The following is a 144,179-nucleotide window of genomic DNA, read 5'->3' as shown; positions in this document are numbered from 1 at the left end:
ACATTCTTAACATTATTAACCCCTAACATCCGTACGATGGGTCAATGGACCCGGAGAGAAAGACTAAAAATTGACTCCCCACTCATCAAGTATGCTCTCTCTCAAATATTCAGTAATATACACTCCTGGAAATTGAAATAAGAACACCGTGAATTCATTGTCCCAGGAAGGGGAAACTTTATTGACACATTCCTGGGGTCAGATACATCACATGATCACACTGACAGAACCACAGGCACATAGACACAGGCAACAGAGCATGCACAATGTCGGCACTAGTACAGTGTATATCCACCTTTCGCAGCAATGCAGGCTGCTATTCTCCCATGGAGACGATCGTAGAGATGCTGGATGTAGTCGTGTGAAACGGCTTGCCATGCCATTTCCACCTGGCGCCTCAGTTGGACCAGCGTTCGTGCTGGACGTGCAGACCGCGTGAGACGACGCTTCATCCAGTCCCAAACATGCTCAATGGGGGACAGATCCGGAGATCTTGCTGGCCAGGGTAGTTGACTTACACCTTCTAGAGCACGTTGGGTGGCACGGGATACATGCGGACGAGCATTGTCCTGTTGGAACAGCAAGTTCCCTTGCCGGTCTAGGAATGGTAGAACGATGGGTTCGATGACGGTTTGGATGTACCGTGCACTATTCAGTGTCCCCTCGACGATCACCAGTGGTGTACGGCCAGTGTAGGAGATCGCTCCCCACACCATGATGCCGGGTGTTGGCCCTGTGTGCCTCGGTCGTATGCAGTCCTGATTGTGGCGCTCACCTGCACGGCGCCAAACACGCATATGACCATCATTGGCACCAAGGCAGAAGCGACTCTCATCGCTGAAGACGACACGTCTCCATTCGTCCCTCCATTCACGCCTGTCGCGACACCACTGGAGGCGGGCTGCACGATGTTGGGGCGTGAGCGGAAGACGGCCTAACGGTGTGCGGGACCGTAGCCCAGCTTCATGGAGACGGTTGCGAATGGTCCTCGCCGATACCCCAGGAGCAACAGTGTCCCTAATTTGCTGGGAAGTGGCGGTGCGGTCCCCTACGGCACTGCGTAGGATCCTACGGTCTTGGCGTGCATCCGTGCGTCGCTGCGGTCCGGTCCCAGGTCGACGGGCACGTGCACCTTCCGCCGACCACTGGCGACAACATCGATGTACTGTGGAGACCTCACGCCCCACGTGTTGAGCAATTCGGCGGTACGTCCACCAGGCCTCCCGCATGCCCACTATACGCCCTCGCTCAAAGTCCGTCAACTGCACATACGGTTCACGTCCACGCTGTCGCGGCATGCTACCAGTGTTAAAGACTGCGATGGAGCTCCGTATGCCACGGCAAACTGGCTGACACTGACGGCGGCGGTGCACAAATGCTGCGCAGCTAGCGCCATTCGACGGCCAACACCGCGGTTCCTGGTGTGTCCGCTGTGCCGTGCGTTTGATCATTGCTTGTACAGCCCTCTCGCAGTGTCCGGAGCAAGTATGGTGGGTCTGACACACCGGTGTCAATGTGTTCTTTTTTCCATTTCCAGGAGTGTATTAAAGGTACTATTAGAAATCTCGGTCATTAGTTATAACTGTCAATTTAATTTTAATCAATATAAATGACTTTTACATAACCTGAGAGCGATGGACCGTGTGATTTATGTTATAGTGTCATTAAATTAAACTAGGCTCAAATAAATTTTTTTTGTGGGAAATCCGAGTAAACATTATTGGCAGACAAACACATTGTTGTGACTGCAGGAAATACATTTTTACAACTAAAAATTCTGTTCAAATATCCGATGGCGGGCTACTATGTTGTGTAAGAGAGTGAAATACTGCAGTAGATGGTTACCAGTGCGCGAATCAATATGAAAATGCTGTAGGAGTTTTCTGTACAGCAGATTTGTGTTTAATATTTGATACTGATCTGGAAGTAAGATAAGGGTCATTTTCATTACAAAACTAAGGTAAACAGCAGTCCATGGAAGAAGAAAATACTTAGGGAAATTCTTCACATTAATCTTTATCCGGTGGAATGCCGGAATCTGCACCTAAGAAAAATTTTGAATCATCTGTTACTCAGAGAGTAGCCAAGGTTGACGATTTCCTTTTGGATATAAGTACAGCTTTGGATGAAAATCATGAAGGTGTTCCTCAGGCAGTAACATGAAACTCTTCGTCAAGAGCAAAGTAGTGATGGTGATGCTGGTGGTGGTGGTGGTGGTGGTGGTGGTGGTTCTGTTGCTGATGCTGATGCTCCTACGGATGATGTTGATGATGATGGTGATGACGACTATCTGGACAAAAACTACTGTGACAAATAAGCAGTAAAACTTCCAACATATACGAGGCCTGTATTGCTACAAGTGGTATGTTGTAGAGAAAAAGCCCCCCAGCGTAAAATAAAACGCCTGTACACAATCTGGTGAAGTTTATACGTGAACAGCAAAGGACATAATCATTTACACCCCAAAAGATGCTTAGTATTCAATAATTTCTGCAGCCATTGTGGATGGAATTGTGAGATGCACAAACCTGGAAGCAAGAAGATTTTGTGTACCAAAAAACAAACGGGCATGATGTAACTAGAGAAGAAGTGTTCGAATTCTGGGGTATTTTCCTACATGCTGAAACAAGTAAGGGCAAGGAAAGTTTCTCAATCCGTTATACAATGTTGTGAGTCGGCTTGAAGCAATAAGAACATTCATTAAGTTTGATGAAAAAACAGGAAAGAGGCTAGGTTACAAACATAAGCTTGCTGCTATATCCTATGTATGGAAAAAAATTACGGGACAGTGTAAGAAAGAAAATTAATGTTATTGTGGATGAACAACTGATTCCGTTTGGGGGTCGTTGTGAGTGTGTGCAATATATACCAAACAGGCCTGGAAAGCATGGAATGAAAATATGCTGCATGTACGAAGCTGAAACTGTTTATGCCATTGATAGGATTGTGTATACAGGAAGAGAAAAAGGTGAGCTATTCCAGAAAAGTTTGGGCCTTACCTTAGTGAAGACCGTTGCAGGCAATAATGCTGGTACAGCCACAGATGTTACTGTAGATAATTATTTTACATTTGTACCATTGGCAGAATATCTCTTGAGCAAATACTAACTGTTGTTGGAACAATGTGGATGAATAAAAGAGCACTTGCTAAAGATATGAAGCCAAACTGTAGTATTGCATTTGCAGAAGAAATGACACTGGTTAGTTATTCAGGTACATACTATGTATCATAATAATTCTATAGATCAACACCATCCAAAATGGAATCCTGAGATGGAGGTTGTTGTGGATGTTATGGACCAGCTACTGCGCAAATTTACATGCCAAAGAAGCTAAATGCTGGCCCAATGGTCTCAGGTACAACATACTGGATTCATGCCTCTAAATGCCTTCATTCTTTACACTTCACAACACATATCACGAAGGAATTTTGAGCAAGAGGAGACCTTTCATCATGCAAGTTTCGATGGGGTTCATCCAAACCTTTATAATCTGAAGATCTTCTAACCTTTTCTTCAGCAGTCCATATACCTGGGTATGGTGAAGTTTGTTACTATCCCTCTGTCACTAAATAGCAGTAATAACAGCGGCAGCGCGGTGCGTCGTTAAAAGAGATGTTCACTGTCTCCTATTTGAAAAGACAGCAGAAAAAGACATTTTACTGTAAGTGCACAAAACATTTGTGCCAGGACCATAGCAGTGTGATGTGCAAAAACTGTAAAAATTAATGTTATGCCTTTTTGTTTAATTTGTTCTTTGTCAATATTATAACATCATTTTGTGAACAGTTTTGTAATAAATAATACTGGTGGGTTATGTTTCAGTTTTAATAATGAAATTTTGATCAAAGAAAATTATTCAGGATTCAAAGTAGACTCTTTTTATCCTAATAAAGCTACTGGCAATGATCTCACCTCTCTCGTATTACACTGCTTAAATTGAAAACAACGTATTTGTGTGCGATAATATCCAAAAATTAATTTTGTTCATTTAAAATTTCGTATTAGATATAACGTGTCCAATAAACCAATGGTGGGAACGATGTAGGTCATGCATAGAAGGGTTAAGTAGATCTTAATACTTGAACGTGTGTTCTACAATACTTCAAGAGAAAATGACACCTGTAATACAGACATTTGTCTAACAAATCTTCTCGAAAACGTGAATGTCAAGCTCCTTCTTCCATTAGTTTGAGACGCACTGCTCTCCAGTGACCTACGGTAATCTACTGTTCGAAAAATAGAAAGTTCTCAACCGTAATCTCTCCAGAATGTTAAATGCTCCGTATCAGCTAAGGTTGCCTTCGTTGAACGTGGTTAACTGATTTTCTATTGCGAGATTTCTCTTTTTAATGTGGAGTCTGCCTTTTCTTTTTTGTTTCTTTGGGAGGGGGGGGAGGTACTTCCTCTCATTTCAGTTTTGACGCTGGATGCCCTTACAGTCACGACAATATTTAGGTGATTGCTGAGACCTCACGTAGAGAGGGAGTAGCAAGAGGCAAAGTGGCGCGATATTGACTGATCTTTTGTCATGCTACGATTCTTCCACAATTCTCTTTTGAGTCCTATGCTCACAGTGCTTTCCGAAATTCGAATATTGGTTTCAAGACTTGTGACACTGACTGCAATAAATTGGAACTATTCTCGGATTTCTTATGTACTTCGTATGTGTTTGTGCTTCGGTAAGACCGCAGGTCGCATAGACTTTCCGGCTCCAGGCATAAATGCGAGCTTTTACATGCCGGAGAGACGTCACTCACTGCCCCTCCTCGAATTTCTGGACATCAATATCCTAAATCAACGCGAAACAGTCAAGAATAAACTATAAAAATCCCCTTTGAAGATAAGAAGATTTACGACCACTTTTCAATACAAAATATTTCAAAATTATTATGTATAAAATTGACGGTAATCAAATGCGTACTGTTCGGAATCTTGTTCATAGCAACTACTTTTTTTTTACCTTTATATAAATTTCATATTTGTAATCGACTTTAAATGATAACAATAAATATAACTGTTTTTTGTAACTGCTCCCTCTCACCTGGACTGATTCGGTTGGATAGCGTATAATAAAATCATATCTCCTCCTGCTGCCTGTTGCCCCACAGCTGTTGTATCTGGTCTTTGATATCCCAGATACCGGCACTGGGTCGCGCGAGGTAGCCACGCAGTCTGGGGCGCCTTGTCACGGTTTTCATGGCTACCCCCGGCGGAGGTTCAAGTTCTCCCTTGGGCATGGGTGTGTGTGTGTTGTCCTCAGTGTAAGTTAAAATTAGATTAAATAGTATGTAAGCCTAGGGACTGGTGACGTCGGCAGTTCGGTACCATAGGAACTTACTACCACCACCTACTGGCACAGGGTCGGAGCTGATATCCAAGCCTGTCCCACACCTGTTTTACTGGGGACAGTTCTAGGGATACTGATGGCCACAGGAGAGTTAATTATCATCTTCTTGTTGAAAAATACGGTATTCTGGCATGAGAAGTAACAAATAAGGGCGGAGGAAGTCTGTGACATACCGTAATGCTGACAGAGCTTCCTAATCAGTACCAGCTATGACCTGAAGGTATACTCAATAGCTGACCACACCGTGACATCAGGAGTAACGTGCCTAGGCCTCTCCTAAACAATGGAAGAGTGGGATCTCTCCCGAGGTCGCTGCATTACCTGCCGAGGATGGTCGTCGAGTAAATGCAGAACCATGATTCTCACTGAACAAAATACGGTGCCATTCATGGGCAATCCATCCTTCCTAGGACTGCACCACTCCAGATGCATCCATTTGTGTTGTGGTGTAACAGCTGCCTACACACTGCAATGTTGTTCCATAGGCCAGTTGCTGTTAGCTTCCAATCAATGCTTTGGGATTACATTGATGTGGGGATTCTTCTGCTTATTCTCAGATAGCAGATTCCGATGTGAAGGAGTTGCCATGTGCTTGGTGCACAACAGGGTGACCTTCCCTTGTGGTCAGACTTGGTCATCAGTGCCCTAGAGGACGAATATGCCTGCTCTCACATTCAGCACCGTCCTACACTGAGTCATAGTCACATCCTAGTAGTAGTAAAACAAATTATGTACCACCCCACTCTCCACTGTTGACTGACGTATCCAAGATGGAGACCTGTAGACTTGGCAACAGCGCATGATGTCATCCAAGAAGGTGCCCGTGACATCAGCTGATGATGCGATTACCGTTATCCAAGATGGCGGCTTTTGCTGGGGAGTTTGAATTTTGACAGGAAATTGAATTATGTGCTTCTACGGGTGATAGTGCGCCATCCTCTTGGAAAATGAGTGGGAATTTCCAACTTTGGAGGAAATTTTGATCTAACAGCAAAGAAGGTGGCACCAATAATCGTGGTTGACTGCTCAAAACAGAATGAAATAGTTAAATCAGGACCGGTAGACGTACTGACTGAATTTGAATCTTCAACAAAATTTCCAGCTGCTCTAGTTCTACAAGATCGTGTTGTTAACTACTGTCCAATCACAGGTGTTTTGCAGCGAGTTGAATAAATTAATACGTGCTCTGCTGGCTCCAGAAAAAGTTCACGATGTTCACATTCAAGGGTTCTATTACAACGAACGCAAGCGATTCATAATTAAAGACTGTGCAATAATAGCCTTCACACAAAGTGATGGAATAACAGAAACAGTCGCAGCGAGTGTTGCGTCGCTCAAACCTTTCAAGGATGTGATGTGTGGTAAAACAAGGAGAAGTGCAAAGTGGCTAACAATTTCTTAGGACTCCACTGGGACAATCCTTGTATACCACACAAAGAAATGATGATATAACTTCGAATATTCGATCGTCCTGAGCCCATCATCGACGTCAAAGGCGAGGAGAAGATCGCATGTATGCAGAAAACCTTCCAGTTTGCATCTATTCAAGACCTGGAATTTTACTGGTACGCTGCTATCCATAAGCTCAACAAAAAGAAGATGTGTGATAATAGTGTTGCTTCTCCTTATGAACATGTAAAATTACTTTTAAGTTGGAGTAATGAAAATAAATGATTTTTTTCCTCAAATTATGTGTTTTTTCTTTCTTTCTATCTAGCTCCTACTTAGCACATAGCTTTATCCAGATCCTATGTATCTGGCTTTGTTCAGGCGTATGAGATATAATTTCAGCTATGCTTGCTACATGTCTTTGGAAGCGGACACGATCACGTGCCATCTGTTCTCCAAAACCTATATGTGTAGCATGATAGGCGAAACTCCATTCAATCATTGCATATATTTTGTTATCTTCCATCTTAAACTTAAACTCCTTCATAGCACTCATCTTCAGCAAAACTAATCTCATATGAGACATGCACAGCCTTTATATACATATACATACTTAATGCAATAGGTGATGTCTTTTTTGTAAATAAGACAAGAAAGACGTATGGTGACTAATTTTTTTCTTGGGGTATTCGGTTCACACAAATTCAATATAGTTCTTGAGGTACAATGGAGTTTTTGAGGTAAGATGTAGTATTCTTGAGATATAAATCGACTCCTGCTTTTCCAATACAGAAATATTTTTGACTTACACGCTACAGCAGAAACACTGGTAGGGATTTGTTTTTATAAATCTACGTTAAAAACTAGTGTGGAGAAACTTTCTTTACTACAACAACTAAATTCCACAGCTCCAGTAGCATAGCTTTTACAATCATTCTGATGAACTGTGCATGCTTAGAATCTGAACTGAAGCAGTCCACAACAGCAAAGGTTTTTACAACAACAGTTCTGATGGACTGTGAGCTATTTACACTTAAAAAGTATTCTGACTTGGATAGCTAGCGGTAGGTGAAAAATTTAAAAGCTATTCTATTTACAACACGCACATGGTGCGTAGATATATATTTACAGGCTATAAATACGTTGTGTATGAACAAATAAAACAATATATAAAAATATTTTTTTCTGTTCTTGGCTTAATTAATATTTTTTGTTTTGTTTATACTTTTCTTTCTTTCTTTCTTTCACACACGTGGTGAGCATATACAAATATAAATTTTGTTCTTTTTTCTTTTTATCCATTCTTTTCCACGCATTCTCTCTCTCTCTATGTATGTATATACACGTGTACATAGTATACAAAAATATTTACATCAGACACACAAACACACACACCAAATTACTTATAGTATGATAAAAGGGTCATACTACTGCCCCACAGACACTCTCTCCCGGTCTCTGTCTCTCTCTGTCTTTCTTTCTTTCTCTCTCTCTCTCTCTCTCTCTCTCTCTCTCTCTCTTCTCTCTTTCTCTCTATCACTTAATCAGAGTCCCCCACCCTCTCTTTCGCTACAGGTGAGTAGTGTGAGTATGGGAGAGTTTCAGTCCCGTCATCACAAATGACCCTTTTATCGTCATGAGGCGACAGACAGATTTTAGACTGCAGCACAGTGTACATCTCGTGTCCTCTCGACCGAATACTGGTCTGTCGCACCATATGCGGTGGTTGCAGAGCAAATAGTCTTCACGAGAGAGGGATATCGATGCCATATGATGCACACCCTTAGCCCACCTGTGGGTGACGCCGTCCAATGTGTGATACGCATACATTTTTGAGTGTAGACCTAGAAACTCCACAATCAGCAATCCATTCGCCTCGTCCTTCATAAGCCCGAAAGCCTTCTTGTTCTGTGAAACAATACCATAAGGATTACGGGCTGCATATGAGGATGTGTAGAATTCATTACTATGGCACCTCATTACTTCATATGGACTGCAGTTCTTCACCAAATAAATGAAGCTATCTGTATCCATATAAAGTAATTTAGGATCTGTGAAATGAGTTTTCACAAACTCATAATGAAAGCGAATCATGTGGAGTTTGGATAGGTCTAGTATGCACATCCTCACATAAATAGGTTTCGTAAATTCTACTGCAGTCTTTCCCATATCCACACCAACAAAGCTGAATATGGTGACCTGCTTAAAATTTGATCTGGCAATGCATTGTCTTACGCCATAACTCCCCTCCCATTCAGTTTTAATCAAAATTTCAGGTCGTTCCCTTAAATTCTCAATTGCTTCACGGAAAATTAAATTATTCATTAATTTATAAAAACATTTCTCAAAGAAGCTCTGTCTCATATTCAAATCAATATACTCCTTCAACCAGGGGACTGCTTGAAGGAGATAATCTGGATGATTCAAATCAGCTCCATACCCAAGCTGAGACACAGCTGGAGATTATAATAATGAATGATGTATCTGCACTTATCCCCCAGCGTTGTCATTAGTTTTGTTGTGGAGCCTCCTCGTGGAACCAGTTGCTTTGGACACAGTGGAAAATCGGCGTGCGCATCATGTAAACTTATAGGATATGTCAGTTCTGCCTGCGCCACATACCTTACACCAGAATGAGCTGCCTTACCTTCATGATTTTTCCACCTAATCCCTTGCATTCATCTTTGGCGACCCATCGCCCATCGAAACTCACCAGTCGGCAGTGATTGCTGCATGGTGTGCCTGTATAAGTTTTCACTTCCAAGTACATTATGTAAATCGAATCAGAGCTGCATTTAACCTGTAACTCATTCATGGGATATATGACTTCGCGTGCCTATGGACACACTGCGAAAGTCAACCACAGATCCCTCACTCAAGCATGTCTGCATCGGTCAATAACTCAATGCTGCACTTCGTTTTCTTGAGCATTGCACCCCAAGACAAATCAGGTGCCGTGTAATAAAAGTCAGGATTCAGAGAATATGTGGTCATGCATAGACTCCTGAATTTCTCGAAAATTTCTGCAAGCAAGCACAATGCTGTGTCCATGTAAAGCTGTGCGTACTCTCCTAAAGTGGAAATATTGAATTCCTGCCAGACATTCATGGCATGCTCATACTCTGCATCCGTTATGGCATCGCCTGTAAGGTTTCTGGAAAATGAAGTTTTGTAGTGTAGCTTGGTTTCGTTGAGTTTCGCCATACTATCTACATACTCATATGGGAAAACCCCGTTCCTAGTCACAAGTTGAAACTTTCCCTCGACAGGAAATGCAGCTCGAGTGATATGCATATCCCCCCAAGATAGAGTTTCAACGAGTTTTTAGAGTGGTGCCTGCATAAAACGTAGCGTATCAAAGAAGCGGATCGTAATTATTGGCGTCATTCGTTTGGAGAATAAAATATATTTCTTGAAGCTATCAGGTAGGATACTGACCTGATTTTTCTCCCAAATTTTTCTCCCAACCAAAATCAGCCAAGTGCTCAACTAGAAAGTGAGCGTCATACCAACTTAAATTGTGGAAGAAAACGGGTTTGTGCCTAGGTGAGCTGCGCCACCGAACTTCCCTGTAAGATGACAGTGGTCCCTACGAGGAGTTTCCTCTTTTCTGTCTAACGGCAGCCTGCAAATATGACAGTCAACCGCGTTATTATACATATCTTAATTCTCCTTCGATTTGGTCATGGGAACATTGCCACTGTAAAGCTTATCAATCGCCCATGAAAATTTTTCGAGCTCAGTGTGCAGCCGAACTGCAGGATTAACGCATACATAAGATTTGTAGCGGTTAAGACTGGAATCATAGGACAATACTATATGCTATGCTGCCGTTTATGGTACGTGTTTTTCTGTGAAGGTGGGGTGTGAGGCTTTAGGGTCACCTTCACAGTGGGTCACAGGAGCGAGGAGACATTCAAAGTCGGCTTACACTACAAATGGGCATTGCTCCCGGTGGTGAGCATTCAGGAACTTTATGAATTTGTTGTCCTCAGTAGGCATAATAACCTTGCCGGAACCTTGGAAGCATAGTCTACTATATGCTCCGTTAATAACTTCTCTGACGAGAAATAATTCAGACACCATAAGGAAATATGTTTTACATGACACTCTGTTGATGGTTGGGAGGAAAGGAGTTGGCTCATGTCATTGATCCAAACATAGTAATAATTATCACCTTCAGAGAAGAGCAACATGTTTATTTGCAGCTCACAGCAAATTTTCAGAAATGGAGGGTACCGATAACAGTATGCTAGTTCTGCTAATATGACTCGCTTTTCTTCTCTGGGCCATGAACTTGAACCGATATGCCTGGATCTTGATGGGGAAATCGATATCATCGAAGTTGTAACACCCAAGTATATGATAACCTACATGGTGTGTACTCAGACGCTCAAGATGATCTCTGTAATTTTACTTTCTTTCGCAAGCCAGGATTGACCATGCAAAACAAGCCTGATATTTTCTATTTTCGACATAAATAGATGCCTGCTCATTAGCTATATCTTTAGGGAGCTTGATATAGCTTGACCCTCCATTTACCGGATCGTAGACATTTGTATGGATGTTCAGGTGTAGTATTCGGCTGATTGCTTTAGCTGACCCTCTGATTTCCATCGTGGAAAATCTGGTCAGTATAGCACTCAAGGTGGACTTACGAAACCACCCGGCGTTTGATGTGCTCTGATTTATCACGCCATTTTCTCCCCAAAGATAATGAAGAGTTGTCTCTTCAACACCAGACTCAAATTTGGGGGGCTCAGATAATTCGATGCACAGCACCACACTGCATTTAATGGTGGGTTGCTGCAGATTATTGACTACCTTGAGGAGCTCCATTTACACGACATGAAGGCATGCCCTTAGAAAACCAACAGGGCTGCGTTACCCTTCTGACGGGTTTTCGATCCTGGTGAACGAGATTCGCTCCTAAAAGCTTTGAATTCACTGAGTACTCTAACTGTCGTATGGTATCACTGACCTGATGTCCTTCAGTAAAAGAAGCCACTAGCCATGGGTTCACGATCATTAATATTAATACTACTACTACTAGGTTGAATTGTCCACCTAGTCGATGACTGAGCTGGTGAGGCAGTCTGCAGCGGCACACGCTTAGACGTGACATATTTGCAGCTGCGTAGCACCTGCTGGTGGTGGGTGCGTGGAGCCAAGGGCTGTCCAGCCTGTTGGTACAGCTGGGCCTAGCTGTGGGCAGAGCGTAGCGAATAACACTGGGCCGAGGCCGCGGGCTCACCCCAGAATTAGCCAGTCCACCACCAATTGCTGAGGCATTGGCAGTCGTCTGTTGCAGCTACCCGCCTCCACGGACGACCAAGGGTAGGCGGAAGGGGGATGGGGACACAGCGATGGCTGACTCCGCGACACACAGGTCTGAGGGGGTTGAATGTCGGCCGATAGCTTTGCGGTGATTGGCGCGACTAACCACTCCACTCATCATACTGGACCTCTAATGACAGTGCGCCATGCCCCAACACCTGCCACACGCGCTAAGGCCATCTGAAGCTTCACCTGTGTGAAAAAAATAATAATCATTGCGTTATAGAGCATGTTCAAATAATTATATATAGATTGATATGGAATAGTCACTTTCTTCGTTTCCAGACCACGGCTCAGTCACAGCAGCCAGCCGTTCGTCGTGAATTTTGGGATCGAAGTCCCCACCCACCACAAACTGTGCATGGATAATGCCCTCTCCTGGGCTATCGCTGCCTCCACCTCTCGTTGAAAGTGCCCATTTAAATAATCTGACCGATCTAAATTATTTGTAGCAAAAAAAAAAAAAAAAAATGTAGAGAAAATGTATGCGCACAAAAATGTATTTACATATCGATGGAATCGAATCTTACCCAGGAGAGATGGCTGTTCCTCCTCCTCCTTGTGGGGAACACCATCCTCTACATTAGAGGGCTGTGCTGCACCCTCTCCCGATTCACCTACAACACCAACAATGAAGTACATGTTGCATTACGGTATCATTGCACACTCGAGAAATTACGATAGCAGAAAACAACTTTCATACTCACGTTTTTAGGCTGACAGGGTCAGATTTCCCCCTTCCCAGCGCAAAATCCAGTACGTCCAGTACCTCAGCAACGAATGCTGAAATGAGGATAAAACAAATTCACTTTCACGCATGCACAGAGCAATTCTGCATTCTAAATGGGGTTTCACATACTAAATAACACTCATACGAAAGTAGTAACTTACGTGGGACCTCGTTCAGGCGAGGGCCTTCCCCTCACTATTGCAGTTCACTCAAGATCTTTTCATGATACTTGTGAATAACACATCGAAACGCAGACAGACAGACTGGCTGACTGTATAGGAATGAGGGAGAACACAAGGATTTTGGGGTTTAAATAGGATGCCGAGCCTCCTCCCATGTCACCAAGGCGCTAACCAATGGGTTTTTAGTTTCTCGTGGTGCGATGGGGTGAGCCCACTAGCATCCCTGGCGATTGGATTATGAACTAGCCAGATACGTCCAAGACCTCGAAGAGACCTGAGTCTCTGATAATTTATGGATTTACAGCGGTAGAATGCATACTATTTCGAATACACTCTGGATCATATTCAATTTAGCCTCTGTATCTGGAGTCATTATCTGTATTCCATAATTAACCACACTGTATTATCGGCTCAGTGCAGTCAGCAGATATTTCCACCAGAAGTTTCGGCTGTGGAGAATGCAATTAGAGCTTCGATTATCCGAACACTTTAGAAATATTCTGGCAAATAGCTGGATTCGCAGCCCCATGAAGGAAGCGAGTATTTTTTTATAACCTTATTGGATGTGAGAATGTTTTCAACACTTATCGTGTGGTTGATGACATATTGCAACGTCCTCAAAGTCTGCAAACTTCGTGATTTTCCACAGTGGATGTTATATATATGAGAAATTCTAAATTGCTGGTATTAATACTAGCTTTGACTGTTTTACCTAGTGTTTCTTACATTTAGCTTAGCTTCGTAAACGCTGAAGCAAATGATTTACAATGTCTTCAGACGATAAAACGGAAAATTCTTACTACTTAGGAAAGGTGTACAGTGGAAAAGATCTAATTTCAAGTAGCGCTATTGGTGAAATCTAAGGTTTATATGACGCCTGAAAGCTCAGTAAATTATTCTACATTGCCGCCAGAAAATTGTTACATCGAATTTCACGAAATGTATAGTTATAACTAGATGTGCACACGTTTGTACTAAATTGTTATGTGTTTCGAACTCCTCAGAGCTCACAGAGCAAACAACGCTAGGTTATGTTGCTGTTGAGACTGTAAACTGGAGCGAAGGTTTCTTCGTATGCTAGTATTTCAACGGAATGGGAAAAGAAGAAACCACTGGACATTTGCAGTAAACTGAGGAGATATAAAACACAAAGGAAACATTCATTTACAGTTGACTAGCTATCTGTCTATACATACTTTCATGACTTTCGAATTTCTCCTCAAGAAAAACCTATTAAATTACTGTAGCAACATCTGTTACGATACTTGCCTCTTTACATTACTTAGGGATTTTTAAAATTTCCAGTGATTGTTTTAGTTCGTCGCCGTAAAACATGAAGTATAGTAATGTACTCATTATATGACACACTACTTTTCTTTTTTTAATATCATGCGTACAAACATCAGGCTTTACAAACACTGTGTCAGCTAGTCCTAGCTCTCAACATAAGCTTTTAGCAATCTCTTCATCATGGTGTCCGAACATAAAAACGTGAATCTCAGTTTTATTTCGATCTTAAACAATGGGCTTATTTCGATTTCGTTTTTACCGCTGACAGTTGGCGCACTTTTTTCGTATTTGATACCTGATTTTTTCAGCATTGTTACCTGTAAATAAGCAACCACTTCTTGCTGAAGAAATCGCCTTGCAAATCTTTTAAATTCTCATGATATACTACACTTGAAGATTGATTGTGTACATTAAAACATCATTAGCTATTGTCGAATTTTCATGATATTAGTTCTCGTATTTCGCAACTGCAGTGCATCTTAACATTATGTCATCCAGGAAGTGCTTCTTATTTGTAAAGTGGTATTCAGTCTCAGTCAGCACAATATTCTGCAAAAACTTTTTTATGTACCTTCACTCACTTTCAGGCCATCAGAGACGGACAGTTACTGACGGCTTTATGTTATCTGGCGTAATGTTCGTTCCGTTTCTTTTCTTTTTGCACCTGATACGAAAAACAAGTCTATCTATGTGCCTAAATAGCTTTTACGTTCATTTTTTGAATTCCATGAACGCCTCCTTAGGTGAGTGGAAATTCGGTTCAGGTAGCCATGAGGAGTGGACGTATGCTTTCGTCCTCCTTGTCGTCCAGTGCGTGTGCGCAATTTCCTTGTTTACTTCTCCCACGGTTTTGTGTATTATGCGGACACTATATGATGGCAGTTGTAGGTGGGGAGCGTTTTGAACCATGGTTGCATAAGATACAGCTAGACGTCGAGACCGAACTGCCACCGCCAACGGCAGCGCGCAATTGCGCTGTCGCCACTACCTAATGCTTTGTATACTCCATATTGCTTGGCATTGTGGATTACTTGTTTTATCCTAATTTTGAAATGAGTTAAGACACTAATCCAGGTGCATAAACGGATTCGAATGAGACCCTCACCACAAGAAAAGAAATCAGCGATCCCTGTGACTGTTATGTCTGTTCTGCTTTCGTGTAAGCACAGAATGTATACGTAGAATGGCAGCTCTTCGAGAGGAAGGCAAAGCTTATTCCCCCACACCGCTCGCCAGTCCAAGTTCCCGTTTGTTTACGGTCACAACCGACTGTCACGATACACAGTTTGCGTAATATGTCCCTCTTACGAGCCAGCGATGACACACTCTTGCAGCTGGGAAACGGTATTCACCTGGGCCCACCGGATGATACTGGATTTCACTTTTCCAGCAATGGAAATGCGCACCAGAAAACTGCGTACCAAAATTGTGACTCGCCACGCGCTAGCCCGCATATTTACGCACCTTACGGACACGTAGATGCAGTCAGGATTGACCACGCTGGTTTCGGCCCACTTAGTATCAGAGACTTCATGCTCCCGTTCGAGGTTCCATCGGACGTTGTCTTGTCGACATTCAGTAAGTATGGAAATGTACTCAGTCACCAGGCCAAGCGATGGAAAAACATTGACACCTACCCTATTCTAAATGGCGTCCGTCAACTGAAAATTGAATTATTGAAGCATTTGCCTTCATACATGGTTGTAGGAGGAGGGCCACATGCCTGTGCTGGCTGTCCCCAGTAAAGACTTGTCCGTCAAAACCGCCTCCTACACCAGCTTGTACAGACACCGCTCAAAGATGACTCTGCCACTGCGCCATCTACACTCCTTCCCGTCACTTATGTCTCAGTCATTGCACCAACTGTTGATCTTCCTCATGATGCATGCCACCTGTCACAGACAGTGACTACCGTTGCGCAGACTAATCAGATATTTGTCAAGTCACTGCAAGCAGAGGCAATACCGGGAAGAGTTACTCTGCTAGCTAGCACTGATGACTGTGAAACAGAAATGGTGTCTGGCTAGGAGGCAACGGACAACTGTAACCATTCTGACTCTGAACGGAATGTCCGTTAACAAAATCCCCACAGATGGGCCAGCGAAGGCACCATGCTCTCTTGGATGATTACCTTCAACGAATGGAGTCACACGACCAAATCTCCAATGATGCCAAATCTAGTGACACTCATCTGTCAGATGGTAATGTTCCACCACCTCTCACCATGACAGCTTCACACTGTAGTGGTGTGGCGAAGCTGATCCCTTCACGTGCCTCCCGCATGCGTCCTTCCTGCATTGTTGACTCCACCTGCGTGCACAGCATGTGAGCAACCAAACGACACTGCGTCTGTACTTACGAGCTCCTGGGCAGGTGCAGTAGAGGATGACGCTGTGCTATCGGCTGGGGCCATGGAAGGTAGTGTCACAATGGATGTGCTGGGCACAGCAATAACACAGTGACTGACAATGTGATGGATACTGCAGCTGGTCCACCCTGGATGTCCTCCATCAGAGCCGAAGTCGTTTTCCCAGTGGATGTGGAGACGCAATAATACTGTCGGGCCACTCTCGCCGTCAACAAAGTCCGTGCGTGACACAAACTGTCGATGTTACAAGATATGCGGAACATGACAGATGTAGACGTAGCCTTCCTCCAAGAGGTCTATATCGCGTTTTTTGTGGACCCTTTCAGATACACTGCAGATATTTCCTACGTGTCCTTCTGCGTGATGGCTTCATTGTAGAATATAACGATTTTCTCCCTGGTGTCAGAGGTAGGGCGCTCCCTCTGCATGGCGTGTTCTTTTTATGGGTGTCATAATGCCCTAAATTTCGGTGGGGATTTTAACATCACAAATTAAGACAGCGTTGTCTACAGACTTGAAGAATCTGGCGCTAACTCGGATTAAAACAACAGTCGAAATCGAAATGACATTTGTTTATTATTACTGGTTTTGGCTTACATTAAAGCCATCCTCAGAGAGTGTACGATCGTGGTATCACTTGAAGAACCGAGGAGCCACAAGCAACAGCCATAGGGAGTCTAAAAATCTGAGAATCGCTTTAACATATGGCACAACCGATAACAATAAACAAATGTAATTGCGATCTCGCCTGTCGTTTTTATCAACTTTAAATCTGCCCAGGGACCAAAGGATCAGCTCCCACACACGTACAGTGCTCTCTACCATCGTAAGCAACCTTCGGCTCATATACATATTGAAGTAAATGCATGGTGATAGGGAGGATTTCATGCACTATACCTGCCACTCCTTCAGCCATGCTCCCTTGATCAGGGCACAATGTGGCCCATTGGTTATCCCCATTATGCCGCCTGTGTATGCATTTTAACCTTGTGATTCCAGATGGTATGGCATGGGCAAGACCTCTGGAAATTGATTGTGTCTCTCGTAGATTCACCTGAATTCCAAAATGGTTCAAATGGCTCCAAGCACTAGGGGACTTAGCATCTGAGGCCATCAGTTCCCTAGACTTAAACTTAGCTAACCTAAGGACATCACACACATCCATGCCCCAGGCAGGATTCGAACCTGATTCCAACAGCTCGTAGAGGCAACATGGATAACCTGCGCATTTCAGCCATGGGCATACTCAATCGCACTCGCTTAGTGGTTTTTATGCACCAGTCTGGCTCTAAGGAAGACACTGACTGGTCATGGCAGGGAGGTCGCAGTCTAGAGGTGCATTCACTAGACTTTTATTACCCCTAGCTGCATGACTGTTCCGCAGTGCGACACTCGGTTGCCAGCAAGAAATGAACTATGCGAAAGCATGGGTCGTGGAACCTTGATGGGACGGTTGTTCATTAACACACCCTGGATAGGATAGACCTCGAACGAACGTCAGTGCATCACATCATCACTGAACGCTGATCCACGCTGCAATTTAGGCTGACAGTCGCTGTGTCACTACACTATGTGAGACTGAAAATAGTCTCCACACTCAATACACTCAACAGCAGACCCCCATCATTCACTGGAAGCGACTGAAGAGATCTTTCTCCTCACATGTGGCTTGATAGGGTAGGACATGCAGTGGAATTAATTGAGGACGTGATTAAGGAGGATGTCACTGCAACTTTACTCCTGTTAGAGTTCTACAGTAACTACCCCAGTTACTGATGGGGGCCTTGATGGACGTATGCTGTGACCTGATGTCCCCTTCGATAAATGCTTCTGGTGTGTTTTTCAAAGGGTTACTTGTTCCTGTCTATAAAGCAAAACATGGTACCAGTGCCAGTAACTATAGTCCTCTGTCACTCCTGCACAATTACACGAAGATCTTTACTTGGCTTTAGGCAGCATGCCTCCAAAGGGTTTCGTACTTCATGGTCTCCCACGATGAGGCGTCTTCAGGAGGCGGTCACCACATCTGGACTGTCTTATGTTAGTATTGTGGCATGATGGCACTTGCGTGGACAAGGCACATGATGGAGGTCATAGCCTCCCTTGATTTTAGCCAGGCCTTCGATATGACTGAGCATTCCTACTCAGCAGCAATGATGGGCAATATTGGATTCCCAGACGGTTTTGTGGCGATGATAATGCGTCTGCTCCAGGACACGAAATCTCGGATCCTGTACAGTGGTCATCCTGCGCCATCCGTCCTGGCACAACGATCCCTGCAGAAAGGACGCCCTCTTTCCACGACCCTTTACGATCTCGCCATGGAACTGTTACTTTAAGGTCTCCATCTCACCACAATGACTCTTGGTGACCATACCTTTTATTCCATGGCCTATACGCACAATATGGTTCCGTTTTTGTGCAACAGCAATGATGTTCAAGTAGCACTGGAGTGAGCAAAGTCATACAGTGTTACTTCAGGCAGCGTCATTATCATTTGCAGATCTCGTGTGCTACCTATAGGGCATGGGATACCCAATGAAAGCGTCACTCCCCTTCAAGTCTACGACATGATAAAATGTTTGGGCATTTATTTTACAGCAGCCTTGCGCTGATCTCTGGCCCTTAACTGTAGGAGCTTATTAACCTGGATCAGGGTGTAGATCTTTTGATCACCAACTCTGAACCCTTGCCATGCTGAAATGGACCCAGATTGCTAACATTCATTTCGCATCTCATATAACAACGCTGACCCAGGCTTCCCCTATTCCGCCGTCAGTGGTCAGAAGAATGTTGACCGCATTGGATCCTTTTGTGAGTCAAGTGTTGGATTGTTTTGCGGAAGGAGACCAGACAGCGAGGTCATTGGTCTCATCGGATTAGGGAAGGACGGGGAAGGAAGTCGGCCGTGCCCTTCGAAGGGAACCATCCCGGCATTTGCCTGGAGCGATTTAGGGAAATCACGGAAAACCTAAATCAGAATGGCCGGATGTGGGATTGAACCGTCGTCCTCCCGAATGCGAGTCCAGTGTCTAACTACTGCGCCACCTCGCTCGGTTTGTGAGTCAAGACCTGTTATTTAAAGTGCGCTAATAGTCCTTCACCCATCCAAAGTGGAAGGAGGCCTTGTCTTTGTCACGTCCATCAACCCTCTTTGAAAGCACGCATGTTAAGTTGTGGCGACATACTCTGATTGCCTCTTGAATACTGCTACATTCCGACTGCACTTCTCCTCCCGCGTCTACCGACGGCCAAAATAGTATATACCTCACTGCAATAGCTGTTTCTGTCGAATGTGACTGAAGGAAAACACCCTCTCTTTGGTGGAATGTCGTGTGGCGTCTAGTGCGCACCCCAACTCTTGCGTCAGCTGTCCAGTCCACTGGTGGCTGGTGGTTAATGGGAAGCAGGTATGCTTGTCGCGCCTCCACTGGCTACATCTGGTGGCATCGCCAACGTATCACATGTGTCGTTCAAGAGGGCGATGACTATCGACTTGTCTGTGGCGAGGGGAGAGATCTTTGGCATTTGGTGCGCCAGATATTGACGTTCATCACACACATGACTCCTGACAGCATCACGGTACTAATGCCTCTCTTCTCAGACAAGGAGTACTTCCCGTGGGCAAAGACGCACTCAGTGACTTGGATTAGCTACCATCTGTCCACTATCTGTTTGGAGGCAGTGACAAATCAGCCCCCAATTTATGGCAAAGATTCAACGATTGACATTGTGCAGTTGACAAGAAGCCTAAGTCCAATAATATTCCTCGAACTTTCTCAGGAGTGCTTTCCACAATCCCTCTCAGCTGGATCATCGAAACTAAGAGCAGCTGAATTACGGCCATTTCCGCCATTCTACAGATTCGATACCCCCGATGGTTATTCAAACACACTGATCGACTGATGCATCGCCACCACGCGAGTTTTCTCCCGCTGATGTCGAAAGTGATCGCCAGTCTTTGCGGAGACGTGCTGTTGTGATGGATATGGATTAACGAAAAATTTAAAAAATAAAAAAAATGATGAAATAATAAAATGGAAAAAGTCTTTCTCGTATCCTCCTTTCCTCTTTGGTAGACCTTAAGTTCAGGGTGAAACTGGAAGTGGCATCAGGTTCTCCTTTTTCATAGGCTTAGGTATATTCAGGAATGTGAGGAGTTTGGTAGGAAAAAAAAGTGGTCAGTGTAGATGGCAGCCATGTGGAGGACTCTTCTATCCCGGGTGGGAGGACTGCTACAGGGTGCACTCAGACCCCTGGCACCAGTTAAGGAGCTGCTTGACCGAGTACTGGGGGCTTCACGGCTTGGAAGTCAGCAAAAAGCGCTGCAGAGCGGTGTGCTCTCCATGTGCCCCTCCGTACAATATCCGCATGTTGCCGTAGAGCAGAGGATGACACAGCGGCTCTTAAACGTACCTTGGGCCATCACGATCTGCACGATGAGTTGTGTGAACTCCATATACTGTATGCACCAATAACACTGCAGAGACGTATTATTAGTCCAACAACCAAATAGGTCAATGATTACTGAAGTTTTTTCCCAATCTAGTTTCAATAGCAGAGCTATTTCCTCGGACTTCGTTAAAGTTTTTCCTCAGTTTCTTTTCAGTGAAAGAGCTATTTTATAGGGCCTTGTACTCTGTCGTCGTCTATTCGCTGGCACGTGCTGCTTCTCAATCTCTCACTCTCTCTCCCTCTGTCTCTCCACCTGGCCAACATTCCCCTAAACGAGAGTGGAAAACCGCCCGAAATCCACAAATATTCTGGGTGGTGTAGTACACTAACTGTTGTCAATTCTTCGGAAAAAATAGTTCCGATTGTGCCTTACTTTAGTTAAATCTGTGATGAAAATTTCTTTGCTGTCGTTGCAGTTTTCTACTAGGGATTTCTCGTATAAATGTCTAAAGCATTCAGGGTTTTTCAGGAGGAACAGTAAATATTTTAGGTTGTGGTAGTGCAGGCGAATTTGAGTAAGACAGTACAAATAACATGTGTCAACATTTTATTGTTTAATTAGAGATAGAGTTGTTTACAGAAACAAGTTTTGAATTCGCCTGTTAGTATTCCAATTCTACTGCATCGCTTAAGCGTGAAGTAAGTATTTACAAACGCTGAATATGCCGAATGGTATTTGTGTACTGCTTTTGTAATAGTAATGATGCTGCTGATTATAGCGAGTACGGTAGACGACTTCCCAACCGACATAGTCCAGATTCAACAACATTTAATAATGTTCGATCTGTGATCTGAGGCTTTCCCAGCGAATGTGCTGTATCCAAAGTTCTCGGGTGTCCAGCCGGATCCGATCATCGAAGTTCCACGATATTTTGGCGAATAACCGTTCCGCCATCATCAGGTGGTGCTGATGGAATGATCTGTCTGCGCTGTGTCCGTGGTATTTATGTCCGAAATTCGAAGAGACAAAAATCTTGACGGCCACAAGTGCCTACTGGGACAGTTTCTACAAAGAGGCCATAGAAATTCGGGTAACAGATAACCTCATCAACAGGGACACCGGGTTTCAACTTAGCAAGGGCTGGAAACCATTATGAAACACCATCAAAGAGCAACGGCGCGAGTGGACGCGAGATCCTTCCTCTACGGCGGACGGAGATGAACTGCGCCTACCACCGGGCATGGCGGCAGCTACCCCCACCCCTCCCACCACTCGGCGCCCCGCCGGCCGCCCGCGCCGGGGTACGACTCGGGGCCCCGCGGACATAAATACCACGGACACAGCGCAGACAGATCAATCCATCAGCACCACCTGATGATGGCGGAACGGTTATTTGCCGAAATATCGTGGAACTTCGATGATCGGGTCCGGCTGGACACCCGAGAACCTTGGACACTTTAATGTTGTTAGTTAAACTGGATGAGACTGATAAAGGGCTGTAGACGTTTCTTAAAACGTGCTTCCAGCCTTATTAGAAGAGGTTCCTTCAGCTACAAAGATTACTATGCTCTTCCGTTTGACAGGACCCCTGTACAATGTGGTCATTAGGTTACACACGAAGTAAACATAAGATATTCCGGAAGATGGAGATGAAGATATGGTCACGATTCTTAGCCACCGATGTTCCTGCGCATTACCCTTTTATACTTTTGCCTGCGGAGACCGCTGAAAGCACTTTCTACAAAGAAAATCCACAGAAACGTGAACGCGAATAAGAAGTTATAGCGAGTACATCTAGGTTTGGGGAAGATGTGAATGCGAATGTTGCCTTACTGAACGTGCTTGTGCAACGAAGATCACAGTGTCACATGAGGCAGAAGCCGCAGCACCACATCAGGTGCCTGGCGACACGACGCCCAGTTCCACCTCGACCGTGACGAGCAGCTGGGCGTCGGAGGGAGGTGTACAGCACATGAAGTCTAATACAGCCGAAAACGCCCGACGCTTTTCCCAAACTGTTTTCATACAAAAAAAGTGACTGCTACGACATTGTGCAAAATGGATGGAACTGTCTTCAAAAAATTTATTGCTGTGGCACCCGAAAAAATAAACTTATCTCACTTCTATCCAATACAGGCAAAGATATTTTCCCAACTAATACTGTTACTGCGACTCTTCACGCTTTCCCGGCGGATCTGTTGTAGCCGGCCGGTGTGGCCGAGCGGTTCTAGGCGCTTCAGTCTGGAACCGCGCGACCGCTACGGTCGCAGGTTCGAATCCTGTCTCGGTCATGGATGCGTGTATGATGTGCTTAGGTTAGTTACATTTACGTAGTTCTAAGTTCTAGGGGACTGATGACCTCAGATAATAAGTCCCATAGTGCTCAGAGCCATTTTTTTTTCTGATGTGGTGTAAATAGTCTTCACGCGTTTGCCGCCGGATCACGTGCAAGTTCCAGAATATTTCCTCGGACATCTTCCCGACATCTTCAGGTGGTTCAATCCTGCTGGTGGCTAGGTACGACTGACGGCATCCGCACGTCGACGCACCGTTTATAGAAAACCCGAGCGAAGAATGCGCAGAGCGGCTTTCCCGCGCGTGCACTGCGTTTGTCATCTGTGCTGCCAGACGTTACTCACCAACGGCCGTACTAAGCTAATGTTGTGACGGGCCTGTTATCGAAGAGTTTTGATCTTAGCGTCGTGTTTTAATAGCAGCCAATGCAGGGTTCCAGGCTGTGCTTAGTTGAAATCCCGTATCGTTGTTGATGAGATTATCGGCAGTCCGGATATGTATTGCTTCCTTAATGATGCAGTCCCAGAAAGATGATGCCGGGGATAAAACTTCCGCCGTTCCATAAATCATATGATGTCCTGTATTCAGACAGTGTTCCGAAAGTGCCGACTTTTCCGCTTGACTAAGGCGTGTATGACGCTGATATTCATCGCAGCGTTCTTGTACTGTGCGGCATGTCTGGCCTACCTACATACGCTGCTCCACACTGACAAGGAATCTTGTACACACCACATTTTCTCAAGCCAAGGTCATCTTTAACCGAACCCAACAGGTTCCTCAGTTTTTCAGATCGTTGAAAAACACACTTAATTCAAAAATGGCTCTGAGCACTATGGACTTAACTTCTGAGGTCATCAGTCCCCTATAACTTAGAACTGCTTCAACCTAACTAACCTAAGGGCTTCACACATCCATGCCCGGGGCAGGTTCGAACCTGCGACCGTAGCGGTCACGCGGTTCCAGACTGTAGCGCCTAGAACCGCTCGGCTACTCCGGCCGGCAACACACTTCATTCCATATCTTCCGAGGACTCTACCGATTCTTCACAACATGGCACCAAAATACGGCAAAAGGGTGGTGGGTGTCTTCGTATCTTCATTCTGCTCCGTAGATTGAACTCACGTAGGCTTGAATGCATTACGTATCTGTCTCTCAGAATAACCGTTTTCTCGGAAAACTGTTTTCAAATGTTGTACTTAGCTCGACAGGCTCTCAGAATCAAATACCACACATGCTCTGTGAACTAACGTACGTGATGTACTACCGCATTGTGCAGGATGATGGCGGCTTGTGGTCTGAAGATATAGATCTGTATGCGTTGGCTTGCGGTAGACGCTGTGTCCTCCGTACCAAGACATGAAGAAAAGGGAAGCACCATCTTTTTCCATTTCCGTTGTGAAGTTTATATTCGGATGAAGCGAATTCAGATGCTGAAGAAACGTAAGTACAGTATCAAACCCATTTGGCCATACCACAGATGTATCATCCACATACAGCAGAAAAGAAAAGGGCTTGAGAGTGGCTGACTGCAGTGGTTTTTCTTCAAAGTCCTCCATAAAATAATTGGCCACCACAGGAGACAGAGGGTTTCCCATGGCGTCACCGTCCACTTGTTCAAAATATTGGTCATGAAATAAGAAGTATGTTGAAGTAAGCACGTGTTTAAATAATGATACTGTGTTCTCCTAAACTTGTTGCTAATGTGCTCTAAAGAGTCCTGCAAGGGCACCTTTGTAAATAAAGACAGAACATCGAAACTTACTAACACCTTAGATTGCAATCTAAGAGTTTTCAGGCGACCTATGAAATCTTCAGAGTTTCGAATGTAATGGTCGCGCTTGCCTACGAGAGTTCCCAATAGTGACGTAAGGTATTTGGCAACAAAATAAGTAGGTACTCCTATGTTATTTACAATGGGAATGAGAGGCAAACCATTCTTATGGATCTTGGGTAGGCCGTAGAGTCTAGGAGGAACTGCAAGCCTGTTGTCGCAAACCCTTAGCGACTCTCATAAGAGTGGCGCTAGTAGCACCGCTATGAGGATGCACATAAGGTTAACTTCAAATACACGCTGTAACGGTCATGAGCATTAGTTACCTTTGAGACTGGATGTGATGAGTTGATATTAGTTAAGAATGCCTTCAAAGCAATAAAGACGCCTTTATCAAAACCTCACAGAGTTTGAACGAGGTCGAGCAATAGTTGCTAAGGGAAAGTAGTTGATCCCTCTGCGATATTACAGAAACTCTTGGCGGATATGTAGCCACTGTACATGACAGCTGGCAGGGTGGTCACGAGAATGTACAGGATCCTGACCGCCACGTGACACAACAGAGAGGAAAGACCGTAGTGTTCGGCGTTTGGCTCTGGCACATTGTGCTGCACCTACAGCAGCAATTTGAGCGGCAAGTGATACCATAATCACAACGAACTGTTACAAATCGGTCACTTCAAGGGTAGCTTGCATTCCATTGACCCCAAAACTACCGCCAATTGTCACTTCAGGGGTTCCAAGTAAGAGTTCATTGGAGGGTAGAATGGAAGTCTGTTGTGTAAACTGACGAAAGCTGGCTCTGACTCGGTCAGTGATGATCGTGTGGTGGTTATAAGGAGCCCAGTTAAGGGTCTGCGTGCAAGACACACTGGGCCTACACTTGCAGGTATTCATGAACAGTATTCCAGGGAGACTTTTCCAATTCGTCCACACACCACTGTTGTAGCCCAGCATGTTCTGTAGAGTGTCGATATGTTGCCCTGGTCTCCTCCATCATCAGACCTGTCTCCAATCGAGCACATACAGAATACCATCGGACGACAACTCCAGCGTCATCCACAAAGACCATTAACCGTCCCTGTATTGAATGGCCTAGTGTAACAGTCATGTAACTCCATTCCACAAACTGATATCAGTACCTGGATAATACAAAGCATGATCGTCTTCATGCTTGCATTCAACAGTCTGGCGATTTCCTTCGATATTGATAATCATTTGACATTTGCAATGGCTTATCTTGTGGTTATAGTAACCTGTGATCTAGTAATTTTACCCAGCCAAATTATTCCCGAAATTCCATTACTCTACATTAATTTTTTTTGGTGTTGCGATTTTTAGATTTTTTCATCAGTATACACACACACACACACACACACACACATATATATATATATATATACTTACTTACTTACTTATCGCGAATGGACCCAGAAGGATCACGCAAAGCTTTCTGACGTCGTTTCTTCCATACTTCTTTCATTCGTTCTCCATGTTTTCTTTTTCTTTCTTCTGTCCATTTTGTTCCTGGTCTCTTTAGTGCTTCCTTCTCCGACAATACAATCCACTTTTCCACCTTATTTCTAAAAGTTTTTCTATCTTTGACATCTTTAAGTTCAATATTTGCTTTTTGTAAATCTAATTTTACTTGGCTAATCCATGGTGTTGTTGATTTGACTTTTTCTATGTAAGTGAGAATTCTGTTGGTGAGTCGTGTGGGGGGAAGTCTAGTGACATGTCCATAAAATTTTAATCTTCGCCTTCTTATGTCTGCTGACAGGTTTGATATAGTTTCTGTGGTTCTTCTTGATTGTATCCGGTATCCTTCTTCTGTTAATTTTGGACCTAAAATCTTTCTCATAATTTTGCGTTCTTCTTTTAGTATTTTTTCTAAGTCACATTTTGTGTGGAGTGTGAGCGTTTCACTAGCATATAGTGCTGCTGGCTTAATTACTGCGCAGTAGTGTCTGATTTTTGTGTTCGAGGAGATGCATTTTTTATTGTATATTTCATGTGTCATACCATATGCTCTCTTCATTTTCTGTTGCCTGATCTTCTGTGCAACTTTCTCTCCTCCGGTTGGCTCCAAAATTTCACCTAGGTATTTAAAATGTTTTACTCTATTTATTTTTCCATATTTTGTGTTCAAACTGTGTATATGGAATTTCGTATAGAAAAATTCTGTCTTTTGAAACGAAATTTGTAAACCTACTTTATCCGCGCATTCCTTAAGGATCTCTATTTGTTTGGTGGCGATTTCTTCATCATCTGCAAGTATGGCCAAGTCGTCCGCGAATGCTAAACAAGATACCTCCACGTTGTCTTTGGTTCTACCAAGATGGATTGGTTTCCAGTAGGATTGATTTTTTAATTCTTTTTCCCATTCCTTAATGACTTTATCCAGGACTATATTAAACAGAAGTGGAGATAGCCCGTCACCTTGACGTACTCCAGTTTTTATGAGAAAAGGTTCAGAGATTTCTCCCCTGAATTTAACTTTAGATACAGTGTCTGTCAGTGATTCTTTGATAAGCCTTAGTGTTTTGGAGTCAAGTCCAAGTTCCTCTAAAATGTTAAACAAAGATTGCCGGTCAATTGAGTCATAGGCTTTCTTAAAATCTACAAATGTACAAAAGTATGGGGGCATTTCTAATTGCTTTGTGTTTTAATATTGTCTTTAAATTAAATACACTCCTGGAAATTGAAATAAGAACACCGTGAATTCATTGTCCCAGGAAGGGGAAACTTTATTGACACATTCCTGGGGTCAGATACATCACATGATCACACTGACAGAACCACAGGCACATAGACACAGGCAACAGAGCATGCACAATGTCGGAACTAGTACAGTGTATATCCACCTTTCGCAGCAATGCAGGCTGCTATTCTCCCATGGAGACGATCGTAGAGATGCTGGATGTAGTCCTGTGGAACGGCTTGCCATGCCATTTCCACCTGGCGCCTCAGTTGGACCAGCGTTCGTGCTGGACGTGCAGACCGCGTGAGACGACGCTTCATCCAGTCCCAAACATGCTCAATGGGGGACAGATCCGGAGATCTTGCTGGCCAGGGTAGTTGAATTACACCTTCTAGAGCACGTTGGGTGGCACGGGATACATGCGGACGTGCATTGTCCTGTTGGAACAGCAAGTTCCCTTGCCGATCTAGTAATGGTAGAACGATGGGTTCGATGACGGTTTGCATGTACCGTGCACTATTCAGTGTCCCCTCGACGATCACCAGTGGTGTACGGCCAGTGTAGGAGATCGCTCCCCACACCATGATGCCGGGTGTTGGCCCTGTGTGCCTCGGTCGTATGCAGTCCTGAGTGTGGCGCTCACCTGCACGGCGCCAAACACGCATACGACCATCATCGGCACCAAGGCAGAAGCGACTCTCATCGCTGAAGACGACACGTCTCCATTCGTCCCTCCATTCACGCCTGTCGCGACACCACTGGAGGCGGGCTGCACGATGTTGGGGCGTGAGCGGAAGACGGCCTAACGGTGTGCGGGACCGTAGCCCAGCTTCATGGAGACGGTTGCGAATGGTCCTCGCCGATACCCCAGGAGCAACAGTGTCCCTAATTTGCTGGGAAGTGGCGGTGCGGTCCCCTACGGCACTGCGTAGGATCCTACGGTCTTGGCGTGCATCCGTGCGTCGCTGCGGTCCGGTCCCAGGTCGACGGGCACGTGCACCTTCCGCCGACCACTGGCGACAACATCGATGTACTGTGGAGACCTCACGTCCCACGTGTTGAGCAATTCGGCGGTACGTCCACCCGGCCTCCCGCATGCCCACTATACGCCCTCGCTCAAAGTCCGTCAACTGCACATACGGTTCACGTCCACGCTGTCGCGGCATGCTACCAGTGTTAAAGACTGCGATGGAGCTCCGTATGCCACGGCAAACTGGCTGACACTGACGGCGGCGGTGCACAAATGCTGCGCAGCTAGCGCCATTCGACGGCCAACACCGCGGTTCCTGGTGTGTCCGCTGTGCCGTGCGTGTGATCATTGCTTGTACAGCCCTCTCGCAGTGTCCGGAGCAAGTATGGTGGGTCTGACACACCGGTGTCAATGTGTTCTTTTTTCCATTTCCAGGAGTGTATTTGTTCTATGCATGAGCGACCGGGGCGGAAGCCTGCTTGATAATCACCAATTTGGCGTTCCAGCTGCTCTTGTGTTCTTTTCAGCAGGCATGTTGAGAGAATTTTGTAGGTGACTTGTAAAAGTGAGATTCCCCTGTAGTTATTGACATTTGTTCTGTCTCCTTTTTTATGCAACGGGTGAATAAGGGCACATTTCCAATCCTCTGGTAATTTTTCTGTTTCCCATATTTTTGTTATTATTTTTGTGAGCTCTTGCAACGTCTTTGGTCCTAGGTTTTTTAATAGCTCTGCAACAATGCCATCTTCGCCAGATGTTCTATTATTTTTTAAGTTTTTAATGTGACATTTGATTTCTTCCTGTGTTGGTGGTAATGAATCCGGTTGAGCGTTGGCACTGATTTCTTTGGGAAACCTTAAACTAGGTTCTGGGCAATTTAGTAGGTTAGAAAAATATTGAGCCAATACTTGACAGTTTTCCTGGTTTGTTAGGGCTAATTTACCATCTGGTTTTCTGAAACATAAATTTTGAGGGATATATCCTCGTATTTTATCTGCGAAAGTTCTGTAGAAGTCTCTTGTATTATAGTTTTGGAAATTTTCTTCTATGGCATCCAGTTGTGCCTTTGTGTACTTCCTTTTGGATTGCCTAATAGATTTTGAAACCTGTTTTCTAACCTCGTTAAATAAATGTAGACTTTCTTGTGATTTTTTACTGTTATATTCTTGAAATGCCTTTTTTCTCCTTTCCAATGCATTTTCACAGTCTGAATCCCACCAAGGGTGTTTGAATATCTTTTTCAAGGGAATAGTTTCCTTAGCTATTCGCGTGATTTTAGAATGAAATTCTTCCCATGTGTTTGCCTTTTCCTTCTCCCATTCTTCTTTTACTTTAGATTCTTTAATCTTCTTGGTGTCATATTTCTGTATTTCTGTTTTCTTCTGATGACTTCTTCGTGCTGTAAACTTGATTTTAATTCTAGTTAGGTAATGGTCTGAATCAATGTTTGCTCCTCTGCGTACTTGGACGTCGTAAATTTCTTTTTGTACTGGGTATGAAATCGCCACATGATCTATTTGAAACTCGCCAATTTGTTGTATAAGAGATCTCCATGTCTTTTGTTTTCTTGGACATTTTCTTAGAGATGTTGACATTATCTTCAGGTTATTCTGCTTACATAGTTCGACGAGCCTTGTACCATTTTTATTGGTAAATTTATGTGCAGGATATTTGCCTACGGTTTTTTGGTGGATTTTCTCTCTACCAATTTGGGCATTAAAATCACCGAGTAGAACTTTTGTATCATCTTTTGGAATCTTGGCCATTATATTCTCCAAATTTTCCCAGAACTTTTCTGTTTCTATGGGGTTTTTCCTGTTGTCTCCGTTTGTGGGAGCATGAACATTAACCATTGTGTATGTTTTGTTGGCACATTGTAAGCGCATCGTCATTATCCTATTATTTACGGGAGTAACTTCCTTGATGGAGCTGAGCACGCTCTTGTGTATGATAAACGCCATCCCGAGATGGGGGGCTCCTCTTCCGATTCGTTTATCCGTCTTGCTCTTAAAGATGCGATAGTTGCCATAATCTGATGTTTCTTCATCTGTAAAACGTGTCTCCTGTAAAGCTAGTATTACTATCTTTTGCTTTTCAAGTTCTGTTGTAAGGTTTAGAAGTTTTCCTGGTTGGATTAATGTATTTATGTTAAAGGTTCCAATGTATGTAGGTGTTTTAAGTGGAAGTTTGCCAGAGAGCTCCGACTTTCTCTGATGTAATCGTGTAAGTCCAGGTTCCCCAGAATCCGAATTCCTGGTTGCCATCTGTTGATGGGTGGATTGGTTACCACCTGGGGTAATGTTGTTATTACTTGCACGAGTCATACTTGCTTATAATCAAGTTGGTCCAGTGTTTCCACTGGGTGTTTAGAACCAGGGATTGTTAGTTCCTGGCGCATTATGACCAGCCGCACATTGTGTGAACAGACGCTGACCAGGATGCCGATGGTTCCCACTTCAGACGCGTCCTGGATTTGGGTGTTGACAGTGCTTATTGTAATGGCGGCACTTACTCGCCATGACACAGCAACGTCTTCGGGTTCTGTGGTTTTTGAATGAGTGTGACCCTTGCCAAAAGTCACCCTCCCACACCCTCGTGATGCTGCCGCCTCGGTCCGGGACTGCTTATTTGGGTTTCCCCTTATTCGCAGCTGTCCACCATATCTGATGGATCGTTCGCTATCCGCCACCTGCGACCCGCCCTGTACCTGAGGCTCGGCTAGGGACACACACACACACACACACACACACACACACACACACACACACACACATATATATATATATATATATATATATATATATATATATATATATATAATGGAAACTACAGTTAGGATAACAACAAAATAGGAAAAGACAGATTTCTACTTACCATAAAGAACACATGTGAAGTTGCAGGCTGGCTCAATTAAAAGGCACACACATAAGCTCTTCCAGAGTGATCCCATCCCAGAAGTCCAACAAAGACTCAAATCCAAAGCCTTAGGCTCTTCCCAGAACATCTTTCCTGAATCCATTTCCCTCCTCGCACCTACGACAGCCCGCACACCCACTCCACAAAATCCACAAGTGGAACAGTCCTGGACACTTCATTGTGGCTGGTTGTTGTGCCCCACTGAAACAATATTGGCCCTCACTGACCAACACCTGGATCCCTAATCTTCACTCTTGATGCTACCTCCCTATACACCAATATGTCCATGGTCTCATTCCTCATTCAGCTTACTAATTATATCCTAACCCACAACTACTTCTCATTTGAAGGAAAGATATATAAACAAATCTGTGGCACAGCCATGAGCACCCATATGGCACACTCCTACAGCAACCTTTTCATGGGCCATCTACAGAAAGTAGCCTCCCTAAAAACCAAAACCCTAGTATGGGTGAGGTTCATTGATGATATCTTCATGATCTGGGCTCAGGAGCAAGGCACCCTATCTTCATTCCTTCTCTCCCATCTGCTTCATGTTGTCCGCCACAACCCAGTGTGCCAGCTTTCTAGATGTTGACTTCCTCCACTCTGATGGCTCCATTGCCCATCTGTCCACATTACAACCACAAATCCCCATCAGTACCTGCATTTTGACGGCTCTCATCCCTTTCACACCAAAAAATCCCTGCCATACAGCCCGGCCACCTGGGCATGGCGTATCTGCAGTGAACAAAACTCGCTTGCTCAGTATGCTGAGAGTCTCACCAAGGACTTCACAGAAGGACACTATCAGATAGAACTAGTCCACAAAAGGATCTCCGATGCCATTTCCCCTCTCACCCCCCAATCCTTCCACACCCCTAAGCACCTGGCGCAAAGGAGTGTCCCCTTCAACGCATCGTCCTATCTTTCCCAACGCCTCCCCTTTTTGCTCCCTTTTTCCCCAGCGCCTGGCCATCACAACCTTCTAACGCAGCACCTGTTGGCAGCCTAGTACCTGCACACTCCACCAGACAGTGTTCATCTCCCTTCTCACTCTTCTCCCCTATCCCTTTTTCTTCACTGTCCAACCCGGATCTATCTCGGATATATCTCGGAGATGATGATTGTGTCAGCATGACAACCCACCCAGGAAAAAACAGCATCTGTGAGGCAGTGATTTATAGGCAATAAAATTCCAGGACTGGCCTTCCCAGCCTCTCAGCCTCAGCCCATTAGAATATCGCTGGAATGAGTTTGAAAGACGACACCTCTGCTAGCCCCAGTGTCCTACACTATTACCTTCTCTGATTTCGGCTCCTGAGAAATAGAAGACTGCTATTTGTCCGTGGATATTCAGATACTACGTTGAAAGTGTTTCGAGCAGAGTTCGTCATGAAGGTAAAGGGTCGAGGTGCAGCATATTAATATTAGCTAAGCGGTGTCCGTATATTTTGGATCAAATGGCGCAGATTACTCTTCAAAGAGACGTTGGTCGTCTTGATTTGAAATCGTGCATCTAATTTCTTTTTTTTGTCTATACTGTACGGCAGAGTGTTACACGTGGAGCCCAGTGTGCCCAGGAACACATTACGTCTTCTGGTCAGTTTTTCAGTCTAGAGACAGATTTTATAAACACATGAAGGAGTACGCCCTGAAGACCGTCATGAGCGATCCTGACGTTGAATATTGATTTGTTGTTGTGAGACATAAGGATGTGTTTCGAACAAAGTTTGTAAATAATAAGAGTTCTACATACTTGAGTGGTGTACAATATATTATAGCAGCTTCCAAGATATTGATGATTCTTCAGTTACAGAGTCTTATGATGGGTAAAAATCTGGATATTTTTAAAATTAATTACACAACTTGAGGACGGTTAAGCCATAGTTAGTCATACGTGTGCCATCGTGTACCTTGAAATGTGATGTCTCATTAGCATGAAACTCGTTATATTCCCAAGTGTACTAAGTTTCTTCAATTTCTTGGTTATTTTCGCTATCTCAAAAATGGAAATTTATGTTGGTTTCCAATATCTTCCGCTCCAAAAAGCATTTAACTTCTAGCTCATTTTAGATAATATTTCTTCTTCATTTAATTCCAGGTACTGATTGTTTGTATGTACTAGAACAGTAATGTAACACAGAGGCCTTTAAATATAGTATTGATAAGCGTTTTCCGATTGCAACAGTTTTAAATTTCAATAGAATACTTATCACTAGATACAGGACCACACTGTACGTTGGAATCATTATTCAAATTTGGAAAAACCTTACTTTTCTGGAGCAGTTTTTGTAGTTTCAGAAAAAGATTGCAGTACACAAGAAGTGAACGCTATAATTTCAAAATGGAATAAGAAAATACATTAAACCCCTCTCACAGATTGACCAAAAGTGTAAAGAGTGCTCCAAGGTACAACACTCCCACGCAAACAGCCAAATTTTGTTTTATCGATTATGCGGTTACCCAGACGTATCTGAGTACATAGGCCTGACTGATCACGAACAGGCAACGGAGATTTCAAATCCGGTGAGAGTAAAATGAATTCATTATGTCGTATTGTAAAACAAACATATTCGAATGACTAATACGAGATGTGCCATCTGTTCTTCCTGTGCGAACAACAGCCTGAGATGCACGCCCAGCAGAGTGTTAGATGTTCTTTAATCAAGCCCATCGATAAGCCATTCTCAGTGGGTTGGAAACAATCGACCAACAGAATGCAATATCGGAACAGAGTAGGATACGTAATTAGCGTTTATAGATGATTAAAGTTCGAAGCTTAACAGGAGGTCCGCAGCGGTACTGGGCCACAAGGTAAACGAAATAGGGCAGTCGGTCGCTTGGACTGATTTATCGGACAGGCTTCTGGGCGGGCGCGCCCGTTGCATCAAACTGGAGACTGGATAATAGGGAGTTAGGAAGTAGGGGTGGTCGGTGGGCAGACAAAGAGCGCTGCGGTGGGCGATTACCGCGGGGTAGGGGTGGAGGAGGGGGCAGTGAAGGCGCCCAAGTGGCCCAGCAGCACCCGCACAGCCGCCCCTGCAGCAGGCGGCTGGCAGCGGCCTTTGTCCCGTCGTCGCCATGGAGACGGCACGCCGCCCCACAAGTAGCTTGCGGGCTGCACGCTGCTCTTTTAGGAAGGCCACCTCCCGTCCGCCAGCCGCCTCTACCTCTAATAAGCACAATAATTTCCTAAGTACGTTCCGTTCTGCCATCTTGTGTGTTTATTGAGCTAAACGCACAGTCAGCTTGTCACTGGGGGAGAGCGAAATGTATTTATTTTCTTTGAAAGAATTGTCAGTTACCTAATGCCTGTATTTATTGTAAAAATGTAAACTCCGCCTCAGATCCTGGTGGGACCATCGATTCCGACCGACCGCCGTGTTCTTTTGTGACAGTGGTGTCATTGGATGCAATATGGAGGAGTTTGTAGCCAGAACACCACTTTCTCGTCGGTGTCAGTTTTCGTGACCTATAGCCGCTACTGCTCGGTCAAGTAGCTCCTCCATTGACACCACAAGGAGGAGTGCATCTCATTCTGTATTACTGTGGCTGGCCATAATTATCCTGTTACAATAACACCTTCTTTTCAGAGCAGCATCTATATCCAACGTCCTCAGTTATTCGATAAAGAAAATGAACCACCACAGCCATATCATCAAAGAAATGCATTCCAAACGACAAGTTTCGGCGCAGTACTTAACGCCATCTTCAGGTCCACTGTAGACCAAAAGAATACTTTCATTCCTTGGCCCGTGTATCGTGAAACCCATATGATACTAGTTGTCGTGGACTACTTACACCAGGAGTGTATACTCCACAACGTGTTGTCACCACTGTGACCACATAGTCATGTCCATGTGGTCCCAGTGGTGACAGCACGTTTTACAGTACATACTCCAGGTGTATGTAACCCACTACAACTAGAGGTATATGGGTTCTACGATAAATGGCTAAGGAATGATCATATTTTTTGGTCTGTAGTGGACCTGAAAGTGACGTAAATGTTACGCCGGAACTTGTCTTTCCGAATAAATATCTTTCATGATATGGCTGTGGTTGTTCGTTTTGTTTATCAATATCATCAGCCACTTGTCCGAGTCCACAAAAAGCCTGAACTTCAAAAAGTTTCTCAATTATTTGCTCTTCACAGGGTAGAGAATGGCAGTGGTATGTTTAAATTTCAGTACTTTGACTGTTTATTCTTTATAATATGGGAAACTTTTATGTCCTATCCTATCCCATTGTCTCATTTGTTCTTACTATTTGTCTCCTGCTGTTATATTTAAACACATCACACATACTAAAGTTCATTTTTTGAGTAGATACGTTTGAAATGTATAGCCGAGGGCAAGCATAAATGTTGCTCTGTTGTTTTGTTACTATTAGCGTCTCGCTCTTAGGTATCGCATATGGGAGTTTCTATCTACTTTGCTATTTGCTTTGTCTGACTAAAGGGGTTGCAGCATCGTTGATATATATAATATAACATAGCTGTACATTTATGATTGTATGTTTATATCTCACCCCCATAGAGATGATACATTATGTACCAGAATTTTATCTGTTGTAGTATATGATGCAAGAGAATTAGATTCCTCCTCATCAGGTCATTTTAGCTTAGCTTTCCTTAGCCCACGAAATAAACCTATTTATAACTTTTCATTAATGAGTGTATACTCTTCTTCTTGAGTACTGTACCCTCTGTGTAGAGTACATGGTTGTTAGCAGGTTTTATACATGCGTTATAGTGGGGCTTTGTCTGTACATGTTGCCTCTTCCAGTTGTAAGACTATGATATGTAAATTGGTTCAGTATAATACAGTTAATGAACAGTTTCATAATCATGTTTTTACTGTCACTATCAAGGGGCTTGAAGATGGTGGCATATATCACCCATACTGGTTGCAATTAAATAAAATTAATACAGACAGCTTATGCTGTCACTGTTCCTACGTATACCAAATAATAAGGTCAGAGCAGGGATCAGATTTAGAACTTAGCAAAATCTTCTACTGTACACAGTATGCCATGTCTGCTCGCCATAGTTTCACAAGACACTCGGTAGAATGTTTACAATGAGTTTTTGTGGATTAGGTCCTTAACCAAACACAGCATTAGTGTCGTGACTATAGCAGAACTCGGCAAACTCAAGATGTTCCACCAGCGAAACTAGTTGTAAGCACTAAATTTGAGGTCGTTTTTAGGAATCATTAACAAAAATTGGGGATTATAATGCACCACTTCAATACATTTATCGTCCATTGCGTAAACCAAAAACGTCATTGATAATCACTGAACAAAAAACTCCATCAACAACAATGGAACAAGAAGTAGATCGAACTTACATTGACCACGAAAGAATAAACTTAAAACTCGAAACAATATTTTTTACCAGGGAATGAATCTGCACAGTAAACTCTCCCATAAACAACATTTCCTATCAAGGATTGAAGCTGTACAGTAAACTGTCGCAAGAGATTCAAGAGAGCAGTAAAACGAACTGATTTAAAAATGCACTAAAAAACAACCTGTTAGAACATTTAATTGTTTCAAAAAAGCAGTCATAACGATAATGAAACGTTTATAAATAAAAGTAATAAAAAATTACATGGTAATAACGATGCTAAATCATCTGAAATTCTACATAATCCTTTCACATTGCCTGTCTTTCTTTTCTTTTCTGATAAAGCTTACCCCGAAACCTATGCGAAGTATAATACCAACATCTTATCCTTCATTCTGAACACATCATCTGACTCGTTCAACGCAGAGCGAATGGGAAGTTGTTACACAAAATGGAAACTGAACATCGTTGCTATGGTCCTGTCGCGTGTGTGGTGTTATACAAACATCAAAAATAGTTGTAAACCATCTCGATTTCGAGAGTTACGGGACCTGTACTGAAAACTGGAATAGAGATCAATATAAGCATCATTTCCACCCTTTTTATTGCTCATGACACTCACACATTGCAAGCTGTACCAACATACAGCGAGACCTCCACAGGTGGTGGTCCAGATTGCTGTACACACCGGCACCTCTAATAACCAGTAGCACGTCCTCTTGCATTGATGCATGCCTGTATTCGTCCACAAGTTCATCGTGTCGCAATCCACAACGGCGATTCGGCGTAGATGCCTCAGAGTGGGCACACGTCATCCATATACAGCCCTTTTCAATCGATGCCTGGTATGTCGATAGGGTTCGTGTCTAAAGAACATGCTGGTCACTCTAGTCGAGCGATGTCGTTATACTGAAGAATTCATTCACAAGATGTGAACGGTGGGGGCTCGAATTTTCGTCCATGAAGACGAATGCCTCGACAATATGCTGTCGATATGGTTGCACTATCGGCCTGAGGATCGCAGTCACGTATCGTACAGCCACTACGGCGCATTTCATGACCACCACCGGCAAACATCGACCCCACATAATGGCACCCCAAAATATCAGGGAACCTCCACCTTGCTGCACTCGCTGGACAGTGTGTCTAAGGCGTTCAGCAGAACAGAAAATGATCTGTAAGTACGGATAAGAATACAGAAATTTAATTTTAAACATCCTTTTATCTTAAATCACATTTTTCCAGCAAAGCTCGAAATCGCTGCCCGCAAATTCTCTACAAAGTTGACAACCATGGAATCGAGATTGGCAGTCTCGAAAATTCGTGGCATGTTGCTACTGTCTGTCAAGTCACAGCCTCATTGGTTCTTGGGGCCAGCTCTTCATGAATGGTATCGTGCTCTCGCTTGGCGCTGATTATAAGGTCGTAGATCCAAACATACCGTTTCCGATATATGTTTATTTGGAAAAAATTGTTTGAAACGAAGTCTCGTACCCTTCTTTGGCTTTATCAGGTTCATCTACTCCTCCCAGTATATCCCGATCACTAACTTCCCCCAACTTTTTTACCCCCATTGGTTCATTTCTTAGCAATTCTCCTATAACCATGTATTTTTCCTTGAAGCGTGTTTTAGCATCTTTGTGTAGCACGGTCCGCCTGCCTAGCTGCGATGTAACGTGTTTGCCCCCCCAGGCAGCGGGCCTGGGTTCGACTCCCGGCCGGGTTGGAGATTTTCTCCGCTCGTGGACTGGGTGTTGTGTTGTCCTCATCATCATTTCATCCTCATCACCGGCACTCAGGTCGCCCAGTGTGGCGTCGACTAATATAACACTAGCATTCGGCTGCCGAACATCACCGGATGGGGCCTCCCAGCCAATAATGCCATCACGATCATTTCATTTCGTTCCTGTAGCACAACGTTTAAAAGGAACCGATTTTCTTCTACGTCGGTTTTCTCGTCGTCCTTTGCTCATTTCCGTACGGTGCTGTCATCTGCTGTATAAGTTTGTTTCTCAAATTAATTCCTGTGTTTGCTAAGAGTAGACGAATTTTGGGTAGGAAGTCCCTCTTTTCAGGTATTTGTGTGCTTCTTACGTTCTCTTTGCCTCTTTCGTCACATTTTACTTTGTTTCGCTTTATGTACTTCCGAGGGCAATCTGAAAAAGTAATGTTTCCGAATTTTTATGGGAAAACTATTGAAGCTTTTTTAAATAACAAAAATATTGTTAACGTGCTACACCTTTATCATTCGTGTGTATATATTTTTTTCTCAACATCTCGAGCTTCAGAAAAGCACCCGCTTGCTACAGGTAGCGGAACTGGTTAGCGCTCAGCACGTCCTCGGTCCTCCTATCAAAGCCCACCACTGATTAAATTTTGACTAATAATTAGCATTGGCGCTGAGGACTTCCGGCGTAAAAAGTCACATTCACTGTCAATGGCTTTCTCAGAGAGGGCATTGGAGCGGACAGAAGTTAAGGGCATTTTTTTGTCTTTTGGATGGGAAATTGCCACCAAAGGCGGAAAAATCAGCAATGATCAACGGCATGAGGAAGCATAAGGCAAGGAAAGCCACTGCATGAAAGACACATAATGTCTATCCACAGGACATGTGGCCTGTAATTGAAAAAGTGTCACGATGATCTGTCGATTAGCAAGAGACTCCACAATAGTCCCCCTTCGGATCTCCGGGAGGGGACTACCAAAGGGGATGTGACCATGAAAAAGACATTGAATAACCAACGCAAGGATAAATTTCTACTGGTCGGGGTGCGGAATGTCAGAAGTTTGAACGTTGTAGGGAAGCTAGAAAATCTGAAAAGAGAAATACAAACGCTCAGTCTAAATACAGGGTGATTCAAAAAGAATACCACAACTTTAAAAATGTGTATTTAATGAAAGAAACATTATATAACCTTCTGTTATACATCATTACAAAGAGTATTTAAAAAGGTTTGTGTTTCACTCAAAAACAAGTTCAGAGATGTTCAATATGGCCCCCTCCAGACACTCGAGCAATATCAACCCGATACTCCAACTCGTTCCACACTCTCTGTAGCATATCAGGCGCAACAGTTTGGATTGCTGCTGTTATTTCTCGTTTCAAATCATCAATGGTGGCTGGGAGAGGTGGCCGAAACACCACATCCTTAACATAGCCCCATAAGAAAAAATAGCAGGGGGTAAGATCAGGGCTTCTTGGAGGCCAGTGATGAAGTGCTCTGTCACGGGCTGCCTGGCGGCCGATCCATCGCCTCGGGTAGTTGACGTTCAGGTAGTTACGGACAGATAAGTGACAATGTGGTGGCGCTCCATCCTGCTGAAATATGAATTGTTGTGCTTCTTGTTCGAGCTGAGGGAACAGCCAATTCTCTAACATCTCCAGATACTGTAGTCCAGTTACAGTAGCACCTTCGAAGAAAAAGGGACCAAAAACTTTATTGGCTGAAATGGCACAGAAAACGTTCACCTTAGGCGAGTCACGTTCATACTGAGTTGTTTCCCGCGGATTCTCAGTGCCCCATATACAGACATTGTGACGGTTGACTTTCCCGTTAGTGTGGAAAGTTGCTTCATCACTAAACACAATCTTTGAAACGAAAGATTCATCTGTTTCCATTTGAGCAAGGATAAAATCACAGAAATCGATTCTTTTAATCTTATCAGCTGCAGACAGTGCTTGAACCAATTTCAGACGGTAAGGTTTCATAACTAACCTTTTTCGTAGGACTCTCCATACAGTTGATTGTGGAATTTGCAGCTCTCTGCTAGCTCTGCGAGTCGATTTTCCTGGGCTGCGAACAAATGCTTGCTGGATGCGTGCTACATTTTCATCACTCGTTCTCGCCGTCCAGAACTTTTCCCTTTGCACAAACACCCATTCCCTGTAAACTGTTTATACCAACGTTTAATACACCACCTATCAGGAGGTTTAACACGATACTTCGTTCGAAATGCACGCTGAACAACTGTCGTCGATTCACTTCTGCCGTACTCAATAACACAAAAAGCTTTCTGTTGAGCGGTCGCCATCTTAGCATCAACTGACACTGACGCCTAGTCAACAGCGCCTCAAGCGAACAAATGTACAACTAAATGAAACTTTGTAGCTCCCTTAATTCGCCGACAGATAGTGCTTAGCTCTGCCTTTTGTCGTTGCAGAGTTTTAAATTCCTAAAGTTGTGGTATTCTTTTTTAAACATCCTGTATAATAGGGGTCAGCGAGATGAAATGGAAAGAAGACAAGAATCTCTGGTCATATGGGTGTAGAATAGGAGGATATAGAAAGCACAATACAGCAAGTAAAGGGAAACGAAACTCTAGTATTCATAGGGACTGGGTGGAATGCAGTTATAGAGGGAGCGGTAGAAGAAAGGGTTACAGGAGAATGCGGGCATGGGACGAGGAATGAGAGAGGAGAAAGGATAAATGAGTTCTGTAATGGATTTCAGTTAGTAACTGCGAATACTCGGTTCAAGAATGACAATAGCATGAGGTATACAGATATAAACTCAGATCACGATGTAGTAATGATGAAGAATAGGCTGAAGTTGTTCAAATGTTCAAATGCGTGTGAAATCTTATGGGACTTAACTGCTAAGGTCATCAGTCCCTAAGCTTACACACTACTTAACCTAAATTATCCTAACGACAAACACACACACCCATGCCCGAGGGAGGACTTGAACCTCCGCCGGGACCAGCCGCACAGTCCATGACTGCAGCTCCTTAGACCGCTCGGCTAATCCTGCGCGGCGGCTGAAGTTGAAGCGACCAGCTATGAACAATCATTACACAAAGAAGTGGGATACAAAAGTACTAAGGAGTGACGAGATAAGCTTGAAGTTCTCTAAGGCTATAGATAGAGCCATAGGAAATACCTCAATAGGTAGTACAGTTGAAGAGGAATATGAATCTCTAAGAAGGGCAATAGCAGAAGTTCGGAGGAAAAACAAAGGTTCAAAGAAGGTAATTAAGAAAAAGTCATGGATAACAGAAGAAATACTTAAATTGATCGATGAAAGAAGGATGTACAAAAATGTTCAGGGGAACTCAAGAATACAGAAACTCAAGTAGTTGAGAAATGAAATAAATAGGGAAGTGCAGGGAAGCTAAGACCAAATGACTACAAGAAAAGTGTGAAGAAATAGAAAATTAAATGATTTTAGGAAGGAATGACTCAGCATATAGAAAACTTAAAATAACCTTAGGTTACAGGGCATGTCGACCTTCAAACAGCGTGCGACAACGTAAAATGGTGCAAGATGTTCGTAATTATGAGAAAAATAGGATTAAGCTACAGGGAGAGATGGATAATATATAACATGTAAAAGAGCCAAGAGGGAACAATAAGAATGGACTACCAAGAACGAAGTACTCGACTAAAGAGTCCGTCCGTCATTGGTTATTTTGCTGCCTAAGCAGTGGAACCCTGATGATAAGCTTCTCGCTGTTATCATTTCTGCTACCTCATATTACTTTCGTCTTTCTTCGATTTTCTCTCAGTTCATATTCTGTACTCATTAGATTGTTCATTCCATTCAGCAGATCATGTAATTCTTCTTCACTTCCACTCAAGATAGCAATGTCAGTAGCGAATCGTATCATTGACATCCATTCACCTAGAATTTTAATTCCACTTCTAAACCTTTCTTTTATTTCCGTCACAGCTTCTTCGACTACATCTCTGTCTTACACCCTTTTTTATCCGATCACCATGGTGTCCCATCACGCTGTTCTCCTTGTCAGTGTCTTTCCACATACTCCTTTCCTTTCCGATTCTGCACAAAACCTCCTCATTCCATAATTTATCAGTCCTCTTAATTTTAACCACATCTCATATGCTTCGATTCTCTTGTGTTCCCGTTTTCCCACCGTCCATGTTTCACAACCGTACAGTGCTGTGCACCAAACGAAATTCTCAGAAATTTCTTCCTCAAATGAAGGCTATGTTTGATAGAATTCTCTTGGCCTGTAATGCCCTTTTTGCCAGTGCTAGTCTGCTTTTGATGTCCTCATTGCTCCGTCCATCATTGGTTATTTTGTTGCCTAGGTAGTGGATTTCCTTAACTTCAGCTAATTTGTGACCATCAATCTTGATAGTATGCTTCTCGCTGCTCCCATTTCTGCTACTTCTGATTTCTTTCGTCATTCTTCTTTTTACTCGCATTCCATATTCTGTACTCATTAGGCTCTACATTCCACCCATCCGAACAACTAATACTTCTTCCCTTTCACGCAGGATAGCAATGTCATCAGCGAATCGTATTATGATATTCTTTCGCCTTGAATTTCGGTAGCACTCCCGAACCTTTATTTTATTTCCATCATTGCTTCTTCGATGTACAGACTGAACAGTAATGGCGGCAGACTACATCCCTGTCTTACACCCTTCTTAATGCGAGCACCGTGGTGTCTTATCATGCTGTCCGTTCTCCTTGACCGAGCGAAGTGGCGCAGTGGTTAGCACAAAATACTCGGATTCGCGAGGACGACGGTTCAATCCCGCGGTCGGCCATCCTGATTTTGGTTTCCATGATTTCCCTTGACCACTTCAGGCAAATGCCCCGATGGTTCCTTTGAAAGGGCACGGCCGATTTCCTTCCCCATCCTTCCCAAATCCGAGCTGGTGCTCCGTCTCTAATGACGTCGTTGTCGACGGGACGTTAAACACTAATCGCCCCCCCCCCCCCCCCGGTTCTCCTTGTCAGTGTTTACCAAATATTCCTTTCCCCTCCGGTACATCAAAGAAGCTGTGATGGAAATAAAAGAACGATTTAGGAGTGGAATTAAAATTCAAGGTGAGTGGATATCAATGATACGATTCGCTATTGACATAGCTATCCTGAGTGCAAGTGAAAAAGAATTACATGATCTGCCGAATGGAATGAACAATGTAATGAGTACAGAATATGGATTGAGAGTAAATCGAAGAAAGGCGAAACTAATGAGAAGTACCAGAAATGAGAACAGAGAGAAACATAACATCAGGATTGATGGTCATGATGTAGCTGAAGTTAAGAAATTCTGCTACCTAGGCAGTAAAATAACCAATGACTGACAGAGTAAGGAGGAAATCAAAAGCAGACCAGCAATGGCAAGAAGGGCATTTCTGGCCAAGAGAAGTCTACTAGTACCAAACATAGGCCTTAACTTGAGGAAGAAATTTCTGAGAATGTACGTCTGGGCTACAACATTGTATGGTTGTGGAACATGGACTGTGGTGAAAACGGGACAGAAGATAATCTATGCATTTGAAAGTTGGTGCTACAGATGAATGTTGAAAATTAGATGGTCTAATAAGGTAAGGAATCATAAGATCCTGCACAGAATCGGACACGAAAGGAATATGTGGAAAACACTGACAAAGACAAGGGACAGGATGATAGGATATCTGTTAAAACATCAGGGACTGAATTCTATGATACTAGATGGAGCTGTAGAGTGAAAAAACTGTACAGGAAGACAGATACTGGAATACATCCCGTAAGTAGTTGAGGACGTAGGTTGCAAGTGCTACTCTGCGATGGAGGGTCTGGCATAGGAGAGGAATTCATGGCGGCCCGTATCAAACCAATCAGAAGACTGACGACAAAAAGTAAAAAAAGCCACCCTGACGACGAACTCGTTTCTCACTTCTCCCAAAGGGAGACTAGTTTGTTGATACCATCGCAATAGAATTTTTGATTTTATTGACATAATCCAAACCCTCCGACTGCACCGCTTCATCAGTATCAAGATCAAGTCCTCGGAGTGTTGGAAACAGATGAAATTCGGATGGGCCCAAGTCGGTACCGTATAGTGGATGATCAATAATGACAGTGAACCCAAGGTGTCGATTTGTCACAGACGTCGCAGCGCTCGTAAGTGGTCTGGCATCATTACCATACCCAAGTATGATTCTTTTATGGATTTCGATTGGAGGCACGTTTTCTGCTGTTAGAAACTAAGTTTTTCACGCACCAAGAGAGTTAAATCACACACCGATACGTTAAACGCTACAATTCGGAGTCCTGCACGGGAGAGGCTTTCAGCCAGCGTCAATAGAGCAGGAAAGTCGATGGAGTAATATGCATAACATGTAGTGTTTCAACCGATACTGATAGCTGAATAAAAAATTCGGAGGCTTTACATATCAACAAGCCCTCATAGTCTTAAGTACGTCATTAACCTTGTTGCTGTTACACCACAATATTTCATCTTTTTTTAGTTTACTCTCAGTCTGTATTCCAGGTTCAGAAGGCTGTTTATACCATTTGACAGGTATTGCAAATTTAATCCTACGCCACAAACTTTATTTTGCTTCGTTCATTACATCTTGTATGAGAGAGAGACTGTTTTCCGACCATACGCCATTTGTAACCAAAACATTCCTCTCTAGGTCATAGATAAGGCTTCACAAACATTACGAAAGGTTTGTTTGGAACAAAATCATTCGGGTCTTGGCCTGCAAACTTTTTGGAATACTGTAAAAATTAAATCAGCGTTGGTGGGGAAGAAATAACGCTGGATCGTCTTTGGTAAATGAAGATTATTACTCCAAAAACGCTGCTTTTATCACGGAAAGTCCCGTAAGGGACTGGCAGCAGAAAAGAGGTTTACCGGATTAACATCCGTTCCTACGTCACAATTTGCGGTTTCACACATATATAGAGGCAGTACGGTACAGTTCCTTTGGCTTCAGAGCAGAACATTCGCCCGCGAAAGGCAAAGCATCCGGGTTCGAGTTACGATCCGGAGTGAAATTCAGTCTATCAGGAAGCCTCAGTTCAGTACCGCCGCAGAGTGAAAATTCATACCGCACACACAAATACATTCACAAGGATTCGCTCCAGAAACTCAATTAATGTTCACAGAGGAACAGAACAATATTCACAAGATTGTTCTCAAGTGGCTTCTGAGAGCGTCAACGAGATGGTAATGTGGCGACATGGACTTCATCGGACAATTGAAACCGAACGATAAGTTACTAATTCCTGGATGACGGTACGCGGTCTGCTGGTCTCTAGACGAACAGTGATCCAAGGAAACGGACAGACAGAAAGATATTCTGTGACCAATCTGTACTTGAACGTGGATTTCAACTTTTGTAGACAACACTCTCACTGATTCCGTTTTTCGAGTATAGCAGCTTAATACAAAGATCGAGATTCGTCTCCCGTTCAGGCTGCTAAAGTCCTTTTAATATGCTTGGAAGTTTCTTTACAGCGTACGTATTTGCGCAGAGTATGTTACGGAATAAGTTTCGCACGAAACAAGGTTACACGAGAATTGTTATTGGAAAACTGGCTCTAGTGAGTTTTGCTGAGTGCCATTATCAAAGCGTTTATGCCAGATGTGTGTTACGTTAGATTAGATAGCGAGTTAATAGCACCACGCTATCATACGCTGAACGACCTTAAATAAACCTCGGTACTATACAGAATCCTGTTGTTTATTTCTTCATACACTCTTTTAAGACGACATGCTTCCCTACACTCGGCTTGTAATCCCGTTTATTGAACTCATAAGGTGGCTTACATGTAATACACAGTACAGTGACACAGTTATTGCACTCCACTGCATTAATGTTTGCACAGCTCCGATCCAGCAGCAGCTGTTCAGTGTGAAAAGTAACATACCACTTTTGTCTTTATCATCTGAAGTGCTGTCACCTCGGAGAGCGAGTCCGTGAATTTGACAGTATGGTCAGTTGCTACGGTCATGCCGTAATTTAGTGTTCTCTCAATGTCTTGAAGCTCAGACATGTAAACTGATGTTTCTTTCGGTAGACAAAATAGGTCAATCTTGTTATTTTTAATATCAACATAGGCATAACCCACGGAGTCCTTGTATTTGAACCTTTTGTTATGCTCACACGTGGCAACTTGGAATTGCTCGAGAAGGCTTTCTAAATTGATTGTCTTTGATTGAGCTGGTACTTTCATAGCGATGAAAATACCTCCACAAGTGTTGTTGTCATGTGTCCAATCACGGGCAATGTGGCATTACACTGTAAGGTCAGAGATTTTGTTTAACAGCACATCCGAAAAGCGTGGTATTTTTCAGAACAAATTTTCTGCCGAGGTGTTGTCTACTCAGTGATAAACGTACTTCAGTTGTTTCGACTAACAATGCATTCTTTGGTGCGGATCCAGGAGCTCGTAGGCATAATCGCAGAGCTTTGTAGAGGTTTCTGTTGAGTATCTGCATTGATGGGATTACATCACTGGCCATCAAACACTAATAAATTATTCATTTCCAGAGATAAAATTTCCCGCAGCTGACAGTCAACGTCCCACGGCAATAGTGCACCGCTGGACGACGAATACGGCTAAGTAGAGCAGAACTGATTGACGTCCCACCCAAGATTACAACGGCTGTGACAGTGAAAAGTTGGTAATATACTATGGCTGTCGACGATCTGCGTGAAGTGATTTCCTGAAGACAACAAGGAAGGCGTCAATCGATTCGCCTCTCATATTATTTTGTGGTTGTCCTGTCTTATCAAGCTCAGAAAAGTGTCTTTTCTTTGCTTGCATTTGCTCGTGGGACACATTTTCCACACCAGGGAGGAATATCACGCAGCGAGCCTGAATTTGCGACCTTATTCCCACTCTAATTACAACAGACAGTGTGTACAACATGTGCCTATTATCACGTACCCCAACAACGATGATCTCATATTTTAAATGAATGTGGATGTAATAATAAATGTAAATTCACGTGGAAGGTTTTCGTTAAGCTTTGCATTATCAGTCTGAGAAGGCAGTTCATCGTTATTTTCGAAGCCAGTTCCAGTGGCGACATTATGGCGCGACACTGTATCTCCAGACGTGGCCGCGCGTCTCCAGGTCTCCAGGCATGGAGCCCCGCGGTTGGCTGTTTTCGAATCCGAGCGTCAGTCTTCATATTTTAGGCCGAAAGAAGCGGGCGTTCCACCCCTGTTCTTTGACTGAGGGAAACAACTAGTCTTACGGATACAAGATTCTCAGTAGTTGGTCAGCGCGCACCACCCAGGTTCGATCGCTCTCTGTACGCAGAGGCGAGGTGTTTTGAGATTGGAGAGAACTTACCGGGATGTGGACAAGACTAGTCGCAGCGAGCAGTTACTACTCCATGATCAACAGTGATTTCTGTTGGGAATTAGTTTCTATTTCGAGTTAGGTTTCTCTATAACGATGAAACACCATCATTACAAGCAGAGTGGAATTCTCGTGACCGCTGAATTCAGTATCGTCTTAAGTTAATTCAGATGGAACCGAATCTGATGCTTAATCAGTCACGGAGCACTTCATGTAATGTGCACCCTGTTGATTTTCTTGATTCTTTTTGCTGTGAGTCATGAGCTGACTTCAATGATTCATTTAGTAATTCAAAATGTGAACTTTCCTTTCTAACCTTTGTACGCAAGTAACTTCACATCCATGTTGCATTTCCTTAATCCTTCCAACACTTTGCTGACAAATGTATGGAACGTTAGTACTTTTCGATAGTATGGATCCAGAGAATTAGTATTTTATGTATGTTCCATTCAAACGGACTCTCAGAAGTACATTCCATCTGTGAAATAATGTTAATAATGTGGTTATTTAGTTCGATAAACTTCCACCCAATGTTCATGCCAGCACATTTTACCTCGTCGTGTGATAGTTAAAATATTGTATACTGTGAGAGGAATTACTTAATATGTTCAACATTGACTTTTTAAGTGACATAACTGGGTTATGGCGTCGGTCCCTGCATATGCAAAACCTAACCAGACGTGGGGTGCAATTTCTAGGTACTAAAATTGAGTACAAGGTCCGTTTTAGACATTGCATTTGTTATTTGAATTTATATTGGGGCAGCAGGGTACATTAATTTGACATTACGACACCATACTGGATTAAAACGAAATTCCACGACATATAATAACCGACAAAAATTACGTTACATGCAACAGGGGTGCAAGATAGTAGTAGTAGGAGGTGAATAGATAAGTGGAAAGCATTTCATAGACAGTCACGGAATTTACCGTGGTTACATGATTGTTGTATACATGGAAGAATCCTGGAGATACTAGAAGGTATCAGATAGATTATATAATTGTAAGACAGAGATTTAGGAACCAGGTTTTAAATTGTAAGACATTTACAGGGGCAGTTGTGCACTCTGACCACGATCTATTGGTTATGAACTGTAGATTAAAACTCAAGAAACTGCTAAATGGTGGGAATTTAAGGAGATGGGACCTGGATAAACTGACTAAACCAGAGGTTGTACAGACTTTCAGGGAGAGCATAAGGGAACAATTGACAGGAATGGGGGAAAGAAATACAATAGAAGAAAAATGGGTAGCTCTGAGGGGATGAAGTAGTGAAGGCGGCAGAGGATCAAGTAGGTAAAAAGACAAGGGCTAGTAGAAATCCTTGGGTAACAGAAGAAATATTGAATTTAATTGATGAAAGGAGAAAATATAAAAACGCAGTAAATGAAGCAGGCAAAAAGGAATACAAACGTCCCAAAAATGAGATTGACAGGAAGTGAAAAATGGCTAAGCAGGGATGGCTAGAGGACAAATGTAAGGAAGTAAAGGCCTATCTCACTGGGGGTAAGATAGATACTGCCTACAGGAAAATTAAAGAGACCTTTGGAGAAAAGAGAGCCACTTGTATAAATATCAAGAGCTCGGATGGAAACCCAGTTCTAAGCAAAAAAGGGAAAGCAGAAAGGTGGAAGGAGTATATAGAGGGTCTATGCAAGGGTGATGTACTTGAGGACAATATGATGGAAATGGAAGAGGATGTAGATGAAGATGAAATGGGAGATACGATACTGCGTGATGAGTTTGACAGAGTACTGAAAGACCTGAGTCGAAACAAGGCCCCGGGAGTAGATAACATTCCATTGGAACTACTGACGGCCTTGGGAGAGCCAGTCCTTACAAACTCAACCATCTGGTGAGCAAGATGTATGAGACAGGTGAAATACCCTCAGACTTCAAGAAGAATATAATAATTCCAATCCCAAAGAAAGCAAGTGTTGACAGATGTGAAAATTACCGAACTATCAGTTTAATAAGTCACTGCTGCAAAATACTAACGCGAATTCTTTACAGACGAATGGAAAAACTGGTAGAAGCCGACCTCGGGGAAGATCAGTTTGGATTCCACAGAAATGTTGGAACACATGAGGCAATACTGACCCTACGACTTAACTTAGAAAATAGATTAAGGAAAGGCAAACCTACGTTTCTAGCATTTGTAGACTTAGAGAAAGCTTTTGACAATGTTGACTGGAATACTCTCTTTCAAATTCTAAAGATCGCAGGGGTAAAATACAGGGAGCAAAAGGCTATTTACAATTTGTACAGAAACCAGATGGCAGTTATAAGAGATCGAGGGACATAAAAGGGAAGCAATTGTTGGGAAGGGTCTGAGACAGGTTTGTAGCCTCTCCCCGGTGTTATTCAATCTGTATATTAAGCAAGCAGTCAAGAAAACAAAAGAAAATTTCGGAGTAGGTATTAAAATCCACGGAGAAGAACTAAAAATTTTGAGGTTCGCCGATGACATTGTAATTCTGTCAGAGACAGCAGAGGACTTGGAAGAGCAGTTGAACGGAATGGACAGTGTCTTGAAAGGAGGATATAAGATGAACATCAACAAAAGCAAAACGAGGATAATGGAATGTAGTCGAATTAAGTCGGGTGATGCTGAGGGAATTAGATTAGGAATTGAGACACTTAAAGTAGTAAGTTTTGCTATTTGGGGAGCAAAATAACTGATGATGGTCGAAGTAGAGAGTATATAAAATGTGGCCGGCCGGAGTGGCCGTGCGGTTCTAGGCGCTACAGTCTGGAGCTGAGAAACCGCTACGGTCGTAGGCTCGAATCCTGCCTCGGGCATGGATGTGTGTGATGCCCTTAGGTTAGTTAGGTTTAATTAGTTCTAAGTTCTAGGAGACTGATGACCTCAGAAGTTAAGTCGCATAGTGCTCAGAGCCATTTATATAAAATGTAGACTGGCAACGGCAAGGAAAGCGTTTCTGAAGAAGAGAAATTTGTTAACATCGAGTATAGATTTAAGTGTCAGGAAGTCGTTTCTGAAAGTATTTGTATGGAGTGTACCCAAGTATGGAAGTGAAACATGGACGATAAATTGTTTGGAAAAGAAGAGAATAGAAGCTTTCGAAATGTGGTGCTACAGAAGTATGCTGAAGATTAGATTGGTAGATCACGTAACTAATGAGGTGGTATTGAATAGAATTGGGGAGAAGAGGAGTTTGTGGCACAACTTGACTAGAAGAAGGGACCGGTTGGTAGGACATGTTCTGAGGCATCAAGGGTTCACAAATTTAGCATTGGAGTGCAGCGTGGGTAAAAATCGTAGACGGAGACCAAGAGATGAATACACTAAGCAGATTCAGAAGGATGTAGGTTGCAGTAGGTACTGTGATATCAAGAGGCTTGCGCAGGATAGAGTAGCATGGAGAGCTGCATCAAACCAGTCTCAGGACTGAAGACAACAACAACAATACATGATTCAGTCTGCGATGTTATACCAAGTCTCTGACACCATATTTCTCCCAATAGGTCTCTACTGAGCAGTACGAACATTTGCAAATGTGGAATTACAGTTATCGACTATACACTGCCCATGTTCCGAGCGTGCCTAAACTTCTGCAAGGTCTGAAAACCCCTCGCCGCTAATACAAGTACCACATGCCGACTGCAACTGCGTGACGAACGTTTCCGCCGCCAGTGGAACCACAACCAACAATTGTGAGACTGACAGCTGCACCTCGTCTTTGCTGTTTTTCTTCCTCTGCCGATTGTCAGCACGAGGTGTTCTATGTCCGGTGCAAGTGCGAAAGGACCTCAACGAAAGCCAAGACTCCAGACGACTTCACTCCAAAAGAGCCCAACGCGTTATCGCTCAATCTCTCATTGTTATAAATCCGAGCACCTCCTCCAACAATTAGAGGGCTCGCACCACAACTTCCACCAAGTGAAAGTTTAATAACAAAATTACTCCTCTCATCTACGCAATTTTTTTAGAATCACTGAATCCACCCACGTCCGATAACCGCATCCCCAAACTTTCCCCATCTCGGAACCAAAGTGTCGCCTTTCGCCCCAACAGAGCAGAAACCGAGGTAGCGCCCAAAGTAGGTTGTCAAGTAACATAAGCACATGTATTTTCAATAAACCTTTTTTCTATTACTTGATGGAGAAATGCATCCCTGGTAGAGGCAGGGGACCATTCGGTTTTGACACATGTTTGAAATATAGAAAGGTCTTAATTGGGCAAGACTTATTCTACAGTTTTATCGAAACATGCGCATGCTTCGTCACCATGCGTTCCACATTATGGGCACAGTAAGTTTAACTTCTCGTATGGAATATAATTGTATTACATCTATATTACATTGGAGTCAGCCTTACGAAAGATGAATGTTGGGCTTTCGTTAGCTTTCCAACGAGTTAATTTTGTTATACATAGCTCTACAATTCCATACTCTTATATACGTTTGCAATGCATTCCTGATAAGTCCAAACGGAATCCATTTATTCCCAAATAATATGACCACTATTTCAGCATTACTAATGCCTAGTCCTTAATTGATTTTTTGTCAACCATTGATAATAAATCTCTACCACAATACGCGAAGATGTTTTTGGATATCCTCATGCATCTACTTGAAGCTAAGTTATTACACGTTTCTGATATTACACCTCTACGTTCATTAACATAACACGAAGAAAAAAACTGTAATATTTTATTTCAAATTGTTGCCACTCATCTAGGTTTACCTGAATGGTTATATTGTATGCCATCTATTATTTGTTCTAGTACTGTAATGATTACAGTTGATTATACTCATGTAACGTTTCTTTTCATGATGGTTGTAAACCGATAACAGGTGGACAGTTATACGATGTAACACTAAGTTAAGAAAAAATGTCCTTTTATTATATAATAGTTCTCTTTATTTCTGGTTGTTGTTACTTATCTGGGTTCACCTAAATGATTCTGTTATGTTATCTGTTACATGTTCGTCTACTGTAGTATGACTACATTTGGTGCTGCCTATGTACCATTTTATTTAGTGATGGTTGTAAACTTATTCCTTAACAGCTTATATCGTAATTATGTCCTATATCAGTTTTATGTTTATATTGCAACTCGCCAGTAATTGGTTGCAGTTGAATTCCGTTCCGACTATTGACTAAAGACACACTCTGTAACGTTGTTTACGATGTTAACTAACGACGCACCACAATTCATGGTGTTCGTATATGAATTGTTCTTCCATAAAAAAACGCAAATGTACTACTGTCAAGTTGTTCACGAGGTTCTGACATGTACTTAATCGCAGTGCATAGAAGTTTGTAAAGTTACTGTTTGACTTGCTTTCTATGGTCGATGCTAGCGCCACCTACTGGCCTTCGTTTGCCGGCCTCGGTGGTCTAGCGGTTCTAGGCACTCAGTCTGGAACCGCGGGACTGCTACGGTCGCAGGTTCGAATCCTGCCTCGGATATGGATGTGTGTGATGTCCATAGGTTATTTAGGTTTAAGCAGTTCTAAGTTCTACGGGACTGATGACCTCAGATGTTAAGTCCCATAGTGCTCAGAGCCATTTGAACCATTTGGCCTTCGTTTACCTCTTTGATAGCTTAATCGTCACACTCAGTTTGACACTGGTTCTATTTGAACAGACAACGGCGCTGTCGAATATACCTGCATGGGAGGAGATTTTTGCTGTATTCAATCTATATGCTCACTTTCGTGAGCTTTGTACTGAAGTTTGATTTTAATGCAAGTAGATACTAATTGAAATTTCTGTATACTGGTAAACTTCGTTGCGTAGTTATGTACATATTTGCTATCGCTAATTTTCTTATACACTTCAGCCTCATGAAATTTTGAATCGCGTAACACTTAATAACGAACTCTGCGATGAAGACCTTTCCATATTTCAAAGCTGTGCCAAATATTTCTTTCTGCCATCCCTACAGGAGTACATCTCTCGACAACTAACTGCCTTCGAGTATCTACGGCCGGAATCTGATCTCTGAAAACTTTAAGATGGTCCACCAAAGTGCAGTCATTGTCCTACTGAGAGCTTCTCGCGAGAGCCCCACTTCCACAGACGCAACTGTCGTGTATGACCATGGTGTCCAGCCGATAGCGTCCGCTCTGGTGCCAGGTAAACGCGCCGGCGGCCAGGTGTTTGTCAGCGTCGGGCCGCCGACTCTCAGGGCAGCTGTAATCGCCCGTCCACGGCGGCTCCCAGGTAAAAGCAGGCCGACGTTCCACTTCCACTCACTCCCACAGCTCATATGAAGATCCCGACCTCGCATGCAGGTGACATTAGTAAAAACAAGCACTATAAGCACTTGGTCTAAACGCAATTAGAAAGAAGAAATGAAGAGGAACAACGGATGAAACTGGAACCACTTTTCGATCTCCACGAATCAATGTAATCATAAGCACGAGTTCACTAGTTCCCAAACAGACATATCGGCTTTCAGAGATAATACGACAAGAAGCAACCTAGTCTCAGGCAGACCCCTCTCAACAGGTGATATAGGCCACGGTGCATTCGTTCAAGTGAAAATATACTTTACATGCTAGGAGTCTAACGGAAGGGAGGCCTAGTCGACCGGATGTATTTTCGCAGCGATTTCTCACATCACGTCACCGAAGTAACTCTGATTAGTCTACAACTGCCCATAATTCCTGTCTCCTGGCCGGTCTCTGTGGCCGAGCGATTCTAGGTGCTTCAGTCTGGAACCGAGCTGCTCCTACGGTCGCAGTTTCGAATCCTGCCTCGGGAATGGATGTGTGTAATACCCTTAGGTTAGTTAGGTTTCATTAGTTCTAAGTCTAGGGGACTGATAACCTCAGCTGTTAAGTTACATAGTGCTTCCATTTGAACCATTTTTGAACCGGTCTGTTAACAGGACCGAGTTCAGAGTGGCCTTATCGCAGATAGAGACTGTGGACTATTCTTCTACTGTGTCAGACAGTTCTCAGTTTGCACATTGCTCAATGTTTCAACGGACGATTAAATTTTTATTCAGAAGCTGGTGGTCCGTAAAGTAAAGCTGCAGTCACCAAGATGGTTGATTTAAAAAGAACAATAGTATATTCACATTACCTATTAGTAAACTTAATTGACCAACTAACTGTTAACGTAGATTTCAACGAATTGTCTGATCCACGTTGTTAGCGTTTGTAAGACACTTTAAGAACTGACTGACTCGAAAAATAGTTACTTCCTTCCCCTACATGAACCATTAATTGAGATGAATTACCCCTAAGCACAAAAGATTTTAGTATAGTAAAGTGCTCAAGTAACATAACTATAACCACTTACTGTCGCATTAGCTAATTGGTAGACAAGATGAGGGCGTACTGCGACACATGCTTCTCTGTATATAAATGTTATCTTCTTTGTTTTACGCCATTTCTTCCACGGTCACATACATACGAGTTCTGTAGGTTAAATGCCAGTTTTTAAAACTGTAACGAGGGACTTTGTGAGACCAAACGTGTTCCGCTTTTTTCTAAAACATCTTCAGTAGTCAGATTTTTGTTGCTTACGTCATTCTTCCTGTTCTTCCACACTGTGCAGATTTTAGCACACAGCATTTCTACTAACAGTAAATGCATTCATGTTTTTGTGTTGTGAAGAAACCACGGTCATTTTGTCTGTGAGATAACACTGGAAGTTTACTTTTCTCCTAAACCACGGCAGGACTTATATACGTCTGCATAGCGCAATTCGGCATTTTGTTGCATACACTTGACATATGCACTTAGAGTGTACAGATAAAAATATTTCAAATTCCGCATACACTGAAAACATCCTCAATCATGTCTAATGGTTCAGTCAACGTCAATGTTTTAATTAAAACAAAGTACTTCAAATGGTTAAAATGGCTCTGAGCACCTAGAACTTAGAACTACTTAAACCTAACTAACCTAAGGACATCACACACACCCATGCCCGAGACAGGATTCGAACCTGTAACCGTAGCGATCGCGCAGTTCCAGACTGTAGCGCGTAGAACCGCTCGGCCACTCCGGCCGCCAAAACAAGGTACTATATGAAGCACTGCTACTGCAGTACTTCATGGAGGTATCCGGCTAGTAAGACAGTTACTAAGTCATTTAATCAGGATGACACTATATTTGCAGTCTCTTCTGCTATACCTCCAACGGTGACTACGGAGATCAGTGGATCTGACAGCTTAGTCGTCAAGAGGTCGCTCGCACGCTCGCCTCCCTCGTGCTGTTGACTTTCTCTATGCTTTCACTCTGCGTCTTCCTGTTTCGGCTGCGCAAACCAAATGAGAGGTGCGCAAAATCCCGGCGAACCAGTTTATTTCGAACTGTTGTCTCAAACGGAAGTGGATGCGCCGTGTAATAACTTCACTGTTTGGTAACTCATCAGGAAATGTATTATGTATGAACAAAAGCTAGCAAAAGACCCTGTGAGGAACATTGTGCGTTCCGTTAATGTGAGTACACCTTGATGTGTAGCACAGCGGCGTATTGGGTTACTGCAAAAGATGGAAACCCTCGCTGTAAATACGTTTCTCAATTTTATTGAAAGCATGAAACCCTTTTTCCCCATCTCTCTTTTTTTCATTTTGTGATGTACTGTCATGTGAGAGCAGACGTCGCCGCTCGGGATAGCCGTTTGGTCTGCGGCGCCTTATCACGTTCCGCGCGGCTCCCCCAGTCGGAGGTTCGAGTCCTTTCTCGGGCATGGGTATGTGTGTTGTCCTTAGCGAAGGTTAGTACACGTAACATTAAGTAGTGGGTAAGCTTAGGGACCGATGCCCTCAGCAGTTTGGTCCCATTAGATCTTACCACAAATTTCCATTTCCAGAACAGACGCCATTCAACACCAAGGGCAGAGCAGGGACATACTTCTCTGAAATTAGTTTTGAATTCACTTCCCTCTCCTCTAAAGCTTACTGTTTCATCGCACCCGAGCTAGTTTTTTCAAGATTACTATAGCAGTCATGGAACCACAACACTGAGGTCACGAAAGTCGTAGGCTGCCTCCTAATAGCCTGTCGGTCCCCGTTTTGCCAGCGTACTCGTAGTACGGCAGGTCGGCGTGGCATGGACTCAAGAAGCCGTGGGAAGTCCCATCCAGAAAGATTGAGGAAATTGAGGCATGCAGCCTATATAGCCGTTCGCAGTTGCGAAGAGGTTGCCAGTGCAGGGTTTTGTGCGCGAACTCACCTCTCGATTAAGTCCAATAAATTATCGGGTGAATTGGGTAGCCAAATCATTCTCTCGAATTGACCAGAATGTTTCTCAAAGCACTCGCGAACACTTTTAGCCTGGTAACATGGCACGTTTTCACCCATAAAAATTTCATCGTTAAATTGGTGTAAATGTTCCCCAAGCTGCCGAACATAGCCATTTCCAGTCAGTTATCGGTTCAGTTGGGCCAGAGTACCTAGTCGATTCCATTTACACACATCCCAGTCCATTATGGGACCACCAACAGCTTGTAAAGTGCTTTGTTGGCAACCTGGGTCTACGACACTGCGGAGCTAGCAGCACGCTCGAACCCTATCATCACCTCTTACCAACTGAAATCGGAACTCATCTGACTAGGCCACGATTTTCTAGTCGTGTAGGGTCCAGGCGATATGGTCACGAGCCAAGGAGAGGCGCTGCAGGCGATGTAGTGTTGTTACACAAGACACTCGCATCGGTCGTCCACTCCCATAGCCCATTAACGCCAAATTTCACCTCACTGTCGGATACTTCTAAGTCCCTCATTGATATCTGAGGATATTTCACGCTGTGTTGCTTGTCTCTTAGCAATGTCAGCTCTACGCAAGCGCCGCTGCTCTCGGTCGTTAAGTGGAAGCTGTTTGCCGCTGCGTTCTCCAGAATGAGAATTCTAAGTTGAAAGTTAATATTCCCTGCACACTCTTGACGCTGTGGATCTCGGAATACTGAGCTCCCTAAAAATTTCCGAAATGGAATAGCCTTGCGTCCAGTTGCAGCAACGATTCCGCATTCAAGGTCTGTTAATTCTCGTCGTGCGGCCATAATCAGGTTGGTAACTTTTTCACTTGAATTACCTGAGTGAAAATGACAGCTCTGCCAATGCCCTGCCCTTTTATATCTTGTGTACGAGGTTCCATCGCCGTCTGTATATGAGCATATCGCTATCCCATTAACGTTGGAGGTTCTAACTTAATTTCACATGATGCATACACTGCGTTGTGACTACTGGAATTTCAGACTGGCGAACGTTTTCCTCCGTTGTGACCACTGAATTATTTGTGTGGAACTTCAGATTACGAACGTTTTTCGAACACTTCTAGGGGCTTGATGGTAATTTCAGAATTCGAATAAGAGCGACAGTTTAAAAGACAGAAAACAAGGGAATGAGATATTATAGTTGATCTTTGATTTCGCGCAGTTTCTACAGTGAATTGACCCTGAGTGAACGTAAATTATTAAAAGTATTCACCGGAAAAATTAAGAAACTGATTCCGGAATATTACATAATTATTCTTTTATCTTGCAATGAATTTACTTCATCTATTGCTTGTTTTATAAAGCGAATAAGTGTTTGGTTCCACGAAACTAGATGGCCAGGAAAGAAATATGCGTAAACTGTTATTCCCAGTAAATTTAGGGATAATATTTCTTCCAGACTAAATATTTCTAACAGATCTCCTGCACACAAACTATTATCTAAAACCCGTCAAAGCAGAAGAAATAATTTCAATATATCTGTACAACACACAATTACAACTTTGTTTTTTAATCATCAGTCCTCTGAATGTTATGATGCGGCCCACCACGTATTCTTTACCGAGTTCTGTGCCAACCTTTTCATCTCAAAGTAGCAGTTGCATCCTATGTCCTCAATTGCTTGGTTGGTGTATTCCAATCTCTGTCTTGCTCTACAGATTTTAACCTCTGCTGCCTCCTCTAGTACCATGAAAGCTATCCCCTGTCTTGAGAGAGGTCTTACCATCCTGTCCATTCTTCCTGTCTGTGTTTCCCAAACATTCTTTTCCTCGTCGATTAAACGGAAAGCCTCCTCGTTCTTTACCTTATCATTCCCCCTAATTTTCAACACAACTAAAATGCTTCAAGTTTCTTCTTTTCCGGTTTACCCACAGTCCACGTTTCACTACCATACAACGCTGTGCTCCAAATGTACATTCTCAGAAACTACCTTCTCAAATTAAAACTTACCTTTGATAATGACAGATTTCTCATGTTAGTCTGTTTTTGATGTCCTTCTTGCTCCGTCCGTTGTGGATTACTTTGCTTCCTAGGTAGCACAATTCCTCAACTTCGTCTATTACCTGATCCCCACTTCTGATATTGTTTCTCTCTGTTATGATTTCTACTACTTCTAATTACCTTCGCCTCCCTGCGGTTTAGTCCGAATCCATTAGACATTTGATTCCATTCAGCATAATCTGTAATTCTTTTCCACTTTCACTGAGGATAGTAATGTCATCAACTAATCTAATCACTGATATCCTTTCACTCTGAATTTTAATCTCACTCTTGAAGCTTGCTTTTATTTTCCTCATTGCTTCTTCGAAGCAGGCGATATGAAAGGCTACACTCTGCCCTGGACCCTTCTTAATTCGAGCACATTGTTCTTGGCCTTCCAGTTTTATAGTTCACACGTGGTTTTGAAATACTGTAAATTACCTGCCTTTGTATATAGCTTACACTCTCTTTCTCAGAATTTCGAACATCTTGTAACATTTTACGTCGTCGAATGCTTTTTCTCCGTCGATAAATCCTATTACCGTATCTTAACTTTCCTTCAGTCTTACTTTCATGATTAACCACAATGTGACATTTGCCTCTCAAACTAATCTACATCATATTGATCCTCGATTTTCTTTTTCATTCTCAGTATATTATTCTTGTCAGCAACTTGGATGCGTTAGCTGTTAAGCCGATTGTGCGATAATCCCCGCACTTGGAGACTCCTGCTGTCTTCGGAATTCTGTGGATGATGTTTTCCCGAATGTGGGATATATGTAGCCAGTATCATACATTCTACACAACGACGTGTACAGTCGTTTTGTAGTAGCCACTTCCCCCACGATTTCCGAAACTCTGATGAAATGTTATGCATCCCTTCTGCCTTATTTGACCTTATGTCATCTAAAGCTGTTTCAAATTCTGATTCTAATACCCGATCCATTATGTCTTCCAAACCGACGTCTATTTCTTCGTCTATCACGTAAGCACACAAGTATTCCCGCTCGTAGAGGCTACTAACGTTCTGCTCTCTCCCATACATTTAACAGTGGTATACCCATTGTTAGCGCTCTTGCCTTTACTTTGACCATAGGTTGTTTTGAAATTTCTGTCTGCTGTGTCCATACTCCCGACAATCACTTCTTTTTCGATTTATTCACATTTAGCCATTTTCCTTTGCTTCCCTGCACTTCGTGTTTATTATGTTCCTAAGTGCCTTGTATTTCTGTGTTTCTAAATTCCCTTCAACATTTTTGTACTTCGTTCTTTCGTCGATCAACTTAAGTGTTTCTTCTATTACCCATTTTTTCTTCGTGTTTACTTTCCTTCTATACACAGGTTTCTTTCCAGTTTCCGTGATTGCCCTTTTTAGAGGTGTCCATTGCTCTTTATCTGTACTGCCTGTTGAGGCATTCATTATCGCTGTATCTATAGCCACAGAGAACATCATCTCTTCATTCCTTAGTACTTCTGAATCCCACTTCCTTGTGTGTTAATTATTTCTGACTATCTCTTAAACTTCAGGCTACTACTCATCCTTAGGAAATAAGGGTGATTTGGTGCAGTTTTAATTTATTAAAGATCGCGGCTGTCCCATGTGGGGTTCCCCACCCCCTCTCCACTCCGCCACAGAACGTGCATTATAAACACAGGCTCGATCGTCTTGAAAGATGCAATCGCCATCCCCGAATTGCCCTTCAGCAGTGGGAAGCAAGAAGGTGCTTAAAACATCAGTGTAGGCTTGTGCTGCGATACTGCCACGCAAAACAACAAGAGGCGCAAGTCCCCTCCATGAAAAACACGACCACCGCTTCCGGATTTTACTGTTGTCACTACCACGCTGGCAGATGACGTTCACCGGGCATTCACCACACCCACACCCTGCCATCGGATCGCCACATTGTGTACTGTGATTCATCACTGCACACAACATATTTCCACTGTTCAGTCATCGAATGTTTAAGCTCCCTTCACCAAGCGAGGCATCGTTTGGCATTTACCGGCGTGATGTCAGGCTTATGAGTAGCTGCTCCACCATGAAATCCACATTTTCTCACCTCACGCCTGTCGTAGTACTTGCAGGTGGATCCTGACGCGGTCTGAAATTCCTGTGTGATGGTCTGGATAGATGTCTGCCTATTACACATTATGACCCTCTCCAACTGTCGGTGTCTGTCAGTCAAGACACAAGGTTGGCCTGTTCGCTTTTGTGCTGTACGTTTCCCTTCACGTTTCCACTTCAGTATCACATCGGAAACATTAGACCTAGTGATGTTTATGAGTGTGGAAGTCTCGCGTACAGACGTGTGACACAGGTGACACCCAATCACCCTACCATATTTGAAGTCCGTGAGTTTCACGGAGCGCCCCATTCTGCTCTCTCAGGATGTCTAATGACTACTGAGGTCGTTGATAAAGGAGTACCTGGCAGTAGGGGGCAGCACACTGCACCTAATATCGAAAACGTATGTTTTTGGGTGTGTCTGGATACTTCTTATCACATATTGTACATAGTAAGACTGTATAGGCCAGAAAACTATCACTGAAGTGTAGGAAGGTCAATACACACTACCACAACTGACAGAAAATATTTCACTGCTCTAATTACACTACGAAATTGTTGTGAAAAAACACCACTCAAACACAACGGATCATAATGCAACACGTCCACTCGGAATGGAGGAAAATCCTTGTAATAACACAACCACCACAAAAACCGACTCCAAAATATTTCACCATGAGAGAGATGTGGCAGCTGCATGCGTTCACCTCAATGTGTGGATGCAGATTATGCAGCTTAGAACGAGCCTTTCCTACCCTCCTACTTCCCCTCCTCCTTCCCTCTCCGCCCCCCCCCCTCCCCGTATTTCGGGATATCAGTTTTCCAGACCTGTTCTAACCTGTCGCTGATGATATACAAAGAGATCCATTTGCTAGCAGTCGTACACTGTTTCCGGCCTGCAGAACTCGGTCACAGATGAAAAAAAAATCAAGAACAGGACGCTTCCTGTAAGCAGTTAAAATTATTTTTCAGAAAAACTGCCGTCTTCTCCCTCCAACAATAGCGAAATACCTGAATGTTCGTCACGGATGAAGAACTGTATGTTCAACAAACAACGTATTTCTGGAAATGCCGACCCCAGGAACATAGCCAAATACTTGTCTATTCGCCACACACAACTGCTCAGGAGATGAATGGGCTGCAGCATGCTACTGCTCTTTAGTGCAACTCATGGTGAGAAGCTGCAGCTCTAAGGGGCTGTATTTACCAGAGGGGAGGGCGCCGTGACCAGTGGCCACTGAGGTCGCTGTTGGCAGTCACTATGCAATACACTGGCGCCGGTCACCCTGCTGCTGCCAGCCGCTTCCACCGACCTCGTGCAGACCATGTGTTATTCTTGCCTCCGAGCACTCAAAATAGGTGTCTGTGTAAGTCTTGTAAATAAGTATCGTAGCTTTGGGTATTACAAACGTTTCAGACTCATACATATCAATACAGAACAGCAGCTATCTCACTATCTATTCACTTTTTGGAAAGAGTTATTTTTACACAAGACAGCAAGCTACGATTCGTATCCCCTTGCTCCTCGTTATTCCGTAACATCCAACTGAGTAAAATTACGAACTCAACCTGTTATCGTTGATGGACGAGCAACCTGTGGATGTCGGAGCTCTTTTGCCGACGGAGATTTTTGTCGTATTTTCCTAAAATTTGCCTATTTTCCACCAGTTTTCGCAATTTTACCGGCTTCTCTGTAATTTATACACATTTCACCCAGTCACTAGAGTCTTAAAACAATAGCTCTTGGCGACTTGTCACGTCAACAAATGTCTCATCGCTTCGATCTCGTCATGCTATCAGCCAAAGACATTGCAGCATGGTTCTCATTTTCTGTATCATTGCTAAACCATCACGTCTATTACACTGCGAGTGCTATATACATATGAACATATCGTGAAGCCTGTTATGCTGCTTACATCTCATGACATAAATACTGTTTCTAGTGTAGGAAATAGCCAGCAGCAGAGAGGAGGTGCAAAAACTAAGTCACTGAACTGAAACACCAATAAATCAGTTGGACTTTATTGCGATTGGCCATCTTTCCGTATGTGCATGAGAGGTTCGAAATATTTTCGCATTCATGGGATAAAGTCGGAGTCTAGTCTCATATATCTACGAAAAAAGGTTTACTATACTTTCAACTATCTATTTCGATTTTCATGCCTGTACCATCAGAAATGTATGCATGTAGATCGTAAAGACGGAAATTACCAGGATTTATTAGCAGGTTGACGAATTTTACTAGTATAAAATCAAGCCGCATTTGGTTACGTCAGCAATATGAGGTTATACATATGCAAAAAATGTGGAAAAATGCCATAAAATAGGTAAAATCATGAAAATTGATGGAAAATATCTATAAACGGAGGATGAATATGACGAAATGCAGGAGAAATGGAAGAGGATGAAAGAGTGCTTACTTGTCAGATTGGTGCACGAAAATTCTTATAAAAGGGAATGAGTGTGTGACAGGAAGAGGAATTCGGAAAAAAAAGTCGTCATGGAAGCACTGGGAACCAGGGAAACAGTAATTGTTAGTGAACAGCGATAAGACGGCTGGAATATGGTGTTTAACGTGGATGACCACCAATTGTAGAGTAATAAATTTGTATATGTCGTATCACAAGCTCAGGTATGAACCCAAAGTTATCGGCAACCACCTTACAGATTTTTATAAAGTGTCCAGACATGTGACTGCAATAAAATTTTCTTCCCCTTTAACCAAAGTGACCCTAAGCAAGACTGTTAAAGTGTTCTAAACTCACACTAAAAGCATTTACAATGTTCTGCACTGTACTCTGTACCAATCACAATCATGTGGCGCGCGCTACGATATATCTTGCAGAACAGTTGCTCCATGGTTTTTAACAAAATTCTGCTGTATGTCTAGTGAGACAATAGGAATATATACAACATGAGGCTTACCTGGAACAGACAACTTGTAGGGTGAATGTATGTCAAGTATTGGAAATATATTCCTTGCTTTGGAGTATAAACTGCATTGCATTCACGACTGATATATCGGAAATCACACTCCTTTAACAGTATAACACGATTAAATGCAGAACCGTGTAACCTTAGAAGTGTGCTTTTATGTTCTATGATCATTTCTCTCTTTCCAATGCCTTCTTGGTATGGACTCTCAACAGTTTAACAATACTCCAGAATTGATAGCATAACTGATTTACGTAAAATGTTTCAAAATCCTTCCGACTGGAGTTCCATCATGCATAAACCATATGTTTCTTCTTCTTCTTAACCGTCTGTTATGTCACCACAACACTCTTAAAAGTATCAGGCTTGTAGTACGTATCAATAACGAGAGGTAAACCTCCTCAGCATGCATGTATCTAAATAGATCATGTTTACTTGAATGGGTACGTGAGTAAGATTGGTAGGGAACAATTTTCGCAGAACGGCAGTTACGGTATTGAAATGGGAATATCGGTCTATATCGCTAGCGTCGGTTGGTTGTGTAAGTTTGGTTCACGTTCATGTTCTTTCCGACGGCCAAATATCGAAGTTTACTGATTATGTGGAACTCAGTTCGTTCTGTTTCTTCACGAATGCGTGATGTATTTGGTATAGAGCCCTCCTACTTTTGGAGACAATGCTGCAGAGAGGGTTGGTTAAAGACAGAGGAACAGTTACGAGATGCATAGAGAGCCCATCTAGAGTTTAGCTCACGATCCTTAGCCAATAAATTCAACGAAGGGGCATCTCTTTCCTGTATAGAGAGCAGAGTGCTGCTATGGAAATGATTCGTTTGTTAGGATGGTAACCATGAAAGGTGTTTGTGAGATCTTTCAATCTCCGACTTCAACCTAAGAATGCGAGATTACTTTTTAACTCCCGTCCACATAGGGAGAGATGGCCAATCGTAATAAAATCTTGCCGAATTTATACGTATTTCGGTTAAGGAACGTAGTTTTCAAATCCACCATGACTAGTAGATTTTCATCTCCATTTACGTCCTGCTCAGTATCCTCACACGCTTCCTCTGTCTCTTCTTCCTCTGCTTGTGACGTCGACATTTGTACCTGAACTGTGTTATCGGTGTTGGTTTGCTGTCTATTCTGGTGGGAACAACCCTACCACTGAACTATTCACAATAAATCACTCCGTGGCCTACCCTCCTGATCATAACGCATCCTACTCTCGTTATTCCATTTTCTTCTAGTGTTCATATTACCCTAAACTCCTCTGACCAGAAATCCTTTGCGGTTCACTTCATTGACCCCAATGTATCAATTCTGAGCCTTTGCATTTCAATTTTCAGATTTTCTAACTTTCGTACCATGTTTAAGTTTCTGAAATTCCACTCAACAGCTCGTAGAACGTTCCCGTTTCGTTGGTTATTCATTCTTTTTCTCATGGCCACCTACCACTTGGCAGTCCGCTCCTGGAGATCTGAATGTGGAACTAGATCGGAATCTTTTGCCAGTGGAGAGACTATCATGTCACGTTTTTCAGCTACGGGCTACATGTCCGTGGATGCACATTCGTGTCTTTAATGCAGTGATTTCCATTGCCTTCTTCAACCCCATGCCGTTGATCATTGCTGATTCTTCCGCCGTTTTGGAGCCGTTTCCCACCCCATGGGCAAGAGAGTACCCTGCACTTATGTCTGCTTCTCCGTCTTACTTGACAAGGCCGTTGTCAGAACGAGAGTAACTTGTTCCCGGAAGTCAACGGGCGCCATTGCTGGTAATTTCATTCAAGATGTAAGGTGTGACGCCATTCGAATCTGGGACCGAGGACATTTTGATTAACAGCTAAAGACGCTACCCACCTTGTTTTCTCTGCTTTTGTTCGTTATTATTCTCACCATGACGTCATATGACATCCGTTAAAGTTTATCGTTGAATACTTCACTCAGTTCTTTTTATTATAGAGGACAACGAGCACTCTGTCCCAACGCGAGGCTGGTGTTAAAATCTGTTACGATGCAGATAAGAACTTGGATTCTTGCAACATTTCCTCTGGCCTGTTTACCGGAGACGGTACTGATGATAAATATTAAATACGTTTAATTAAATATCTTGGTAAATTAAAATTGGAACAGAACAATTAAAGAAAATCTTAGAGTAATGCTTTCGGAGAACACGACAGTTGTTAAGCTGAAGTTGTATGTGGTACTTGCAACTCAACGTAATCGAGAACCGTTCAATACTGAATTACCCTAAGAATGTAGCTTCCGGTGCTAGCCTAATTTACACTCAAGAGCGACTAACGCTATAAGTTATACCGAAACGGTTACGAAATGTTCCAGCATCCTGACTTCTGAAAATAAGATATAAAATTGCTTAAGCTTAGCCATATTACATGGAATTGTTTGTCTACGACTGCATTGTAAATTATGAAATAGTTTCAACTGCTTCAGTCACATTTTAGTAATATTTATTAGTATTAAGCGTTTGGGGATAATGCTGGTGTCATAATGTGCATTGGAGTTACATGCACATTAGATAAATATGAAGCATGATTGGGTCCATTTGTTGTGTGTCAGTGATATGTAACGACATATAAACCTGTGCAGGAAGATACATTATTTCATTTTAGTATATACCATAACATAAATGAATATTTAAATCATTTCATTAATGTATTTACTTACATATTTGCTGTGGTACACAGAGCGCAGTAACAAACACGTCATAATCACGTAACACTCCCACATTCAGCTGTTAACGTCATTCCACTGAGTCTTCTTGACTGACACGACAAACTAATTTCTAATGCTATGATAGTATAGACAATAAAGATGAGATGTGGTCTAATGCACAATTTTAATTGGCCAGATAAATTGAAATAAGCGCACACTCCACTGCAGAGTGATAATTCGTTCGGGAATGATCTGTCATTGATGGCATGGGGAGCAGCGCAGATTTTGTGATTTTTTTTTTCCATGTATGATCCAATTATAGCACTTTTAAGACACAGTGCAGGACGTGAAAGCTGCACACACTTCTGCAAGTTAGGAACTCTCCCCTTTGCGTGAACATCATTTTGTGGAGCTCCAGCAAATAGTTTCCTCAAATTACGAGACAAGGAGCGAGGTGGCACAGTGATCACATATTGTACTCGTATTTTCGAGGACGGCGATTTAGGTTTTCCGTGGTACCACTGTACCGCGGAAATGTAGGAATGGTTCCATAGAAAGTTCACAACCGGTTTCCTTCCCCATCGTTCCCTACTCCGAGTTTCTGCTGTCTCATAACCTCACCTTCGACATGTCGCTGTACTCTCATCTTTTATTCCTTTTTTTTTTCAATTACTACAGATGTAAGTAAAGTGTAGCATTCTAACAAGTGATCTCAATTGCGGCCCCGTCTCCAAACTTTCTTATCCGACAGTTACTGTTTGGGTCCGTAATTTGGGCTCAAGTTGCTTAGTTGACTCAGTATTATTCATGCAAGCTAGTGATAAAGATGGAGAACCCGCTTTACAAGGCGTGTATATCTGCAATGTTGATCTTCACCTGCAGGTTCACCTGGTAAATAGAGTCAAGCCACTACAATGCGAAATTCTTAAAAGTTGATCTACCGTAGCACCAATGACTCCAACCGCACTGAGGTACAATTGGTGTGTGTGTGTGTGTGTGTGTGCGTGCGTGTGTGTGTGTGTGCGTGTGCGTGTGTGTGCGTGCGCGCATGTGTGTGTGTGTGTGTGTGTGTGTGTGTGTGTGTGTGTGTGTGTGTGTATTTAAACGTGGTTTTACTATCTGTCCTGTGACTACCAAATTTGGTATGTCCTGTTAGCAAGAGGCCATCTACAACATATTTATTAAGTTGCGCTAATTGCGAAGTATACCGTTTGTAGACCATGACAATGGTGTGTTGCGACCATATAGCATATGATACTAATTAACTGTACCCGAGAGTTTAATTGTAAACTGAAACGAGAGCTCTTTCAATATCACAATGTTGAGATTTATTTTCTAACTTCAGATTAATTCTTTCATATGTATATCAGTAGAAGGGGAACAAAAAAGTTGTCACAGTTGTAACTGAAAATCATACATAAGCTACGAACCTTGTGTTATAACGACGACGTATTCTTGCTAATAACAGGTCACTGAATTCTTTTGGTTACTCGTATCGTGCGCGATTCATATCATGAATCCAAATGGCACTGTTTGTTTTAAAAAACTGATATAAAACTAGCAGTAAGGTACTATCAGCTTATGTGTTAACTGTGATGGCTGCTTATTAATATTTAAAGTGGTAATTATTCAGATAAGTAAAAGTGAAATATGTAGAGTATTTAACTTATTTGATTTCAGTGACGTTCATTGATCCTTTCGCACTAAAAACTTAATAATTGGCAATTAATATTCGTAACTTCACTATTATGTTGCATGAAAGTTTCGTATTACTGTAGTCTCAAGCAATTGCCAATAAAATTTAATTGTTGCTAGCTATTTTAGTTTAATTGCAAGGTTTAATTTTCCTACACCACAGTTTGAAGTCAGTACACATTACAACTGAAAAGTTACCTAGTGTAGCAGACAGAGCAGTGTCAACATACCAGTGCATATCACATGTCAAACCGCACTTTATTCCGTAGGAGGAACATCTGTGTCAAGCAGCGAATGCCCTATTCAGGTTCAAGGGGATCAGTGTAGTCAGTTCTAGGATTTTACGAATTTAGTGAAATGAAACTTATTTTGGAAAATGATCGTAAAATAAGAGTACAAGCACACTGAAATGCATTTCTGGAATTCTCAGCAAATTATAACTGCAATAAAAATCAATAAATGACAGTTCATTTTTACAGACTGTAGCATAACTTTGTCGTGAATGTGTAGTACACGATGACGTTCTTAATCATCACACACCGCAGTGAAAGTATATAACGTTATCCAGCTTTCTGCTATGTAGCCTCTGAAACACCATGAAACCTATTGAACTCTGTTCCTTCTTACCTCCGTACCTGTTCTGCTTGTAATTCGGCTGTCGTCCTCCAGGCTGCATTCTTCTACCGAGGTTCTCAATAGCATACAACTGGAAGTCGACTATCACACCGGAACTGCACTGCATACTATTTTAAAAGGACGTATAATGCACAGCTCTTCCAACTTCTGCAGCGAAGTGGATTGTTCTCATAAGGAGCCTTGCCAGCTTCTCCAGCACGATACTCTCAGAATTATGAATCTCTTTGAATAGCCCTATAAATTCTGCTTATCAGAAATTACAATGACAAAAACTGAAACATCTTCATCGTGGATTAATTCATCTACATCTACATCCATACTTCGCAAGCCACCTGACGGTGTGTGGCGGAGGGTACCTTCAGTACCTCTATCGGTTCTCCCTTCTATTCCAGTCTCGTATTGTTCGTGGAAAGAAGGATTGTCGGTATGCCTCTGTGTGGGCTCTAATCTCTCTGATTTTATCCTCATGATCTCTTCGCGAGATATACGTAGGAGGGAGCAATATACTGCTTGACTCTTCGGTGAAGGTATGTTCTCGAAACTTTGACAAAAGCCCGTACCGAGCTACTGAGCGTCTCTCCTACAGAGTCTTCCACTGTAGTTTATCTATCATCTCCGTAACGCTTTTGCGATTACTAAATGATCCTGTAACGAAGGGCGCTGCTCGCCGTTGGATCTTCTCTATATCTTCTATCAACCCTCTCTGGCACGGATCCCACACTGTTGAGCAGTATTCAAGCAGTGGGCGAACAAGCGTACTGTAACCTACTTCCTTTGTTTTCGGATTGCATTTCCTTAGGACTCTTCCAATGAATCTCAGTCTGGCATCTGCTTTACCGACAATCAACACTATATGATCATTCCATTTTAAATCACTCCTAATGCTTACTACCAGATAATTTATGGTATTAACTGCTTCCAGTTGCTGACCTGCTATTTTGTAGCTAAATGATAAAGGATCTATCTTTCTGTGTATTCGCAGCACATTACACTTGTCTACATTCCCTGCACCATGCGTCAATTCGCTGCAGATCCTCCTGCATTTCAGTACTATTTTCCATTGTTACAACCTCTCGATACACCACAGCATCATCTGCAAAAAGCCTCAGTGAACTTCCGATGTCATCCACAAGGTCATTTATGTATATTGTGAATAGCAACGGTCCTATGACACTCCCCTGCGGCACACCCGAAACCACTCTTACTTCGGAAGAGTTCTCTCCATTGAGAATGACAAGCTGCGTCCTGTTATCTAGGAACTCCTCAATCCAATCACACAATTGGTCTGATAGATCATATGCTCTTACTTTGTTCATTAAACGACTGTGGGGAACTGTATCTAACGCGTTGCAGTAGCCAAGAAACACGGCAGCTACCTGGGAGCCCTGCCTGTGGCCCTCTGAGTCTCGTGGAAGAATAGCGCGAGCTGGGTTTCACACGATCGTCTTTTTCGAAACCCATGCTGATTCCTACAGAGTAGATTTCTAGTCTCCAGAAAAGTCATTATACTCAAACATAATTCGTGTTCCAAAATTCTACAACTGCTCGACGTTAGAGATGTAGGTCTATAGTTCTGTACATGTTCGACGTCCCTTCTTGAAATCGGGGATGACCTGTGCTCTTTTCCAATCTTTTGGAACGCTACGCTCTTCTAGAGACCTACGGTACTCCGCTGCAAGAAAGGGGGCAAGTTCCTTCGCGTACTCTGTGTAAAATTGAACTGGTATCCCATCAGGTCCAGAGGCCTTTCCTCTTTTGAGCGATTTTAATTGTTTCTCTATCCCTCTGTCGTCTATTTCGGTATCTACCATTTTGTCATCTGTGCGACAATCTAGAGAAGGAACTACAGTGCAATCTTCCTCTGTAAAACAACTCTGGAAAAAGACATTTAGTATTTCGGCCTTTAATCTGTCATCCTCTGTTTCAGTACCATTTTGGTCACAGAGTGTCTGGACATTTTGTTTTGATCCACCTACCGCTTTGACATAAGACCAAAATTTCTTAAGATTTTCTGCCAAGTCAGTACATAGAACTTTACTTTCGAATTCATTGAACGCCTCTCGCATAGCCCTCCTCACACTACATTTCGCTTCGCGCAATTTTTGTTTGTCTGCAAGGCTTTGGCTATGTTTATGTTTGCTGTGAAGTTCCCTTTGCTTCCGCAGCAGTTTTCTAACTCGGTTGTTGTACCACGGTGGCTCTTTTCCATCTCTTACGATCTTGCTTGGCACATACTCATCTAACGCATTATGTACGACGGTATTGAACTTTGTCCACTGATCCTCAACACTATCTGTACTTGAGACACAACTTTTGTGTTGAGCCAACAGGTACTCTGTAATCTGCTTTTTGTCACTTTTTCTAAACAGAAAAATCTTCCTACCCTTTTTAATATTCCTATTTATGGCTGAAATCATCGATGCCGTAACCGCTTTATGATCGCTGATTCCCTGTTCTGCGTTAACTTTTTCAAATAGTTTGGGTCTGTTTCTCACCAGAAGGTCTAATATGTTATCGCCACGAGTCGGTTCAACTGCTCAAGGTAGTTTTCAGATAAAGCACTCAAAAAAATTTCACTGGATTCTTTGTCTCTGCCACCCGTTATGAACGTCTGAGTCTCCCAGCCTATATCCGGCAAATTAAAATCTCCACCCAGAACTATAACATGGTGGGGAAATCTACTCGAAATATTTTCCAAATTATCCTTCAGGTGCTCAGCCACAACAGCTGCTGAGCCAGGGGGCCTATAGAGACATCCAATTACCATGTCTGAGCCTGCTTTAACCGTGACCTTCACCCAAATCACTTCACATTTCGGATCTCCGTCAAGTTCCTTCGATACTATTGCACTTCTTATCGCTATAAACACGCCTCCCCCTTCACTGTCCAGCCTGTCTCTGCGGTATACATTCCAATCTGAGTTTAGGATTTCATTACTGTTTACGTCTGGTTTCAGCCAACTTTCTGTCCCTAGTACTATATGAGCGTTGTGACCGTTTATTAATGAGAGCAGTTCTGGGACCTTTCTGTAGACGCTCCTGCAGTTTACTATTAGCACATTAATATTGTTATTCCCTGTTGCATTTTGCCTACTCCTACCTTGCCACGTCTCAGGAGGCGTCTTGTCGGGCCTAGAGAGGGGATTCTCTAACCTAAAAATCCCGCATGTGCACTCCACACGTACTCCGCTACCCTTGTAGCCGCTTCCGGCGTGTAGTGCACGCCTGACCTATTCAGGGGGACCCTACATTTCTCCACCCGATAGCGGAGGTCGAGAAATTTGCACCCCAGATCTCCGCAGAATCGTCTGAGCCTCTGGTTTAAGCCTTTCACTCGGCTCGAAACCAGAGGACCGCGATCGGTTCTGGGAACGATACTACAAATGGTTAGCTCTGATTTCACCCCGCGAGCGAGGCTTTCCGCCTTCACCAATTCCGCCAACCGCCTGTACGAACTGAGGATGACCTCTGAACCCAGACGGCAGGAGTCATTGGTGCCGACATGAGCAACAATATGCAGTCGGGTGCACCCAGTGCTCTCTATCGCCGCCGGTAGGGCGTCCTCCACATCTCGGATGAGACCCCCGGCAAGCAGACAGAGTGAACACTGGCCTTCTTCCCCGACCTTCCCGCTATTTCCCTAAGGGGCTCCATCATCCGCCTAACGTTGGAACTCCCAATAACTAATAAACCCCTCCCCCCCTTGTGCCTGCTCGAACCTTGCTGAAGGAGCAGCCACATGTCCACTCACAGGCAGAGCGGGCGATACCACATGGCCAGCCTCCACATTGACCCTCCGCCTCGTGCGCCGCGAACGCCGCTGAACCCGCCACTCCCCTTGGGGAGAGGGTGGCCCAACCGCGCCCAGCACACGCGAAGATGTCTCGACAGCAGGGACAGTGGGTGAAGCATGTAACACCTGGGGTGTACCTTGCGACGCACCAGACTCCCCACTGCCGCTACACTCCGAGGCAGCAGCCTGAAGACGGCTGACCGCGGCCATCAACACGCTCAGCTGTTCGCGAACAGTGGCCAGCTCCTCCTGCGTCCGTACACAGCAGTCACACATCATATCCATCCTAAGGAATCAATTTACTGAAGAGAGTTGTTCAACCTTTAACTAGACTGCTAATTAACTAAAGGCGGCTGTTTATTCACTAAACTGTGGTTGCTAGCCACTTCTTGTAGAAAACAATGAAAATAGCACTACCTGTCTCTGGACTGTATTGAAAACAAACACTAGCACTACTGGCACTATGGTTGACTAAAGGGACTCTCTCTGACTGTATTCAAAACAAACACGAAATCTATGGAACTATTAATAGCACTCGACAATTAAAGCTTCCTAAAAGCAAATATACACGGAAGAAGAAGTGACAAGTAAGAAAAATACAGTTAATACTTAAATTAAGGTAGCTCGCTGCACAGCAGACGTGAAGCAGACGGCAGTTACGACGACACTGACTGTACTGGCACTATGGCTGACTAAAGGGACTCTCTCTGACTGTATTCAAAACAAACACGAAATCTATGGAACACTATTAATAGCACCCGACAATTAAAGCTTCCTAAAAGCAAATACACACGGAAGAAGAAGTGACAAGTAAGGAAAGTACAGTTAATACTTAAATTAAGGTAGCTCGCTGCACAGCAGACGTGAAGCAGACGGCAGTTACGACGACACGGCAGAATAAAGTTATGAAAGTGCATATCGTATATTCAGGTAGTTCCAGAGAACGGTTGCTAATGGCGTCAGCGTTCAGAACGTAACTTAAGGGATGCCGCCTTAGACGTACGTCAAATTTGAAACGAGCGCTATAAATGGTTAGAAGATAAATGATTACTGACATCTTGAAGGATAGTACATATATTTAACACACGAACTTTAAAGATACAATAATGCAAGAAAATCTGAAATTTGAATCTAATACTCTGTAACTGTGGCTCCCGTCACTCTGTTAGTAACTGGCCTCACTCTCTGAGAATTCTCCGGGAACAGTCCACCTTAAACCGAGACAGCTTATTTTATTACGCTGACATTTGGCGTCACTCTTACTGTGTCAACTGACCCCTATGTGTGAACTGCTGCCAAGTAAGTATTTGAGACCAGACAGATAAGTCATCAGTCTCCTATTCACTATTCACCTCCATACCCAACCTGTCTACGTGTACTGTAAGTTTTGTGTGAAAGAGTGTGAAAGTATTCTCAATACTTTCGTAGCGTGTACCTGAGACGAAACATGGGTAACAGCCGGGTATACATCTAAGGGTATCTGGGAAACCGCTAAGTAACCACATCGACCCTAGCCAGCTCACTGACCCCTCGTCGTCAATGCGCCGGGCGGCTTTAGTTCGGGTCCCCGTCTCAGAATTGGTCGCGATAATACGTGCAGCTACCGTGGCAGGTACTTCTGAATTACGAGGAATCTTATAAAAAAATTAGCGATTTTACTATTTCCAGTGACACTGAAGCTGAATTTCAGTATGCTTCCGCGGATCAAAATGGCATTCGGTGACCGTCACGGACAGCCAGTTACTTCTCTATGTAAATCATCTTCAAAATACGAGTAGCGATCTGCCCCAGCCTCCCACGGGTAGCCAAATGAACTGTCTGACTTAGCGGTAATAAACTGTATACACAAACCTCCCACATGAGTCAGTATGTCTATTAATGAAAAGCTTATCGAAATCCCTACGGTAGTTCCTGAGGTAAGCCTTTACACGCAAAAACATACGGTATGGGACTCCAGTTTATTGTACTTAAAGATGTAGTGAACCGGGTAGACAAGAGGATACATGGATTAAAGGCGTTTTACAACTAAAATCTCAACAAAAATGACAAGATCGAACATAATATTGGTCGTATTTTTCGGTATGATCAAATCCCGTGTATGTTACGTCGTTGAAGTTCTGTTGAACGATTCTTTGAAATGCCGCAGAAAAGTTTATATAGTTTTCTCGGTAAAAAAACAAAGTCGGTGTAGTGATCCGGTGACTATAAAAGTTAAAAATTACTTGCGAAGGTCAGAGAAATCGCCATACCGTCCGCTATAATTTGGCGGAAACATCACCGCGATATATTTATTCATTCTGGATTTATCTGAGCTGGCTTCTCTTAGCTGCCTCACAATATATCTAGCCCTCACAATCCCTTATGTGATCTATTGCGAACAGCGGATAAATTGAATAGCAGCCATTGTGATGGTAAACTTAAGCGCGGAATTTCCTCTCGTTTGCACGTCATTGTCTGTAAAGTTCTACAGTTAAAATAAAATATTACAGGCCCTATATTTACAAAAACAATTTACGTTTTGCTTTATATGGATCGGAAAAACAAAGATAGCTGGAACAGCATCATCTTTCAGCCTTCTACAGTTCACAGAGTTTGCAAGGGAACAATTCCCTAAAACCTGTGATTTTGTAACAGGAAAGTGTGATGAAGTGCACTTTCATTATATTATCGCTTTGTAGACACGTTTATCAGACAAGCACATTAACACACCAAACATTTTAAAATATCCGTGCTTTTATCAGCTTTAATACTGGTTCCTTTGTCGATAATTGTGCAATTAAACACTGTGCGAATCTTCACCATTCTCTTTCACGCAATGTGGAATGCACAGAGAGTACAATTACAGCTAACTAACGCTGCATATATCCTTCAATAAAAGCCGCAATACATTTCTAATTAGCATGCCGTTACTACTGTTGTGGTGTCCAGCCGAAGGTTCAAACTATTCCGCGACTGCAGCGCCCTCGAGGAGTCTAGTTATTTTTGCGAAGTCTTTGCCCTATATAAACAGTGGCCAGAAACAGTCTGAAAATCTTGTAAGACTCTTGCAGGTTAGAGTGCGCTGCGAAATAAATGTTGAGGAGAGAAAACGCTGCACCGTTTCCGAGTTAATCAGGATTTAAGTTCGATCCAATCAGGCGTTGCACGTGCAAGTTCATATGGCTCGCCAGATACGATTAGTGTCAGTTGTTCTCATAGCGGAAATGATACTGGGGGGAGACTGTTCCGCCTTTGGTTCGGTTCCGATCCTTAGTATTGTGCCTGCCTCATTTTGGTATCGCTCTCTTATTCGGTTGTAGGAAACCAAATGAACACATTTGGTGATACCTACTCTGGCGCACAGCTTGAATTTGCTCGCTGCGACGTGATTGGTCAACGCTCTCAGCCATCTCTCCTTCCCACTTCTTAGGTTGAGTTATTAAGTAATCACCATCTGTTTTTTATTATCTGCCTCAAGATTCATAAACCTGGTGCTTAAACTGTCTACCGACGTTTCTACAATGGACTGTGCTGCTCTGACCACCTGTACATTGCCTTTCAGCTGATTTACTAATTCAGAAAGGCTTTCGCACTTCTTATTGGTTCGGATATAATGTGTTGTAGACCAGTTAAGATCCTGTTATGTCTTTCTTCTTTTTTCTTTTCACTATCGGCTTCTAGAGCGGCTTGTTTAGTATCTGTTCCAGCCTCTATAGCTTTTAACAATTCCCTATATTTCTCGGCAAGAGCAGCAAACCTTTTCTCTTGTTTACGTTCACGTTTGGCTTCGAGAACCGCTAATTTCATATATCTCTCCCGCTTCCTCTGCTCCAGTTTCATCAAAAACTCGGAAAAGGCGTCCCGGGAACTAGTCCAGGCATTCGTGGCTCCTCCCGCTTCGGATTTTTCCTGTGTATATTCAAGTAAATCCAACAAGACATGACCAGACGCCTCGTCATCACGATCTAATTGTGACGTAGATTCGTCTGCGTCAGTTTGACCTGCGTCAGCCATTCCTAGGTCATTTGCTACTGGTAAGGTCTCGATATCTGAACTATTCAGTTCATTTAAATTACTGCGAAACCCATAATCTACTAAATTTGCAGACATCACCTTTCCTTTGCAAATTTTCTTAACCATTTCACCCGAATTAATTTCTCAAGAAAAATCTGACGTCTTTGAAACACAATTACTAGAAACATTCCAATTAAAGCCCACTTACTGATCTCTAAACAATTAAGAAGAAATCACACGACAAAATAATTTTGCTACTACTACCTGCAAAAGTTGTGAAGATCTTCCCTTGGTTTTCTACTTAACACCACGCAAAATTAGTTAAATAAGCAATTGAAAAAGCTTTTTTAATGCGTCTCTTAGAAACACAGTAAAATGTTCAGCGGCAAATATCAAAGTTCTCCAGGAAAGAACCCACGAATACAAGCGTCCTTGCCTTAATATTAGTAGGATAAGTCAGACCAGGAATTCGCCTCTCAACAACTTTGAGCCTTATGTGACGATGATAATGCGCTTGTTCGGTTACAGTTGACCACAAATACAGAACATGAAACGGAAAACACAATTTACATTAGTTACACAGATTAAATCAGTCACAATTAGATATCACAATTTTCACAAGAATAATGTCATACTATCAGAATATTTTAAACAATATTTACCTGGTTATTTTCTTCGTCGACACCCACGTTGGGCGTCTTGACTTTATATATTTTAACATGCGTCAAATGTCACAAATCTTCAGTTATAATCAGTAAAGAATCTACCTCCCTCTCTCGTTAAACCAGTTCAAGTCTCTGAAATTAGATCTTTGGATTATGAAGATTACAACGTGGCGCAGATATTACTGTTGTAAAATGATCGATGTAACTTGACATATTTTCAGTACTTCACTCTACACAAGACGCAATATTAGCAATCGCAACAACGGTAATAACAGCAATCACAGGACAGAAATTGGAAAAGGAATCGAAATAGTATTTGTAATAGTACTGAGTTAACAACGATTGTTACTTGCATATACAGGCTAAAGCAGACTACGGGACTTCACCTTTGTTCTCTTAAAACTTTTTGTTCTTAGTCATTTCACTTCATTTCAATTAATATTTTTCTTCAATATTTCAAATGATTGTAATTTAAAACTTATTGTGAAGGAAAGAATTACTGAAATATTTCCCTAACACTGGCGGGAATGCGAGAGTGGTTACATTGGGTAACTTCAGTGATAATTAACCCAGGAACGGCGCAACGTATCATGTTTTTCCTAACAATTATTTCTCAGCACAACATACCTTGCAGCATCCTTACAGAATTTTCATACAGTTTCTGATTACCGTGCATACGAGGTGAACCAGAACACCATAGACAAACTTCCAGAGGTTTTTCAGAGATGCGTCTAAGTAGTTTGATACAACTAAGTGAACCACGGTCTTAGAGGGGTCGTTGCAGAGATGTAATTATTCATTTTGTTGCAGTAGTCATCCAGTGAAAAAGCCTGTAACGGGCAGTAAGCAAAACATACAACAAAAAACACAGAGTAAAGCAACAATCCTCAGGCGCAAAACGTACGCTTTTATCACAGTATGTTCCGTCTGTTCTGTGAGCTCATATGCAGGACGAATGCAGAATCATTCTATTACAGGTATTATTCAAATTTTCGACCATCATGATCACGGCAGAGTGTGGTGCTGTCCAAAAATGGCACCGACGCTTCTGCGGTGTATAGTGGGCCCTAGCTGACACGGATGAACCACGGCGAATATACGTGCAGCTGTGTAGCAGGTGATCGCCCTGCTCAACCAACGGCCTGCTAACACTGTTTCCTCAACAACGGTTCAGTGAAATTTGCTGCTTATGGGTCTCCCTAGCAGGCGCCTGGTTAATGCAAACACGCGGTCTGCTCTTCATCGGCGACGAAGCCTGGAATTTGAGTGCCAACCGGAAGTCCACTGAATGGCGACATGTGATGTTTTCAGTGAAATCGCGTTTTATGATCCGTCGGACTGAGAGCAAACACCCTGCAACAATCGTTGGGAGGGTCTAGAACGGACGAGGGAGCCCTATGGCGTGCAGAATGTTTTCGCGGTATTCCCTGAGTGATATCGTCATTATCGAAGTCCTTTGTCCAATTCTAAGTGCAGTTTGTTTCTCCTCGCCGTGACTGCATCTACCAGTACGACAATGCAAAGTGTCACACAGTTTGCAATGTAGGTATGTGATTCCAAGAGCACCAGAATGTGTTTACTGTACTCTCCTGACCACAAAACTCCCATTCTAGAAGCAGCTAAATCGGTCTGTTCGCGCCGTGAATTCTCAATCGAGACATCTTGTGCAGCTGGACACCGCGTTAGTCTGCATGGCTCGTCATCCCTGTCAGTACCTTGCATAAACTTACTGAATCTCTTCGTGCGCTTCTCGAGAGGTCAAAGCTGCAAAAATTAGTTAATCAGGCTTTTGACAGGTGGTCAAATTAATGTGACTGAACAGTGTAGTATACATATTTGAACTCAGAGATTTTAGAGAATTTCGTAAATTATCCGCGCTTTTATGTTAATGTTTCAGTTAATTAATACTAATTAAAACATTGTATTTTATTGAAGTAATCATCTGCGTCGAGGTGTTTTTACCTGTGGTACCTAAATTCCTTCAGAATGATTTTCAAAGTGTCGAAAAGTAAGTTAAACACAGTTCTCATATCAAGCTTTGCAGCATTAATTTATGGAAGTTATTCGCCACTAAGGTTATTACGCCACTGCGAATAAGAGGTGTTTCTGACTTCCTATAATTTAAGTCATACTGGGGATAATTTGTATCGGAAACGGATAAGGAGAGCTTGAATAACACGAACAAAATGGATAAAGTAAATAAAAGTAAAAAGAGCGATATGGAAAGAGACATATGATTTCAAACAGTGTTATGTAGCTGGTAAACGCCCGTGTTAAGTTGCATTAGAGGCCACATTTGCTACGCGAAAGTTGGGTTTAGCGATCAATTGATGTTCCTTGTAAATTGAGTAGATGTAATAGGAGTAGCTGTAAACGATCCCTGACCATACATCCACACATGTTGTGTGCGCAGCGGCGGCGGCCAGGGGCTGCGCGTGCTGCCCACCCCCCGGCGGTCCTCGTCCATCGGCTGCAGGTCGCTGCTCTCCGGGCCGCGCAGGTCTTCCGTGGGACTCGTCTTCCTCACCTGCCACGACCCCGTCAGGGTGAGTACACGAGCAGGCGCAGCGAAGAACGACTTCTGCTACTGGAAGAGTACATCGCGTCAATTGTTTGTCAGCACATACACGACGGTCAAACGGTTTCATTCCTTTAGTTGTTTCCGATAAATGTTATAACACTTCCTGGGGTACAAATGGGCGGGGTACTTTTAAACTGGTAGTCGTTTCTCCTTTTCTTGACCGCGCGCCCTGTCCACACCACGTACCTGATACTCCCGCGACGGTGGTATTGTCCTGCTCCACACTGCTGCTGGCTTGCCTGAAATTATCTATCGAACTATGGAAGCGGGTTTAGGGGAGCCACTCAACGTTAAAACACAACATTGTTCTACGTCTGGTATGAACGACTATAATCTGAGACGATAAAAGAAAATCGCAAGTAGCACTGTTTACATTCTAATTCACAAGTGTTTATCCGAATTAATGGATGATTACCAGTCCACAATATCACTCAGACGAGTGTACGGGTAACCGACACGACGCGGGTGATTGTTGATGATGCGGAAGCCGAATGATCGTACTAAAGTTCTTACGCTCGTCACGCATACACAGATATTTGGTACCAGTGCTCCTTGCCATTAGTAATAAATTTTAACACTTTTCACAAGGATAAATTTACAGTTCACAGTTTTCAGTTGTACGAGCGTGAGCGTAACCGTCGCGGCGCGGTTTATTGTTGTTGATGCGGAACGCGATGATCGAGCGCACGTTCTCACGCCCGCTACAAGACACTGGCACTTAAATGCTTTCTTGTGTGGTAAATGGTATTACTGATTCACATTAGCTCATTCTTGGAGACGGAACACGGCGCGGATGATTGATGAACAGTGCGACGCGCAACGAGAGGATACACATATACGTTATCAGCAGCACTGCCCATTTTTAAATTACATCTTGATGCACTTTCCTCTGAATCATTTGCTTATTTTATCACTTTACTGTAATAGCACTTGTAGCAACACTTCAACTTCCATACTAACAATGCCTCTCACATACAGAGCTACACACAACCCAACATAACAGTTCCGTGTCCCGCACTCGACTCGACAGACGCGGCGGCCGGCAAAGATACTCCGCAACCAAGCCAGCGATATGACAGCACGCTTACAACGTACCTGTTATCGCCACCGACGACCATGGCTACAAATCTGGATGTAGTAGTTCCATTCGTGTAAATAATGCCAGCAGAAAACATAAGATGTAATAAGAATCGTGTGACGAAATACCAACGCTACAAGAAAAGGAGATCGAAGCTGGCAAGGAAAGTCTCTGCAATTTTTTATTTCATTTAGATTTTTGTAGAAAAGGCAAGTGATCATTTGTAAGCGAAAAAACGTATTTGGTAAAGTGGATATGCAACTTCAATTTCAACAAAAAATATTTGCGTCAGAATTCAAACAGCTAAGAGAATACTGAAGTGACACGATAAATGCTGAGAGTATAATAACGTGTAAGGAGTCTTGTGGAGCAGAAGTTTCTGACTGTTTCATAACTACTGCATCCTCTGCACCTGATAGCGCTCCACTTATAATACTGTCGGAGCATATTTTGAACTACCTATATTATTATGTCTTTCTAGGAGGATAAACACATAAAACACTTAGGTGCACGTAGAGTAATCCTCCGTGTTCACGGATTCTTACACTATCTCCAGGTAAAGCAAGGAAAGACTAGTTGTGCCCAGTTCGTAATATGTTATTACGTCCGCGTGGGCCCTGCAGACGACTGTACAGAGCTTTTAGCTGCAATTGAACTCTCGTATCATTTCTTTTCATTCATATGTAGGCTATCTCGTTATCACTTCAAAAAATGATAACTTAAAAGCTATTACAGAACTTTGTTTACTGCAAAACGTTTAGCGTCTCTTAAAGATTTTTTTTCATTTCTCACTGGTTTTAGTATATCAAAATAGGCACAGAACAGGTGTAGGCGCAATGCGTCATTTGGTATGCACAATCCGTATCTGTGACAGCTGCACTGTGGAATTATCATTGTTAGTATGGCAGGGAAGCAAGGGCAAAAGCGAGAGTAATCAGATGGTTCGAAATCTCTAAAAGAGACAGGTAGTGTCAAATCACTCCCGCTGCACGGGCCCCACTCCCTCGCGATGTCCTGTCATTAGACTTCTTTTTGTAAGATTTTGTTAAGGATCGGTCAATGACACTGCTGACCTTCGTCCACGGATCAAGGAAGCACTCTCAGTTGTTGATACTGAGATGCTGACACACACACGTGTGAAACTCGAATGTCGCACTGATGCTGTGCGAACGACGAGTGGGCAACACGCTGAAATTCTGGCACGGTAGAAAAAAATAATTGATAGCTGCTAAACGTTTTATAACAAATCACTACCATAACATTGATAGTTTTTGAGCTATGATTTGTTGAAATGATAACTGAACCTTAGGGACACCCTGTATCCCTGCTAACTTCCACTTTAATCTATTTTTATCTGTAAACTGTTTCCCTGTACAAGAGTCTGCCGACTTTAATGTTAGTAGACAGCTGATATTACACCTGAAACGGGAAAAAAAGTTAATCTGTGAGTCATGAGAAGGAAGCACTTTCCTCTCTTGACCAGTGTGTGTATGCGTATCAGACCAACCGACTTTCTGCTAACCTGTCTTCAACATGTCAAGGGCTATGCATCAACGTCGCCTTTATCTTCGTTGCTGGTTTCTTAACGAGCATGACTTCTAACTAGGACGTAATTCATTTCCTTCGGACTCCTCGCGTTGTTTGCAGAAGATAAACAGCGTCAGTATATTTAAGTTTTTCTTCCATTTTAGGGTTATCTGCGAGAAACCCCAGCACTTTATCACGGTGCCCTGCGCCGCTGCTCGGAGTGGAGGGATCTGCCAGACAAATGTCGCTCCTCCACCACGCCGTCTCTGCCCCTGCGTGGGCGGAGGCGGCGCTGTCCCCCAAAAACCAAAACAAAGCGGCGCTACACAGCCACTGATAACGCACGGATGGCGGGTAGGAAACTGAGTCCCACTTTCAGAGGATTCAGGGCAGCGGGAATGGCGTGCGGAAGAGGAACCAGGACCACTGCGACACGCCAAATGTGAAACTCTGCTAGTTGACGAATGTTTATCTCCACGCAGCCGCCCAAGCAAGACTGATCATTATTTATCACCCAACACAAGTAGCGCACAGCCTAATGCCCGTTATTTTATTTCAGTCTATTGTCAGTACTTCTGAAAACAGAAATAACTTCATAATTCAAAGGAAAACGGCAATACGGGATTAAACTCAATATAACGCCTAAGGCGCTGGTAATAGTACTTCATTTTCTTATCACGAATCAAGAGATTGGGTACCAATTAGCCACAGGGTTACAAACTATAAAAAAATAATTTCCCGTTTCTGTTTCATATCTCAGAAGTAACAGAAATCTAACGCCATCGGTTGGCCTTTACTCTGCGTAGCTTGCACATAGCCTGACGTCGAATCTACAGTGAGATGACAAAAGTCGTGGGGTACCTCTTCATATCGTGTCGGACTTCCTGTTGCAAGGCGTACTGCAGCAGCTCGTCGTGACATGGACTCGACAAGTCGTTGGAAGCCAGTGCAGAAATGTTGAGCTATGCTGCCTCTTAGCCGTCCATAATTATATCCCATACATATTCGATGGGTTTCATGTCGGGAAATCTGTGCTGCCAAACCTCTCAAACGAATCGCGAGCCGGCCGGTGTGGCCGTGCGGTTCTAGGCGCGTCAGTCTGGAACCGCGAGACCGCTACGGTCGCAGGTTCCGAATACTGCCTCGGGAATGGATGTGTGTGATGTCCTTAGGTTAGTTAGGTTTAAGTAGTTCTAAGTTCTAGGGGACTGATGACCTCGCCTGTTAAGTCCCATAGTGCTCAGAGCCATTTGAACGAATCGCGAAGAACTGTGGCCCAGTGCCATGGAGCAATGTCATTCATAAAAATTTAATCATTGTTTGGGAACACGGATTTCCGTGACCGGCTGAAAATGGCCTCGAAGTAACCAAATATAATTATTTACAATCATTGCTTAGAACAGAGGACGCAGTCCATTTCATGAAAACACTGTCCATCCATTATGGAGCCAACGCCAGCTTGCACAGAGCCTTGATAACGACTTGCGTCCACAGTTTCGTGGGAGTTGCTCCATATTCAGATCACACCATTAGCTCTTACCAATTGAAATCGAGACTCATCTGAGAAGGCCATGGTATTCTAATCTTTGGCATGTAATCGGTACGGTCGCGAACCCAGAGAGGCGTTGTAGGCGATGACGTGCATTTAGCAAAGGCACTCGCATCGGTCGTTCGTCTGCGACCGTAACTGATGAACGCCAAATTTCCCCGCTCTGTCGTAACAGTTGGTTATTTCACGTAGTGTTGCTTGTCTATTAGCACTGACAACTCTATGCAAACGCTCTTGATCATTAAGTGAGTGTTGCATGTCACTAAGTTGTCCGTGGTATGATGTGAAATGTGTAATGGTAGTGACACACCAAAATCACAATAGTAATCCGTTGGAGTTGCTACATATTTTATTACAATCAAAAGCATTATAAAATCACAATCACAATAATGTAGGAGACTGCCTTACACTTGGACAAATAACAACTAAATTTCTTTAACCGGAACAAGGCCCATAAAACTTGAAATTTGAAAATGACTAGGTAAATATACTTAGGTAAAGCTTTACTTAAATGGTACAAATGTAAATACAATTCCCATCAGAACTCTCATTACTTCCAATCAGCTGAGGAACCGTTTAAGGGTAAGAACACAGATCTTTTAAGGTTTGGCTAGCCAAGTTTCCTGAACGAAACTATGTGCAAATGCCGAAAACGGTCAAGGAGGTGCTTTAATTTTGACCAATCCAATCTTCAGTTAATTAATCAACAATATTCTTAGAATGTTTACAACTAGAACATGACCATATGACAATACCCCTAAAATGAGGTTGCTTCAATATTGCATGTGACTTAGCGATAGACGCGAGCAGACCACTGATTCAAATCAATACGAGAGATCCCCGAGACAGGAAATGACATAGAAATGTACTCAACGTTGCACAGCAATTGAATTTCAGATGCTATAATTCTCCGCTGGAAAGATGGAATCACGCAACAGTGACAACATAACCCAAGCTGTAAAGGAGAGGACAGAGCCTTAAATATCTCTCAGCCCCCGTGGTGCTCTGCTCCCAGTATGCTCGCGTCGACCGCCGCCAGTTATCTGTAACACAACACACATCAATGGAAGACAATATTCTGAGACATAAACAACACAATCTTATCTAGAGAACAGGTGATCAGTACAACTGAATAGAAAAAAATTTGCCTCCGTGAGGCCAGTGCCAGCCCTTAAACTTTGATTACTAAGTTCGCTCAAAACCATGCCCTAAAGTTAAGATGACAAGAATTATGTCGGCGCACATTTACGCGCCAAACTATCAAATGAACTACAAGGTAGAATAGAAGACGTATCTCGGCGTGTCTTGAAACGCCAGAGCCGGAATTACTCACTACTCGTTGCACTTCTAGCTACGTCTTTAACCCCGCTTCGTGTCGGTTGGTTGGGCGTAGCCACACTTCCTCAACTGCCGTCAAGATAGTAAGAGATAAACAACTAAAGCAATTCCTAAGGATTTTTAGTACACTGGCATATACAATTAAGATGCACGCAACCCACCGAAGCAACTCGGCGACTCCAATTCAAGCGGCCGGCGTAGCTTAGACTCAAAGGAACTTGTCCTTCCGACCTGTAGGGAAACCAAATCACCATGGGCGGTGGATCTGCCCTCACGATTCAACACGCCGTAGCCACTGGCCCCGCTTCTTCGTTGTCCGACTCGTCCTCTTGTCGTCCTGCCTATGTACACAGTCCCACGTGACTCACGCTCACCGCATATCCCGACTCACCTTCCCAGCAGAGCGCACGCGCTGCCGTTAAATCCACGCCGCCAAAGATGTCAGAAGAGAAATAAGCATCGAAGTCGACTCAAAGATCAAAATGTCGATCGATGGAAACTGGCGCCAGAAACGCACCAGCTCAAGAGGTAATGCGTGAAATTTAGTATCCTCGACACACTCTTGACACTGCAAATGTCGGAATATTGAACCTCCTAACAATTTCCGAAATGGAATGTCCCATGCGTGTAGCTGCAAGTTTCATTCCGCGTTCAGAGTCTGGTAATTCACGTTGTACGGCCATAATCACGTCGGAAAACTTTTCGCATGAATCACCTGAGTACAAATGACGGCTCCACCAATACACTGCCTTTTTACCTTGTGCACACGGTGCTACCGCCCTCTGAATGTGTGCGTATCGCTATCTCACTACTTTTCGCGCGTCAGTGCATATTACTGCGTCATTATCCCGAAATCCGGAACCCATTACCGGTGGCATGTGCAGTTTGCTTCCACGGCAACGAAAATTGTATTTTGAATACTTGGGTGATTATTGGCTAAATTTATAAATTTAAAACTATCATAAACAACTCATTGACCGGTATAACTTCCTATTAAACGGTTAACACAGTTAAGGCAAGTATTACAGTTAGAAACTGAGTGTTTCCCTTCAGGTAGCTTAACTAACGGCGTGCGAATACCCAGACTTTATTCACCCAAGTAGTGACGTCCAACAAACTTTACACGCATTTCGAACTACCACTAAACTTTTTCTCGCGAATATCCCACTCCTCCCCACCCCAAAAAGTTAAATAAATAAAGTAAAGAACTGACAAAACTTTCCTTGTTGTAGCTAGTCGGGATTTAGTGACAATAGATATTGGGCGTCAGTGACCTAGGGGAGCAAATATCATTCTTTTCCCAGGGATGGCGGGAGGGAAAGCGACACTTTGTGGCTGGTGGCATGGGCTCTTTCCTTAGCTCAGTGGCTGAGGTGTGAATGAAATATTGGTGGTTCCATTAACAGTCATTTATTGAGATATAAGACCCTTTAAACAATCAGAGTAATACAATGTGTTTTTAACTTGGTGTGCTGGTTTCAGTGACCGCTGATGTGGCAACGGCTCGCTTGCAACGACACGCCTGGCGGCGTATTCTTCCATTCAGTGCCGTACTTGTGATTTACTGCGGCAGCGGCACGGTCTTCTCCTTGTGAATTCGTTCGTTGCGTTATTAACAAGCGGATGTGGTGTAGCGCGGAGTGCGCCGTCCCGGAATCGAACCAACGACCCTAAGTTACGGCGCCTTTTGGCGGTGCTCGTCAGCCTCTAGGTTCACAAGTGACCCATTCAGGGAGGTCACATCCACTTCGTCCTCAGCAGCCACATGGGTAAGTAACATGCGAACTTCTTTGTGGAATCATCTGGGATGACATCTTCCATGTTGACCTATCGGAGCGGTCCCGACATCTTCTGTCGAGCAGCTTAGCGGCTGAGTCGTTGCAGTGAAGTATGACGTTCGCTGAGTAACCTTCGGACCGTCCGTATATGCGACGTTTTTTCATGGCTTCTTTCTCCCCTCATGCCCGTTTGTCGGAGATATGTATTCGGTGTTTCCGCCAATATCGCGAAGATTCTAGGACGGCGAATGATTCTTCGGTCGTTCATCCATGCTTCTCAGGTTGGACACGAACGTGACCAATGTATACATACGTGCCTGCTTTCCATTGATTTACCTCTATGCTGGTGTGGTCAGGCCTTCGTCCTTCTCCTCATCGCCAAATACGTCACGCACGTGGTTTCAGTATGCTGAAGGTTCCTGGAGCGTTTACCGCTGATGTGAGACCAGCGCTGGTCCTTGTTCTCCTTGGAATCATTGCCCGTCTGGTCGGTCGTTGATCTGTCGAAGTGCTGGCTGCTGCACAAACTCTGCTGGTTATCAGCCTTCTCATCTTGGGCAGAAACGACACCAGTGTCTACACGCGTGCTTTCCTTGATCGACTGCTGTCGCTTCCGAATATTGTGCCTTAATGTGTCAGTCTCTAAAATGTTCAATTAACCTATAATGAGTCTTTAGGTAATTTTCTGTCGGATCTCTGCTTGGAACAACCATAAGTAATACATAATTATTATGAACCCTATATTCTTTCCACGTCCGGCAAACTCGTCCTCGGGTTTTCTCCTATGTACATCTACAAATGACTAAGAAACAAGAAACAAAAACACAGTGCAACCTTAGTCTGTAACGAAAATTATACAATACATTCATTTTGTAATAGCTTGAAATACATCACCATTAAGAAAACTTCTGAAAGTAATGTTAGAAATATGGTAGAATGACGATCAGTAACAATACAACGAAATAGCAAGCAACGGATATCTCTACATACATTTTATTGGTACGTGTATCCTCAAGACTTCTGTAGCCATGCAACTGGGAGTTAATGTACTGATATGTTATTGGTTTGTCTTTGGTTTTTGTCTGATACACAGGAAAGCAGTACAAAGTATAGTTATGAATAAGAGAGTTTCAGAAACACCAGTGCCCGATTTCATAATTCACATTTTATGTTCCTCTTTCAACTTACAATATGCTGTATCATAGCGTTGGCATCAGTCATGCCATATTGTGCAGTGATAAGGATATCTAATGACTGCAGGATGGAAGAATCTAGGGAGTTGTTTAGGAAAGGTAAATTTTGACGAGCCAATAGTCCATAGGTGTATCTGGCCAGTAAATTAGAGGGTACTGTGAGGTGACAATGGTCGAACTCGATATGGGTGCAGGTAAATGAAATTTCACATCTGAAAGAGAATATAATCTGCCTGTAATATAGAAAGTTGTATTACTAAGCGGATCTTTACATAGTTGTGATTTTATGGCAAAAGAAAAATTATTGTGCACTTTATAAGATCTTATCAATACAGTCTACAGAATAACTTATTTAAGCACATGGTGTCTAATCATATATCAGTACTTCCTATCGAATAAATCCCAGAATTCAACTTCGTGTATTTTGCTAATTCTCTTTTCTCCACATGATTCTCTGTTTGTACATTATCGAAAGACTCTGTAGTAAACAAAGATTATTTACATTTGCATTATAATGGTAGATTTTCTATTGTGGATGCATAATTAACTGCATGTGGCTGAAGGTTATATAAGACCGAGTGTGTGTCCTGTGTTGGTGTATCAGCGGTCTTCTGTTTCCGTGGTCAGCACGTTTCAGATCAGTATTTGCTACCGTTGATGGCCTTACATCTGTTACTCACTTAAAAGTTTTCAAACGGATTGCATGAACTATAGTTGTTTCTGTGGATAACTGTAAATTGACGTTAAATGATGTTGTGATAAAGACAACTTGGTAAGGACCCTGATAATTTGTCACACATTTTTTCGTCTTTCCTTTATCAATATAGGGAGTGGATAGAAAAATCTACTGTCCTATTTTTAAATCCTGATACTTGCTGTGAACATTGCCTAATTTCTCTTGCCATTCTAATGCTCTGGTATTTGCTTTCTGTACGTTTTGCCACATGTCCTTAATGATTCGAGCAAATTGCCTAACTGCTTCTCCATTCTTTCTTTCTTTGGGCTTAGTAACATCGAATGGCGAGGGCATCTTTCTTGCATAAATAACTTCATAGGGCGACATGCCCGTTCCTTCATGTTTTCTGGCGCTTACACAGTATGGAATGACGATATCCCAATTGTTGTGTTGGTCGTTGATAAGTATTTTCCTGATAGTGAGGTGGACGCTTTCTGTCCATATGTTTGCCTCTGGTTGTAATGGGACGGTGCATAATTTACGTACTTTCATTAAAGGACAAAGTTGTTTCATGAGGTCGTACATGAAGTTACTACCTCGGTTGGTTATAAGGACTTGCGGCACACCGAATTTAAAAAGCCAATTATTGACCATAGCATGTGTAATGGTGTGTGTTTGTTCATCAGGGAGACTTATCACGATTAGATATCTTGAGAAACGATCTTTAATCGTTAGTACATACCTATTCCCAGCGGGTGTTTTATTAAAGAGACCATACATGTCCACTCCTGCTATTTGGAATGGGTGTGATGCTTCCGGGAGTAATGGTATATGTTGACGGCAGTAGTCTGCTCGCTGGATGCACGATATGCAGTTGTGCATGTATTGTGCTACATCGTGCTTTCTTGTCTCCCACCAGAAACGTTCAGCAGTTCGTCTTTCTGTAGTTCTTTGACCACCGTGACCTGAAAGAATGACTTCCTGTCAGAGGTGTTTTGGAACCAAAATTCTCGACCCAAGTCTAGTTGTTCGACATAGTACCCAACTCGCAGCTGATTCCAGTTTGTTGCGTACAACAACGGACCAAAGTTTCATCGTAATCAGATGAGTAGTACAGGAATGTATAAACAACTAGCAAACGAATATATATATTTGTTTTTGTATAAGAATTATTAATTTACAAGTATATCGATTTTTCAGAAACGCTTTTCTTACTAGCGATTCGACTCAAAATAAATTCCAGCTAATTTTTCGACAGGTAATGCAATAAATCTGAAACAATAGTTTCGTCTTCATATTCAAAAATTTTATCTCTGACTGTTTTATCAGGTAACTGTCAAACTTACTGGCAGATTGAAAGTATATGCCGGACCAAGACTCGAACTTGGGACATCTGCCTTTCGCGGACAAGTGCTGTGCCGTCTTTTTTGTCTTTCTTCTTTTTTTTTTGCATTTTGTTCCTTATTGTTTATTGTCTTTGGTCGTAGAGGACTTCATATGACATCTGTTGAAGTTCTTGTCGATGCCTTGACACGGTTTTTGTTGTTGTTATTATTATTATTATTATTATTATTATTATTATTATTATTATTATTACAGGTAACAATGTGAGCTACCCAAGCACGACTCACACCCCATCCTCACAGCTTTAATTCCGCCAGCACCTCGTCTCTTACCTTACTGCATACCTTGCAGAACTGGCACTCCTGGAAGAAAGGATATTGCGGAGACATGGCTTAGCCACAGCCTGGAGGATGTTTCCAGAATGAAATTTTCACTCTGCAGCGGAGTGTGCGCTGATATGAAACTTCCTCGCTGTGGCTGTGGCTAAGCCATGTCTCCATAATATCCTCTCTTCCAGGAGTGCCAGGTCTACAGCAGAGCTTCTGTGAAGTTTGGAAGGTAGGAGACGAGGTACTGGCGGAAGTAAAGCTGTGAGGACGGGTCGTTATTTGTGCTTGGGGAGCTCAGATGTAGAGCACTTGCCAGCGAAAAGCAAAGGTTGCGAGTTCGAGTCTCGGTCCAGCACACAGTTTTAATCTGCCAGGAAGTTTCGTATCAACGTACACTCTGCTGCAGAGTGAAAATTTCATTCAGGTTCCTGTCAGTCCAACAGGAATAGCGTTTAGTTTATCCATTCACACTTTTAATCTCCAACTTCTCCTTTTATTTGTAACATGAATAACGAATTGTTCCACTTATGGAATTATAGCTTCTCGAAAAACTCTGGGAATCACATGTGGAGCTGTGAAGCTACCGCACATTATCATAAGCAAGCGCAGACTACGGTAGTTTTTCTAGTAGCCTTGCCTAGTCAAGCTCATAGTTGCGTTATCTATATATTAGGTGGATTGCATACCAGTCGGCTGTTACCTCGTTTCGATTTTACTGCTTGCATTTGCAATCAGTTTCTTACTAGATTCCCCTAGAAACAAAAGGGGAGAACCGTCCAAAAACTGTGTGATCATTTATAACGGACCACATAACGTGTGCAACATATTTGTTCTACGTTGTTATATTCCGCTCTGTTACTTAAAAATAAACAGTATTTATAGCAAACCTGAAACTGCCAGTGTTTATGCTCTCATTCGAAAACTGTTACGTGAAATAGAGGGATGTTGTAGCAAAAATAAAAATGCAACAGAGATTAAAAATATAGCACGATGAAACGCAGTTTCTTCAGAGGAAGGGATAATGTTAAAAAAAGAACAACACGCCAAAGCAAAATCTTATAAAATATCACTTCAATAATTCGTCGAACTTATATAAAACATGTTTCTGTTATTAATAAAAAAGGTTTCCCGCGTATCAGTAACAACATGAATTTCTTGCCTTTGATCTTCGCGAGCACTTTATGGAGTAAAAAATAACACAAATAATAAATGCGGATTTTTTTGGGTTTGCGCATGTCAGCTGTATTTGCATCAAAAGTAATTGATTTGGTTACATAAAAGCGCCGAGGTTCAACTAATTTTTATGATTCATAATATGCAGTTTATATTTTATAAGATACAAAATACACAATGGATTACCAGTGAACAATGTGCGGTTCTAATTACGTGCAAAACAAATAAATAAACAGTCAAAAGACAAAGAGAAATTTCCGACTCCCAGTTATTCTCACACATTCATTTGTGTTTCTTTCACGACCAATGCAACCAATACTATCCGTAATCCTAGAAGTTACTACATTTATATAGTGCGCCAAAACTACAGAACCGTAGTTTTGGTAGAGCTCATCTCTAATCATATCACAACAGATCAAACTGATAATAATTTGCCGAGTACATCCCCACTGAACAGCAGAGGGCAGCCTTGCGCCTCGGTCAGAGAGCCTGATTTGGCTGCCGGGCAGTGGCAGCCACTGGCATTGAATCGTCGCTCGGCCGCCACTTGCGGTGCTGCGGCGGTGATTGGAGAAGCAAACAGGGCCGGCTCCAGGCGACTGGAAGGCCCCAGATAAGCCCCGCCACCCGGCAGTGCGCCCTGCCTTCCATTAACGGAAGAGCGCCGCGCTGGAAAGGCTGCGCAGCGCCGTTAGCTGAGTAGCGGGCGTTCGGCAAACCAGCTGGAAGCTGCGGACTGAGCGGGGAGGCGGACGTCGTTTGTTGTTCGACACAATCCACCATGCTGAACTGGTTGAAGGCGAGGTAAAGGACGAAAACTAAGTGGAGTTACCCATTGCACGTGTTAAGTGAAAGAAGTAGCAGAAGATACACGGTACTGACATGAACGTACGGATAATCTTCATCTGAAAAATGGACTTTGTCCCTCTGTATAACCACTGATGAGCCAAAACATTGTGACCACCTCCTTATAGCTTGTTTGTCAATCTCTGGAACGAAATTCACTACTGGCCGTTAAAATTGCTACACTACGAAGACGACGTCCTACAGACGCGAAATTTAACCGACAGGAAGAAGATGCTGTGATTTGCTAATGATTCTGAGGTTTCACACAAGGCTGGCGCCGGTGGCGACACCTACAACGTGCTGACATGAGAGAAGCTTCTAACTGATTTCTCATACACAAATAGCAGTTGACCGGCGTTGCCTGGTGAAACGTTGTAGTGATGCATCGTGTAAGGAGCAGAAATGCATACAATCACGTTTCCGGCTTTGATAAAGGTCGGATTGTAGTATTTTATCGTATCGCGACATTGCTGCACGTATTGGTCGAGATCCAATGACTGTGAACAGAATATGGAATCGGTGGGTTCAGGTGGTTAATACGGAACGCCGTGCTGGATCCCAACGACCTCATATCACTAGCAGTCGACATGACCGGCATCTTATCCGCATGGCTGTAATGGATCGTCCAGCCACGTTTCGATCCCTGAGTCAATAGCTGGGGACGTTTGCAAGACAACAACCATCTGCACGAACAGTTCGAAGACGTTTGCAGCAGCATGGACTATCAGATCGGAGACCATGGCTGCGGTTACCCTTGACGCTGCATCACAGACAGGAGCGCCTGCGATGGTGTACTCAACGACGAACCTGGGTGCACGAATGGCAAAACGTCATTTTCTCGGATGAATCGAGGTTCTGTTTTCAGCATCATGATGGTCGCATCCGTGTTTGGTGACACCGCGGTGAACGTACATTGGAAGCGTGTATTCGTCATAACCATACTGCCATATCACCCGGCGCGGCGTGATGGTATGGGGTGCCATTGGTATCACGTTTCGGTCACCTCTTGTTCGCATTGACGGCACTTTGAACAGTGGACGTTACATTTTAGATATGTTACGACCCGTGGCTCTACCCTTCATTCGATCGCTGTGAAACCCTACATTTCAGCAGGATAATGCACGACCGCATGTTGCAGGTCCTGTACGGGCCTTTCTGGATACAGAAAATGTTCGACTGCTGCCCTGGCCAGCACATTCTCCCGATCTCTCACCGACTGACAACGTCTGGTCAATGGTGGCCGAGCAACTGGCTCGTCGCAATACGCCAGTTAGTACTCTTGATGAACTGTAGTATCGTGTTGAGGCTGCGTGGGCAGCTGTACCTGTACACGGCATCCAAGCTCTGTATGATTCGATGCCCAGGCGTATCAAGGCTGTCCTTACGGTCAGAGGTGGTTCTTCTGGGTACTGATTTCTCAGGATTGCGTGAAAATGTAATCACATGTCAGTTCTAGTATAATATATTTCTCCAATGAATACCCGTTTATCATCTGCATTTCTTCTTGGAGTAGCAATTTTAATGGCCAGTAGTGTAAGTTACTGATTCTGCGTATGAGGGATACACAGTTTGTGGATAGGTTTGTGGAACAACGTCGTATTATATGGCTTCGAATAGGTCATGTAGTTCTAGTAAATAACGGGTCGCTGATATGCGTACGCGATAATGGCGCCCGACAGCAACCGAAATCGATTACGTAGAGTTTTTATAAGGAGAATTGGGTCGCCGAGAATCAACGTGAGTTCCCTACAACGCTCCTCAAACCAACGTAACACGGTTCTGGCTCAGAGACACGTAAGTTACACTACTGAAAGATGACATCGACGTCAGATAATACATCAAGCGTGAATGATCCAGGTGGTTCGCAGCTGTCAGCGTGTCTTCAGTTACTGCCACATGTGGCATGCAGGCGCAGGAAAATATCTCCCATAGTACAGAGGACACTGCACCCACCAGCCTGCGTCCGTGGCGCGCTGCACGTTTCGAGCCACCATTTACCTCGATGACGGCTTTTGTGGAGACGATCTTGGATCTACTGTAGCAAAAACGTGAATCACCCGAAGAGACGACACTTTCCATTGATCGACGATCGAATCCCGATGGTCCAGTGCCCACTGCAGCTGTGATTGTCGATGTCGTGGGGTCAACGAGTGAACACCTTAGGGCTTGACTCCCGTGGTGCTTCATTTTGAACAATGTACGATGCACAATGTTCTCTGAAACAGATTTGTGTGCACCAGAACTGTGCTTTTTTGAAAGAGATGCCACAGATCGCCTCTATCTTAGTTTACAGAGCATGCAAGCCTCCGAACCCAACGTTCTCAGAAGAGCCGTGGACGTCCAACTATTTAGCGTCTAGTGGTGTTCCACTGTCCTACCTCTGTCCGTAAATGCTCACGTTTGTATCAAGTGGACATTCGACCAGTTTAGCCGTTTTCGTGATTTACTTCACAGGCTCTGCACAATAATAATCTGTCCTTTGTTAAAGTTGATTACCTCAGTGGATTTCCTCACTTGCACCCCATGGCTTCGCTAGGGGGAACCTCCGTCCATGTCTGCTAAGCTCACGTTTGTTATCGCATCAGGTGTGGGTGTTCCGTAAGCATCGTTTAAGAAGGGATTTTTCGAAATTCCACCCCTGAGGGGGTCAAATCGTGGATGAAAAGTTTTCCGACAATATTTCGCTATTAACTAGATTTTGAATTTAGAATTACCAAAACTGATGTATGGTCTCTGAGTGAGAAAAACAAAAATACGTATTTCACCATTTATTGAAATTTAATCCCCATAGGGGTGCTAGAAGAGATGAAAGTTTTTATGGAAATATTTCATTAAGAAAGAATTTTCAAAGCTAAATCTATGAAAATTTCTATTTTACCTCTCGGTTAGATATTTAAAAAAAATTTCTATTTAAATTTATTTTTTTAAGGAATTTCCGCCATTTGGCTGTTAGTTGTGATTTCGGGCTTTAGTGTCACTCTCAGGGGCCTGTTCAAATGTTACGGTGTGTCTGACATGTCTGTGATACGTCATCGTTAAAAAACGTATTGCAACGATGACATGACACAGACAAGTCAAACATATTTCAACATTTCAACATGCAGTTGGAAATGGCTCCAAAAGCCGAAATCATGAATGTGTGAAATAAATGATTAATTAAGACTCAAATGGCGAGAATTTCTTTCAGAAAATTATATATTAACCGCTCACGAAGGAAAGATCATTAAAAAATAAGTTGTTTCAATATTTTTAGGAATTCAGTGCATAAGGGGGTGCAATGATGCTTGATTGATTCACTGATTCATCATCGCCCAACCCAAACCACGAAGGATAGAAAATTGAAATATGGAGAGCATTGACCTAATATATAGCCATCGTTCCGTAACGGATCGTTAGAAATTGCACCCCTAAGAGGGTTTAGTAGGGGATCAGAGGATTTTTTAAATCAGTCGCTATCAAGACAATTTTGAAGCTGGAAGTACGAAAACTGGTATTTGACATCTCATAAAGAATGAGAAACTACATGCTTCAGGATTTGTGAAATTCAACCACTAAGGGGATAAGACAATAGGTTGAAGTTCCTTTTGAAAATGAATCATTATTAAAATACTAATAAAGCATTTATGGAGCTACGTCTTTGAAAATCGGTATATGACTTTTCGGTTGGTTATAAAAAAGTACGTTTTCATGTGCTATCGGAAATTCAGAGAGTAAGGGTGAAATCCCCTGATATAAGGTTGGAAAGGGAAAGGACAGATGGGACAGAGAACCCACGATAATCGCATCTGTTCTCCTATAAAGTTCACATTTATTTACATAAAACATTAAACTAACAAACCGAATACCACTCTAACCACGTCAACGGATGAGCGACAGTGTAAGTCACTGATCAAAAGACCCAAGTCACAAGCAAGAAATCAGTAATAAGTAGAAAATGCAAGATGATAAAGTAAGACATTTCTTATTTAAATCAATTTGGTCTTGGAATAATTAAAAAATTACTCTGCCAAGACCGTAAGAACAAATCGATAATTCCGGCTCTTAAAATGGTTTTAGAAAAGGATATTTAATCAATTAATAAAAGTTCCTTTTAAAGGAACATATGAAGAAAATTGAGAATGCGCTAGGTGACGATCAGTTTGGCTATAGGAAAAGTAAAGGGACGAGAGAGGCAATTCTGACGTTACGGCTAGTAATGGAAGCAAGGCTAAAGAAAAAAACAAGACATTTTCACAGGATTTGTCGACGTGGAAAAAGCGTTCGACAATATAAAATGGTGCAAGCTGTTCGAGATTCTGAAAAAAGTAGGGGTAAGCTATAGGGAGAGACGGGTCATATACAATATGTACAACAACCAAGAGTGAATAATAAGAGTGGTCGATCAAGAACGAAGTGCTCGTATTAAGAAGGGTGTAAGACAACGCTGTAGCCTGTCACCCCTACTCTTCAATCTGTACACCAAGGAAGCAATGATGGAAATAAAAGAAAGGTTCAGGAGTGGAATTAAAATACAAGGTGAAAGGATATCAATGATACGATTCGCTGATGACATTGCTATCCTGAGTGAAAGTGAAGAAGAATTAAATGATCTGCTGAACGGAATGAACAGTCTAATGAGTACACAGTATGGTTTGAGAGTAAATCGGAGAAAGACGAAGGTAATGAAAAGTAGTACAAATGAGAACAGCAAGAAACTTAACATCAGGATTGATGGTCACGAAGTCAATGAAGTTAAGGAATTCTGCTACCTAGGCAGTAAAATAACCAATGACGGACGGAGCAAGAAGGACATCGAAAGCAGACTCGCTATGGCAAAAAAGGCATTTCTGGCCAAGAGAAGTCTACTAATATCAAATACCGGCCTTAATTTGAGGAAGAAATTTCTGAGGATGTACGTCTGGAGTACAGCATTGTATGGTAGTGAAACATGGACTGTGGGAAAACCGGAACAGAAGAGAATCAAAGCACTTGAGATGTGGTGCTATAGACGAATGTTGAAAATTAGGTGGACTGATAAGATAAGGAATGAGGAGGTTCTACGCAGAATCGAAGAGGAAAGGAATATGTGGAAAACACTGATAAGGAGAAGGGACAGGATGATAGGACATCTGCTAAGACATGAGGGAATGTCTTCCATGATACTAGAGGGAGCTGTAGAGGACGTAGGTTACAAGTGCTACTCCGAGATGAAGAGGTTAGCACAGGAAAGGAATTCGTGGCGGGCCGCATCAAACCAGTCAGTAGACTGAAGCTGCGATCACTAAACCACAAGCCCAAACATTAGTCTCCAGAGCAGACCAACCATGAAAGTTAAGTGCCAACAGTTACGATTCAGCAATACTCTCTTTTACATGCATGGAATCAATGCAATACGGAAGTAATGGCAAAATCGTCAGAAAAACATCTCATACATTGACCACTAGAGAAAGTAAGCTCAATTTACTGTAGGTTGATTCTTTGTAAGAATCAACCTACATTAATTGTACACAGCCACGATCTCACCATGTCAGTTTTAGACAAAACAGCATCAACCTCAATGTTTCCAAATATTATCACAGTAAGTACAGGGTAAAATTATCTGATTTACAAAGTCTGAAGGTTAATCATTCATCAGATAATATTACCCCGATCAGGCGGGACGTAAATTATTTGGATGGAAATATTAACATAAGAGCTTGTAAATAAGAACATAGGCTAGACAAAGTTAAGAAATACGCTGTTAGTGCTGTTAACGTAATGTCGGGCAGCCATAAACACTACCGAAAAACACCATGTCGTTTCGTAACTGAAACAGATACCCGCTGCCAAGCGCAATCCTAAACAGCGGACCCACAACTCGTAGAACTACGAGCTGTTAACGAACACAGCTTAGGTGAAACATGAAAAAAAGATACAAACTAAGGAAACGTAATTCGATCACGCCTTAATAACTTAAATTGTAGAATCTTCAAATATGCAATGACAATCAAACAGTACCGTTACTCAAAATTGCACATAGCAGACACCACTCAGTAACATAAAACGATAAAATGATGGAGTAATAAACGTCTTACCCGAAACAATTTAACTGAACAGGGCGATATCATTAATTTCAGAAAGTTACTTCAAATAGAAGTAACAGTCAATAGGTCACCTCGGCTATACAGCCAGAGACGTGTTTGCATTAAACTGAAAGTGCTATGAGAAACAAGATCTTTCCTCTAGGAGGTGGCAGTTAGTTGGTAACATTTACAAGTAAGGCTCTCTTCCATGGCACTTAGATTTCGGAAAGATCTGAAACACAATTTGAGCAGCATACATTAGTTCGACAAATTATCTTACAAAATTACATAATAAATCAAAGAAAATGTCCCAAGGCGTAAAAAACAATCAGTTAATAAACCAGATTTACCACAGATCTAATGAAGTACTCAACGGCACTAAATACCCAATCTATTAAACACCAGGGTATAGACGAGTGCTCTGCCGGCTCACAGGAAAATAACACTGATTTGAAAGAGCCATATTTAAGGTATTAGACAGTTTGTGGCGTAAGCAAGTAACAGTAAGGCAAAGCTTTAAACAGCACTTATAATGGCAAGCAGAAGCCATTATACACGCGAAACTAGCAATAAACATTAAACTAACATTAAACAGATCAAATTCTATCAGACCAATTGTGGTTCGTAATAATTACAATGGGTGACAACTGTTTTTGACGTCCATAAAGTGAAGACATACAGGCGGGCGTATCACAGTGTGAGTGATACCATCCAATGCTACCCAAAATTTCAGTTCGAAGCCAGACGGCATCAACCAAAAAGCGCGCAGCAAGGGGAGACAGCTGAGCTGGAGCACAGTGAAGGGCTTGCTGAAATCTTCGGTGCTGCCACTAGCGGAACACTCGCAACCGGACGGTCTGCCGACAAACAGAGGCAACAGGCCCCCACAGACGACGCGCCGACCACTGCCCGTGTCGAGCTGTCGCCACGTACCCCGACACACACCACTCAACACCCCCCTGCGTGTTTTCAAGACTCCGCGCCAGCGATAACACATAGGGAGCTAACTCCTTCCATCTAACTGAGCGCCAGCAAATGAAGGAGGAAGAAAGATTAAATGAAGCCGACTCGGCTCAAAGGGTGGGAAATAGGGGACGAAAACTTCTATGAGAATATTTCATCATGAAAGCACTTTAAACTAAATCTAAGGAAACTTGTTCGGCTTCTCCTTTACTGGTAAAAAAATACGTGTTTCAGTGTTTTTGGAAATTCTATCCCTATGGAGTAAAACGGGTGATGAAAGTTTTTAAAAAATATCTTAGTCCAAAGGCGTTTTCGAAACTAAAACCCAGTAAATTTTAATTTAGGTTAGAAATAAGATATGTGTTTCAGTTTTTATGGAAATTCAACCCCTAAGGGAATACAATAATGACCGTAAAATTTATATGAAAGTATTTCTTTACATTAAAACATTTTAGAGCTAATTTTGTTTAACTTCTGGACGAATATGTATTAGGGGATGAAAGTTTTTAAGGAAATCTTACCAAAAAACTCAAAAGGCATAGTTAAAAAAAGTCCTCATAAAAGTGTGAGTATGGCTTTTTGGTCAGAAGTACATTTGGAAAAGATCGTGCCTCTATAGCCTTAATTAGCGTGTAAATTTTAGATAATGTTGTAGTTCGTGAACAACATAAAAATTCGGATAAAGGAAAAATAAAAAAATCTTTGCAGACCATATAGCGAATGTCAGAGAAGCAGTAGGTGCTAATATAGTTGTAGTCCTCCTCAGCTGCTTCTTCAGTCATGTCTGTCGTGCACAGAGTGGGCAAAATAAATCTCGAGAGTCATGTCTGTCGTGCACAGAGTGGGCAAAATAAATCTCGAGAGGAAAATATTCCCTGCACCATACGATGGGTAATCCTACCTACCTCATCCTTACCTGCGGCAGATGATGTAGATTGGGTTGCCTATGTTAAGGTGCACCAGGTATTTTGCCCTGCAGATTAGAATAAATATAGTTCGTCTTTTGCAGCTAAATGTTTATTACTGTTTAACACCAAACATATTTAACCTATTTGTATTAAGCGTCATAAGTGATTTACAGCTCATTCATTCCATTTTAGTGATATTTAGGTTTGCATAAGCATCATTTGAACACGATACTGCTTCCAATTTATGAAGTACAGTTAGTTGAATACTTAAATTTAGTTCGTCTAATGCCTACATTAGTGCCAAAGGCGACACGAAAATGAAACGTAAAAACTACTCTCGATGTCTGATACAAATAAGTGATACATGTTTGTCTGAAAATGATAAGGAATATTTAACTGCAGAAGATAGATACTGTTTATTCTCTTCCACATGGTAAATACACTACTGGCAACTAAAATTGCTACACCACGAAGATGACGTCCTACAGACGAGAAATTTAACCGACAGGAAGAAGATGCTGTGATATGCAAATGATTAGCTTTTCAGAGCATTCACACAAGGTTGGCACCGCGGTGACACAACGTGCTGACATAACGGGAAGTTTCCTACCAAGTCCGCAGCTCGTGGTCGTGTGGTAGCGTTCTCGCTTCCCACGCCCGGGTTCCCGGGTTAGATTCCCGGCGGGGTCAGGGATTTTCTCTGCCTCGTGATGACTGGGTGTTGTGTGCTGTCCTTAGGTTAGTTGGGTTTAAGTAGTTCTAAGTTCTAGGGGACTGATGACCATAGATGTTAAGTCCCATAGTGCTCAGAGCCATTTTTTTTTCGACCAATTTCCATACACAAACAGCAGTTGACTAGCGTTTCCTGGTAAACCGTTGTTGTGATGCCTCGTGTAAGGAGGAGAAATGCGTACCATCACGTTTCCGACTTTGATAAAGCCCGGATTGTACCATATCGCGATTGCGGTTTATCGTATCGCAACATTGCTGCTCGCGTTGGTCGAGATCCAATGACTGTTAGCAGAATATGGAATCGGTGGGTTCAAGAGGGTAATACGGAACACCGTGCTGGATCCCAACGGACTCGTATCACTAGCAGTCGAGATGACAGGCACCTTACCCGCATGGCTGAAACGGATCGTGCAGCCACATTTCGATCCCTGAGTCAACAGATGGGAACGTCTGCAAGACAACAACCATCTGCACGAACAATTCGACGACGTTTGCAGCAGCATGGACTATCAGATCGGAGACCATGGCTGCGGTTACCCTTGACGCTGCATCACAGACAGGAGCGCCTGTGATGGTGTACTCAACGACGAACCTGGGTGCACGAATGGCAATACGTCATTTTCTCGGATGAATTCAGGTTCTGTTTACAGTATCATGATGGCCGCATCCGTGTTTGGTGACATCGCGGTGAACGCACATTGGAAGCGTGTAGTCGTCATCGCCATACTGGCGTATCACCTAGCGTGATGGTATGGGGTGCCTTTGTTCGCATTGACGGCACTTTGAACAATGGACGTTAGATTTCAGATGTGTTACGACCCGTGGCTCTATCCTTCATTCGATCCCTTCGAAACCCAACATTTCAGCAGGATAATGCTCGACCGCATGTTTCAGGTCCTGTAGGGGCCTTTCTGGATACAGAAAATGTTCGACTGCTACCCTGACCAGCTCATTCTCCAGATCTCTCACCGACTGAAAACGTCTGGTCAATGGTGGCCGAGCAACTGGCTCGTCACAATAAGCCAGTCAGTACTCTTGATGAACTGTGGTATCGTGTTGAAGCTGCATGGGCAGCTGCACCTGTACACGCCATCCAAGATCTGCTTGACTCAATGTAGCTTCAGAGGACGCTCGTGGTACAGAGCAGCGTGAGGTATGACTCAGCGGGCGCTCATAATTTGCTCTGCCAGATCCTACATGACTGCTGTCGGTGTCAAATAGAAACTCTCAAAAAAAAATGTTTCAAATGGCTCTGAGCACTATGGGACTTAACATCTGTGGTCATCAGTCCCCTAGAACTTAGAACTACTTAAACCTAACTAACCTAAGGACATCACACGCATCCATGCCCGAATGCCCGAGGCAGGATTCGAACCTGCGACCGTAGCAGTCGCGCGGTTCCGGACTGAGCGCCTAGAACCGCTAGACCACCGCGGCCGGCGAAACTCTCAATACCGTTGGTATGTTGCCCGTGGGGTGCTACCAATTTGTGATACCACAATTTTGGGTTCAATTTTCCTGCGGTTTGCCTTCATTGTCACCTCACATGACTACTAAAAAGAACATATGTCATGCATATTTCGTGCTATGACTAAAAAATACTTTATGTAACCTTTAGTGGTGGTAGTGATTACATAGGTTAGGACAAATACAGGATGTAGGGAATATTGTATGAATTGAGTTTTTACTGTTACTAAGCAAGAAAAACTTTAATTACAATGAAATAAACACCCTTAGCTGCTTACAGACGTTGACATACGTCAACGGGGACAGATAAAAATGTGTGCCCCTACCGGGACTCGAACCCGGGATCTCCTGCTTACATGGCAGACGCTTTATCCATTATTTATTTTTTTTATCTAATTTTGTTCGCTTTTGTTCGTTGAATTTTCTCGGGGCAGACGTCGTAAGACATCCGTTTAAATTCGTTGTTGATCGATTGACTCAGTTTTCTTTTATTACAGAGGCAGCTAACCCTCTGACCGAACACGCTGAGCTGCCGTGCCGGCTATCCATCGGAGCCACCGAGGACACAGAGACTAGCGCGACTCCAGGGATTTATCTCTGGCATGCCTCCCGCGAAACCCACATTCTCAACGTATTTTCCCGCACTGCATTCGTAGTGCCCCCACCCATTATACTCATTACTCGCGGCGCGTTGCCGATTCCCGTAAGAGTTCGGGCACTGTTTGCGCATTCGCACAGTAGAAGAAGATGGCGAAGTGGCCGGTGAGCCTTAACTATACAGGGTGAGTCACCTAACGTTACCGCTGGATATATTTCGTAAACCACATCAAATACTGACGAACCGATTCCACAGACCGAACGTGAGGAGAGGGGCTAGTGTAACTGTTTAACACAAACCATACAAAAATGCACGGAAGTATGTTTTTTAACACAAACCTACGTTTTTTTAAATGGAACCCCGTTAGTTTCGTTAGCGCATCTAAACATATAAACAAATACGTAATCAGTGCCGTTTGTTGCATTGTAAAATGTTAATTACATCCGGATATATTGTAACCTAAAGTTGACGCTTGAAACCTCCGACGTTCAGTTGCGTGTTGTAACAAACACGGGCCACAGTCGGCGTGCAGCATCTGCAGGGACATGTTTATTATGACGACCGTGTTTACGAGTGTGGCTGTAGTGAACTGTTGTGGTTTGGTCTAGTTGTCGCAGTGTCCGCATGTAGCGCTTGCTGCTATTGTTATTCTGCATTCGTTTCCGCACGCAGACCAACTGTAGTACACCGTGTTACAGACTTCTCTGATAGTGTAGTGTTGTAGGAACTGTGACCATGGTGTATTCGAACTCTGAAAAGGCGGAGATGATACTCATCTATGGCGAGTGTCGACGAAATGCAGCTGAAGCCTGCAGGGTGTATGCAGAACGGTACCCGGATAGAGAGCATCCAACGTGCTGCACATTGCAAAACATGTACCGCCAACTGTATGCAACAGGTATGGTCGTAGCACGCAAACGGATCCGTAACAGGACCGTCACAGGAGAAGTGGGTGCAGTTGGTGTGTTAGCTGCTGTTGCCATGAACCCACACATGAGTACACGGGACATTGCGAGAGCCGGTGGCCTGAGTCAAAGTAGTAAAATGCGCATACTGCATCGTCACCGCTTTCACCTGTTTCATGTGTCGTTACATCAGCAATTACATGGTGATGACTTTAATCATCGAGTGCAATTCTGTCAATGGGCATTAACAGAGAATGCGTTGCAGTTCAACCTGTTTACCGATGAAGCGGGTTTCACAAACCACGGGGCAGTGAATCTACGGAACATGCATTACTGGTCGGTGCACAATCCTCGCTGGCTTAGACAGGTAGAACGACAGCGACCGTGGACTGTAAATGTATGGTGCGGAATCATTGGCGACCACCTCATTGGTCCTCACTTCATTGCAGGGGCCCAAACAGCTGCAACATACGTCGCGTTTCTACAGAATGATCTGCCAACGTTGCTCGAAAATGTCCCACTGAAAACGCGTCGACGTATGTGGTATCAGCATGATGGTGCACCTGCACATTCCGCAATTAACACTAGGCTGACCCTTGACAGGACGTTCGACGGGCGTTTCATAGGACGTGGAGGACGCATAAATTGGCCAGCCCGTTCTCCTGATCTTACACCACTGGACTTCTTTCTGTGGGGTACGTTAAAGGAGAATGTGTACCGTGATGTGCCTACAACCCCAGAGGATATGAAACAACGTATTGTGGCAGCCTGTGGCGACATTACATCAGATCTACTGCCGCGTGTACGACATTCATTACGCCAGAGATTGCAATTGTGTGCAGCAAATGATGGCCACCACATTGAACATCTATTGGCCTGACATGTCAGGACACATTCTATTCCACTCCGTAATTGAAACCGAAACCACGTGTGTACGTGTACCTCACCCCTCATGGTAATGTACATATGCGAAGGTGAAAAAGACCAAAAAAAGGTGTTAGCATGTGGACATAATGTGCTGTTCCAGTCTCTTCTGTACCTAAGGTCCATCACCGTTCCCTTTGGATCCCTACGTAATTCGGTGCTCTCTGATACACACGATCGAACAGTGGAGGAGTGGTACCCAAGCGTCAACTTTAGGTTACAGTATATCCGGATGTAATTAACATTTTACAATGCAACAAACGGCACTGATTACGTATATGTTTATATGTTCAGATGCGCTAACAAAACTAACGGGGTTCCATTTAAAAAAACGTAGGTTTGTGTTAAAAAACATACTTCCGTGCATTTTTGTATGGTTTCTATTAACCAATTACACTAGCACCTCTCCTCACGTTCGGTCTGTGGAACTGATTCGTCAGTATTTTATGTGATTTACGACATATATCAAGCGGTAATGTTAGGTGACTCACCCTATATATATATATATATATATATATATATATATATATATATATATATATATATATATATATATATATATATATATATATATATGCTATATATATATACTGCTCAACACGGACCCCGCCATGGAAGAAGTGATGACAGAAACGAGCACATACAATCCAGATAGTGAACCTCCAACTCTAGAAGAAGTTAAAGAAATAATAAAGTCACTCAAGAATCGTAGAGCACCAGGAGAAGATGGCATCATCGCGGAAATCTGGAAGTTACAAGACCCAGAACTCACCAAAGACATCCACAGGATCTTGGAAGACATCTGGAAAACCATGAAAATTCCTGACGACTGGAAAACTGCCCTGATACACCCACTACACAAAAAAGATGACAAGACTAACCCGAACAACAACAGAGGAATATCCCTACTACCGGTCACATACAAGATCCTCTCTAAAGATTTACTGAACAGACTAGAATGCCAAACCGACCACTTGATTGGGGAATACCAAGCAGGCTTCCGTAAAGGGCGGTCTTGTGCGGAACAAATTTGGAACCTGAAAATGATTTTACAACACAAACAGAACCTGATCATTACCTTTGTTGACTTCAAAAAGGCGTACGACTCTATCGACCGGAAAACTCTCTTCAAAATTCTAGCAGAATACAAAGTAGACAACAAAACACGAGCTATCATAGAGCAAACTTTAACCAACACGACCTCCAAAGTAAAGTTCTGTGGGGAACTATCAGAGCCCTTCGAAATTCGCACAGGTGTCCGACAAGGCGATGGCCTCTCACCTCTCCTTTTCAATCTGGTGTTAGATAAGGTCATAAAAGAATGGGAAACATCACAACAGGGGATAACCTTAGGAAACCTACAGATTAAATGCCTGGCTTTTGCAGATGATTTGGCGATTGTCACGAAAGGTATAAAGGAAACAAAAGACGCTATTGAAAAACTGCACGAAATCGCTTCCAAAACTGGACTACAGATCTCTTACGAAAAGACACAGTTTATGATCACAAAGAAACTCTCATCTCTGAACACAAAGTATGGCACGATTTACAAAACAGCAAACTTCAAATACCTCGGTGAAACACTACAAATGAGTGGACATAACAGAGACTCAAATGAAGAAAGAAAGACTAAACTAGACAAGGCATACAAAGTAGTGTGGAATCATTACAACAAGAAGTCTATCTCACAAAAAGCCAAATTATGCCATTACGACACGGTGGTGCTCCCCGAGGCACTATATGCAGCAGAGACCACACTAATCCGAGGGCATACACGTATCAGACAATTAGAAAAAGTAGAAAGGAAAATACTTAGGAAAATATTTGGCGCAACTAACAACAATGGAATATGGATCAAGAAACCTACAGAGGAACTGTACAAACATACGGAGACAATCACAGAAAAGATTAGAAAACGCAGACTACAATTCTATGGACACCTATACAGAATGCCATCACACAGGCTGACCAAACAGATCTTTGACTGGGTAACCACTAGAAACAACAAATGGGTGGCAGAGGTAGAAAACGACCTGAACCAGCTCAACATAACAGCAGACACAATAAACGACAGAATAAAGTTGAGAAACATCATTAAGAAAAGTAAACTACATGAGATACAATGCGACAAACGAACAGGCATAAAATGGACCGAAGAACGAAAGCAAGATCACAGCCAGAAGATGAAAGAAATATGGGCAACCAAAAAGGCAATCAAGATGAAGCCGAAGACACGAAGCCGACAAGAAGCATGGACAGAGGACCGTAAACAGAAACACAGCGAGCGAATGAGGGAAGTTTGGGCAGCAAGGAAGGCAGCAAAAGGAACTGGCCATGTAGTTTAGTTCAAATGCGCTCTTTAAGGGCAAAACACCAATAATAATAATAATAATAATAATATATATATATATATATATATATATATATATATATATATATATGTGTGTGTGTGTGTGTCCGAAAGAACAGATACCATCTTAGTATATATATATATATATATATATATATAGAAAAGCTTTACGTATGAATTCTACAAGCTAAAATGTCTATGACATTTAGTCTTCCAATGTTAGACGCTGTAAACACTATAACGTACCAATACCACATAGATAGCAACTGTTTTACTACTGTGCAATAATCCGTTTCTATATTATGAATTACATATTTGAGATTATAAGTAAAGCACCAGAATGATTAAACCCATTCAATAATATGTGAAAACAATAGTACTGTTTTCAAAACATCTTTAACCTGCGTATTTCCATGAGTGTCTAATAGCCTCTATTTCGTTTTGAAATGAACATCGCTGGAAGTGATTGAGTTCCAGTGTGCAGTTTATTTACTATTATCTATTGACAAACAGAAGTGATGGAGCAGCTCTGATAGCCGACGAAGGAATTCGGAGCCCTCTCTGTTCATAAACTTGCTTCGAGGGAACTGCATCGCCACGCAAGCGACTGGCCGTCATTGATTGTACATGTATGGTCTAAATGCCACAGACTCGAAGAGATAGGGCGTTGGAGAGTTTCTGGAGAGGTCTGGCCAGCTGTAGAGCGTCGACAATATTTTTTCGATATCGGCTACTAGTTGATGCACTGTTCGTCTTTGTTCATCTTGTATTTCTTGTCTAATATGTTCCCTCTCTGTTCATAAACTTGCTTCGAGGGAACTGCATCGCCACGCAAGCGACTGGCCGTCATTGATTGTACATGTATGGTCTAAATGCCACAGACTCGAAGAGATAGGGCGTTGGAGAGTTTCTGGAGAGGTCTGGCCAGCTGTAGAGCGTCGACAATATTTTTTCGATATCGGCTACTAGTTGATGCACTGTTCGTCTTTGTTCATCTTGTATTTCTTGTCTAATATGTTCCAGTTCATTCAGACTGAGAGTAAATTAGGTACACTTTAAAAATTCGCGTATCATTTATATCATGGTCCTCACTCGGACACTTATCTAAGATAAATAAGGAATGATATTTAATGTTTAACCACATTCGACGTCATTAGTGACGGAGATCGAACCGAACAAATCGTTTTTTTAAAGAACTATACTGGCATTTACTTTAATTAGTTTATCGAAACACGGAAATCCTGTATCTGGAGCATCAGGTGGGAATTTTGATGCCCACATTTTGATGCTTTATCGTCTTCAACTAGCTCGGTGTCATTCGTCTAATTAGACTCAGACCGCGGAAACGTCACTGTACAAACTTTTCTGTTCTTGCCGCATAAAAATTTCTTGTCCAGCATAACGTCTAGTAGAAACCTAAATCATTCAACATGAGTACAGGAACATCAGTTGCAGAGAGAAGGAAATGAACTACACTGAAGTAGAACCCCGCATATGGAGAGAAGTTGCTGTTTCCGACACGCTGCCACAACTTTTATAGCGAAGACTAACATTGATAAAATCCCGAGAAATGTGCATTGCACGTAGTTTCCGCGGAAACATTCAGTTGCATATTATACACCTTAAAACATTCATGTACACTGTGAATACTAAATGCTACAATGCTTAGTATGTCGAGTGATATACCTATCCTACGAAAATAAGTACGTTGTTATTCCGTTTGATCTCGAATCTCGTTGTGCACGACCGGTGGTTCGTTACCATACTACTTTGACGCTGTATTAAGTACGAGCTGCACATTATCCATTTATGAGACAAACTGTGTTAACCAAAGCTCTCTTTAACAGACAGAATCCTGAATGAACACAGCATATTAGTGAACGTATGTGGTGTTGAATATTAATACCGTCGTGTAGCTTCAATTTTCGTCCTTCGTTCCTCAATGCGGTTTGATTTTGTGCGTGACAGTGATGCTAGATAAAGAGCGCCTGTTTATCTTTAATGTGCTTTGAAGTTTCGTATTTTTCAGTGGGTCATAGTTCAAATACAAATAAAATTTACTCGTACGTCAATGGACTCTTCCTAGTACACCATTACACAAAATCTATTTACACAAGATCTATTTAAGATTTAGAAACTTCTGATGTAGTAAGTTACGGCTAAATTCACCTTAAAATAACTCTTACATACTAACAGTTGGATGTTCATAAGCACATTGCCCTGTGTATTTAAATGTGTAGACTGAGTTGTGGCAACGTCTTCGACACGCGGAGAATAAAGCTTCTTACTGTGAAATACACTACTGGTCATTAAAATTGCTACACCAAGAAGAAATGCAGATGATAAACGGGTATCCACTGGACAAGAACTGATATGTGATTACATTTTCAAGCAATTTGGGTGCATAGATCCTCCGAAATCAGTACCCAGAACAACCACCTCTGGCAGTAAAAACGGTCTTGATAAGCCTGGGCATTGAGTCAAACAGAGCTTGGATGGCGTGTACACGTATAGCTACCCATTCAGCTTCAACACGTTACCACAGTTCATCAAGAGTACTGACTGGCGTATTGTGTCGAGCCAGTTGCTCGGCCACCATTGACCAGGCGTTTCAATTGGTAGTAAATCTGGAGAATGTGCTAGTCAGGGCAGCAATCGAACATTTTCTGTATCCAAAAAGGCCCCTACAGGACCTGAAACATGCGGTCGAGCATTATCCTGCTGAAATGTTGGGTTTCACAGGGATCGAATGAAGGATAGATCCACGGGTCGTAACACATCTGAAATGTAACGTCCACTGTTAAAAGTGCCGTCAATGCGAACAAGAGGTGACCGAGACGTGTATGACGATGACGAATACATGCTTCCAATGTGTGTTCACCGCGATGTCGCCAAACACGCATGCGATCATCATGATGCTGTAAACAGAACCTCGATTCATCCGAGAAAATGACGTTTTGCCATTCGTGCACCCAGGTTCGTCGTTGAGTACACCATCGCAGGCGCTCCTGTCTGTGATGCAGCGTCAAGGGTAACCGCAGCCACGGTCTCCGATCTGATAGTCCATGCTGCTGCAAACGTCTTCGAACTGTTCGTGCAGATGATTTTTGTCTTGCAAACGTCCCCATCTGTTGACTCAGAGATCGAGGCGTGGCTGCACGATCCGTTACAGCCATGCTGATAAGATGCCTGCCATCTCGACTGCTAGTGATACAAGGCTGTTGAGATCCACCACGGCGTTCCGTATTGCCGTCCTGAACCCACCGATTCCACATTCTGCTAACAGTCATTGGATCTCCACCAACGCGAGCAGCAATGTCACGATACGATAAACTGCAATCGCGTTATGGTACAATCCGAGCTTCATCAAAGTCGGAATTAGATTAGATTACAGTCAGTTTCGTTCCATAGACCCAAAAACGAAATGAACATCTGATTACCCTCCCCACCCCCCCGTCAAGAGGTTGTGAAGATACGTAACTACGTTACAGTAAACTGGAACTGCTAAAATTCATGGAATTAAATCACTGTCAGAATGAAATATAGATATGCACGTTTAATAAATTTATCATACACAAAATATCTAATCTCGACTGTTGTGAAGAAGTGGTGTCGAAACTGAAATCATACCTACATTTTTACTTATGCTTGCCTAACAGGCCTTGTTAAGATATTCATCTGTAGAGCAGATGAAGCTGCCTACCAAAAAGTCTTTCAGACTCTGTTTAAACTGAGCTTTACCTGAAATCAAGTTTTAAATGGTTGCTGGCAATTTGTTGAAAATGTGTGTTCCTGAATACTGGACTCCTTTTTGGACCAAGTTAAGTGATTTTAAGTCGTTGTGTAAATTGCTCATATGCCTAGTATTGATAGTATGTATTGAGTTAATGGCTGGAAATACACACATTATTTGGAACTAATTTCATTAAGGAATAAATATTCTGATAAGTAGTAGTTAGAATACCCAGTTCCTTAAACTGATGTTTACTCTATGTTCATGAATTTATAATACAAGTGAGACTTATTACACGCTTTTGCACTCCGGATACTTTTGCCCCGTTTTAAGAGCTACCCCGGAATATGATCCCATATGACATAATAGATTGAAAGTAAGAGAAGTATGCAAGTTTTTTTTATATTACATCTCCTACAGCTGACATTACTCGCATTGCAAATAAGGACTCGTTTAAGTGTCTCAGCAATTCTGTGGAACCCCCTTCCTAACTGAATTTGTTATAGAGCTGTAATCCCACAAAATTTAACACTGTCAGTTTCTTCCATGTGCATGTATTCATATGTTATATACACGCTGGAAGGAAATAATTGGTATTTCCAAAGTTTAACATCAGTGAATTAGCCTTAAGCCATTTATTAACATAAGTGAAAACCTGATTAGCAGCTATTTCTAAATCTTTACTTGGCTTGCATTTTACGGCAGTGTTGTCATCTGCAAACAAAACAAACATAGAATCTTGTAATGTAACAGACGAGAGGTCATTAATATACACAAGAAAAAGCAATGGACCCTACACGGAATTTTCAAGAACATCACGTGTCATTAATTCCCTGTCAAATGAAGACTGATTGCTTAATCCATGGGTATATCACGATGACACTCATTGTTTCCTGTTAGTGAGGTAAGACTCGAACCATTTTGCAGCACTGTCAGTGACACCATAATATTCTAACTTACTCTCAGAGAATGCTGTGATTTACACAGACAAACGCATTTGACAGGTCACAGAAAATGCCAGTAGCATGTAGTTCGTTATCTGATGAATTAGCAAAATTCTCACTGTACGTGTAAATAGCGTTCTCTATATCTAAACCCTTAAGGAACCCAAATTATGACTTGGACAATTTTTTATTTGCAGTCAGATGCTGAAGGAGATGTTTCAACACAATCTTTTGAAATATTTGTGAAAAAGTCGGTAAAAGTGAAATTGGTCGAGGGTTAGATCGTATCTCTTTAACCCCCTTCTTATAAACAGGTTTAACTTCGACGTATTTTAACGTCTGGAAATGTTCCGTTGACGAGAGATTGATCACGCAAATAACTTAAGATAGAGCTCAACTCACACGAACACTCTGAGTAACTTCATCGATAATATCATAACCACTACAATACGTCTACTTGAAGGATTTTGCGAGGATGCTACTTCTTTGAGAAAAATGAGTGTCATTTCCATTTTCCTGACGTTATTTGGAGAGACTGTTCTCATATTTTCCATTGCACTGTTTTCTGAACCTGATTGCCCCAAGCTTTCAGCGACAGAAACAAGGTCTTTGCAACAGTAAACACACTTTTCTTATTTATTTTTAGAGCTATCTGTTCCTCTTCCTTTCTGGTCCCTCCTGTCTCTGTCTTCAATACATTATTTTTGTTTTATTTTGTTGCCGGATGTAATTATCTTTTACTCTTAATAAAGCTGCTTAGAATTATGGATTACTTGATTCATTAGTTTACAGTACTCTTCGCAATTCATTACGTTGTTAACGTCAGAGGTGTTCCTAGATACTAGATACCGTTTCCTTTTTGTACCACAGAAAATATAGATGCAGACCCTAAAATAAGCCTCTAGCACACACTTATTATAACATCACTTCATACTCTTTCTTGTAACACGTTTGTTGCGGCCTGCCACGAATTCCCCTCCAGTGACGGGGTTATTTCCTCACCCATTCTGCGGAGAACCTCCTCATTCCTTACCTTATCAGTCCACCATATTTCCAACGTTCATCTGTACTACCAAATGTCAAATGCTTCGACTGTCTTCTTTTCTGGTTTTCCCAAAGACAATGTTTCACAACCACACAACGCTGTGCTCCAAACGTAAATTCTCAGAACTTTCTCCCTCAAATTAAGACCTATGTTTAAAACTAGTAGACTTCCCTTGGCTAGTAATGCCCTTTTGACCAGTGTTAGACTGGTTTTTGCGTCCTCTGTGCTCCGTCTGCCATGGACGGCCTTAATTTCAATTTCTTCATGCTCACCAATCCTGATGTTAAGTTTCTCACTGTTCCCATTTCTGCTGCTCGTGATTACTTTCGTCTTTCTTTGCATTAGTCTCAGTCTATATTCTGTTCTCATTAAACAGTCCATTCCGTTCAGCAGGTGCTGTAATTCTTCTTCACTTTCGCGAGGATAGCAATGTTATCAGCAAATCTTATCATTGATATCCTCTCACCTTGAATTTTAATTCAACTGGTCAACGTTTCTTACGGTTTCGTCATTGCTTCCTCGATTGACGAAACACTAGGTCCCCGTTTTACACCTTTTTAATCCGAACATTTCGCTCTTGGTCTTCCACTCTTATTATTCCCTCTTAGTTCTTGTACAGGCTGTGTATTACCCGTCTTTCCCAGTAGCTTATCCCTATTTTTCATAGAATTTCGGTCCTCTTGCACCATTTTACATTGTCTAACGCTTTTTTCAGGTCGACAAATTCTAGACAAATTCTATCATTATCACATATTTAAATAGAGTGTGTCTAACTTGTTGTCCACAACAAAATACATTGCCAATTGAAAACGGCACAAATTAACAGATATACCCAGAAAATCATCTGCGTTCATTTCCTGCACCTTACAGATACAAACATGGCTAGACACCTGACAAAAGCCCCATTGATTCTCTGTCCAACAATAGTAAAAATTACACTCTAAAACACACAACTACAGTTGCACCGTATCATCGTCCAGCAAGGGCCAGGGCATTGATGCGCTTCGAGTCTAACCCTTCTACATGTGTCACATATAGCTGACACTGCCAGCAATTCGGCTGCGGCCGCTGAGGAGGTGAAGGCGCAGACTGTGTGAAGAGACGTATCACGTGATGGTGACCACAGTTCAGCCGGCATCGACCACGCTGCCTCTGGTCTTGAGTGCTCATCGTGGGTAACAAGGGTGTCCTCGTTGACATGGTAGAAATCGCACTGTTAGGTACGCACCGGATTTACACAGAGTATCAGGAGTCGGGCTGAATCTCTCTGCGGCCTACGACAGCAGTAATGCCAGCAGCATCGAAGTATATCGACGGGAATGGAAGACAGGCGGCGATTACGGGATGCTCCTATGTTGGTTTACCCCGTGCTTATTGAGACTGTCTCCTGTCTCTGGCCGGCCGGGGTGGCCATGCGGTTAAAGGCGCTACATTCTGGAACCGCGCGACTGCTACGGTCGCAGGTTCGAATCCTGCCTCGGGCATGGATGTGTGTGATGTCCTTAGGTTAGTTAGGTTTAAGTAGTTCTAAGTTCTAGGGGACTGATGACCTTAGAAGTTAAGTCCCATAGTGCTCAGAGCCATTTGAACCATTTGAATCCTGTCTCTGATGGGACAGCAAGTCCTGTATGGAGGACAGTGGAACTGGCAGCTGCAGTGCCGCCATTCGCGACAAGGCTGATGGGGAACTGTGGGCGACATTAGCCAACAATAGTTCTGGTGCCCCAACAGTGGGTCCAGGTAGCAGCCGACGTCGTCAGGGTGGACCAACACAGGTCCAGTCTCCAGGAAGGACAGCTGGGAACTGATTAGAAGTGTAGAAATGGTACCAGCCACTGGACGGGATTATGATGATTTTCTACAGCAACTGTCTCATGTGTGTTGCTATTGCGAGGCAATGATGATTTCAGTTGTCCTCCTCTCTCTATACTCCACCTGTATTTCAACTGTTTCACAACTTCACGTTACAGAAGCAGTGTTGGACATAATACGCCACGTTAAGGAGAGACGGAAGGCAATTTTTATCCCTATTCTGGCAATGATATTTTACCCTTTGAATAGGTACACTTTTCAAAAGAACTATAAGTGATAAAACAATGATATTTTTAATGCATGTATCTAACATATATGCCTCAATTTACAAGTAAAACAAACTTAATAGCTCTTATGGTTGTCAAGAAAAAAAATTTATTCTATCACTAGTATAATTTAACTGTTTTTGTACAATACTTATTATAAAACAGTTTCTGATTGTTTGTTGACTTTCAATTTACTTGTAATAACTTATTACCATCTGCAGTACAAACTGACCAAATTTAATGTTTCTAACCCAATTAGTTTATCAAAGAATGGTACATGAAAGTAAAAAAATGTAGTTTTGAGAAAAATCCATTTAAAGCTTAATTTTGCTATTCTAGTACAGCTACTGATGAGAATTACTTACCACTAATATTTTCCTGCACCATACTGAGCATCATCTGAATCGTAGGGATGTTCTTTTCTTCCCTCGGTACCTCTTCTTTTCTGTCTGGCTTCTTTTGTGCATTTTAACTTAGTAATATCTGCTTTGTGGATTCTCTCTTTATCTATTTGCACCAAGGATTTTGCAGTATTTCCACTAGATTTTATGCCCAATAATTCTAAAACATCCAGTTTTCTAATTACACCATCACTGAAGCATAAAATAGCGTCATAAACACCAAATTTGAGGGTTGTAAGCTGAACAAATACAGTTTTCGGTAACCGGTTCCAAATGACAGAAATCACTCATTCATTTAAATTTTGTGTTTGCCCATGAAGGCATTTCTTCAACAAGGTATCTTTACAAAGATCTATAAATATGGGTCTAATTTCATTCATTACTGAGGAAGGTAAAGAATGTTTGTGGTCATATCTGGCACTTCTCTTGTACTTCCACCAAGTGTCAGGACGATTCGGGCAAACACCGTGCATTGGATTTTCATTTGTGGATGGAAAAAGATAGCCCATACAGCTTTTTTCATGTTATTTAAATTCCCTACATTTCTTCTTATGGCCAAGCCATTATACTTCTGTAATCTATTTCAACATTTGGCAGGTGACCTTTACCACGTATCTTCTTACCATTTTCCAATACTATTTTTTATTTTTCTTTCAATAATCTTCTGAACCTGGACCCCATTCTCTTCTGGACATGCCCAATGCACTCCAATTTAGAAATTGTGACATTAAGGTCATAGGGTTGTTCTGCACATACCTGGTCATAAGCATTGCTGTCACCGTCCCCAGATTGCACAGAAGGTCAGGAAAACCATCATATCTCACGAAAAAGTTGTCCTATTTCTATAAAACAAAAACTGTTTCACACAGGAAAGACCAGGCATTTCAAATATGCTAAAATCTAAAAATCGAATTTTTGAAGCCCACTTGCCTTCCGTCTCCCTCTAATGCTCTGAATAACCGTTGTCACGTCAGACTTATGCCTTCTTACTTTCTCCTCTTACATTACCAGGGGTAGACTTCAAACATTCTACTCAATGCCCCGCGGCCCCTTCCCGCCGGAGGTTCGAGTCCTCCCTCGGGCATGGGTGTGTGCGTTGTTCTTAGCATAAATTAGTTTAAGTAGTGTGTAAGTCTAGGGACCGATGACCTAAGCAGTTTGGTCCCTTAGGAATTCACACCCATTTGAACATTTGAACTCAGTGCCCAATCCTTTAGTTAGGTATGCTTTAATATGTAGTCTTCGAAACTGACGAATTTTATCACCATGTGCCAAACTCATCGATAAGGCCTCATCAAAATAAAATTTTACTTTGTAAAATATATTAGCGTAGATATTTCGCGTTTGTGTGCTAAGGCAATCACCTGGGAAGTGACTCTTTACTGTCAGCAATAATGGTGGTTTTGCAGAACTCTTACTTGACAGTCACTTTTTGTTAGATCTCGTAACTGTAAACCAATTTAATACAACTAACTAATTAAAATGAGCAGGGAGAAAATGTGATACAAAATCAATTTCATCCAACGTTTGATCGTTTTCACAGTGTCGTTATTTACTCGAAACTTTGTTTCATCTTCGAATGTTCTTAGAGATGATTCATAGATGATATTTTCTGTCCACTAAATTGCATACCAACTTAGATATAGTGTTCAGATCCTACCTATAAGGTGAATGCCGACAATTCGTCTTGTAGGTATGCAGTGTTTTAAACTTCAACATTATAGATTACAAGATCAGTGTTCTAAAGAATTCATCTAATACTGACTCTTCCATTAAACTATGTTTAACTGTAGAAAGGGGGTGGAAGGAAGTTAACAATCACTGGCTTGTCACTGAGAAGAATGGCTGAATTAATATAATGAATTGCTTGCTACCTTAGTCACATATATAATAACTGTAAGTCACGTTATAACATGAGAAGAACCTACAACCAGAATGGAAGAAAAAACTAGTTTCACGAAAGGCAGTATGGAAGTGGAAGTTGTAACAACGCATACACAAGCCACGAGTACTGTAGAGTGTACAAACAGATTTTTAGTAAAAAGTCCTGCTTTAAAACAGGAAAATGCAGGCGTGTAGGCTTTTGTGGTTTAACTCTTATAATAAAAAACCATTCTTCCATTTCTCTCCTTTTCAAGCTATCGCCCAATTTCGCGGCCACCAGGAATACCATTCGTTAAGTGACAGTTTATATCCAGTCTACAAAGGAGTCTATTTTATATTCCAACATGCACATCCTAGTGGTCGATTTCTTAACGCTGAATGATAACTGCAGATAATATTCACTTCTGACAGTGACTGCAAAGCTAATTACTTCCTCAACTCATTTCAAATGGTTCAAATGGCTCTGAGCACTATGGGACTTAACATCTGTGGTCATCAGTCCCCTAGAACTTAGAACTACTTACACGTAACTAACCTAAGGACATCACACACATCCTGCGACCGTAGCAGTCTCAACTCATTTCCTTTTATTATTATGGAGGGGGGGGGTGCAGGTTATTCTCTGCAGCATTTGGAGCTTTCTTTATCTGGTTCACAACAGTGACATAAAATTATATGGTGCTGAAAACAGCTCCCAAGCAGATATATTAATCATTGTCTTCCCTCAACACAGCAGGCGCATAGGAGGAGGGTCTGTATGGCGTAAAAACTGCATTGTGCGAAGTGCTAGAAGGAATCATTTTTAGTGAGACAAAGATATGAAATCCAACTGCAGCAATCAAACATGATATCTTGAGACTGTGCAACGTATCACGTCTTACGCGCACCACACCACGAACGAATGTTTGTTTAAATCCGAGCAACAGGAACTGTGATTGGCTGACAATAATTGTTTCGGTAGAAGGCGTATTTTTGCGTGTCTATGTGCAAGTCTTTTGGTTGTCCATTGTTGGAACCTGTCATGTAGTGTCACACCATTATTGGTTAACCATGACAGAATTTGTCAGTGCAGGAATTTGTTGAACCTGTTTATAAAATTACCATTCATCGGAATTCACAGGTATTGCTGCGATTGGCTCACGAGATTCCCCCACTGGCAGAATCAGCTAAGTTTCGGAAAGAGAAGTCAGAATGTACTTGTGACATGGAGGTTGAGGAGAACATGTGCTCCACGTCGTTGCAGAGAAACGCAGAGACGGATGTTACTGACTTAGAGTACAGACATCGAACAGGACTCAGAACATCCAGCTATTACCATCACCGATTTCCATATTCAGAACGTTTAAGAGTGATATGCATGAGCCGGCGATGCAGTCACTGACACGAGGGTGGAAGCAAAGCTGGTTAGTTGACGTCAGTATCTAACTGTGCAGACAACCATGCAGACAACCATGCAGACAACTATGTCAATAGCCTGTTCATTTACACCAATCAGGCAGAACGTTATGACTGCCAACCAGCTATCGATGTAAACATGTCCAGGCAATAGCAGCGTTACCTGGCGAGGAATGACTGATAGTTGGACACATCCCGGTGCATAAAGTACCAGTGAGCGTTCTGTCCGTGTGCAGAACGGGGCTGGCCCGCGATGTATCTGAGTTTGACCGACGGCAGATTGTGATGGTGTGGGGGCTCGGCAGAGCATTTAGGAAACTGTATGATTTGTCTGGTGTTCGAGAAGTGCTGTAGTGAGTGTCTTCAACAGGTGGCGAAATCACGGTGAAACCATGTCCAGACTTCGTGGGTTTGGGCTGCCACACTCACTACAGATGTCGGATGTCGTAGGCCGGGCAGACTGATAAAACAGGAGAGGCGGCAAACTGTTGCGGAACTAACAACCGACATGCTGGGCGGAGTATCAGTGTGTCTGAACACACAGTACACTGAAGACACTTAGGGCAGGGTAAAAGAGCGACTGAACACACAGAACACCGAACACTCCTAATGATGGGTCTCCGCAACCGACGACTCATGCATGAGCCAATATTAACTCCACGACATCGGCAATTGTGACAGAAACAGGCACTAGACCATCGGCACTGGATGTTGGTGCATTCCTTCTTCATCATGCCGATGGGAGGGCGCGAAACCGTCGTCTTCCAGCTTCCAGGAGAACAGCTCCTTCACACCTGCACTGCGGGATGGAGACAAGCTGGCGACGGCACCATTACGCTCTGGGGAATATTCACGTCGGCATACATGAGTCCACTGGAGCTTGTGCTATGCACCATGACGGCCTAGGAGTATCGTACACTGGTTGCACACCACGTACACCCTTTCATAACGCTCATGTTCTCCGACGGCAGTGGCAGTTTTCAGCAAGATAATACGCCGTTTCACGAGGCCAAGAGAGTGATGGAGCAGTTCGAGGAACACAGTGGCGAGATCCAGTTGATTTTCTGCCCCTTCAACTCGCACATCTGAACGCAAACGAATACGTCTAGGATGTGATTGAACGTGGCGTCAGAGTTCATCGCTCCCTTCCTCGGAATTTACGGGAATGAGGTGATCTGTGTGTGGAGATGTGGTGCTAAATCCCTTCAACGACCTACCGAGGCCTCCTTATCTACATGCCACGACGCGTCGCTACTTTTAAACGTGCCGAAGGTGGATATCCCGGCTATTAGGTAGTATTTTGGCTATCGGTGCATTTCTTCCTCTGATCTGTCTGTAATTAACATTTCATACACTCAGTTGAAACTGTGTCACCACATTTGGGGGTTCACTGGGGTGTTATGGGCCTATTTGTGTTTATTTGTTTTCGTGTGCACGCGGTCGAGGTCTAACGTGTGCTCTGTACTCCAGGTGTCTACGCTAAACTTGACTGTTTGTGGGCCTTCTACAGCTATAGGCGGGCAGGCGTTTTCGGGCCTGGTTGGAGCTTGTGATCCTTGTTTCGCACACCCGTGGTCTAGACGGTACACTGTTTGTCCGTCCTCCGGCTTCGAGCGGTCGCGCTAGCGAGGCGTTAATTGTGGTGTCACCGCCAGACAGCACACTTGCTAGGTGGTAGCCTTTAAATCGGCCGCGGTCCGCTAGTATACGTTGGACCCGCGTGTCGCCACTATCAGTGATTGCAGAACGAGCGCCGCCACACGGCAGGTCTAGTCTGGAGAGACTCCCTAGCACTCGCCCCAGTTGTACAGCCGACTTTGCTAGCGGTGGTTCACTGTCTACATATGCTCTCATTTGCAGAGACGACAGATTAGTATAGCCTTCAGCTACGTCATTTGCTACGACCCAGCGAGGCGCCCTATTCAGTTACTATAATTAGTATCTTCAAGAATGTATTCTGAACAGATAATATTGTGAATCATGTACCGTCAAGAGCAACGTTCATCATGAATGGATTAACGTTAAGTATCAAACTAATTACGTCCTCTTTCTGAATTCCCATTCCTTGTCATGTTCAGACATCACGTCAGTATAGTTCTTCCCTCCTCACGCCAGCCTGCGTGAGCTAGAACGCTTGCATTTCGGCCTCCACTAGTAACACAGTGTTGGCTCTTCTGCTAACACAAAATTAATCGTGTCCACCATTGCATGTAACGGTGTTACCGGAGTCCACTCCGTGCACAGAATTCATATACAAGATAAGTTGTATTTATTTTACATTACTCCACCAAGTCTTCGACACAATTTGGAGTGTTTGCTGTGCTCTCCAAACAGTCGATAAATTCTATGTCAAAGATAAGGGTTTTAGTTTTGTATATTGACATACCTTCTGGCTGTATATTGAGACTGGTATATTTTTTACTGTTGTAGTATTCGTAAATTTTTAAAAGAAAAAATTCATATGTTAATGCTTTCCTAAAAATTTTATTCGACATGAAGAATTTCGCCCAAGGTATTCACTAAGAGTATGGGTTTCTTTTGTCCCCCTAACAGTGAATACCACTTACATCAAAATTATTTTAATAAGCAGGGATAGCGATCCCCTCGTTTTCTTAGATCCAGTTCTTGCCCTTTACTGGCAACATCATGTTCCTTCCACAGGCGAATTATTAGTGTGATTGCGCCCCTTGGGGCTGGTTATCTGTTGTAAATAAATTCTGGGAATCGTCATTATTTCTTCGACCTTTTGTTAATTGTTAAAATTGTTATTAAGTGGTCATTGTGAAACGAAGTGTAGCTCACTAGTCTGTGTAAATTAGTAATCTCTTGCCCCCTAAGAAGTTACTGTTAAGGTCATCCAAACCAATTTTTAGATTCCTTTATATTAAATTATTGTTATTGTACGTGAAAGCTTTAAACTCTGAAAATGTTGTTTTAAAATTTCAACTTTTGTTCAAACTTAAATACTTTAAAATTTTCTTGTACAGCTTATTGCTTATTGTAGTTCTGATATCTTTTACGAATTTATCATTTTCTGTGCAATAAATGAACCATGGACCTTGCCGTTCGTGTGGAGGCTTGCGTGCCTCAGCGATACAGATAGCCGTACTGTAGGTGCAACCACAACGGAGGGGTATCTGTTGACAGTCCAGACAAACGTGTGGTTCCTGAAGAGGGGCAGGAGCCTTTTCAGTAGTTGCAGGGGCAACAGTCTGGATGATTGACTGATCTGGCCTTGTAACACTAACCAGCTGTGCTGGTACTGCGAACGGTTGAAAGCAAGGGGAAACTACAGCCGTAATATTTCACGAGGGCAAGCAGCTCTACTGTATGGTTAATGATGATGGCGTCCTCTTGGGTAAAATATTCCGGAGGTAAAATAGTCCCCCATTCGGATCTCCGGGCGGGGACTACTCAAGAGGACGTCATTATCAGGAGAAAGAAAACTGGCGTTCTACGGATCGGAGCGTGGAATGTCAGATCCCTTAATCGGGCAGGTAGGTTACAAAATTTAAAAAGGGAAATGGATAAGTTAAAGTTAGATATAGTGGGAATTAGTGAATTTCGGTGGCAGGAGGAACAAGACTTTTGGTCAGGCGAATACAGGAATATAAATACAAATTCAAATAGGGGTAATGCAGGCGTAGCTATAATGATGAATAAAAAAAATAGGAATGCGGGTAAGCTACTACAAACAGCTTAGTGAACGCATTATTGTGGCCAAGAAGGTCACGCTTACTACAGTAGTACAAGTTTATATGCCAACTAGCTCTGCAGATAACGAAGAAATTGAAGAAATGTATGATGAAATAACAGAAATTAGATAGCGAAGGGAGACGAAAATTTAACAGTCATGAGTGACTGGAATTCGGTAGAAGGAAAAGGGAGAGAAGGAAACATAGTAGATGAATATGGATTGGGGCTAAGAAATGAAAGAGGAAGCCGCCTGGTAGAATTTTGCACAGAGAACAACTTAATCATAGCTAACACTTGGTTCAAGAATCATAAAAGAAGGTTGCATACATGGAAGAATCCTGGAGATACTAGAAGGTATCAGATAGATTATATAATGGTAAGACAGAGATTTAGGAACCAGGTTTTAAATTGTAAGACATTTCCAGGGGCAGATGTGGACTCGGACCACAATCTATTGGTTATGAACTGTTGATAAAAAACTGAAGAAACTGCTAAAAGGTGGGAATTTAAGGAGATGGGACCTGGATAAACTGACTAAACCAGAGGTTGCACAGAGTTTCAGGGAGAGCATAAGGGAACAACTGACAGGAATCGAGGAAAGAAATGTAGTAGAAGAAGAATGGGTAGCTTTGAGGGATGAAATAGTGAAGGCAGCAGAGGATCAGGTAGGTAAAAAGACGTGGGCTAGTAGAAATCCTTGGGTAACAGAGGAAATATTGAATTTAATTGATGAAAGGAGAAAATATAAAAATGCAGTAAATGAAGCAGGCAGAATGGAATACAAACATCTCAAAAACGAGATAGACAGGAAGTGCAAAATTGCTAAGCAGGGATGGCTACAGGACAAATGTAAGGATGTAGAGGCTCATCTCACTAGGGGTCAGATAGATACAGCCTACAGGAAAATTAAAGAGACCTTTGGAGAAAAGAGAACCACTTGTATGAATATCAAGAGCTCAGGTGGAAACGCAGTTCTAAGCAAAGAAGGGAAAGCAGAAAGGTGGAAGGAGTTTATAGAGGGTCTATACAAGGGCGATGTATTTGAGGACAGTATTATGGAAATGGAAAAGGATGTAGATGAAGATGAAATGGGAGAAATGATACTGCGTGAAGAGTCTGACAGAGCAATGAAAGATATGAGTCGAAACAAGGCCCTGGGAGTAGATAACATTCCATTAGAACTACTGACAGCCTTGGGAGAGCCAGTCTTGACAAAACTCTACCATCTGGTGAGCAAGATGTATGAGACAGGCGAAATACCATCAGACTTCAAGAAGAATATAATAATTCCAATCCCAAAGAAAGCAGGTGTTGACAGTGTGAAAATTAACGAAATATCAGTTTAATAACTCACGGCTGCAAAATACTAACGCGAATTCTTTACAGACGAATGGAAAAACTAGTAGAAGCCGACCTCGGGGAAGATCAGTTTGGATTCCGTAGAAATATTGGAACACGTGAGGCAATACTGACCCTACGACTTACCTTGGAAGCTAGATTAAGGAAAGGCAAACCTACGTTTCTAGCATTCGTAGACTTAGAGAAAGCTTTTGAAAATGTTGACTAGAATACCCTCTTTCAAATTCTGAAGGTGGCAGGGGTAAAATACAGGGAGCGAAAGGCTATTTACAATTTGTACAGAAACCAGATGGCAGTTATAAAAGTCGAGGGGCATGAAAGGGAAGCAGCGGTTGGGAAGGGATTGAGACATGGTTGTAGCTTCTGCTCGATGTTATTCAATCTGTTTATTGAGCAAGCAGTGAAGGAAGCAAAAGAAAAATTCCGAGTAGGTATTAAAATCCATGGAGAAGAAATAAAAACCTTGAGGTTCACCGATGACATTGTAATTCTGTCAGAGACAGCAAAGCACTTGGAAGAGCAGTTGAACGGAATGGATAGCGTCTTGAAAGGAGGATATAAGATGAACATCAACAAAAGCAAAACGAGGATAATGGAATGTAGCCGAATTAAGTCGGTTGATGCTGAGGGTATTAGATTAGGAAATGAGACACTTAAAGTAGTAAAGGAGTTTTGCTATTCGGGGAGCAAAATAATTGATAATGGTCGAAGTAGAGAGGATATAAAATGTAGACTGGCAATGGCAAGGAAAGCGTTTCTGAAGAAGAGAAATTTGTTAACATCGAGTATAGATTTAAGTGTCAGGAAATCTTTTCTGAAAGTATTTGTATGGAGTGTAGCCATGTATGGAAGTGAAACATGGACGATAAATAGTTTGGACAAGAAGAGAATAGAAGCTTTCGAAATGTGGTGCTACAGAAGAATGCTGAAGATAAGATGGGTAGATCACGTAACTAATGAGGTGGTATTGAATAGGATTGGCGAGAGGAGAAGTTTGTGGCACAACTTGACTAGAAGAAGGGATCGATTGGTAGGACATGTTCTGAGGCATCAAAGGATCACCAATTTAGTACTGGAGGGCAGCGTAGACGGTAAAAATCGTAGAGGGAGACCAAGAGACGAATACACCAAGCAGATTTAGAAGGATGTAGATTGCAGTAGGTACTGGGAGATAGAGTAGCATGGAGAGCTGCATCAAACCAGTCTCGGGACTGAAGACCACAACAGACAAACAACAAATGGTAAACGACGCTCCAAACCCTGAGGTCCGGACTTTTCATTAAAATTATTTTGGGGGTTTTGGGACGTTGAATTTTCCCCGTCACAGGCGCAGCTCATTTTCTTTTTTTTTTTGTAAAAGAAAAAAATAAACTGTTTCATATTCTCATATTCATTCAAAAAGATGTTTACCATTTGTCCTACCAATACACAAATCATTGCTAAACCATTCTCTTGTACATAAAACTTACTATTAAACTTAAAATAGTTCAACGATAAGAAAAATTTTAATAATTCTGTATAACCATTGCTTTCACCGTCAGATATTTTACCATGCTCATGCAAATTGTTTTCTGTAATTTATATCATTCCCTCAACTGACGCAGATGTATAGAAATTAGTTATATCTCATGAATCCCACCTTCCAACCTCATTTCGTTTGCTCTCTGTTTTATGACCAAAAACTCACCGTAAAGTGCAGAAAACAATACGTTGTTATGATCAGAATTTTCCATAAATGTGCAGAAAAACCTAAAGTGACCTACAGTGTTAAAAAGAGATATAATTTCTGTTCTAAAATGAATTGGTAAATCAGTTTAATGAAATAATAATAAAATGCCCATAAGAAGCAAACTTAACTATGGAATTTCACATTCTCTTGTGAAATTCGAATTTTATGTTCAACCGTGCTCTTTAATAACATTATCAGGAAATAGTTAACCGTTGATATGTGTTTTTCTTTTTACATCCTCATTTTTACTTCAATTTATGAGCTCTGAGCTGCAACATATAGCGAATACCTTGTGCAATTTTTTAAAGTACTTTCTGTTGTCAGTTAATACGAATTTATGCTTAGAAAACTTTATACTACGTCAGATGGCACAAGAACGCCATATTTAAAATGCACAATATCGTTTGAATCTATATCTTAATGATTAAGAGAGACCTTTTCACACAACCAAAACACAGAAATGGAACGCAGTGTACGATACTCTTCATTTTCTTCTTAGATTTCTCGCACTTTTTTTGTACTTCCACACACAGCTTCTAATTATTCATAGTATTTTTCACTTGTTCTGTCTGCTCCTCTAGTAGCAGTTATGATTGGTCCAAAGCCGTTATGGCAGCAGAAATAAATTCTAAATTTGATTTTACGTACGAAAGTTTGCCGGAAATTTGAGCAGTAGGCATTAATTCTTGGACTAGTCCAATTGAGGCAGCCTTACCGCAGTCGAATGAATCAATGATGCTTTCGCAACATTTAAACTCTGGCAATAATAGTTCCAAGCTTCAATCCATGATCACCTCACCCGCCTGTCAAAATGTGAGGTGCTGGTAAGGAAACATCTGGGGCTAACAACTTAAATGCTGCAACCATGAAGGGTCTTTCAAAAATGCTTTTTTCACACACCCAATAAACCTGCCAACTTCACTGTATTTACCACGAAATTTGTCGGCAACACTGTGTAAGGTGTAAGTTAAACAAGTCACATGTACCATTTCACTGTATAATACGTGTAATGAACAAGGAACTTTCACCATATAAGGTGCAGCATCCATACAGAGAGAAATGCTTTGCGTCCTTAACGCGTTCATGCCGTTATGCACGCTTAGATGTGTCGAACAATTTATTAATGATGCTAAGATATACTTTATCTAAATGTCGACAGTATATAAAAAAACTTCCTTAAAAGTCCTCCCAACGAAATTTGCTACGTATCTTCCCACAAAGTCTGTTGTTTCAGTAACTTACCGCCATACTTTTTACATGCAACTGGTCCTCTGATTTGTTACACTATTTTTATGTAGCTTCTGCTGACGTAGTCCTTTCTTACTGAGGAAGAATTAAGAGGAGATTTTCTTGTATATTTCTCTAAGAAATTTTGGATGGCTCAGTTTGCTTAAGGGAATATCAGCCCAAAGGAATGCAGTACAAAGTTCTTTCCAGGATGGTGAATTAGACTGGTGAGACTTCCCTAGGAGAATTTGTTTTTAGTATTTTTCCATTTTCAGTCCGTTGTACTCTATGATTGTGCTTTACTGTTGGCATATACTGCTGACCATTAAATGACTTCTCTGCAATTACGTCGCACCGTTTACAATACAGTATGTTACCATCAAGTGAATACCATATAGAGACATGAAATGCCGTAGTTTTACTTCACTTTGGATATTTTTTCTGAACTGTGCTGCACACACTTACGACTTAAACAAGAGTCATAACACAATGAGAGAAGTGTCCGCAGTCCAAGGTCGTGAATGGCTTAAGCAATACCGGCTCGTAGAATAATTAGGGGCCACACAAACTCACTGTTGTATAAGGGTCAAGTCCATTTAAACGAACCAGGGGACGAAGGTAGGCCGGCGGCGGTGGCCGTGCGGTTCTAGGCGCTGCAGTCTGGAACGCGGGACTGCTACGGTCACAGGTTCGAATCCTGCCTCGGACATGGATGTGTGTGATGTCCTTAGGTTAGTTAGGTTTAAGTAGTTCTAAGTTCTAGGGGACTGATGACCTAACATGTTAAGTCCCATAGTGCTCAGAACCATTTGAACCATTTGGAGGAAGGTAGACATTTGCAATTTTCCAGGAAACAAGTTCGACAGCGCCATACTGAGAAACCTGACACGGAAGGGAGTAATTTCATGAGGGAAGTTCATTAAGACTTAAAAGAGTGAGCGGTTAACTAATATGACTATTTACTTACTAAAATAAGTTCTGTCAGAAAGAAAGGCCGTCTACGTAGTCTAGTCTTAATTATTCCTTTAGTTTTTTCACAACAAGCAGTTGTATGTGTGTGTGTGTGTGTGTGTGTGTGTGTGTGTGATGTAGCTGTCAATCTTATGGAAAAATACATGCCCTGTCATAAATTCTGACTCTAGGAAAAACAGCTTCCCAGAGAGCTCGTGTGCGGCACCTGCGGCGCTAGAGCACGATCCAAGGCTGTCGGCTGCGACTGCCACATTTATGACCTACAAAGATAGTACGTTTGCCTTTGCACTGTTTGAATGTGTCTCGCCCTCTCTGCGGCTGCTCTTTGCCGCTGTTCATCTCTCTGGCAGCGCCGCTCCCTCGGCGGGTAGAGCGTTCTCTTGTACTACGAGCGAATATGAGCTGCCGGCGGGTACTTCAGGGACGCGGGCGGCAGCCACCGGGTCATCAGCGCACAGAAGCCACGCCCAGCTGGGAGTTGCAAACTGCGTGTCCCTGTCGTCCTACGGACCATCAGTAAATTAACTGGTCCGACGACTCACCTACCTGCACCGGCTAGCACATTCTTCTTCATTTATTTTGGCTGCGAGATAATAAAACATTAAATTTTATTTCTTCTACTGGTGGACACAAGTACCTCCTTGCATCACAATAACAATGTGATCATGCATGGTGTAATTACTGTTGTTCCACAAAGAATCCAATTTTGAAAGTAGCCCCAGAGCTCAACAGGGTTGCTGTCAGATTCTAAATGAAATAGTCTGCTGAGTTAGCTCATCTTTCAACCATCCTCTCAAACAGAAAACTGTCTTCAGTACTTGGAAGAAAGTGCACTGCGGCGGAATGGGTTACAACTTCTCGTCCCTAGTATTCAGTCCACCTACCTCGGTAAGCATCTTCAAGTCAGTCCCCTTCACTCTGCGTTGGTAGATAATGGTTCAGCCGATAAAAGCAGCATTGAAGAAAATTCGATTAAATACCTACCCAGCAAAGGCCACAAAACTCAAGCTTGGAGGCAGAATGTACAATTTCGTAACACTTAATGGTGTTCTGATACCAAATCTCTTCCTTGAAAATTTGACTTCATTGCCTGCAAAACATGTTGTAAATGGCTGTCAGGTCCGTACTTGCTATTCAACTAACACTGCTGATAGTTAACGACTGTTGTTTTCTACAGATATCGAGATGAAATGATTTTCAAGTCCTAGCTATTCGCTAGATACTACATCAAGTCGTTCAGGGGCTCCTTAGAAATAAGCGCCCGCCACAGTGCCTCCTGGTGTTCATGAAAACATGCCACACGGAATTTAAATATGACCAGAAAGTTCAGACGCAATTAACTTCCAAATGCAACCACTTTCTTTAAAATATTCAACACTGTAGTCCTTTTACAACTGCGATACGAGACCCGACAAAACGCATTATTTCCTACGTCATTCCTGTCTGCGGGAATGGACGCAGAAGTGATCCACAAAATCGTACAACATTTTATCAAGCCAAACATAGTGAATTATCTCCGACAGATTGACCTCATCAATGGCATCCAATATGGATTCCAAGAACATCGGACATGGCGAATATTACACACGCATTTCGCGAGTGCTTATTGACGTCCAGTCCTTTGAACACGATACACTTGCCGGTCACGTTATTGTGAAACTGTGCTCCTTCCCCATGCACGTCGTTTCGGGGTTGCATTCCGTCCTGACTTCATTCTTATGCTTGACAATGCCAGACCGAATTGAAACGCGCCGGTGAAAGTGCTCTTGGAACGAGAGTATATTCGGGGAATGGACTGGCCTGCCCGTTCCCCGCGACTTAAATCCCATCGAGCACGTGTGTGATGAGTTGAGGACATGCACTGCAGCACGCCCACATGCACCAACGACCATCTAGCAGCTGTCAGCCGCAGTGGTGGAGGAATGTAACGCCCTGCCGCAAGAAATACTTTTCATCTTTGTTGCCAGTATCGAAGCACCTCGCAGAGCGTACATTACCGTCCGTGGTAACCACACATCTTATTCAGAACTACGTTTCATCATTTGTAATGTCAGGTGACCATCAGATATTGCCCTAAGTTCAGTGTAATTACTGGCTTTGATTAAATGTGTCATTTCTGTTCACGTCATTGTGTAGTTCTTTTACTTGCATTCTTTACTATAGTATAGCAGTTCTGTGCAGCAGAGCTATGTTGCTTGGTGGTAACACATGAAAATATGCAAAAATATTGATACATTAACCTGTCATTCACAAATTTAGAAAACTGGGATACGCATGTCAACATCCGCAGAAGGATACACAACAGGAGCCCACAAGTAATCTCACTATTGTTATCATATCCTCTGTTCCCATGTCATTCCCTCGCCAGTACGAGCGATGCCGAGAGGATACCGATATATTGCCACTGTTGAAGCGCCACCAATTATAATATTTACGGGTAGTTTTTAATTTGAAATTAATACATTTATCATGTGTTCTTAACATTATTTAATGGATAGTTGTACCTGAAAAAAATCTTGAAGGTAGTATTGTGAACTATTTAAAAAACAAAAGGAGAACGGTGCCAATTATTCATTTCACTGCACTAACGTCTTGAAAGTGAGCACTCCATGCACTCCATTTCTATATGTTTTCTCATTAGATCCAAAAATTACGAGTGCATTTAGGGGAACACCTTCCACTTTGTAATATCCCCCCTCAGTCCTAATTCCAGCTATTGTCCTATTGTCCACAATAAGCAAAGTGTTCTATGAAAACTTTGAGAGGAACTAAGATTATAATAAACTTTATATTTTACTTAGCTTTCCTGTTAGAGCTGGCTCCAGTTATTCTTGTTAATGGGTCTAAATCTTGAAGCTGAAATCCTCACATTTTAGGTCCTCATGGTTGAATTCATCTAAATAGATTTCAAGATTGTTGTTTCAGTATTTTTTATTGTAACGTTAATATATATTTTGCCACATTTTAGTATATCATACAGTCTTTTGAATTTTCACATTAACAAAGCCGGAAAATACATTGTTCGCCCGATCACATCAAAGGCATGATCTGTGCGGTAATAATCATATTCCAAACTGTTTACAGTTTTTCTTCACAAATGAATTTCTATTAATTTCGATTATTATTTCATAAATGAATCCAGAAATGAACACAGTAAACAATATTAGACGGAGTACTTAACAATAGAAATTGTAAGTGTGCCACATAATTCGTAATTTCAAAAGTTTCTAAAAAATTATTTTAAATGTGCATTCAGACCTAGTGCCTATCGATTGGAACGTCGCAAATAAAGTAATACTTTTCATAAACTTCAGCGTGAAACATAATATGTTGTTGTTATGGTCTTCAGTCCAGGGACTGGTTTCATGCGGAGCTCCATGCTACCCTACCCCTTGCAAGGTTCTTCATCTCTAAGTAACTGCTGCAACCTATAGCCTTCTGAATCTGCTTAGTGTATTCATCCCTTGGTCTCACTCTGTGATTTTTTTCCCTCCACGCTTACCTCCAATACTAAATTGGTGATCCATTGATGCCCCAGAACGTGTCCTACCAACGATATCTTCTTCTAGTCAAGTTGAGCCACAAATCCCTCTTCTCCCCAATTCTACTCAATACTTCTTCATTAGTTACGTGATATACCCATCTAATCATCAGAATTCTTTTGTAGCACCATATTTCGAAAGCTTCTATTCTCTTCTTGTCTATACTATTTATCGTCTATGTTTCACTTCTATACATGGCTACACTCCATACAAATACTTTCAGAAACGACTTCCTGACACTGAAATCTATATACGAGGTTAACAAATTTTTCTTCTTCAGAAACGCTTTCCTTGTCATTGCCAGTCTACATTATATATCCTCTCTACTTCGACCATCATCAGTTATTTTGCTCCCCATATAGCAAAACTCTCTACTACTTTAAGTGTCTCATTTCCTAATCTAATTCTCTCAGTATCACCTGATTTAATGCGACTACATTACATTATCCTCGTTTTGTTTTTGTTGATGTTCATCTTATGTCCTCCTTTCAAGACACTGTCCATTCCGTTCAACTGCTCTTCCAGGTCTCTTGCTGTCCCTTACAGAATTACAATGCCATCAGCAAACCTCAAAGTTTTTATTTGCTCTCCATGGGTTTTAATTCCTACTCCAAATTTTATTTTGTTTCCTTCACAGCTTGCTCAATATACAGATTGAATAACATCGGGGATAGGCTACAATCCTGTCTCACTCCATTCCCATACGCTGCTTCCCTTTCACGCCCCTCGACTGTTACAACTGCCACTTGGTTTCTGTACAAATTGTAAATAGCCTTTCGCTCCCTGTATTTGACCCCTGCCATCTTCAGAATTTGAAACAGCGTACTCCAGTCTACATTGTCAAAAGCTTTCTCCATACAAATGCTAGAAAAGTAGGTTTGCCTTTTCTTACTCTATCTTCTAAGATAATTCGTAGGGTCATTATTGCCTCGCATGTTCCAACATTTCGACGGAATCCAAACTGACTTACCCGAGGTCGGCTTCCACCAATTTTTCCATCCGTCCGTACAGAATTTCGTGTCAGTATTTTGCAGCCTTGACTGATTAAACTTGTAGTTTGGTAACTTTCACACCTGTAAACACCTGCTTTCTTTGGGATTGGAATTATTATAATCTGCTTGAAGCATGAGGGTATTTCGCCTAGCTTACATCTTGCTCACCAGATGGTAGAGTTTTGTCAGGGCTGGCTCTCCCAAGGCTATCAGTAGTTCTAATGGAATGTTGTCTACTCCTTGGCTCTTGTTTCGACTTAAGTATCTCGATCCTCCGTCAAACTCTTCACGCAGTATCTCCCATTTCATCTTCATCTACAGCCTCTTCCATTTCCATAATATCGTCCTTAAGTACATCGCTCTTGTATAGACACTCTTTATACTCCTTCCACCATTCTGCTTTCCCTCCTTTGCTTAGAACCGGTTTTCCATCTGAGCTCTTGATATTTTACAGGTAGTTCTCTTTTGTCCGAAAGTCTAATTTTCCTGTAGACTGTATCTATCTTACCCCTAGTGATATATGCCACTACATCATTACGTTTGTCCTCTAGCCATCCCTGCTTGGCCATTTTGCACTTACTATCGATATCAGTTTTGAGACGTTTGTATTCCTTTCTGCCTGCTTCATTTACAGCATTTTTATATTTTCTCCTTTCATCAGTTAAATTTAATATCTCCTATGTTACCCAAGGATTTCTACTAGACCGCGTCTTTTCAACTACTTGATCCTCTGCTGACCTCACTATTTCATCTCTCAAAGCTATCCATTGTTCTTCTAGTGTATTTCTTTCCTCCGTTCCTGTCAATCGTTCGCTAACGCTCTCTCTCAAATTCTCTGCAACCTGTGATTTTTTCCAGTTTATCCACGTCCCATCTCCTTAAAGTGCCTCCTTTTTGCAGTTTCTTAAGTTTTAATCTACAGTTCACAACCAATAAAATGTGGTTAGAGTCCACATCTGCCCCAGGATATATCTTACAATTTAAAACCTGGCTCCTAAATCTCTGTCTTACCTTTATGTAATGTAACTGAATTCTTCCAGTGTCTCCAGGCCTCTTCCACGTATTCAACCTTCTCTCGTGATTCTCAAACGATGTGTTAGCTGTAATTAAGTTATGCTCTGTGCAAAATTCTACCAGGCGGCTTCCTCTTTCATTCCTTGCCCCCATTCAATATTCACCTACTACGTTTCCATCTCTTCCTTTTCCTACTATCGACTTCCAATCCCCCATGACTATTAAATTTCCGTCTCCCTTCACCATCTGAATAATTTCTTTTATCGCATCATAGAATTCTTCAATCTCTTCATCATCTGTGGGGCAAGTTGGCATATAAACTTGTACTACTGTAGTAGGCGTAGGCTTCCTACCCATCTTGGCTACAATAAGTCGTTCACTATGCTGTTTGTAGTACCTTACCCGCACTCCTATTTTTTTATTCATTATTGAACCTACTCCTGCATTACCCCTATTCGATTTTGTATTTATAACCCTGTATTCACCTGACCAGAAGTCTTGTTCCTCCTGCCGTAGAACTTCACTAATTCTCACTATATCTAACTTAAACCTATCCTTTTCCCTTTTTAAAATTTCTAACCTACCTGCCCGATTAAGGGAGCTGACATTCCACGCTTCGATCCGTAGAACGCCAGTATTCTTTCTCCTGATAACGACGTCCTCCTGAGTAGTCCCCGCCCGGAGATCGAATCGGGGACTATTTTACCTCCGGAATATTTTACCCAAGAGGACACTATCATCATTTGATTATACAGTAAAGCTGCATGTCCTCGGGAAAAATTACGGCTGTAGTTTCCTCTTGTTTTTATCTGTTCGCCGTACCTGCACAGCAAGGCCGTTTTGGGCAATGTTAGAAGGCCAGATCAGTCAGTCATCCAGACTGTTGCCCCTGCAACTACTGAAAAGGCTGCTGCCCCTCTGCAGGAACCACACGTTTGTTTGGCCTCTCAACAGATACCCCTCCGTTGTGGTTGCACATGTATCGCTGAGGCACGCAAGGCTCGCACCAGCGGCAAGGTGCATGGTCCGTGGGGGACGGAAATATAATACATTGTGTATAAAATTATGTCAAAGTTTTCAGGATAGCAGCTGAGATATTATTGACCTTTCGAAAACTCGGAGAATAATACTGGAATCGACAACTGCTGTTGAGGAAAAGTAGTGTGAGAGGAGGATGTCCAATTGCCACTTGTATACGCAGCGATATCCATCTAGGACATTCATCTAATTTAATTTGGTTGCCTGGGAGTGAAGGTCATTGCAACTTTGTGGTTTATATATATAAAGCTTTTCGGCTGGCCCCTACAGTAACGCGCACTCATTGATTTCCGTGTTATTTTTTTTTTTTTTTAAAGTAAGGAGAGCTTGTGGTTTTCTTTACGAAGCTACTGCAATCGGTGAACGTGCATTGGATGAACAAAGTACAGTGCCCATCTAGGTAATTTACTTACCGGAAAATTATCTGCAAATTTGGAGGAAACTGAAATACCTCAACGGAGCTGCCGGGCCATTATCATCATTCTGCACGAAGAAATTATGGACGATGTGGTAACTGACAGATTCGGCTACCGAAGGTTATGTGCTAATTTGGTGTGGAAGCTCTTATGGCCCACAGAATGTATTCAATACTGAAACCTGTGAAATGCAGTCAGAATTTTTGTTCTAAGAATGTTCCTGTCATTTCATTTGGAAGAGGAACAAACTCACTGTTGTGTACTTGATGGTACTAACTGCATTATACCTGTTGAAGTGAAGAGCATCCTGTGTAAATATTCGGTTAACACTACCGACAGTTTCGTAACTCAAAAATGGTTTTTCAGTTTCGTAACTCAAAAATGGTTTTTATTTCATCCAAACTAGTGTTCTATTTTATTTCCAGGAAGCTCGTCATTAACCTAAACCTCGTTGTACATGTGAGCTTGTTACTTCCCATGATGATCGTGGCTATTTTCCTTAAATGTAGGGGTTCGTTATACAGATGGAAAGTTCTGTGGCTGAACAACGTTAGAGAGGTATGCTCCTTACTTAGGTCGTCGACGATCAGCCGGGGGTCAGATCCGCTGATACCTCTGGTGTTTTTCATCATTTCTGCTCTTTGACTGTCACACCCAAGGTCGGTACAAACTGCAACAACATTGAAGTCACGAAGATTCCGTTATCTTTGCATTCACAGCAATAACAGAAACGCTCTCTCTTGAAGAAAACAGCCTGTTACATTCCTCATGGAAGTATGTAACTTCGATCAATACTCACAAACGTTATTTACGCGTCTTAGGCAGCAAATGAGCAAAAGGAGCTGAACTCCGTTTACTACTAATGTAGTGTCATAGCAAATAATCTCAATTTATGCACATACTGTCATCTAGTATCTTTGATGAAGCCACGTACAACTTGAAAAATGATCGCACCGTCATGACAGAAGAGATTACGCCTATATGTATCATACATCCTTCTTCGAATTAATAGCTAATAAACACGAAATCAAGATGTTGAGCTCATTTTTCACTCTGTTTGGAAGACCTTAGACACGTCTTTTAAACCACCAAAAAACCTACGTGACAAGGAGCATTGTGTGTCGTCTGATTATGAAAGAACTTCACATCGATGCTGGCTGAAGGTAATGAAATATCTACATCTATGGCTGCAACCTCCCTCCATCTAAACTCGTATTTTGCTGATTCTTGAGTGAAATAGTTTTCATTGCTGCGATCGAACAAGGGCAAGGAATGATTAACAGAGAGAACTAAACCCGACCGTGTTGTCTAATACCAAGACGTATCTCTTTTCTTTAGGAATATTTAAGTTCTGCCATTTTAAGTTAAAAATTTGCTTTCAAAGGATCACAGCTCATACAGTTTACTTCGTTTATTGCATTCGTAAGTAATTCATTTCCTAACAATGGTTATACCAAACCGTACTCATGTCAGTGGTTAAGCTTACCTCGACTTTCACATTGCAATTTGCTATTGTATTGCTTTTCCAAATTAAACTAGCTTGTCCTTTACTGTCCATTTAAAATTATTGCACGTCAACGAATGCTGCTGACTAAGAATGACCGTACGGATTACTGTGCTGATCTCGTGTGTAATTAAAAGCACCTTCCGCGAATAAGTCGACATGTCTCTCAGTGTTGCCATACCATTATACAGGAAATTTCGAAACGCATATCCCATCGAATCTGCAAAATGTTAACACGTTTTTCGTGTAATTCAACTGCGTACCACCGTTTCAAGATAAATCTGAACAATGGCTCCCTCGCCTGCCATAAATACGCATGAACGGCAGCGCATGAGGCTTTCTGAGCTAAGCAGCAACACAGTACCACCTGTCGGGAAAGGCGTTGTCGGTTACTAATGTTCTAGAGAAACTACGATATACCGCTGTCGATAGCAGTATACCTTATGACACACTACCGAAAAAACCTAGTATGTACTGTGGAACGGACGTGTAACAACAATTATCATTGGAAAATATCCTTACCACCGTACAGTGTCTCGCGCAGTGTAAATGAAGATGTGGTTATAAGTTCTAGCTGTCTTTCTCCTGTGCCTCCGAGCTGAATTTGTCTTATTCAGCAGCAGAAGAAGCAAAACAAAATGTGTTTCTTATTTCCTATTATTTACCTACGGATGTTTCATCACCAAAAACTACTGTATTGACGTCTACATTCGGTTTCCGGTATGTAACCCATTATCTTGTGGATGCTATATTTCTGTACCGTCAGACTAGCTAACAAAAGTTATTACGGTAGTAGGTAGCCGTGAAAATTAGGAATTAGTAGACTGTTAAAAATTTTCCCTCATTTTCGGCCTATGTGAACAGATTGGCATGAACTACAAAGTAACTGATAGATGAAACGTATGCTAAATTTGTCTGTGGACATGTTACTAGTCCTAACCGTATTGTATATTATATTCTGGAGTCCTAGTTTTTCAGTATGTTCCCCACCCTGTGGTCATTTTTTTACCTTATATCAGAATGTTCCATGTAGTGCTAGTCACCTTATGGTCTCTGCCTTTGCCATGTGTTACGGTTTCTAGCAATTTGTTGTGGTTACTAGTACTTGATACTTGTTTCTTAACTTCATTTGTTTTTCATTGTATATCTTATTTAATTGTATGTGTGTTGTACACTACTACTCAGGATGTCACGTGTACTGTGAATTACCTTGCGAGCGTACTTCCTAGACGATGCAATATGCCGTCTTGTGGTAAAAGTTCTAGAAATGTATTAAAATACTCTATTAATTGAGTTAGTTTACAATGTAGCAATGACTTAGCTTCATTACCATATACTACTTCGAATGCAAGTACATTTCTTTACAGGTAAAACTTGGCCAATAGCACGTAAATGTTTGATATACTGCAGAACGTACGAAAATCATGCCATCATGACGACAACCGACTAACGTAGGTTCGTATATGCACTTAAATGCTGTTATTTCAAGTCATTCAACTTGTACAAGTTTGTCTGTTTAGAATGAAACCTCTAAACATATCGACTGTAAAGAAATTACATCTGTCTCTGGATATCTTTAAACATGAGCTGTTTTGGACTATAGTGGCTAGAGAATGACTGTAATCACTTTAATCATATTTAAACAAAATGAATCCTTAAGTGCACACATTTAACGCTGATGTACACACATGTCTCACTGGTGGTGAATACAAATGCAAATATGACTGTTACTGGCTAGAAATTCACATCCGAATATGGTCGAACACTTTAAGCACGTGTGACTAACGTTGAATGCACAAACACAACGGACTGATGACGAATTTACATCTGACCGTGATGAATACTCACACGCAACGGAATTAATTTACTGTTATTTAAAGGGAAATGCGCACACGGGTGGTCTAACTTGGTCCTAACGACGTGGTTAGCAAGATCTTACTGTCATTTGATTTCATATTTTCTTACTAATTCCCTGCCTAAAATCATCGACGAACCAGTGAATGAAATCACAGAGAAACAGTCAATTCGTCACACAACAGTTATAACGAATACTTCTCAGAAAAACGACTTTGCACTTATGCTTCAATAATTATTTACAAGAAAGTAACAAAACCACCTTGAAATGAAATTACCAGAAAACAATAATATACTTGAAACAAAACAATAGAAAGCAATGATTCAGCTGTAAAGGATGTAACGAAACGCAGATGTGATTTCTGGCGTTCCCCTGTGTAGTGTTATAGGCCCTTTGCTTTTCCTTATCTATATAAAAGATTTAAGAGACAATCTGAGCGGCCGTCTTAGGTTGTTTGCATATCATGCTGTCGTTTATCGAGTTGTAAAGTCATCAGAATATCAAAAAAATTGCATAACGATTTCGAAAAGATATCACTATGGTGCAAGAATTGGCAATTGAACCTAAATAACGAAGAGTATGAGGTCATCCACATGAAAGCTAAAAGTAATCTGTTAAACTTCGGTTACACGATAAATCATTCAATTCTAAAAGCCGTAAAATCAATTAAATACCCAGGAATTGCAATTATGAACAACTTAAGTTGCAAAAAACACACAGAAAATGTTGTGGGGAAGGCTAACCAAAGACTGCATTCTATTGACAAGACACTTAGAATATGTAACAGAGCTACTAAAGTGACTGCCTACATTATGCTTGTCCGTCTTCTTTTAGAATACTTCAGCGCTGTGTGGGATCCTTACCAGATAGGATTGACGGAGTACGTTGCGAATGTTGAAAGAAGGGCAGCACGTTTCGTATACCCGCGAAATAGGGGAGAGAGTGTCGCTGAAGTGATACAGGATTTGGGGAGAACATCATTAAAACAAAGGCATTTTCGCCGGGTGCTGTGGCCGACCGGCTCTAGGCACTTCAGTCCAGAACCGCATTGCTGCTACGGTCGGAGGTTTGAATCCTGCCTCGGGCATGGATGTGTCTGATGTCTTTAGGTTCGTTCGGTTTAAGTAGTTCTAAGTTTAGGGGACTGATGACCTCAGATGTTAAGTCCCATTGTGCTTAGAGCTATTTGAATTTTTTGGAGGGCATTTTCCATTGCACCAGAATCTTTTCACAAGATTTCAATTACGAATTTTTTCTCCGAATACGAAAATATTTTTCCTGACGCCGACCTACATAAGGAGAAACCAGCGTCATAATAAAATAAGTGAAATCGGAAATCGCACGGAGTGATATATGTGTTCATTTCTTCCGCGAGATGTATGAGATAATAAAGAAGTATTGTGAAGGTGGTTCGATAAACCCTCTGCCAGGCACTTAAATGTGATTTGCAGAGTGTGCACGTAGATGTAGACATAGATGAATCTTCAGATAGAAGATTTAACTAAAAGGGTTTAAAGTTTCGGACTTAGTCCGCAGGTGATAAACAAGTGCGAAACAGATGTTCAATACAGTTTAACATTACGCAGGACGAGGAAAATAATAGTGCATTATTTGCGTACATCATACCGGAATTACTTTGAATTAAAGGCACGCGTGTTCTTCATAACTCGTACGTTGATCGCTCCAGGACCGTGCATTCAGGACTAAGGAAAATTCCTGCCTAAAACTCATGATGTCTGTTTTTCCGGAGATCACACTGCAACCGAATTTTTGTAATCTGTGTCAACTGTGAAATTTTCTGTTCCATGATGCCGTGTAATGAGGAGAGGAGCGTGGCGTGGCGGGCCGTGGCTAAGATACAATTTCTGACAACGACAGTGAATCACCGAGAAGGGCAGTGAAGGCAATACAAATCTTAAACAATCCTACAGAAGACAGTACCTGTTGCCTTATGACAAATTAGTTTCAGCAACAACCAGCCATAATAGCCAATCGCATTATCGCACATGTTTTCGGATTTGATGAGGCCAGCCTGATCCGGTTCAAATGAATGATGGGGCAACAGCGAGCCACCTTGGATGTGGTCTGTAGACGGTTTCCCACATCCAACTAGATCAACATCGAGCTGGTACCTGAGTTCCACCTCACACTTGCAAATGAGATTTACTCTAGACGCAGACAGATGGGGCTTAAAAATCCTGTTCCGTGGAGGGGAGGGGGAGTGACGTCATGCAGGAAGAGCATCCGACCACAAATTGCCACAGCAAAAAAACTCATAAAAGTGCCGATTTGTAGAGATACGGAAAAGGCAGGGAAGAAAAAGCAGAAGAAGAAATTAAGTAAAGGGGGGACGTTCATGTAATTGACTGAAAATATGTATAACTCATAGACAATAAGTTCAGAAAGTTACAGTGATGAAATCACATCCGAACTGCCTGAAAAATAAATAATTCAATGTGTGACGCGACCTTCCTGCCACGTCCACTGCTTGAAGCAACACTTCAGTACCAGCCCGGTGAACAATGTTTCCCTGGATTACTTTCAAGCAAACTTGGGCAGGATGCAGCTAGAAAGCTGATATATACTCTTTGGTTTTATAGAATATCTGTAACTGTTCCGCATTTCTGTACCTCTAAATTCAGTCATACAGAAACGATGCCCTAAAATCACATTTTCATCTGCTACAATTGTCTTAATTGCAACTTTTGGTATAGTTCTTGTATTTAATGATGGGAAAGAAAAGAGGATAAAAGTATTGAGAGAATGGGCTTTAAGATAGGAAACTTCACTCAAGACACCTTGAGAATAACAGTTCTACAGCGCTTTCCTCCCGCTGAAAAGTCAATTTAAGTCCTCGCAAAGGAAATAAGGAAGAAAGTAGGAAATCAGAAAAGAAGCCTTAAAGGGAAAGAGGACCATGAATTTAAGTCTGGAGTCTTCTGAGGAGATGACATAAGAAAAAATGTCTGAACTTCAAATTGGTTCAAATGGCTCTGAGCACTATGCGACTTAACTTCTGAGGTCATCAGTCCCCTAGAACGTAGAACTACTTCAACCTAACTAACCTAAGGACATCACACACATCCATGCCAGAGACAGGATTCGAACCTGCGACCGTAGCGGTCGCGCGGTTCCAGACTGTAGCGCCTAGAATCGCTCGGTCACCCAAGCTGGCGAACTTCAAATAGCATTTGTTTTTAGGTTTATGTATATTTTTATCAGAATCTAAGAAGACTAGAATTATGAAATGTTGTGTTCTTATCTCTATAAACCCAATAAATGTGGTCTCAAGAATAAACTTTGATTTTCTGACTGTTAGCTGGTATATGGGCATAAGTGCTTTGAATTGTGCATATATTTTATGTTATACTTTTAGAATTATAATTAAAAATTATTAAAATTCAGTTATTCGACATATTCAAAACACCTCATGAGAAGCGCTTATTATATGCAAAGACAGTATACGGAGAAAATTTTATATAAATATCCTGAATAGTTTCTGAGAAAAAGGCACATATATTAATCTTTGAAAATAAAATATTTAAATTCAGTAAAAAGTTAAATATCTCTTATAATTCCAGGAACTTAAAATGAAGTGCGTTAACTTCGTGTAAAGCATGTTACAAAATTTCGTTGCCGTATCTTCAGAACTGTGGATTTGGTGGATCTTTTACGCCGTGCGTGTTTTTCATGAACGTTCCCCCTTAAGATCAGGTTCTTTTTTACTTTTTTACTTTTGCGACTGCCCGCATATCCTGATACGACAATGATACCTATCGGTATAGTATATCTATGTGATTACCTCATAACACTGATAGGGTAATTTATATGACTTTTAAATACACCACACTAAATTAAGCATATTTAAGTGAATCTTGAGTAATGATCAGATGTTGATGTTGGTATCACCTGCGTGTATTAAACTATAGTTTATACCTTATGAACATATTCATATGCAATATTTCGTCTATTCTACGCACAATGAAAAAATGTGACAATTATCTTTACCGAATTCGATCGTACATTGGTACTCTCAAGAGTTTATACGTCATAAGAGACATTTGGAGAATAAATCGCTCACGACACCTGTTGTCATACGTGCGTCAGTAGTTTTGGAAACACATGTCGTCAACGTTTAGTTTTATGAATACTGCCAATGAAGTATAGATAGTTAAAATCACCACTCTATGCCCGAATCACATTATGATGGATCCCGTACACCTTCTGTGCGCATAAGAAGTGACGACATTTTCAAACTTATTGGAAGGAGCTGACAGTGGGAGAAGTTTCTTCTGGCGCAGCACAGCAGCTGTGCTATTGATGGGGACAGGTCTCGGTGAACACTGTGCGGTCGCGATAGTGGGGCTGTTTATAGAAAAAGTTTGCTGGAAGCGGCAGGTGGTGATAGCAGGTGGCAGGGGCGGGCAGAGGGCCCGCGCTTCACCGCAGACACCGTCGCGCTGGCTGACCTGGTTTTCCCACCGATCTGCTCCCAAGCCGAAGTAAGTGTTCGTCGCAGAAGTTCTTTCTTGGCGCTGACAGCGTGAGCAAAAGGCCTCAAGTTCCTCACGATTACTTACATTGGTCAACAACGGATTATACTCACAGGTGTATGCGCATAACAACAGTGGCTGCAAAACCCTTGTGGCTCATTTCTAATGCGTCTTTTGTTACTTACCTCTAACCTAATAACGTTCTCTAACACGTTCCCATTCTGCTGTAATGTCTCTGGATTGGCTATCTGCCGGTGTCATGATGTGCTGACATAATTTTCTCATTAATTCCTATATGATATATTATAAAAATGGATGTATGTTCCACTTCTCTTCCTAAACCACTGGATCACTGAGGATGAAAAAGGAGTGCAGTTTGCGACGCGGGAATACCCAGATTTTATTCATCCGGTGTCTGAGAATAAGAGCACTTAGTAAATTGCCACAGACTTTACATGTAATTTAAAACTTTCAAGATACTTCTTCCTCTCCGAAAACCATCGCAAGACGATGATAGGAAAAAAGTTTATTTTTTAGCTACACTTCTGCTATTGGTGCAGTAAAACTATTGCCCCAAGCATGACGTTTTAATTAATTACTTCTTTACTATCAATTCTATTCGCGACACACTTTGTATACAGTTCACACATTGCACCGAATGTAGCTACCAACTTACATAAACTACTGGCCATTAAAATTGCTTCACCACGAAGATGACGTGCTACAGACGCCAAATTTAACCGACACGAAGAAGATGCTGTAACATGCAAATGATTTGTTTTTCAGAGCATTCACACAAGGTTGGCACCGGTGGCGACA

The sequence above is a fragment of the Schistocerca cancellata genome, chromosome 6 (assembly GCF_023864275.1).
Source record: "Schistocerca cancellata isolate TAMUIC-IGC-003103 chromosome 6, iqSchCanc2.1, whole genome shotgun sequence".
Taxonomy (NCBI): Eukaryota; Metazoa; Arthropoda; class Insecta; order Orthoptera; family Acrididae; genus Schistocerca; species Schistocerca cancellata.
Note: the sequence above shows the minus strand (reverse complement) of the source record.